This window comes from Barbus barbus, assembly GCF_936440315.1.
Source record: "Barbus barbus genome assembly, chromosome: 28".
Taxonomy (NCBI): domain Eukaryota; kingdom Metazoa; phylum Chordata; class Actinopteri; order Cypriniformes; family Cyprinidae; genus Barbus; species Barbus barbus.
The window spans coordinates 12,136,414-12,280,592 of record NC_136756.1 but is presented as its reverse complement, the minus strand read 5'-3'; the positions used below and the strand labels follow the sequence as shown (position 1 = coordinate 12,280,592).

The 144,179-nt window shown below is 38.0% G+C and overlaps 1 protein-coding gene across 1 annotated transcript; it reads left to right on the top strand.

Moving 5' to 3' along the window:
* Positions 1-47,835: 47,835 nt before the first annotated feature.
* LOC306848789 (GDNF family receptor alpha-2-like) lies at positions 47,836-139,887 on the top strand (the record flags this gene model as incomplete). Its single annotated transcript, XM_079383557.1, has 9 exons — positions 47,836-47,872; positions 49,551-49,856; positions 80,501-80,587; positions 100,443-100,848; positions 126,552-126,661; positions 127,687-127,827; positions 130,157-130,320; positions 138,808-138,852; positions 139,774-139,887. 9 exons carry the CDS (start codon positions 47,836-47,838, stop codon positions 139,885-139,887), a joined length of 1,410 nt encoding a protein of 469 aa, XP_079239683.1.
* Between the last annotated feature and the right edge of the window lie 4,292 nt (positions 139,888-144,179).

The following is a 144,179-nucleotide window of genomic DNA, read 5'->3' as shown; positions in this document are numbered from 1 at the left end:
TCCGTCCCCTAGATTGGTTTGCAGCAATTGACCTGAAGGACACGTACTTTCATGTCTCGATTCTCCCGCGACACAGGCCATTCCTGCGATTCGTGTTCGAGGGTCAGGCATATCAGTACAAGGTCCTGCCCATCGGTCTTTCCCTTTCGCCTCGTGTCTTCACCAAAGTCGCAGAGGCGGCCCTTTTTCCCCTGAGAGAACGGGGTGTGCGCATCCTCAACTGCCTAGACGACTGGCTCATACTTGCACAGTCTCGAGAGCAGTTGTGCACACACAGGGACCTGGTGCTCAGGCACCTCAGCCAGTTGGGCCTTCGGGTCAGTTGGGAAAAGAGTAAACTCGTGCCAACGCAGAGGATCTCTTTTCTCTGCATGGAGTTGGATTCGGTCAACCAGACAGCACGCCTCACGCCTGGTGTGAGGCTAGTGCCCATATGAGAGACCCTGCCAGGATCCCATATGTGTATTCCACGGTATGCTTATTAGAGCCGTGTTTCCCCTGGCAGACCACGCTCTGCCATCTCTAATGATGCAGCCTAAGTCATCTCAGAGACTTCCATGTGCAATAGGGCTCTACGGGGTTACTTCACATGTCTAAAACCTTCCAAGCAGAAGGGCACGCTTTCCAGTGTTATCCAAATCTTACTGTTTGAGTTGCTCAAGGAAAAACAGTAATTGACCTTCTCTGTGTATAGCCCGGTCCTATCGTCTTCCTTATAGGAAGGATCAGGAGGCCTACACAGAACATTGGAAGGGGCAGCTCCTGTGGCGCTTTGGTAGGGATCCCAATTTCGTCGGTCATCCGACGTGACTCGGAGTGACCGACTGAATGGGAACATCTCGGTTACGTATGTAACCCTCGTTCTCTGAAGGAGGGAACCGAGACGTCATGTCCCGTCGCCACAGTCGCTGTACCACCGCTGAGCTGCCAGGTCACCGGCTCGGCTCCTCAGCGAAAGCATGAATTAATGTGGTGCTCATGCCAATGTCCATTGGCTCGTTTAGTTACACTCGAAGTGGATTGGTCTCTCTGGCGAGATCCAGATTACGTCGGTCATCCGACGTGACGTCTCCATTCCCTCCTTTAGGGAACGAGGGTTACATACGTAACCGAGACGTTTCCATGTCACAGTCATTTTCACCATCACCTTTTGATGCATGGTTTTCAAGACAAAGTGTTTGGAAATTTGGAATTAAAGTGGCATGACATGGAATGCAGTCCTGTAGGATAACAGAATTACTATTTTGAAAAAAGAAATACACTTTTAAAAAGAGTATGGAAATACTTAAAAGGTTAGCTCAAATTATTGCATAAAGTCATTATTTTCTATGCAGGGACAGAAAGCTCTCAAGTTTCATCCAAAATAACTTAATTTGTGTTCAAAAGATGAACAAAGGTCTTACAGGTTTGGAATGACATGAGGGTCAGTAATTATTGACATAATTTAAATTTTTTGGGTGAATTATCCCTTTGTCTGAGCTTAATGTAATGTTTTGGACCTGTGTTAATTGCAATTAAATTAAAAGCATTATAGTTTACATTTATATTAAATGCAATTATCTGAACTTTAGCTTTTTTGACTCACTTTAGTAGGCCGTGATGCAGCTTTATATGTAATTCCATAACCATATTTCAAATATGGTGTACTAAAATTGTTTTAGTTTAGTTTTAAAAGCAACTAAAATACTTTAATGTCATTTTTTATGGCAAATTTTATGTAATATTTTTAAATATATTTGTAATAATAAAGCTGCAGTTTAGTACATTTAAAATATAAGTATTGTTAAATGTCAAAACACACTACAGTTAAATTCATATTCCAGTACTTTATACGTGTTTTAGTATGTTAGTCAACACATGTATATGTTGAAGGACGCTTTGAAGGACAACAAAAATATTTCTGAAACAATGATTTAAAATGTACTTTAAAGTAAAAGTTTTAATTATTACAAAGTGCACAAAAGTATACTTATAGGAGACACTAAGAGTTTATTAAATTATTTGCAAGTGCAAAAATATTTGTAAAAATATATATATACTTTCAAGATTTGAAGTACCTACAAGTGCACATTTAATTAAGTGCACTTCTGTTTTCAAGGGTATGTTCTTGATAGTTCTAAAAAATCCACATTATAATAAGATAGAGGGTTAAGGCTTCAATAATATCAGTCTAATGGTTTTTTTGATTTGGTCGGAGGAACTCCTCCATAAAGATGAATAAAGATGAATTTTTACACATAATCTGCAGGGACCTCAAAAGTAAAGTCAGTCTCAACAGAATATGAAGGGTTAATTGCTAACACAGCCACCTGTTTAGAAAACAGCAGAGTTTGTAGTTTATAGACAAGTTGTTGTTAATAAGTGTGGATAACGGAACATTATAAACAAGCCAAAGCACGCTGTATATAAACCCAGTAGTTTGGCAAAAGATAATTCGGGTCATGAAGCAATGCCACTTTTGTTCAACCAATGACAATCCAGTGTGATTGCATCACCAGCACAGTTCAATATGTAATTAATCCCCAGGCTGTATATTACCACACCGAATAGAGTTCATGTACCGTGTGAGGACGCAACAACATAAAAACGAACCCTTCCAAACATGGTAGTAGAAGGGTAAAACGAAAAAAAAAAAACACATTCAAGGCAATGTTTACAGAAATGTGTTCGGACGGGATAAACAGTATCCCTGGCAGTAGATTACAGTGGCATTTCCCATGGCTAGAACTCACTCTACACCCGTTCCCTCGTTCCCTACGTTTCTTCCTACGAACTGATTTCCATTTAGAAGAAAACATGGTCCGTATGTGTGTATATGTCAGTGGTAGCAAGTCCAAGTGTTCACGTGCTGTATGTATGTGTAGAGCTGTGTAATGTATAAAAGAGGCACAGAATACGTAGTATAAACACTATATATTATGACCAGGAGAAGTTAACTGGATTAATGTTTCCTCATTATTAAGCAAAGACAGATTCTTGGCTTTTTCTTTTCGTTCTTTCCGTTCATTCGGTTTATTTTACATGTCACTTGCCAAGGAACCAATGAACTAATTCATCAATGCCAATGATGGAGGGAATACGAACCCATTATGAAAGTATGAACTCAACTGAATGAAGAACAGTCAGGATGTATTTCTCACAGGAAGCACAAAGACATTAATCACAACAAAACCTTAAATATTTATAACACTCTCATTTTAAAGAAGTGTTATTGCATGTAGCACTTGCAGTCCTGTTCCACATGTAAATATGCACTTTTTATAGCAATTACAATAATTGGGTAATAACACTGAACCTACCCCTAAACCTAACCTTAATACATGTAGTTACCTTATTCTAGCCAGTACTTTTTTGGGTAAGTACACTGAAATTGCATGTATTGTAAAGTAACGTGTAACCATATTAATGCTACATTATTGATAGTTAAGCAAAGTAAAAGTAGCCATTTATGGGTTATGAAGCCTCTGAGTGATATTTAGTGCTGTGTAATTTTAGACACCTGTTTTTAATTTTTTTTTAAGATAAAATATAATTAAATAAAACTTGTACAATACAAACTTAAATGCAAAGGTAAGTATAGCCTTTGCTCACATATATTGGCTCGCCTATAACAAAATTTAATTAGGCTCCATCAATGATACTTTTGGCTTTTGAATAATTGAAGTCCCCATTAGTGCCTCATTTTATAATCATGCTAAAAACTTCCCCTGTGGCACCATTAAATGAAAAGAAGAAAGGCAAAACGCTGTATTTAAAAGTTTTCAAATGCATAAAACTATTACAGTTACTTTTCACTTTTGTAAAATCATTAAGAGTTGCATTTTTCAGGTTGTATCAAACTATAGTCATCTAAAAATATATCTGGTCACAATCTATCTATCTATCTATCTATCTATCTATCTATCTATCTATCTATCTATCTATCTATCTATCTATCTATCTATCTATCTATCTATCTATCCATCCATCCATCCATCCATCCATCCATCCATCCATCCATCCATCCATCCATCCATCCATCCATCCATCCATCCATCCATCCATCCATCCATCCATCCTAAATAGCTTGTGACTCTTTAAAAGCCCATAAACCTTTGAAAGAGGTAATAAACTTTAGAGTTTGTTTCTCAAGCAAAGTACCACAGAGTTTTAACTTTACTACCCCTTGTAAAATATTAGAGCTACTATGTGCAATAATTTTTCCCATTATTCCTTACAACCTGAAATGAATGCAGATGTGAAAATAATAATAACTGATCCATTATTCATGTTACTGATATCACCTCATATTATGGTTAAAATGTGGTAACATGGGACTCATCTGATTTTTATCAAGTCAAAAATATTGTTGAACATCAATTAATAAACCTAAATGCATTAGATCAGGGGTTTAGATCAGAGTCTAGCTCCAACATACTTGCCTGGAAGTTTCTAGTGAGTCTGAAGACCTTGATTAGTTGCATGTTCCACCAGGTGTGTTTAATTTGGCTTGGAACTCAACTGTGCAGGACAGTGGCCCTTCAGAAACAGGTTTGGACATCCCTGTCATAGAACAGTAGGCCTACAGAAGTAGTTTCACACATCATTTAGCCCAGGCTACCGTTTGTCTTTCAATGCATAACTTTCCTCCTGTTATCATCTTGTGACAAATGCTTAATAATATGTATGTAAACTCTTGGAACATCGTTAGAGAGCAACTTGTGAGACATCACTTAATCTGGTCTGGTCTTAGAAATATAGGTGAGTAGCTAAGATAAAAGGAGATCTCAAAAGCCCAAGATACACTGCTGTTGATGGTACCGGCGTCTTTAAAACTATTCCAAGAAATATGTAGTCAATCATGCTGGTCATCCACAAATGGGGAGAATTCGAAACCGTGCTCAATCTGTTCAGGTCAGGTCATCTCAGCAACTGTAGCCGAAAAGTTGACTAAAAGTAGCTGCAGGATGTCTCCCCAGGATAACATCATAACATCAAAGGACTTTGTCACGAACTCAGCCTCTGTGGCTCCCTCCGATCACCACCAGAGGGAACCCTCACCTGAGTATTAACTCTGTCATTTGGACTTAATTTCCCATCACACCCCGTACCTGAGATTGATTACCTGTACAGGTTCCCCATTGACTGGTCTATTTAATCTGCTCCACCCTTGCTCTCATTGCGAAGTCTTGTTCTTGCCATGCAGACATTTCTGAGCGTTTATCCCATGTTTGATTTCCTGTTGCTGACCTGGACTGTTTACCCGTTTATGATAGAACTCTGCCTGCCTAATCTGACTCTGCCTGCCTTGCTGATCTGTTTTATCTGTCTGCCGCCTGCCCAGACCTCTAGCCCGAACTCTGTTTATGATTCTGCCCTGCATACGTGGTACCTGACGCCTGTGATTGACCTATGCTTGTATGACCATTCTTGTGTGATAATAAAGATGCACATGAATCTTAAAGACACTGCCTCCACGTTACAGAAGACTTCGCCAGAAATCGATCCAGCAGCGTTTTACCATTTCACCACTGAGGTATCTACTCAAGCTGCGATCTTAACCACGCATCAACAACAACTCAATCACCTTACCTTGTTGACCGAAGAGATGTTACAGGCTTTGCGGGATCTTCGTCAGCAGGCACCTGCAGTCCAAGCACCTCCCTCAAGCTCACTTCCTCAAGCCCCTCCATCCACATCCACCACCAGTCCTCGTCTGGCATTCCCAGATAAGTTTGGCTCACACACGAAGTGTAAGGGCTTCCTATTACAATGCTCGATGTTTGCTAATCCACAACCCATGCTATATCCCACTGATGAAGTGAAGTGACATACTGCCAAGTATGGTGACCCATACCTGGAATTCGTGCTCTGCATTTAACCCATCCAACGTGCACACACACAGGAGTGAACACACACACCGTGAACACACACCCGGAGCAGTGGGCAGCCATTTATGCTGCGGTGCCCGGGGAGCAGTTGGGGGTTCGGTGCCTTGCTCAAGGGCACCTCAGTCGTGGTATTGAGGGTGGAGAGAGCGCTGGACATTCACTCCCCCCACCTACAATCCCTGCCAGCCCGAGACTCGAACCCGCAACCTTTGGATTACGAGTCCGACTCTCTAACCATTAGGCCCCGCGGCTAACCGATAGCCGCATCGCATTCGTTTGCTCGCTACTCACAGGCAGAGCACTGGAGTGGGCCACCGCTGTGTGGAGTGATGATCATTCTGTTTTTCCCACTTTCACTGCCTTTATCCAGCGGTTTAAGGAGGTGTTTGAAGGTGAGCAACTGATCTCGCTACGGCAGGGAAGAAGTTCAGTGGCGGATTATGCCCTCTCTTTTCATACACTCGCAGCTCAAACAGGATACTATGGCCTTGATTGATTCTGGAGCTGCGGGAAATTTCATTGATGCTAGCTTTGCCAAGACTCACAACATTCCTCTTGTCTCCTGTGTATCTCATCTGGCAGTGGCAGCACTAGACGGTCGCCCGCTGGGTTCTGGCCGAGTTCAATTCATCACCGAGGACATTCAATTAAGTGTTCTTCACACCGAATCCATCAAACTATTTGTTTCCTCATCACTGCAGACTCCCATCATCCTGGGATTACCCTGGCTAGAGAAAGAATCCTTCGATTTCCTGGTCCGAGAGACAAATTACTCAGTGGTCAGAATCCTGCCGACAGAATTGCCTCCCTTCTACCTCAGCCAGAAAGGTGACGTGCATGCCCAAATTACCACTCTCCCGACTCTACGAGTCCTCCACCCTGATTCCCAATCCAGAACTCATCATTCCATCCTCCATTATTCTTGCACCTATTCAATGGGATATCATGACTGAGATCACTAACGCCCACAGCACTGAACCTCCACCAGCCGAGACTCCACCTAACCTCACATATGTGCCCCAAGCTCTGCGACAACGAGTCCTTAGTTTAGTCCATTCAACCCCCAGTTCAGGACACCCAGGTATAACAGCCACACTTCAACTTATGAACAACCGGTTTTGGTGGCCATCTATTCAGTCAGAGACAATCGCTTTCGAAAAGAAATGTGTCACATGCAACATCTCCAAATCACCTCATCAATTACCCGCTGGTCTGCTCCATCCATTACCCATTCCACAACGTCCATGGTCACACATAGCCATCAATTTCGTGACGGCTCTACCAGCCTCACAGGGTCATACCACTATCCTCACAGTTATTGATCGCTTTTCCAAAGCCTGCCGTCTGATCCCTTTACCCAAGCTGCCCACAGCCTTCGAGACCGCCTAGTCTCTATGTAATTACGTCTTCAGGTTTTACGGTCTTCCTGAGGATGTGGTCTCTGATTGAGGTCCCCAATTCACCTCACGAGTATGGACAGCCTTCTGCCAGAAACTCAATATCAATGTGAGTCTCACTTCCGGTTATCATCCTCAATCCAATGGCCAGGTGGAACGTCTCAATCAGGAACTCACTCGATTCCTTCGATCCTATTGCCATCAAAATCAGTCCGACTGGAGCTGCTACCTATTCTGGGCCGAATAGGCACAAAATTCACTCTGCAAACCTGCTACTCATATCACACCCTTCCAGTGCACTCTAGGATTCCAACCCCCTCTCTTCCCCTGGTCGGGAGAACCCTTGGAACTCCCTGCTGTCAACTCATGGCTACAGCGTAGTGAGGAGACATGGAATGAGGCTCATACCCATCTTCAGAGAGTAGTTCGTCGTTCCACTGAACAAGCCAATCATCGCCGACGCATCAATCCCAATTATCAACCAGGTCAATGGATCTGGCTGTCTACTCGGGACCTTCATCTCCGACTACCCTGCAAGAAGCTCAGGCCCAGGTACGTGGGTCCATTCAAAATCCTTAGACAAATAACTCCTGTTTCCCTTCGTTTGGCTCTACCTGCTCATTACCGTATCTCACTCACTTTTCATGTCTCCCTGCTCAAGCCCGCTGGTGGTCCGAGAGGAGCGGAGGTCCAGGAGGAGGCTGGTGACCAGTGGGCTCCTCCCAAGATCATAGATGGCGAGGAGGCATATCAAGTCCGAGAGATTCTGGACTCTCGTCGCCGGGGCAGGATACTTCAGTACTGAAGGCAGCATACTAAAGTAACTGCAGAACTTTGCAATACAGTCTGATAAAATATAATTCTCAAAAAGATACAATCTGAAACTGTTACCTTATACATTAATTTCTACTTAATATAGGCCACAAAATAGCTTTTTTGGCAATGTAAATTTGTTGGCTTGATTTTGTCAGATGAAATGAAAGTTTTTGCTTTAAAATAAAAAAAAAAGTCGATGCACTTAAGTGACTTTATTCAAGTCAAAAATACTATTTAACATCACTGAATAAATCTTAACACTTACGTACTTTTAGCTTACACCAACAAAACAAATTTAGGGTTGGAAAAAAAGCAAACATATTTTGCAGTGCAGATGCATGCACTAATTTTGCAAGACAACATTTAAGTTCAATATTTAAGATCAGGGCTGTTGACTTATCATCTTGGGTATCTTTAGGCTGTTTCTTTCTTTCTTTTTCGAACAAGCTAAATAGATGTGTTGCAATGCAATGCAAGAAATCATGTGCCAGTTGTCATGTATGGTGGTGCAAGCATTATGGTTTAGGTTGCTTTTCTGCCTCAGGGTCTGGCCTGCCATCATGGAGTCAATTATGAATTTCACATTGTACCACTTGAGGAGAATGTAGAGATAGCAGTCAGAAGTGGATCCTTCAAAAACACAATCACTCAAAACACTGAAGGACACTATGAGTAATTAAAACATGTAATAAATCAATGCAGCAGGCTAACAAACATTTGAAGAAATGGTATACAAAATAATTTCTGCCAATACTATGAACATTAGCTGAAGCTGTATGATTTTATTGATTGATTTATTTTGCATTGTGGACAATTGTTTTTAGATCATTATTATTAGTTATATAGGTCCCACTTTATATTAAGTGGCCTTAACGACTATACTTACATCAAAAAAAAAGTACAATGTACTTACTGTGTTCATATTGTATTGCAAAACACTTTTGCTGCTATTGAGGTGGGATACGGTTAAAGTTAGGGACAGGTTTGGTCTATGGGTACGGTTAAGGTGTAAGGGATAGGTCAACGGTGTAATTATAAATGTAATTACAGAAATGAATTACAAATGTAATTACATACAGGTATTTTTAAAATATAAGTACTATGTAAAAGCAAGTATGTACACAGCAAGTGCATTGAACTAAGTGATTAATTTAAATGTAAGTACATAGTCATTAAGGCCACTTAATATAAAGTGGGACCCCTCCGCTAAAAAAAAAAAAAAAACTCCAAGCCCCTGTTGTCTAAAAGCCACTGAAATATTTGTTTAGAACAAGTGATGAAATTCTACGTTTTATCAAATCTTTTCTGATGAAGAAAAAACAAAACATCTACATTGTGAATGGCCAATTTTCATTTTTGGTGAACTATTCCTTTAAATGCATTATTTTATGCACAAGAAAATAAAGATGAGATTTATGTGTGCAAATACACACTTTATGTATTTTATTTTTTATATTGCTGTTTGTGTTGCTTAGAGATAAATAAAATATTTAAAGCACTAGCTAACCAGGACAGTGTTCTCACATTAAAAGAGAAACGAAAAAAAAAAATCATCGGAAAAGGAAAGTTTAGGGGCCTTGAACATAAAAAGGCTTATGTTTCTTATTGTCCTTCTCAGGGCTCAGAGTAACTATCTTGTTTCTCACTTTCATGTTTCCCCCAGACAGCTCCAGGATTTTCTGTCTCCAATTAAAAACATTCAGAATAAATAATGGTGTGAACTTACTCAGCCTGATGTTCAAACATTAAAGCAGGACTGATGGAAACTTCTATCAATGGCCGCACAATGGCAATGTAATTATGATTGAATAGTAATAGTAATTAAATTTGACTTTTTATGTTTTAATGAATTTGGGTATAGATGTGTCGTGGGAAATTCATATTTAATTTGATAAACAGGCAGAGGATTTGAGGAGACTTCATTGTTAAAGGTGTGTGTTTGTGCTTGTGTGTATCTGTGTGCCTACAACTGCAGAAAACACTTCTAGACAAGACCTGGCAGCTGCAATGTTGGAGTATTGCTAGTTTTCCCATCCATTTCACATAGCTGCATTACAATCGTGCGTCATACCTATTAACATATTGACTGGATTTGAATAAGAAAGTTTCTGTCCAAGCAGAAAATCCCCATCCGCTGGGATACTTTCTGCAGTGAAAACCACAGATACAGAATCAGTTTACAGTGCAGTGCTGTTCGGTCTACAGTAATTAACAACAGCTGATGGACCTTGTATTGGTATCTGGGATCAGGCAACAGGAGCTGATGCAGCGTGAATGAAACCGACTGGAAAAAGCAAACCAAGTTCATTGCGCAATATGCTCCTGCTATCTATCTATCTATATCTATCTATCTATCTATCTATCTATCTATCTATCTATCTATCTATCTATCTATCTATCTAGTCTTTTTTTTATTTTTTATTTTATTTTAATTTAAAATTATTTAGTCTTTATTTTATATTGATTTAAAATATTTTAATATATAATATTAAACTAATATAGTAATGTATGTTTAAAATTAATTTAACTACCAAATTAAACTTAAGCACCATTATAAAATGAATTAGGTGTCTCCATTTTCCCCAACTGAAATAAATAAATAAATAAAACAGAAAACAGTATTAATTTAGTGTTCCATTAAAAAAATACAACAACAACAATAATAATAATAATAATGCCAAGAAACTGAATTATTTATTAGAAGAGACTCAGTTTCAAGACTGATACTAAATATACATTTTTTTATTAAATATACAACTACAAATATACAGTTGAAGCCAAAACTTTGCATAGACTTTTCAGAATCTGCTAAATGTTAATTATTTTACCAAAATAAAAGGGATCACACAAAATGCCTGTTATTGTTTATTTAGTACTGACCTGCATAAGATATTTCACATAAAATATGTTTACATATAGTCCACAAGAGAAAATAATAGTAGAATTTATAAAAATTACCCCGTTCAAAAGTTTACATACATTTGATTATTAATACTGTGTTGTAACCTGAATGATCCACAGCTGTTTTTTGTTTTGTTTTTTTTGTTTAGTGATAGTTGTTCATGAGTCCCTTGTTTGTCCCGAACAGTTAAACTGCCTGCTGTTCTTCAGAAAAAATACTTCAGGTCCCACAAATTCTTTGGTTTTCCAGCATTTTTGTGTATTTTGAATCCTTTCCAACAATGACTGTATGATTTTGAGATCCATCTTTTCACACTGAGGACAACTGAGGGACTCATATGCAACTATTACAGAAAGTTCAAACGCACACTGATGCTCCAGAAGGAAAAAAAAACATCTGTCCATCTGTCCATCTATCCACAGGCCTGTTTTCACTGCTAAAGACTTTTTAAAGTTTGTATTCAGCTGGCTTCCTGCTAATCAACTGTCTTCCTGCTTGTATATTCCCATTAATCTGTTTACGGAATTTTCCACTTTAGAGAGGTTTAATGCTTAATGGGTGCCGTGTCTTTTCTAAACATTTGCACCTGTGACTTTTACCTTGTTTGGTGTCAGTGCAATGAAATGATCGCTGTGAAATGTCCCTCTATCTTGGTCAGAGTGTTTCTTTCCTCTGCGTTCATATTTTTAATTGCCAGCATTGAGAAGCATGAGCTCTTGAGATTCTCTTGGTGATTTAATATGATCAATAACATCAAAAGAGGATAAAGGGAAATCCAATGAAACAGTCATTACCTTTATCTCATTATTCATCCCTGCCCGGCCCATCGTTAGTCATTTAAGCTCATGCACAGAGGCGTCTTGACTTAATGAAAGCAGTGAATCTCTTCTTTTCCAGTAGCAAACTGAAAAGAAAACAGAAAATTACCGGGGGGAGGGGGGGGGGGGGGATGTGTGGTTGGTTGGTTGGGATGTGTGTTATTTTCCCATCTGTGCATGTACTTCATGTTGAAGAGCTATTTAAATGTATCCTTTAGGTTTTTACTGTCTTCAGGGCATTATGTTTATAAAACAAAATCAGTAACAGATGGCCAAATATACAATATTTCATTATCTTTGGAGTGCTAAAAACTTTGTGGGTCTTTGTCATTAACATATGGCTGTTTCTTCAGCTACTGCCACTTTTATAATTCAGGGCTGAACTTTATTTTCAAAAATGTTATTTTCTTTTTTTTTTTGTTAAATAAAGGTCAGAATTAAGCTTGGAAACTTTTTGACATGACATTTAGCTACCTGTTATTATTAAATCTGATTAAAAAATATATAATCAAATATGAATTATTACATTTTCTAAAACTATTATAATCTAAAAAAGTGGAATTAATCATAAACATTTTCAATACCCCAGTAAAAAAAAAGTAATACATTTTTAAAATAATGCATTTATTTCATACTGAGTAATTCAAATCTATTAACATATTTACTGACATATCGCTCGAGACTTACTGATATAAAAATGATAATTATACTTTATTTGGAGCACTACTTTTGCACAGAGCACATTTCTTAATGTAACGTGGGGTTTGGGTTTTGTTTCTTGTTTAGGTTTTCTGGTCTTTTATTTTGATATTTTGCCTTGTTTCATGTTCCTGTCATGTGTTTTCGTACCCTGTTATGTGACCCTGCCATGTGGTACTCTTGTTCATTGTGTCATGTTCTGATTGGTTGTCCTAGTCATGTGTCTTGTTTCTCATTAGGCGCTTTCGACTTTAAGCGGCGCTGCGCAGAATGGTCAGAGTATGACATCAAAGTACCGTGAGAGCAATAAGAGAGCAGACGGATCCTTTCGAATGGCTCTCGCGGTACTTTGATGTCATACTCTGACCATTCTGCGCAGCGCCGATTAAAATCGAACGTGCCTATTGTTTGGTTCTTGTCATGCCCTTAAAGGGTTACTCCACCCCAAAATGAAAATTTTGTCATTAATCACTTACCCCCATGTCTTTCCAAACCCGTAAAAGCTTTGTTCACCTTCGGAACACAATTTAAGATATTTTGGATGAAAACTGGGAGGCTTGTGACTGTCCAATTGACTGCCAAGCAATTAACGCTGTCAAGGCCCAGAAAAGTATGAAAGACATCGTCAAAATAGTCCATCTGCCATCAGTGGTTCAACAGTAATTTTACGAAGGTACGAGAATACTTTTTGCATGCAAAGAAAACAAAAATTACGACTTTTTTCAACAATTGTGCTTTACAATTTGGATTTTTTTTACTTATTTTTAATTTGGATTTCACTTTGTTTAATAAACTGCACATGGGTTCTTAGAATTTCCGTTCAGTGGACTGATTTAATAATATTAAGATAATTATAATTATATTATTATTCAATAATAATAATTTAACTCAATATTAAGATTGAGAGTGTTTTAATGTCACTATTGATGAGGATTGTATGATGTTTGAATAATATCAGTCTTTAAATTAAAGATATTTAAAGTATACCTAACATATACTTGCTATAGTTTCACTTTAGCACAATCAAATATACTTCATTATATCTTTAGTTGGACTTCAGCACTTCCGCATAATTAAAAGGCAAAATTAGTTCTTCCAATTCAGCAGACTTTAAGTATACCAGTTTAGTATTCTAAAAGTAAAATGGCAGGGTATTTTTATTTAGTACATAAATGTAATATGTGAACTGTAATATGTGAACAATGAAAAAACAATGCAAATATAATTTTTTAAGGATACTGTTATTGTGTGTACCATTAAAAAGTTTGTAAGATCACAAAACATATCACAATAATGGCCACAAATCTGTGTTTTTAGAACAGTAAAATCTTTTTTTCTTTTTTTTTTTTTTTTTTTACTGTAGTCGCAATGTCACATTTATCATAAAACACTTTATTAGTATTTAAATAGTATATGATTATGTTGAACTTTATTCTTGAACAGAACATTTTATTCACTTTTATTAAAATGATTTCTGACGAATACTGGAGTATTGACTACTGAACATTTAGCTTCGCCATCACAGAAATAAATTGTATATTAAAACATATTCCAATATTTTTGACTATTTATAATTAAATAAATTCAGCCTTGGTGAATACATGACTCTAAGTTCTTACAAAAAACATCAAGAACCCTGATCACAAACTTTTGAATGGTAGTGTACATCCACTATAAGGCATTATTAGTGGTGTAAATAAAACTGTGAGAGTGTGTTTTAAGAGAATTCAGTTCATAATGCTAGAAGAAAAGAGCCTATAATCAGATAAATACTCATGTTCACTTTGTTCATCATGACAAATGGAAATATATGAAAAAAAAAATGGCTGCTCAATTAATAAATCATTGATGAGTTACAAGAAGGGCCTGCTTTCACTTCCATTTCAATGGATTTGTACATGATCTTATCAGTGAACAGAAAGCACATATTCAATAGAAACAGTTCAATATGCCCTTTGCAGAGGGCCGTGTCATGGAACCATTCGTTTCCTGTCCTCTGATGCTCCGCTGATACTGCTGCTCCTCACAGCACAGTCAATACCTGCCAATCATCTGCTGATTCGTGACATCAGACAATCACATGAGAGATATCTGGTGCATTACATGATGAAATATTCTTTCTGAAGTGATAAATGTATCTCATATCACCCTGTCTGACAAACTTTTGAGAACTTTTCCAAAAGTCCAAACGGCGAAGGTGACTTTTAGATAAACAAAAGTGTTTTGCAAGCTACTGTATTAAGTTTAACAGAAGCGCAAAGCAGTGCTTTTTTGTTTCGATAATGCTTCTTTATGTCATTTATGATGCTCTTAGAAAAGCATAAAACATATATTATCATGTTTAATGCATCCCCTCACATTGAAGTTATGAGTCCAATTTTGAACGGGCTTCAAAATATCATATATAATTTATAAGCAAAAAATGCAGCCCTTGTAAAAATTCTTCAAACAGCTTGTCCTCGTCTCCATCCAAGCAATCATTCATGGCCTGGATCCATAGCGTCAGATGTTCACACATTGTCTTTCTGTTGCCCAGCACTGTCCTTCAAATCGATGCCTCGCTGACAGTTTAATGGCCCTCTCGCATGTATAACCTCAATGGTGTTCTAGTGTTTCAGAATGAGATTTGATTATGCTGACCACAAGTGTAAGCATTAATGCCCTCACCTTCTCATAAGTGCTGGTCACGAGCTGCCCATCCTTTCACCATCCATTAGAGCTTTTTCTGAGAAGACCAGCAGATGCCACGGTGGCCGTGTTATTGCATGCTATTGGATAAAAGTCATTTGAACGGAGCAGGGAATGATTTGTGGGAAATGCAGTACACTTTGCGCTAATGTGAGTAATTCAGAAGCAGGCATCGATCTGCAATGACAATGCAAATCATCGTGCTTTTGTTCCACTCTAGCAGCAGACTTTATCAAAAGGATATTCATCTCAAAGTTAGCGTTTCGGAATAAGAAGGTATTGTAGGGATGGTGGTAAAGGAATAGTTCACCCAAAAATAAAAATTTGCTGGAAATGTACTCACCCTCAGGCTATCCAAGATGAGTTTTTCTTCAGCAGAACAGATTTGGAGGAATTTAGCATTTCATCGCTTGCTCATGTTGCTGGAGTGAATGGGTGCCGTCAGAATGAGAGTCCAAACATCTGATAAAAACATCACAATAATCCACATGACTCAGTCCATCACTTAACATCTTGCAAAGTGAAAAGCTACATGTTTTTAATAAACAAATCTATCATTAAGACGTTTTTAACTTCAAACCACTGTTTCTGGCTAAAATACGAGTATCCATAATATCAATAATATTGCTTTCTCCAGAGAAAATATCATCTCATCTGAATCAAGAGAGGAATATACACAGATCAAGTACAGATTAAAACAGTTCAAAACTGATATTTCAGTGGACTTGGAGGTAAAAGGATAACAGAGGATGCATTATGGATGGTTTAAAATGAAAAGGCCTTAATAAAGTATTTGTTTCTACAAAAAAACTGCCTTTTTCTTTTTACGGCATTAAATGGTAGACTGTAGTTGTGCAGATTACTTATTGTGGATTAATGTGATGTTTTTATCTCTTTGCATTTTGACGGCACCCATTCACTGCAGAATATCCATTGTTGAGCAAGTAATGTAATGCTGAATTTCTCCAAATCTGGAGGAAAGCACATGAGGAAGCACATCTAGATCACAGGCTCTTAACTTGTCTGAAAGAAAACTGAAATATTACACGTGAAAGCCATTTGAAGAGCATATGAGGTGAAGAGAATCTCAACATCCAAAATGAAAGCAAACACCTGTAATACGAATCCAGCTTTCCATGGCAAACTACACTCTAAATAACTTACTCTGAGAGAAAGAAAAACAGACTGTGAAACACACACAGCGCTCGGGGGATACTATGCCCCATGGCTCTGTTTCTATTTCTCAGAATCATTTCTGTGCCTAGAAAGATCTCATGCTCTGTTTTTTACAACAGAATCAGGACCAGAGATGACTTGTTATGATAGAATCATTTGGAACACTGGAACACCACCCAAAAGGAAAATTAGTTCCATAAAAAAAGACCTGCAGTTAATTTTTCAGGTTTATCCCTGCTGGAAAATTCAGTTTAAACTTAACATGGTTCCATTTGAGTAAATATTGATAGCAAGGTGTTTCTTCAACTGTGGGTACTTTTGACCCTCTGGACTTTCAGAAAATAAGCTCTCTTAAAACACTACTGTATATATTGTGTTTGATGGTATTCCGTGCTGAAAATGACATACATTTTTGGACTAAAATGTCTCACTCCTGTATCTTGCTAATGCAAATTTTATAGCTAGCGTTTTATGTATTCTAAATAAAACTACTAAATAATCATTTCCACACATTTTGTATAGTTTGACAATTACAGCTTGTTTAGAAATGACACAATATAAAAATATTGGGCACGCAAAAGTTTTTCCTTTACACATCAGATATTTCACATGTCTCGTATTTCATCTCAAGCTCTTCAATGATATGGTTGTCTAGTTTGTAAACAAGCACACTAGTGGCATAATTGTTTTTTTATGGTAGCCAGTTGTTGGACAGATGTGATTTTTGAAAAAAAAAAAAAAAAATGTTTGTACAGTAAATATTGATATGATTTTACATTGAATGTTTATTTCAGTCTTTGTTCAGATTCATATTTTTATGTTAGATTTTCATACAGTAGTATAAGATTGAAAGTCTCAGGCAATCAGTACATAAAAAGATCCATACATTGCATTGCAAAAATAAATGATGAAGGCATTGTAAAACCGTTTTATGTGATCTTCATATAACAGAAACAACAATGTTAGTAAATCTAAAGAAGAAAATTAAATATGCACATTTAAAAACCAACCCCAGGGACTTGAAAGTGCCTAAATAGAGATACACCTATGTGCCAATTAATTCCATTCATTTAAATAAACATTTTAATCAACTGACAACCCCAGCATAAACATGTGTGGAAACATTACATGGCTCTTGCTGGAGATTGTAGATTCAACAGAAGAGGGATACAATAATGGTTATTGTTGAAATGTCTCTTGTTGTTCAGCTAAAGTATCAATTACCACGGTATTGAAACCAGACTTTAGGTTGGCTAAAATGTTTTAAATTTGATTTATCCATTTGGACAAAACAATTTGTTTTGTTGACATCCAAAACCCATTAGCCTTCCTTCAAACAAAAACAAGCAATAACATGGCAAACTTTTCCATTTTTCTGCCTTTCCAAGGCCAGCAGTAAGTGGTGGGTGGATCAGTATGGAGTTTGCTGTGGCACATTTACTTTGTGTTCATTCGCCTCAGACTTCAGGGTGTAACAAAAACATGCCCTATTTCAGCTGAGGGTGAATGTCTATTCTTTTCATGTAGATTAGAGGATCATGAATGGTGGGTCACTGCTCAGAAATGGGTCACAGATATGGTGTAAAATTCAAAATGCTGGTAAAAATAAATATGGAAAAAGTCCTTCAAATTATACAGTATATTGTGAAGAAAGAAGAAAGAGGGGGACGAAAAGCAAACATAACCCAAATTGCATTAAATACAGGTGCACCTAAAACATGCATACATTTGTGCGCACTAAAAGTTGTTTTGTGTGGTGAATTATTAGGAGCATGAAACAATAAAAATAAAAAGGAAAGAAATTCAAAAGACACATAGTACAAATCAAATTGTCAATTTTCCTATTCAGCCAACAGTGTAAAATGTAGCTCTTACCTCATCTAACCCTTTAAAACTAATTTTTATTCATGAAACTAATATAGTTGTTTCAGTGACATTAAATCACAATTTTGACTTGAATAAATCATGAGAGGCATTTGAGGGTAATATTCTTGAAGTCCAATGTGTTGATGTCCAGTCTAAATCTGGGTCCTGAAACAAAACTATAGTGAAGCCCTATAGAAACCGCATTCTTTCTTTTCTTTTTTTTTCAGTTGTCGTTTCTCTCTCTCTCTCTCTCTCTCTCTCTTCTACTCACTCTGCCTTTGTGCTTCTCTCCCTTTTTACTTCACTTCTCTGATGAGTGAAAAATTACCTCACAGATACACTACATTCCCCTGTCCCCTATGTTTGGAGGCTGGGGCGATGAAAGCGGAAGAGGGAAAGAAGGTGTGAGATGAGAATTCATACGTTAGATCACAAGATCTGCCTGATAAACGGCAGCAGACACGCCATTTATCACCGGGCACACTAGGGAATGGAGACTCTCTAACTACTATGGGAAGAAACAGATACTTTTTCCACTAGGGCAGATAAAGAAAAAGAGAAGAGAAAAAACTGCCAATCAGTTGAGCAAATTAGCTGCAGAAAATATCTGGTGGAAAAGAAATGACCTGTAGTCATGCATATTGTATGTATGGAGTGTGTGATGTTTCCCACTTTCTGATGCCTGACAACTCCTGCAGCCCTTTGGCTTGTGATCTAGTTGAATTGGTAAATCTTTTGTAATCGACGGGATAATGAGGAAGGTATTTGGACAGAGATGTTTGTAGTGCCTCATCTGTCATCTGTCATATATTTTAGGATGTGTTTCAGGGGATTAAACACCCTTTTATATGCATTTCAGTCAAAATTTTTAAAATTAAAAACGCAAATCAATTCAAGGAAAAAAAAAAAAAAGCAGTCGTTTTATATTCTGGGTCTCTAGACTTGACATGTTACACCCACAACAATAGGTGGCGCCAAATACGCGTAAAACGAGTGTGTCATGAAATAGCCTACACAATGTAATGTGTGTTGTAAAGATCTCGAGTGAAAACAAAAGAAAAAGAAAAGCTTACAGCGGCATGAGTCGTGACTGTCATGTTAGCCTGATGGGACCAAACGTCCTTTGTAAGTGATTTTAAAATGTAAGACAGTACCCAGATTTGAAGACTACAATAAGATTTCACTTCATTTTGGTAGGCTACTATGAGATGGATAGCCTAAATGTTAAATAAAATAATACAATTAAAAATGTGTTTTACTGAGAAAGAAAACAACAACAACAACAAGATTTGGTTTTTAAAAAGCATTTTTCCTAAAGGTACATCTGTAAAAAAAAAAAAAGAAAAGACAAGGCAAGACTATGATAACTGAGATATGCGCTATACAATACTTGGCCATGACAGAGAGGAAGTCCAAGGCTTATAAAGCGTGTGTGATCGTGTGATCAGTGAAATCAGCTGTGTGTGTCGTCAGTGCAATGGATGATGGGAACTGTAGTCCAATGGTGAAGTGCCAGTAGTGTAGTGTAGTGCAATAGTCCATGTGGTGAACGGGTGACCTCTGGTGGTGAACGAATGGAAGTTCATGGCTAGGATTCGTGACATATACCCTATATTGGCAAAAGTATTGGGTCACCTCCTTCTAATGAACATGTTTGACTACTTTAGTCATTTCTATGAGTACAAATCTTAATGTTAAAACATATAATGATATTCTATGGAATTTTGTGCGTCTAATTTCATAGCAACAGTTCGGACAGGACCTTTTTCTATTCTAACATGACAGTGCCTCTGTGTATAAGGCACGGTTCAAAAAGACATGATTGATTGAGTCAGTGTGGAAGAACTTGACTGGTCTGCAGAAAGCCAAGTCCTGATCCCAGCTGAACACCTCTGGTGTGACTTTAAATACAGATCTTGAGCCAAAAACTCATCACCGAACACCAATGACTTGTATAGACACTATAAGGACAAAAGTGTTGGGACACCCCCTTCTTTAGAACAGAAAAAGGCACTAACAAAACTGTGGCAACAAAGATGGAATCATAATTAATGTATTTAAAAATTGTATTTCCATCTCTGTTGCAACAGTTTTGGACGTGTCTAAAATAACAGTACCCTTATGTACAAGTCATTGGTGTTTGGTGACGAGTTTTTGGCTCAAGGTCTGCATTTAAAGTCACACCAGAGGAGTTCAGCTGAGATCAGGACTTGGCTTTCTGCAGACCAGTCAAGTTCTTCCACACTGACTGAATCAATTATGTATTTTTGAACCGTGCCTTATACACAGAGGCACTGTCATGTTAGAATAGAAAAAGGTCTTGTCCAAACTGTTGCTATAAAATTAGAAGCACAAAATTCCCTAGAATATCATTATATGCTTAAACATTAAGATTTGTAATCATGGAAATTACTAAAGTAGTCAAACATGTTCATTAGAAGAGGGTGACCCAATAGTTTTGGCAATATAGTGTACATATATATATATATATATATATATATATATATATATATATATATATATATATATATATGAAATTACTGAACTTACACATAGGAGATTGATAAAAATGCTAATTTTGGAAGAACATTTCAAACAGCACTTCAACTCTTTATATAGCACTGGAACTCTTGATATAGACTGTAGACTGTAATTTGACTATAGTTTTAATTAATATAGTCTAGGTTAAGCTATCTACCTATCTATCTATCTATCTATCTGTCTATCTGTCTGTCTGTCTGTCTGTCTGTCTGTCTATCTATCTATCTATCTATCTATCTATCTATCTATCTATCTATCTATCTGTCTGTCTGTCTGTCTGTCTGTCTGTCTGTCTGTCTGTCTGTCTGTCTGTCTGTCTGTCTGTCTATCTATCTATCTATCTATCTATCTATCTATCTATCTATCTATCTGTCTGTCTATCTATCTATCTATCTATCTATCTATCTGTCTATCTGTCTATCTGTCTGTCAGTCTGTCTGTCTGTCTGTCTGTCTGTCTGTCTGTCTGTCTGTCTGTCTGTCTGTCTGTCTGTCTATCTATCTATCTATCTATCTATCTATCTATCTGTCTATCTGTCTGTCAGTCTGTCTGTCTGTATTTGTCTGTCTGTCTGTCTATCTATCACAACATTAATTTTTTATGCAATTGCAAGTTTATATCTCACAATTCTGCCTTTTTTCCTAAGAATTATGAGATATAAACTCTAAATTGTGACATATAAACTCAGAATTGCGAAATGTTAACTAAGAATTCGAGGATATAATAAGATAGAAACTCACAATTCTGTAAAAAACAACAACAACAAAAAACAGTCTGATTCCTGAAATATTTTTCCTTTTTCTTTTTTTTTTTTAAATCCATGGCAGAAATAAGCTTCCATAGAAACTGACATACAAAACCACTGTTAGAGAAAACACTTACGATAAGTAATTAAGTTTGGTCCCACTTTATATTAGGTGGCCATAACTACTATGTACTTACATTGAAATTAATCATTTGATACAATGTACTTTTTGTGTACATACTGTACATGTTTTTACACTTTACTTATGTATTTTAAAAAAAAACTATATGTAATTACATCTGTAATTAATTCCTGTAATTACATTTATAATTACACTGTTGACCTATCCCTTACACCTTAACCCACCCTTAAACCCATACCACCAAACCTGTCCCTAACCTTACCCGTATCCCACCTCAATAGCAGCAAAAGTGATTTGAAATACAATATGACCACAATAAGTACATTGTACTTATTTTTTGATGTAAGTACATAGTAGTTAAGGCCACCTAATATAAAGTTAAGTTTTGTCTCAATACCTCATGGTTACTGACATACTGTGCAATGTTTGTGACAACTAGCCCCGGTGTCCTATTACACATGTGAACCAGCTGTCTTTTGTGTAACTTTTTTTGCAAATAATTTTTTAATTCCTAAATCAAGTGATGAAAGTAAAGGTAAGAAGATTCAAACATAAAAACAAATATCAATTTGTCCTTACTGATGAGTGTCTCATTATATAAATATTAGATGGTGTAAGCTCAGAATCTGTTCAGCTGTCAGTTGTGGCCAAGAAATTATAAAGCTTTTTATTCTATTGAGTTTAGCTTGTACTGTGAACATTCAGATCAATGACTGGGTCGATGAGAGGCCTCTTTTGAGCAGAACAGATGCACTGATGTGTAATCATGAAGATTTTGATATTTCAGTAGTTAAAAATCAATACTCCTGTGTTACGGGCTATTTGGAGGGAAAAAGCAAGATGACTGTAGAAGACAGCCATCAAAGATTCACAAGAAAGTACGCTTTGCATTTAGCTTGTGTGAGAGTTCAGTTGGTACCGTTTTTACTTCTTTGACTGTTAAATGACTCAGTTTTGTAAACAAACTAAAAGTCTCCATAGGGAAAAATAGATTCATATTTTGCCTGCATGCACTCTGTGCATCAAAATGTAGATATTTTCTGTTGTGTTCAACACATCTCAATTGTATGTACAATAATATAATAAAAAATAAATAATTAATAAATAGACAGACAGACAGACAGACAAGACAGACAGATAGATAGATAGATAGATAGATAGATAGATAGATAGATAGATAGATAGATAGATAGATAGATAATGTAGCCTAGACTGTAAATCATCTTGAGACATGAAAACCGTACACTCATATATTAATGAAAAATATAGAGTAATATTTGTGCTAAGCTCAAAAGCTTTCTCTATATTGCTTTTAATATTTGAATTACTTGCCTTGTGGCGAATATGTGTTTCTTCAAGAGAACAGAATACATTGCTGTGAAAGAAAATATAATATAATGAAGGAGAAAAAAAAAAAAAGAGTTAAAATATATAGCCTGAAGAGGTTGCAACAAGCGAAAATCAATTTTACCAAATATATTCCCATATTGTCAGTCTAATGCATATAGAAAGCGTATCTACAAGAAAAAAAGAAACATTTGAAATCACTTTCAAAAGATGAAGGACAACATTTACTGTTACTCTGAATGACCTCAATGAAAAACAGTCACAATGAAAAAATAAACTATTAGCTTACATATCTCATCATCTTGGATCCAGCTCATTTTATTTTAGAATATTTCACCTGAGGCTTTTGGATATTTTTTTTTTTTAATGTATTTCTGTGTTAAGGGCATTTATCTGTTTACTTCATGTGGATGAACTGAACCCATGAATGTTGTGCAATGAATCTGATTACAGAATGAGATCCATTCATTACACTTCTTCCCCATGGTATAGGTTTTAAGAATCCATTGAAGATTATCTATTGACTGTATCATCAGTCTAATTGAAAATAAACACTATGATCATTTCAGCAGATGCAAAGCTGTCTTTGTGAAATGCAGAATATAAGCGAACATACAGTGACAGAGATCTTTCCTTCATGTGCTTATCTAGTGATCCTTCATCTAAACACAACGGAATAAAGGCTGGTGTGTACGACAATAAAATGTCAAAATTATGATCATTCACAGAAGCTACAAAAATTCTCCTGATGACACAGATTTTTCTGAATTTTTCAGGCTGTATAGTCTATCCGCAGCCAGGTCATATGCCTCTCACATAATGGGGCCTAATTGCAAGCAATTACAGGCTCCATTAAAAAAAATAATGGTCACAATTTATCATCTTCACAGACAGAGATGAGTAAAGGGAGTTTCATATGGTTAAAATGTTAGATCAGCCAGCTTTTTTTTATTTTCCTTTTTTAGATTTGTGATAAAAGAGAAGAGATATTTACAAGAGCCATCAATTAATGTGTTCATTTTGACATGAATGAATTTATGTGGAATTCAGAGTTATATTGAAGTAACAACGCTGCTGACACTAATGGTACAGCTAAATGTGTAAAATTACAAGGGTGGTGTAACAATAACTGTTTCGATTTTTAAAGCTTTTGTCATAAGGTATTAATTCATTCTTGATGAGAATATGATGAATACAATAAGCAATTATAATCTTCATGACTACCCCAAAATTAATTTTATCACACCAAAATACATACCATTCAGAAGTTAAGATTCTGTAAGATTTTGTAATGTTTTTGAAAGAAATCTCTAGCGCTCCCCAAGACTGCATTTGTGATCAAAATACAGTAAAACAGTAATAATGTGAAATATTATTACAATTTTAAATAACTGTTTTCTGTTTTAATATATGTTACATGTATTTTATTCCTGTTATACAAAGCTGAATTTTCTGCATCATTACTCCAGCCTTCAGTGTCGCATGATACTTCAGAAATCATTCTTTATATGTTTAAGAAAGAGACTGGCTGAAAACTGTTGTGCTGCTTCATGTTTTTGTGGAAACTATAATAAAAAAATTAAAAAAAAAAGTTTTTTTTGGTGTTTTTTTTTTTTGTTGTTGCTTTAACTGGTTGGGGATTATTATTTGATTTCATATTTTATTATGCTTGGAGGGACATTTGGTCCCCACAATGTAGGCAAACCCTGAAACACAAACACACACACACACACACACACACACACATTCCATCATTGGGGAAATTTCAATAGAGCACATAATTAGCCAGAGCTCTGCAAAGTCCATTGATTTGTCTTTTGTTGTGATAAATTATCTCTCACACTTCTCTCAATGTGACATACGGCACATTGAAAGTCAATAGGACCCCCGAGGCAAACGCTCCCCCTCAGCTTCTATCATACTGTCATGTTTGTGTAAGCTGCGCACATGTGGAGTTGTGTGGAGTGACACGCTCTACTCCTATCACCACCATAATCCCAGTCCTTTTGTTGATGTTTTGTTAACTGCTATCATGTCTTCATGTCCTGACATGATGGGTCTTGCTGCTTAGATTTGGCTGTGATCTGAGGTGTGGGAATGAGCTGAAAAGTATTTTTATTGAAACGTAATCGGCATGACTATTGATTAGCTCCGAAAAAAATATGTGGGTGTGTATGAGGGAAGCGGATTGTGTATTTGGGTTTGTATGAGGTTACTACTCCCATTCAGTATGAGTTATTGGCTATTTAGCAGCAAGTTTTCATCTTGTGTGACTCAAGAGTATAATGTAAATTGCATACAATATAATGCAATAATCTGCAATGATTGTAAGGCAAGATTGTATTTGATTCTGTCTCAGAGTTGAAAAAATAAAATAAAAAGGTAATTGTGATATTTCACGGTGTCACTTTTCAGACTTGTGATTGCAACTGTGTTTCTAGTACCTGAGACTTTCTATGTGATAATGTGATTTTATATCTCGCAATGTGACTTTAAATCTTGTATTTGCTACTTTTTTCTTGTGATTACGACTTCATATCTGATACTGTGAGTGTATATCTCATGGTGTGATTTTATTATAAGGTGACATAATTTATCATGCACTTCTAATACACTTTTTGTCAGACATTTAGACATTTATCATGCACTTTTTGAAAGAAAGTCTCTTATGCTTGCCAATGCCGCATTTATTTGACTAAAATTATAATAAAAAAACAGTACAAACAGTACAGTAAAAATACAATTTAAAATAACCATTATGTAATTTAATATATTTTAAAATGTAGTTCATTTCTATGATGACAAAGCTGAATTTTCAGCATCGCTACTCCAGTCTTCAGTGTCACATAATCCTTCAGAAAAAACAAAGACAAAAAAACACTCGAATATGCTGATTTGTTGCTCAAGAACCATTTCTTATTACAATCAATGATGAAAACAGTAGTGCTGCTTAATGTTTTTGTCGAAACCGTGATATATATATATTTTTTTCAGGATTCATTGATGAATAGAAAATTAAAAAAACAAACAAACAAAAGAGCAGCATTTACAGTATTTGAAATAAAAATCTTCTGTAAGATTATAAACTTTACTTTTAGTATGGGTCAAATAATTGCATAACTGCTGAATACAATTATGATTTTTTTTATAACAAACAAAAAATGATTTATGATCTCACACAGCAGTCTATAGCAGACTGTTTTGTCAGAGTAAAAAAAAAAAAAAAAAACTATAATAATAAAACATATCTGTGGTGTGACAATCGAAAAGTGTCAATTGAATCTCATTTACACTGTAAGCACAATGATATGCTATGCTTAGCACGCATGTGTGCCCTAAACCATACAGAATTTGACAGGTGCCTTCCTTTATCATCTTAAACATGTGCTTGATGTGCAAAAAAGGATCTTTATGAGATGAAAAGCCCCCTCCTGTGATCTAAAATATGTTTAACTCAGATTCGGTGGTCCAAAAGAAATCGCACAGTTTACATTCTTTGCCCTTAAAGGAACAGTCTATTCACAGTGTCATATTTACTCGCCTTCATATTGTTCCAAACCCATATGCTATTACTTTTTTCGTGGAACACAAAATTTGAAAATAAATTAAATGTAGATATGATGGAGTTTACATTTTGGTATGAACTATCCTTTAGAAAAGGTAAATGTTCTACCTACTGTATGTCACAGAGGTCAAACAGCTGCCTCGCACAGTGGATGGGAGGAGTTTGGATGAACATTCGCTATCAGATCACGCAGCACCAAGCTTTTGATCATTAATCAAAGGGCTGTTGATTCTGATAGTGTTTTATTAATGGCTTATCTAAGTAATATAGATCTATGGGAGGTGGAGGGGTGCTGGTTGCTTCTGCAGAGAGAGGGGTTTGATCAGCTGCCTGATACGAGATAACTCAAATGCAACCTTGGACCGGGTCATTGTGTGGCATGACAGGCACAGCGGAGAGAGAGAGAGAGACCACCTGCTGCTGACCTCACCGTCACACTGGAGCTGTACAACACCGGTGATATTAAAGAAATCATTATTACACTGACATGCAAAGAACCACCCTGACTGTCCAATGGGAGGAGAATGTTGAAATTAATATGCTGCTAAATTATGTATTTGACATGATACAGAAATGTTGGGAAACACTTGCTAGAAACATTCATCTGCAATAAATATTTGCGTGAGAGTGAATCAAAAAATGAAAATTATTTTGTCCTCTAATCAATCTTAAGATATGGTACACGAAAGGAGATATTTAGCAGAACATCCAAGCTGCTCTTTTTCAGTGAGGAATGGTTTTCAGACCTAAAATATATATGATTTTTGTTCTTGGTCACCAGCTAGTAAATAAAAAGTATCCTGGACATTCTGCTAAATATGGAAGCCCATTTCCACCACTGATTAAAAGTTGAAAAAAAAGGTAATTGCAACTTTTTATCTCACAATTTAGATTCTTTTTCACGCAATAATTTTTTTCAGAATCTTTTTTCCTCAGAATTTTGAGATATAAACTCCTAATTCTGACTTTCTTTCTTATAACTGTGAGACATAAACAATTACAGTATAAAGTCTAATTTAGAGGTGAATAAATAATAACATCATTTCTCAAAATTGTGAGTTTAAATCTTGCAATTCTCACGATTTTTCTCACAATTGTGAGTATATAGTTTATATCAGAATTGTGAGTTTGTATCATGCAATTCTCAGGAAAAAAAGAGAAAAAATGCTGAAATGCAAGACAAAATCCTTTTTTTGTCTTGCAAAGATTACCTTTCATAATTATGTGGGGGTTTTTTTGTCTTCCAGTGGTGGAAATGGGCTTCCATAGCTAAATATATTTCCTTGTACAATGGAAGAAAAAATACGATTTCAAAGAAATGAGCAGATTTTGTTATGTATTCCTGTGCCTGGCTGGAGTTGTCCTCGAAAATGCTCCAGTTTTTACTTTGAATTCAAAACAACCTGCGAAGTGAAATAATATTTGTGGCAAGGAAGGTTGAGCAGCAGTTTGTTTTGTTGAACAGAGTTGGTGGTTGCAACAAAGTAAATGTCTGCTAATGACTGTAAATTACAATTGTATGACACAATATGATATGCCATAATTTGTTACAGCAATACATTTATAATGGTCAAAGAGGTCTGGCCGTCTGAGATTTGTTTTTTTTTTAATTCATACATTGTAAAAGGTTGATTTTTAAATAACTGGTCCTTTAAATTGTTAAATTGGACTGTTAAAACCTGTTAATTGCCTAAAGGTGAACTATGCTGTTTCTGTGCTATTAGTCACACCAGAATTAATCTCAATTAATTTCAAATAATCTTTGCAAAACACCCACTCAATGTCATTCCTCTGTTGTGTGTGTCATGTGTTCCTGCCTCTTGTGTCCATATTTGGTTTGTTTCCTGTCCTTGTTTAATGTGATTATTAGTTATTTCTGTCCAGCTGTGTTTGTCTCATTATCTATATCTGTTCAGTTTGATTTCATCTGGTCTACTCATTACTCCCTGGTGTTCCTGTCTGTGTCAGCCTTGCCTTGTCTTGCCCTGCCTTGTTTGGATTTGATTAAAGACTGTTATTTTGAGTTTACTCTTCGTCTGCGTTTTCCCGTATCCTCCTCGTGCACAGTGGACAGTGACACTCAACACATCCTTAAGTCCTTAAGATCATATCCTTACAATATCTTACTATTTTAACAGTATGTTGACCCTGACAATGAAGAACTAATGTGTCAAAAACGTAGTTAATGTTTATTGCATGATTTTACTTTTGTCTGTTTCCCTAAAAATGTTCCATACTATGTAATAGGACAAAAATTAGTATGTGAAAAGTACTTGGATTACCTTCTACTTTTACCGAGATTCTTAAGGGTAAATACAATGTACACTTTAATATCCCATACAGCAATGGGAAAGAATGTTTGGACAGGCCACTTGTGATTAACCTGATTTATCATATGGCTTTCTATTGTGTAACCTGTGTTATGGTAGTTATCATCAGTACATTTTAGGGTAAAAAGACGATTTTGGTAGTCCAAGTAGATGGTATATTGCCACTTGACCAAATATATCATCATAAGGTGTAACAAAAGACAGGCACCAAATACCATCTTGTAATACCTGAAACATGGTCACAATTTTTTTAAAAATATTTTCTATGAATTTTGCATATATTAGCTGCCAGTTTTTTACAGTAAATTGAGCTGGATATTTTTACAATAGGCCTATGTGAGAAATTTTAATGATATATTGACCATATAACTAGAAATGTCTCAAGTTCTCATTTCAGAAATCCGGTCATATTACTCTGTGTTTTCTCATTAGGAGACATTCCATAAAAACAGAAGATGAACTGAGGCCAGTCAGACTGACTGACTGACTGACTGACTGACTCTAAAAAATGCTATAATAAATATAACCCATTGCTGGGTAAATATTGGACAGAACACATGCTGGGTTGTTTTCAACCAACAATTGGGTTAAATGCTTTACCCAACCGCTGGGTCTAAACAACCCAGTCGCTGGGTTCATCCATATTTTATCCAGCGCTGGGTTGTATTTAACCCAGCATTTTTTGATAGAGTGTAGATTGATAGATAGATACACAGATAAAAAGGGCTGATAGTGGCCCTTCAGACCAACAAAAAAAGGCAAATCCCATTTTTAGGGACAAAAGGGATAAAACATGAATAAATAAAACTTGTTTGACAGTCTTGCACAGAGGGAAGCAGGTTACCCATTGCATTGTTCATGCATCTCATGATCTATAATAACACTCTATTCCCATTGCCCACATGCAAACACACACATACCCACACAGCAAATGTCAGTTTATCTGGGAGTATAGCATCAGCTCAGACCTTCTGCTTGTGCCAGTAATATATGACATTATACACAGTCCCAACCATCTGCTGGCGCTGCCTATTTCCCCCTAAACTTTCTCACTTTCTCTCTCTCTCTCTCTCTCTTCCTCTTCATATCACCTGAGCCAACATCTCATCATCTCAGCCAAACAACCTATTTAAAGTGACATGTAATTCAGAGCAAGGATGCCTTGGAAAAATGAAAGTGTTCTCTCCCGCATGAGGGACATCATAGCTGTGGAGATGCACTCTCTGGCTCATGGATAGCAAACATAACCCCTTTTAACACTCTCTTATACAGTTAGAAAGTGATTAATGTACTGCAATGGAGAACATGAAAGGCAAATTGCCAGCTTGAATTGTACACTGCATTTCATGTTGTCACTCTCGAGCATTATGTGAATCATAGTGATGCTCTTGTAACAATCATATCTGGATTTCTAACAGAGGCAAACAAACTGGTATGGCACGGGAAAGGTAGACTGCTTTTAGCACAAACATGCTGAAACATTTAAAAACAGTTGCCACTCTGAATGAGCAATAACACTGTGGGTCATTTGAGGTTCATCTGAACAAACACATAAATCTAAAGATAAAACTAATGCAGCTGTCTGAGACGCCGCAAATGGAGACGACATAAGCCATGCATACAACTGGATTTATCCAGATAAAACTAGGAATGTCTACATCACCAAACCTTTTTTGTTATTTGAGATGAATAAAGTAGTGCTTGTGGTAGGACTAATCCACAATTCTATTTATTTGGTGACATAGAAAACATTTAATAAAGTAGTAGCCATTACTGGAAGTACTCATATAAATTAAGGCCAAATGTAATTGACTTTGGCTCTCTGAGGTTTGATATATGATATATGGTGTGGAAAATCCTAGAAGAGACTATTCTGGAGTTGTAGGTCCACAAATTTTGACAAAATTAAAAGGGTAAACTTTATTTTGATGGTCCATTCTGTTGTTTATAACTAATTTTGGAACTACATGTCAATGAACTCTCATTAGTGGACAGCTGGGTTAGGTTTAGAATTAGCAGAATAAATTGTCATGTACTTGCAAAGGTATACTTTATATTACTTATATTCAGTAGAATGTGTGTCAGGGACTATCTTTCAGGTTTTTAAAGTCTTTAAAAAAAATGTTAATTTGAAAATCTATACATTTAAAGTTCCTTTTGCAGTAGATGACTTTCTTTGAATTTTAATTGATTTGAATTGAATTCTATTTCCGTTAAAGGCATTTTCAGTTAACTTCTGAATGGTGCACGTACAGCCCTGACATTCAAAAATATTACTAAAAGGATTCTCGACTCTTGACAAAAGACTTGACTTAGACTTGGCCTTTAAAGATCTAAGATGTGTAAAGTACACGTCTGCTTTCTGCAGCGCAATAGGCTGTATTTGCTATTGGTTGTAAGTTCATAGATGTTCACTGTTCTACCATAACCTTCAAGTGTATTGTTGAAATGTAAAGCTATTACCCTGGTTAAAGCAGTATCACTGTTGTCATTCGTCCTGTACATGGTAGACTAATTTTATACGTACATTGGAGCTTTTACTCACCATACTGTATGGCAAGCCGTTTTGACTTTTATTCCTTCTCAGGATATGAATTCTTGATATTACAGTTTTTCTCGATTGGTTTGGCTCATTTCTTGAAACCGAGATGACATTCTCAAAATAACATGGACAAATCTCCAAACCACCTTGCAATTGTTCACAACAGAATGTCATTTTTCATTGGTTTTATCAAATTGCAAATGCTTTAGTACATGTCTCAAGTGACTCTGTGCTTTTTTTCAAATGATTATGTACAAGTAGCTACAGTTAGCACAATGAGCCCACATTTAGCACATTTTCCAAATAAATAGATCTTGCTGATCTAAACTGATTAGTTGATTTTTCAGTGAAATGGTTACTCTCTCCAGAACATATCAGCATGGTTTCATTGTGTAAGTCATCATATGCACAATTGTCTGTTCAACTGTCAAAATTAGTCAAAGATATAATACCATGAAAGAATTTCTTGGAACATTTGATAAATTTATGACAGGTCAAATTAGAACTAACGAAGGAGCAGTTTCCCACATCTCAGATGACTAATCAAACAGTTTGTTTAGTTACCTGACAGGTGTTGTCTATGATTATGACTGCTGCCAAAAGTATATAGACAGAGCTTGGCCCGGGGCCAGTTTCATTTGCAGTGTGAACATGGAAGCACCTCGCCAAGTACAACAGCAACTTCCTGCTCGAGGAAGAGGAGGAAGAAGAAGAGGAAGAGGAGGAGTGAGAATGCGTGGAGGAATAGGGGGAAGAGGCCGAGGAGCACGGAGGCACCATGATGTCCCAGATGAAATCCGGGCCACCCTTATTGACCACGTTATAAACCATCGCCTCACAATGGCAGAGGCAGGTCGCCGAGTGCAGCCTAATGTGATATCAGAAATTAACATTGTCACTAGTGGAAATGTAATTGCTGATATCAAAAATAGCCATTGTTACTAGTAGAAATCTAATTCCTGATATCAATAATTAACATTTTAACTAGTAAAAATTTAATTGTTGATATCAAGAATTCATATCCTGAGAAGGAATAAAAGTTAAAACGGCTTGCCATACATACTGTGGCTAGTTATTTTGTGTGTGTGTGTGTGTTTGTAAGGTAACCTGAGGTTGTGAACAGAATTAGACCCTGGCTGCTTTTTTAACTTTAGATTTGGGGGCATTGGCACAGCTGCAGCTGGACCTAGAACAAAGGCCCTGAGCTTAAGCATCCATCATACAAGCAAGGGAATTGTGTGCTTTTCCTCACGACACTGTATGCTCTCACTGTATTTATTTATGTTTTGGCCTATTTAACACATTATTATTAGAAATCACCATGTCCATTTGAACCATGAGGATGGGTGCCTGCTCAGATTTTTGATCCAAGTGGAATTTTGTGCTTTCACACTAGCACTTTTGGTGCGCACCTGGGTTCGATTGACGTCAGATTTCGGTTCGTTTAGATGATGTGAACGCTGTCTTCTGAACTCTTGTGCGCACCTGCGAACCGTACTCGAGTCCGGTATGGTTCGCTGCTGATGTGAATGCAATTGTACCAAGTTGCGGAAGTGAACCGCTATTATTGACATATTATTTGATAAAAATGTGTGTTCATGTGTTTGTTTCACTCACTTTCCTGACGAGCGTGACTGACGCGCTGCAAGCAGAGAGCTGTATATCTCATTTCTGTTCGCTTTCAGCATGCTTTAGAGCATTTGCAGTACATTCGTAAGACAGATGTAAGTGTCGTTATGTACCGAAGCTTAGGAAACAAAACGAAGAGTTCAAAGGCATAAATATGTGAAGAGAGCAATGTTATGCATTTTGCCGCCTTCTCCTGCTGTCATTACTAAGCAACGGGGTAAACAGCTGCTGGATTGATGACGCAAACGAACCGCGGTGCGGACCCAAATAAAATAATATGAACGCAGTCCAGCGGGGGCAGGGGGAGCAATCGAACTCGGGGTTGGACCAGGCAATCGAACCAAGTGTGAAAGCAATGCAACTTAGATTTTTTTTTCTCTCAATTCTTATTTGAATCTGGGTAGAAATCAGTCCTGTTTGCCTTAAATGGAAACGAAAACAATACAGGCTTATTGGAAAACGTGCTTATGACTACATTTTTCATACCTCCAAAACTTAACTATAGACAAAGTTTGCTGTAGTTTCCAGCTGAAATGAATGCTAATGACATTACAACACCAATTATTTTTATTCCTTTTCACACAAAAATTATGATGGACAGATTATCAATTATTTAAGATTTATTTTTTTGTGGTTCTTTAAACAATATATTTTGATGTCAAAACTCTTTTAAAGTAATTTGACATTTGCTTCACGTCTTCATAAGTATGGCTTTTCTGACATAGTAAACTTGCTCGGTAGCTCACCTGATATAGCATTGCACTTGTGATGCGAAGCGCTCGAGTACGACTCCTGTGAAACCAAGGCCATTACAAAAGAGCTCAAAAGCTTAGACACAAGCGAAAATTAGATGATTACTTCAGCAAATGTGTTTTTATCTCCTTTATCAGTTAGGTTTAGGGTATGGTTTAGTGTAGTTGATACGTTATTTTTTAACGCAATAGAGAATTAATCTTTTAGTGCCACTTACCGGACATTTAATATCTGAACTACCACGATACATACAACAGCAATAAAATGTCAGATTCACATTCATCTGTTTTGGATAAAACAGAACATTCTTTTAACACCACTTACTCGACAAATCACTTTGAAAGTGCTGTGAAACGTGCACTAAGCAATTCAATATTTTGCTGAAATGTCGCAACAGGCACATTTACACAGTCACAAAATCTGTTTCGCTTTATTTAAATTTTATATGTCACTTTATTCACAATAATTCAATTCACTTCTACTGCATTTAGGCAAATTAGTAACTTTTAAATTGGCTAGAGACAGTAAAAAAATTATTCTTATAATTAAATAAAATGTTTGTCTAAAATTCCAATTCAAATGTGCAAATTTGGTCAGCCAATCAAGATGCACCTTCCACAGATCATTTTACTTGCAAAATGCATGGTGATCACTAATATTTGCATGCATGTTTTAGTTTCAGATTTTTCTTGCTAGCTAATTTAAAACTCTACCAGTATTCAAACATATCTTAAAGGTGTATGATGAGTTGCTGTTTTTAAGTCTGTTTTTATGTCTTATCTTGCCAAATGCACCAAATTAGTCTAACTGCTTCCGATGGCCCCTCAAATAGGAAGAAGGTGACACACACGTGTGAGTATAAAGCCAAATCATGCCTGCATGCCAGTTTGATTCAGTAACCCATCATACATGTTCTCTGCTTTAGTGCCAAACATCAAACCAATAAAAACACAGGTGCTACTGAACAAATGAGAGCACCGACCACACCGGAATAGAGTCGTATAATCGGGCAAAAACAGTTTGGTTTTCCTAAGGTGTCTACTTAAGGCAGTGTGGGCTTCTGCACAGATTAGGCAAACTGACAGGGTTTGGATTGGGTGGTATGCGATGGGCCTTTGTGCAGGGGGACTCATGCTTGTCACAAACTATTTGGAGCACTTGAACTGTGCTGATGTGGACTGAACTAAAGGCACAGCAGAAGATATCATTATCTGTGTAGGGAGCCACTCTGAGTGCCTCAGATGGTCTATTCGGTTTATGCCATGATGTGGATTCAACCAGGGAAGAGGCTGTGAGTCATAGACAGACTGTGTAAACTGCGGCAGACAGAATATAGACAGCGAACACCTGTGAAGGTGCGATATGTGTAAAATGTGTACTTCAAAAGATTAAATAAATAAAAAAGAGGCAAGACAGCAATTCTGCTCTACTACATTCTGTCAGATGGTTTGACTACAGCTTGCATAGTTTTGACGTTATATTAATAAACATCTGAGTGTGTTTATCCCTGTAGCTTCTGTTCAGGATGTTGCGTTTAGCTGAACACATCTGAGACATTGTTATACACTAAGATATTTTTTTATTGTTTAATTTTAGCTTCTCTTTGTTCCCAGTTCAACATTTCACATGTTTTGTCTATTAATCTCTGAATATAAACATTTTACTGTTCTTGACATGTGTATAAAGGATTATTTAGATTCAAGGTCTGGGCGGTTCAGTGGATCAAAGTAACACGAGCTGCAAAGCATCTCATACCCTTTATATGTGATGACTGAATTTGTGTTGTACTACTTTAGAGATCAAACCTTCTCTGCAGGTAAAACACAAATAACAACACCTGCATTCCAGCCCAGCCCAGCTCGAGTGTGATTTGTCAACACAGAGATGAAACCATGTTGTGAGTATCTTTCACTTCAAAGCAAACACAATCAAAAGATCCTCTAGAATTACACAGTAAAACTGATAACAGGTAACTATACCAGGTCTGACCCGTAAACATCTTGTTATTTTTGTCTTGAATAAAGTATTTTATATTGACAGTTGGCTTTACTGTACAATTTTAATTACATTCCCATAGAATCATACTTACTTCCTTGAATAAAGTGTAATTTAATTTCATTTGGAATGGATTTGATAATTTCTATATAACATTTTTTAATTGCATGATTTGATTAAACTATTATTTTAAATACCAATTTATTAAACATTAAAATAATTACGTTTCAATTAATTATCATGTATTTAAGGCTCTGACTCATTCTTTTAACATTTAGTAACACAATCAGTAAATTAAAAATTATTTCTGCTAACTAATACGAAAAACAATGACTCAAATAAGGCATATAAAATATTTGTAATCTTATAAAATGTACACTGTATTTCCTCACATTTGCAAAAACACTTAAAAATACTATTTCTGTTTTTCTACTTCGACATGTAATGTTTAATTCAATGTGTTGCTTGCCATGTCATGTCTTTGTTAGAGAAATTTACTTGCAGTTTATGAACTGTTTCTATGCTACATTTGTTTTTCAGTGTAACCAGCATATTTTAATATCAAGTACTCTATTTTTTGCTGTCTGAACACGCAATTCAGATTATATATGGTCAGTTGCTACCTAGCACTGATCTGCCTTCACCGTGTGCTTTTTAACAACTGAAACTATTTGACTTGAGAAAATCTAAGATCAAACAACGTTTGTGACTCTCCATTTTCCCTCTGGCTGTCAGATGAACTGTGCATTCATTTTACTCCCAGAGATAACAAGAAGGTCAGAGACTGTAAATTAGAATTCATCAGAGTCCTTCCACATACACAATGAGAGATAGGCAGGATCACAGAGGTCCTCCATGTAGGAGCACATACAGCAGCAACTGTGTACCTGACATGACCTTGTTTGTATCGGCTCTTGCCGTGTGCAGTCCTGTAGAGAAGGACAGTTCAAGAGAGGATCACTGTTCTTTATCCGTCGAGGAGAGAGGGTGGGTGTTACAGTAGTTTACGTGATTGTGACTCTAAAAAGGAGACTTAAGGTTTAAACCTCTGGGGGAAAAAAGTGAGAGCAGCACTTCTAAATTAGGGAGAAGAGTGCAAGGTTATTACAATTCAGAAAGAGTTGCATGAGGAGAGTTTTCTCAGTTTCTCATTTGGATATTTGACTAATTCTATCCTTTGCTCCAGTACAGTCATGAACATTAAACCCGGATCTCTCTCTGAACAAGCTTAGCACAGCTTGAGGCCATATGCTCTCCCTTCTCTAGTTACAGTGCTGCCTGATGTTCATGTTAGATCATTTACAGTAGCAGAACCTGGTTTAATCCACCATCATGGTCTCCTGCCAAATCGAATTCCTCTTATTTAAGAGAACCTGATTGCATTTTGCCTTTATGAAATTACAACATGATTATATTGGTCTGGTGCAGGACTGGTTAAGAGGGCTTCATTCTGGAGTCAGAAAAATACTACGCAGTGAAACATAAGATTAGCTTAAGGCTCAACTCATTTTTTGTTCTGTCTTAAATAATTTCTTCAAGAAAAGTTTACTCTTTTATTATTATTATAAAAGACATCACTGAATGGACCCCTGCAGATTGAGCACTGACTGGGCGTCTCTTAAAATATCAGATACTATACAGTAATTTGACAAGGAAATGGTAGTTTTGGTTGTAAAATGTCCTGTGGCATGACTCATCAAACATTATATTTATGAATTAATCATTCAGGACACAAGAAACACTTTTTTTTTCTTTGAAGATTTTTACAACATTTGAAAAAATGTGAAAATCTTTTAGAATTATCTTGTGCTCACCGAGGCTGTTTATATGATCAAAACTACATTACAATTTAAAATTAGAATATACTACATTTTAAAATTTGCTATTTTGATATATTTTAAAATGCAATTCATTACTGTGATGGCTAAGCTGAATTTTCAGCAGCCTTTTACTCCAGTCTTCAGTGTCACATGATCCTTCAGAAATCATTCTAATATGATGATTTGGTGCGTGGGAAATATTACTTATTATTATCAATGTTATAAACAATTGTGCTGCTTCATATTATTGAGGAAACCATGGAAATACATTTTCAAGGTTCTCTGATGAATAGAACATTGAAAAAAAATGCATAATCTTGAGAAGTACTGTACTGTCAGGAACGAGAACGGGATCCAACAGCAGGTGAATAAACTCAAATATTTATTTGCAAAAAAAGAAAACAGAAAGAGCTCAGTCCAAAAAGTTAGCCGGACGGCGTTCTCCGCCAGCAGCCAGTCCGTTAGCACAACGTGAAGATCAATCCAGCTTCAGCCGAGGCAGTGGGGCAAAGTGGCGGCAAGACTGCAACAACCAGCCGCCGCTGAAATCCAGAGTAAGCGCCGGGCGCGAACCGAGATGAATCGGGAGGAATTACTGTGACGAGGCGGGCATTCGGGCAGAAAATATCCAAGGCAGAGAGCAAACCGGAGTCCTAGAGATGCAGGCGAGTACAAAAAGTGAAGGATGCAAAAAACAGGAGCGCCAGACCGACAGGACTAGAAAAATAAACAAAAACCATATAGGGTCAGCATACATAACCAGCAGCGAGAAAAGCATTCGTTCAGAATCACGCATACGGACTGACACAGAACGACAGACACGAGGGCAAGATAAAGGGGAGATAATGAGGACAAGATAGAGTGCAGGTGAGTAGAGAGAATTAGCAAACAGGATAACAAGAGGGGCGGAGTCGACACAACGTGACAGCAGAGCACATGGCAAGCTGTCAAAACAAAAGACCACGTGCTCCAGGACAACAAAACAAGGCAGCCCCCACCGAGATCCTGACAGTACCCCTCCCCCCACGGGACGCCACCAGGCGACCTAAGTGGGGGGTTTACCTTGTCTCCAGAAGAGGTCCTCGATCAACGACCGATCCAGAACGTCCCGAGCCGGGACCCAACTCCTCTCCTCTGGACCGTAACCCTCCCAGTCCACCAGGTATTGAAAACCCCTGCCACGACGACGAACATCTAGTAATCTCCTAACAGAATAGACAGGAGAACCATCCACTAGACGAGGGGGAGGGGGGGCAGGGGATGAAATGTTGGCATTAAGAGCAGATCTGAAAACAGGCTTAACCCTGGATACATGAAAAACAGGGTTTACCCGACCAAGAGAAGGTAACTTGAGCCGCACCGCAACCGGATTAATGACCTTGTTGATCTGGTATGGGCCAATGAACCTAGGCGCTAACTTGCGAGAGACAGCCTTGAGGGGCAGGTCCTTGGTAGACAGCCATACCTTCTGACCACAGACATAGCGGGGCGCTGGAATCCGGTGACGATCAGCTGCTGCTTTGGTCCGTCTGGAGGCCTGGACCAAGGCCTTCCTAGCCTTTCTCCAGACACTACGACATCTTCGGACAAAGGCTAGGGCAGACGGTACCGCAGCCTCGGGTTCCTGAGAGGGAAACAAGGGAGGTTGATAGCCAACAGAACATTCAAACGGAGACATACCTGTGGAGGCTACAGGGAGAGTATTGTGGGAATACTCAACCCAAGTGAGCTGTTGACTCCAGGAGGCAGGATTGCGGGACGCCAGGCAGCGGAGAGCCCGTTCGAGATCCTGATTGGCTCGCTCACACTGACCGTTGGACTGGGGATGAAAACCTGACGACAGACTCGTAGAGGCCCCGATCTGTCTACAGAATTCCTGCCAAAAACGGGAGACAAACTGGGGACCCCTATCAGAGACAACATCAAACGGAAGACCATGGATCCGGAAGACGTGGTCAATGACCAGTTGGGACGTCTCCTTGGCAGAGGGGAGTTTGGGGAGGGGCACGAAATGAACCGCTTTAGAGAAGCGATCCACCACCGTGAAAATCACGGTGTAACCTCTCGAAGGGGGTAAGCCAGAGACAAAATCTAAGGCTATGTGTGACCAGGGACGAGAGGAGATGGGCAGGGGCTGGAGCAGACCAACGGAGGGCCGGTTAGAGACCTTGTTCTGGGCACAAACTGAGCAAGCCAATACAAACTGCCTGACGTCCTGGCCGATGGAGGGCCACCAGAATCGCTGGCGGATGGCAGCCAGCGACCTCCTGACTCCTGGATGGCAGGCAACCCTAGACTCATGACCCCACTGAAGGACCTCAGGGCGCAGCGCCTCCGGCACGAACAACCGACTCGCAGGACACTCCACTGGAACTTCCACCCCTCGTCCGGCCTCCCCCACCCTCCGCTCGACGTCCCAGGAGAGAGCCCCAACCACTACTCCTTCCGAGAGTATGGCATAGGCCGGGGCCTCCTCTCCCGGGCGCTCGAACTGGCGGGATAGAGTATCGGGCTTAACTTTTTTGGACCCGGGCCGGTACGAAAGGGTGAAGTTAAATCGGTCAAAGAAGAGTGCCCAGCGAGCCTGGCGCGGGCTCAGCCTCTTGGCCGAACGGATATATTCTAAGTTCTTATGATCCGTCCAGACCAAGAAGGGTTGCGCCGACCCCTCCAACCAGTGACGCCACTCACCCAAGGCCAACCTAACCGCCAGCAGCTCCCGGTTGCCAATGTCGTAATTACGCTCAACCGGGTTGAGACGATGGGAGAAATATGCACAGGGGTGCACCTTCCCATCACTAGGAGAACGCTGGGACAAGACTGCGCCTACCCCGACATCAGAGGCGTCCACCTCAACGATAAATTGCCGTTCGGGATCTGGAATGGAGAGAACAGGAGCAGAGATAAACCGGGACTTTAAATTATCAAAGGCCTCCTGAGCCTGAGCACTCCAGGTGAACGGTACCTTAATGGAGGTGAGTGCCGTTAAGGGTGCAGCTACCTGGCCAAAGTTCCTGATGAATCGCCGGTAGAAGTTGGCAAACCCCAAGAACCGCTGCAGAGCCTTCCTAGTGTCGGGAACTGGCCACTTGGCGACAGCCTCGACCTTGGCCGGATCCGGCTTTATCTCCCCAGCTGATACAATAAAGCCCAGGAAAGAAACTGACTTGGCATGGAACTCGCACTTCTCCGCCTTGACAAACAGCTGGTTCTCCAGCAACTGTTGGAGGGCTTGGCGCACGTGCTGAGTGTGTACCTGAAGGGAAGGAGAAAAGATGAGAATATCATCGAGGTACACAAAGACAAACCGGTTAATCATGTCTCCCAGCACGCTCTTGACCATGTCCTGGAAGACAGCAGGGGCATTAGTGAGCCCGAACGGAAGGACCAGGTATTCATAGTGTCCCATGGGGGTATTGAAGGCTGTCTTCCACTCATCGCCCTCGCGAATGCGGACAAGATGATAGGCGTTGCGGAGGTCTAACTTAGTGAAGACCTTGGCTCCCTGCAAGAGTTCAAAGGCTGACGACATTAAAGGCAAGGGGTACCTGTTCTTTACAGTAATGTCATTCAGCCCCCGGTAATCAATGCAAGGACGCAGAGAGCCGTCCTTCTTCTTAAGACGAGTGGCGAATGAGTCCGGCTTTTACAGATTCCTGAATGTATTTGTCCATAGCCTCTCGTTCAGGACCCGACAGGGAAAAGAGACGACCCCGGGGCGGAGAAGTGCCAGGGAGGAGATCGATGGCACAGTCGAATGGCCGGTGGGGAGGAAGCGAGGTGGCTCGGGACCTGCTGAAAACCAGCTGCAGATCAAGGTACTCCTCCGGAACCCCGGTGAGGTCAGCCGCTTCAACCTGCAACACAGGACACACAGACACAGGAGGAGAGGCAACACCTAGACAGCAAGCATGACAAGACTGACTCCAAGACATAATCTGACTACGGGACCAATCCACCTGAGGGCTGTGCTGAACCAACCAAGGATGCCCCAGAACAAGACTAGCATTAGGGGACTCCATGAGGAACAGCACAACCGACTCGTGGTGATTGCCCGACACAACAAGACTTACACGGGGGGTGGTGTGGGTGATCGTGGCTACAGGCTGGCCAGAGAGGCCCCAGACAGTGACAGGTGAGGAAAGGGGAATGGCAGGAATGCCCCAGCTCTTAGCCGTGCTACAGTCCAGAAAGCTGGCTTCAGCGCCCGAATCAATAAGAGCCTTGCAGGAGTGGATGGAGTTCTGATAGGTGATGGTGGCAGAGAGCTGGGTGCGAGATTGAGGGAGGATTAGAGGAGAAACGCCCACCAGGACTCCCCGGTTAACTAGTGGGCCTTGGCTTTTAAAGGGCAAGATATAGCAAAGTGACCCGGCTTCCCGCAGTAGAGGCAAAGACCCTGAACCAGCCTTTGTTGTCTCTCTCGGGCAGACAGTCGAAGACCCCCCAAGTGCATGGGCTCAGGATCAGGCTGGGGTGACTGAGGTGGTGGGTGGCCCTTGAAAGGCTGGGTCTCCTCCAGCCCCCAGGACAAGCGGGGAGCCAAGCGACGCTGTCGCAAGCGCAGACGACCTTCGACCCGAATGGCCAAATTGATAAAGCCCTCTAAGTCCTGTGGTTGCTCGTGGGTGGCTATTTCATCCTGGATCTCGTAGTTAAGCCCGTCCCGAAACGTAGCTCGCAGCGCCCCCTCATTCCAATCGCAGGAAGCAGCTAGTGTTTTAAATTGGATGGCATACTCAGTAACGGAACGGCCTCCTTGACGGAGCCGTACTAGTTTGGATGCAGCCTCATCTCCTCTTACAGAACGGTCAAAAAGCCTTGTCATCTCACCGCGAAAATCCTCAAAATCATTGCAGAAAAAAGCTCCTGCGTCCCATACGGAAGTCCCCCACTCGCGAGCCCTACCCGTCAGCAGAGTAATGACGTAAGCAACTTTTAACCGTTCTGTAGCATATCGCCGGGGTTGCAGCGCAAAAACCAGTGAACATTGAGATAAAAACGCCCGACATGAATTCGGATCTCCGTCATATAAGGGCGGGTTGTTGGCGTGTGGCTCGGGCTCGCGGTGAGAAAGAGTTAAAGGGGCCGATGAAGCGGAGGACGACTGAACGTTTTGTTGGAGTTCACGGAGGCGGCCGCTTAATTCCGCCACCTGGACTGTGAGGGTTTCGACCTCCTGAGCTGTGGACGAGAGTTGGCTGGCTTGGTGGCCGAGGAGAGCTCCTTGATGAGCAATGGCTGATCGAACAAACTCCTCACCCGCTGGATCCATATTGGTCAGTCCGTACTGTCAGGAACGAGAACGGGATCCAACAGCAGGTGAATAAACTCAAATATTTATTTGCAAAAAAAGAAAACAGAAAGAGCTCAGTCCAAAAAGTTAGCCGGACGGCGTTCTCCGCCAGCAGCCAGTCCGTTAGCACAACGTGAAGATCAATCCAGCTTCAGCCGAGGCAGCGGGGCAAAGTGGCGGCAAGACTGCAACAACCAGCCGCCGCTGAAATCCAGAGTAAGCGCCGGGCGCGAACCGAGATGAATCGGGAGGAATTACTGTGACAAGGCGGGCATTCGGGCAGAAAATATCCAAGGCAGAGAGCAAACCGGAGTCCTAGAGATGCAGGCGAGTACAAAAAGTGAAGGATGCAAAAAACAGGAGCGCCAGACCGACAGGACTAGAAAAATAAACAAAAACGATATAGGGTCAGCATACATAACCAGCAGCGAGAAAAGCATTCGTTCAGAATCACGCATACGGACTGACACAGAACGACAGACACGAGGGCAAGATAAAGGGGAGATAATGAGGACAAGATAGAGTGCAGGTGAGTAGAGAGAATTAGCAAACAGGATAACAAGAGGGGCGGAGTCGACACAACGTGACAGCGGAGCACATGGCAAGCTGTCAAAACAAAAGACCACGTGCTCCAGGACAACAAAACAAGGCAGCCCCCACCGAGATCCTGACACTGTACATGTTTTCAAAGTATACAGGAACTATTTTACTTTTTTACTTGGTTACAACACATGCTATTTTTGAAGTCATTCAATTATTATTATTATTATTTTTCTTGAAAATGGTATAATAGTGTTTAAAACAACAACAACAACAACAACAACAACACATGATTCCAAGATGCCTACAAATTGTACACTTCTATCAACTTGGAACTTGTTTTAAACTAGATTTTTAAAATTACTTTTTGGACGTAATTGGGTATAAATGACTTTGGGATGATGGGAGGTCTACAGCTTAGACATGATTATATTTCTAAGAAATATGATACACATAGGAATACGGGTGTCTGTTTACATGCTCTCTATTTTTATCTGCTTTCAAAAGCTTGTGAAACACAGATTTGATATCCAAACCAAAGGCATTTTGAAAACAATACTACTTATCTGCAGATTAAACTAACCCACTGACTGGGATGCCGCTAGCATCGCTAACGTTTCTGGCCTGCTAGCAGCTGTTCCAACATTAATATACAACAGATTATTCCCAGTGCACCGACTACATTTTGGGAAATTCTCACTGAGCGTGCCTGCTTGTAAACAAACTTTGCCATTAAGCTGAAAGTCCATTCACACCAAAAAACACACCACAGAAATATAATAAAACTGATTCCCCACAAATACTGCAATACAGCCAGAAGGTGTTTTCTGCAACATCAAAGAACATCTACTTTCCCTCTTGGCGGTGTGTGTAATCCCCTTGTGAGTCTGCTGGCCTGGTCTAAATTTGGCTCGGTGTCTCACTAGACCCAACAGAGGCTTAATGGCACCAAATCGGTGAGATTCTTACCACGCTGAAATGAAGGACATTGGCCTAACCAAGGACACTGCTAGCCTGACAGATTAGACACCAGAGGGATTGAAAAGAGACAGTAATTAACATCAAATACCAGATGAACGAGGATGCAGCAGGTCCAAACCCAGAACCGGCCATGCCAGCTTTAGCTTCTCATTGCTAGAATCTGTGAAAAGAGCAAAATCCCAGAGTGACAGCCAGCCCATCAGTCAGACTGAACCCATGGCACTTTTGCAACTGAACTCAGAAGACAACTCGAGTATTAGAAAAAGGGGCTTGACAGCAACATGTACATGTCTTCATCATCAACTTATAGTCGGGCCATTTTTCACCAGTCCGTTGTCTTGCCTTTCAATAGAGCTGCACTGTGATTAATGAGCGGTCTGGAATGTGTTCAGCCAGTGACATAGAGTGAGACTATTATGCCAAGTGATCTATACAGCCTTTGATGAACAGCCTTTCCTCCCACAACACTGGGAAATTTCATCTTATCTTATGAAATTTTAGGACATTAAGAGGGTATTTTAGCAGTATTATCTAATCCTTCAGCCAATGTTTGTTCTCGTGAACTTCTCCTCTCTGTGATGGGAGTAATTGAACAGGCAATGAACGATAACTTTAACAGTACACCGCATATGCTGCCTAATGCTGGACAGGATAATCTGAGCACACACTCTCATATAGAAACAGCACTATTCTATTATTGCTTATTAATTAATCACGTTTTGGTTGTACGTGGCACCTGAAAGGAGTTGAATGTCAAACTAAGGCTCTAAAACCTAACAAAAAAAAAAAAACAACTGCTTTGACTCTATTAGTATAAGATAAAATATGATGAAGCTAAACGCACTTTAGTGTTTTGTCTCAATACTATTTGAAGATTTGTAAGAGTTTATGAGGAATCCTCTGAAGGGGAAAATGTCACAACATTGGCATTTCGGTAGCACAGGATAAAAGTTGCCAGAGTAATACTTGCCTTAGGAGATTGCCCTGATCTGAGAGACAAACATGGGATTTTCACTTAAAATACATAGAATTCTGTATTTATAGATCTAAATGCATATAAAATGCATTATAATACAACTTTATTATATATATATCAACCCGGTCTCATCCCAAGTCGTCACATATTGACGCTTTGGTTTTGGCATCGCTTTTTGACGCTCAAGGTACCCCTTTAGCGTCACTTTTCGACGTGAAGGGAAGCGTAATTTTTCGGCGTCGATATGCTAACGCGCTATTGGGAATTTTATCGTCATAATAAGGTTGCCATTATTGCATATATGTAGAGGTGTGATTTTTGAATGTAAACAGTCAAAATAGTGACTTACCCAACCCCTGCCCCTAAACCTACCATCTGTGAAGAAAACGCAAGATATAGGAGGCAGATGCAAGTACTGGCATAATTTATTTAAAAATGATTAATATACGCTAAGTGTTTCCTATTTAAAAAAATTACCTTCCCTTCACGTCGAAAAGCGACGCAAAAACCAAGCGTCAATATGTGACGAATTGGGATGAGACTGTGTTATATATATATATATATATTTTTTTTTATAATAATGTTTTATTTTCTTAAGCTTGTGTTTCTATTGTACATATTGATTATAAATGCCATCGGTGAAAAGGCAATGGTTAAGGAGATCACTGAAGGTGCCATATAGGACAGACATACAGATTACTATTTAGGGGTGGGGTGTAGTTTTTTTATATTTTTTATGAAAGAACTTACAAAAAAGACTATAACTAACTGACTTTTCTCCTCTAGTCTCACCTCTTTCATCTTTGTTTACCTAACTTAAATGTCATCGAAAGTATCTGTAGAAATTTTAAAAGCTCTTATAACCTTATAAGTGACTTAGAACTCAAGGAGGTCAGTAATACCTGTTGAAAGCCATCTGTTAACACTCCCATTTATCTCAATGGCACCAGCTCAGCTGGTCCATGGCCCTCCAGACATACAGTATGCAGTTTGAAATATGGCATCTTTTCTCCTATAGGTACTCATTTCTACCAGATTTTTTATTATTGTTTTTTTTTTTTTGAGCCAAAAAATCTGCCCATCATCTGAACCACACAGTAAATGCTACCTGACAAATGCATCTAGAGATACATTTCACAATATTAAAGATTATAGATTATCTACCAACAGGGCCTAACAGGGCCATTTTAAGCAGCAAAATCGTGACTCCTTAATATAACCAAACACTGCCGAGTCATCCAAACAATAACAAACTATACTCTTGTCTTTGGCCAGGGTTCACTGACTTGTGAAATCCATTAGTGTAACCAGATCCAATGAACAACTGTTTCTAGAAATGAAGGCACATTTTACATGACGTCAGGTTCTATCTATATCTCCCAGCAATATTTACATCAGACTTGCAAATAGCCCAATTATGATGTTTTCCCACACTGTGCGACTAATTATATCAGATGATTATTTGCATTGACTTGATAATGATATGACATCTCTCTAGAAACCTGTGAATCTTCAAACCCATGACAGGTATCTGTTCCTAAATAACTTATCATAATGGTACGTTTTAATCCAGCCTACAGGATCTGAAAATTGCCCCAAACCCCTTTTAAAACCAGCCACACATCAGCCTAGCCAGGCAGAGAGACCATTAATGCTTCTTGAATGCTCACAGTTAGGTATGCTTCAATTTGTGTAGCAGTTACACAATTGCAAGAGCAGTTACTGACCTCTTGTCAAAAGTTGCATTTATCTTTTGCCCTAAAACTTATTAATTAGCCATAGTGTGTTGCGTCAGCTCGACTCCTCGTTTGTTCGCGCGTTGATTAACTCATCCGTCACAGGATCATTTAACATATGGGCTGGAGCGCGTAACGGGGGCACGTGCGCTCGCTTATGCCTCGCTTCTCAGGAGCGCACTGCCTTCGCCAGAGACAGAAGTCTGTCCGCAGAGCTCCGCCGTCTGAAGTTTCTTACTGCCGTTGCTTGGGAATTTCATGTCGGAGATAAACGGGAGCGGGAATATCCTATAGAGGAGCGTTGCTATAGTGAGCCAGACGTTTCAATTTTGCGTCCTTTGCGAGAGTAGAACATCAGCATTGGGAAATATGCGTCTGTCCACACGAAACCACCACGAATAAACGGTTCCTACGGAAACCTGGGGTTTAGTTCCCCTCCTGAGCGGAATAGAGAACTTTCCCTCTTTAAATGAGGCTTTGGATTATTTAGACGGCAAAAAGAATCATGGTCCGACAAACGCTGGATAAAATTTGGGATTTTTAAGGTCACAGAGCGTTTAGAGCAGCATCGGCATTTTAAGAGGACTAAGCAGAATACAGTCATTTGGAGGGAACATATGACAGCATCTTTTAACGCACGCGGACTCTCCATCAGAAACAGAAACATGTATATCTGTATCTACGGCTTTCTGCTCTTTTTAGGTAAGCTTTTGTTTATATTCACAGCCTTTTTCAGACGAACTGAAAGCAAAATCTCCTAATGCTATTTAATTTAATTTAATCTTTAGGTTAATTTTATTTCAGTGTACTTTCCTCTAGTGAGTAGCCTACGATAATGAAATTAGGAAATTACATTTTATATTTGATACCATAATAGTTTATGAAGTTATGTGAAATTAAGGTGAGGTCAAGTTCGATACCGAGCAGAAAAACAACGATATTTATTCATTACGTTTGATGTTTTCATTTATGGAGATGGGGATAGAACACATCTTAACTTGTCATTTCATGAAACTCGCATATTTAAATGTATGCTAATTATGTAATGAAAGTAACATGAGCTGCGTTTAAGGTAATCAAGGTAACTGATCATGTTATTTTATAGTTTTACATGACGGCTAATTGTTATCTAATTAGTATCCTATAGTTCAGATCCCATTCATTAGTCAATAAACTGAATCACCATATTGAAAATGTTTCAATAAAGGTGAGATTTATGAAGGTCACTTTGTAGATTTATCACTGGCCATTGCATGCTGACAAGACTTGATCCTTTCTGCGCACCATATAATGAAACTTAAGCTGAATATTTTAAAGAGTCTGCATTATTTAGACCATCTGCATATTTACCATTCATACATTCTGATATAGAAATTCAACCGCTAGTTATGCTTTAAATTATAGTGTTTAAATTATAATTACAGTGTAATTATATAAATGATGATGTGAAATTTCCTGATTGCAATAGGTAGGCTAATATAAATATCTATAATAAAATGACATGTAAAGTGTTATCTAACTACTTTCCAGATTTTCGTCTTTTCACATTTGCAGTCTTAGAGCATCTTGCAGTATGTCTCAGTGTTTTTATTTCTGAAAAATCTGTAAAGCATTCGCCAGTGATTTGCTGTCCAAGGGTGTGTCTGAATCTTTTATTCTGGTTCTGATGTGCTCTGTATAGTTTTAGGAAAAAAATAAAACAGCGATTGGTAAGTATGCTGATGTATTTACACCTGTAGGTGTCACTGGTGGGTTGCACCTCCGTTATAATGACCCCATGACCAAAAAATATATTTGCATACAGGAACAAAAAAAAATCTGTTGCACGCAAACACATAGAAAGAAGTGTAAAAGGTTAATATTGTGAAAAAAGCAATAATAAAGCATTAATATGAGGAAAGTATAAAGAGCATTTGCCAGTTGCTAATTAAATCAATTTTTAACAAATACTAAAAAAAGACTGTTATTTACTGGTGACATGGTGTCATGGTACTTAGTAAGTCTTTTGTGTGATATATATTATATTTTACTCTTCGAGGCATGTTTTTTCAGACTTTGACACCATTTTGAGCTGTCAAGTGATCCTTGTGAGTCATTCAAATGGTTTCACAATCGTCTGGTCATTACCACCTGCTTGATGGTCTTTAAATTGCACACTTTGGCTGTATTAGTCATCGACTAAAATAATATTATAATGACAAAATGAGTGGAAGCAGTCACTGATGTCTTTATAGATTCATTTGTCAGAGATAAAGATTTGTTAAACTTTTATCCTGTTATTCTGTTGAAGACTAGAGTTCGTGGGGCATCAGTCCATACAGTATGTAAAAATAAATAAATAAATACCTGAACCTCCATTCCTCTCCACCCTCCTTCATAGATGAGCTTGTGTTCTCCATGTCTGGCTCTTCCGCTCTATCTGAGTCTGGGCACCAAGAGTCAATGGACTGTTTAAGAGCCACCGAGAAGTGTAACCAGGACCAAAAGTGCAGCCATCGCTTCAGGATCATGAGGCAGTGTCTAGCAGGCAAGGACAGGAACACCATGTTGGCCAATAGGGATTGCCAGGTAGCCCTGGAAGTGTTGCAGGAGATGGCTCTGTTCGACTGCCGCTGCAAGAGGGGAATGAAGAAGGAAATGCAGTGTCTGCAGAGTTACTGGAGCATCAACATTGGCCTGACTGAAGGTAAGAGCTCTATAACAGATCCATGGATAAATAGTCTGGTAGATACACCTGATTGATCCCAGAAAGACAGTATAGGGGAGATTGAGGCTAGTAGTCACACATTAATATTTCTCAGAGTAGATTTATTTTATGGTAATTTTCTGTATAGACACCAAAGTCTTGCCTACATCAAAGATACGGAACTGAACTGAACTGAACATTTCCAACTTTATTATTTATCCAACATTAAGAAAAAGGGCATGTTGTCAATTAGTAGCCTGTTATAGGGTTTTCACAGAAATTTTACATAAAATATATATAAATATTGTTCTGATAAAAATAATAATAAATTATAGAAATTACATCTACGAAGAACTACATAAGCTTATATAAAGCTGCATTGCAAGAAACATGGCAGCCACTCTGAGTAGTTATACAGTTACCAGCACTTTTACCGAAAAAGAGTCATTCTGTTTTGGTAGTATAGCTCATGTGCCCTGTGGTTATGGAATATTCTTTAGGTCTGCACTGATCATGCAGATGCAAACTGAAACGTGTGGAGTCAAACCAATTGATTGACCTCCTTTTGAGCAGTCGTGCATACAGTACCAACCCCCATGTGAGCAGAGCGTTCCAAGCTTATTGGCTTTACTCCCTCAATACTGTATCAATCAAGATGTTGTTATAGATTGTTTATGAGATGAAGATGCATCCCTTAATGCCTTGTTGTGCACTGTTCTTGTCCTCTTCCATTTCATCAGAGATCATATCCCAGTGCAAGCTTACAATATAAATCTAAGCTAAATCATTTGGAAGGGGGTTATGAAAACATTACATCATTAAAAAGAAAAATGTTTGTAAAGTATCCTAAATGTTTTTCATCTGGCAACATTGCACAAATAAATTGTTTAATTTAATTTATTTTTATTTCTATAATGAATAATATAAAAATGCAAATAATAAATTTTAGTTATTTTTTAAGGAAGTTTCTTAAGCTCACCAGGCGTTTGTAAAAATAATAATAATAAAAAAAAAAAAAAAAAAAAAATATATATATATATATATATATATATATATATATATATATAGTGAGATAAATCTTAACACTTTCCATGATTTGATCAGATTTGATTACTGAATTCAAATAAGTTACATAGAAAATTGCTGCCCAGAGGTGTTGCTTTACCATAAACATCTTTGTTTGAACATAGTGCTGAAAAAAAATTTGCACATTTGTCACGTTTCACTCATTATTTGTTTTTCTCACTCTCCATGTAGCTGTCTTTACAGCCATCCATCCATTCATCACTCCATCATTGTATCGGCTAAGCCTAAATAAGCATGAGAACACTCTGTGCTAGCGTAAAAGGGAAGTGTACTGTTTACCTTTGGGTCCTGAGAGCCGAATTCATTCGATTCTCCACCAACATCATAACAATAGATTAGATAGTTGACAAAGAGTAATTGCTTTTTGCGGTATGTGTGCAATGGTGAGGTGGAAAAGCAGTACAGAGGCATGACCTGATATGGGAATAGTATTAGATTTCATTTAAAGGTTCCAGTGTTTCAAGGCTGCGTATCCTCTGTAGGATGAATATGTGTGAGCAGTTCAATGGTACTGATGAAAAGCTCCCTGTTGGCATGTAGGGTTATGCAAGCTCTGTTCTCTTCCTGTCTGCGGTTTATCATGAATACCTTGAATTTAAACACAAGGGAGTGTGATGTTTGCATACAGAACAAGCTGGTGTAAATATCTCCAAATGGCATCACATAACTACTCAGTCGAGTGAAAGTCAAGTCAAGTCAAGTCACCTTTATTTATATAGCGCTTTTAACAATACAGATAGTGTCAAAGCACTTAACAGTATCAAATTGGATGATAGTGTCAGTAATGTATAATAATAAGATTAAACATTCAATTTTCAGTTAAAGGCATTTCATTATTGAATTCAGAGATGTCATTGTCTAGCTCAGTTTAGTTTAAATAGTATCTGTGAAATCAAATTGAGGATAATCGCTAGAAATTAAGTGTCCCCAATTGAGCAAGCCAGAGGGGACAAGCAGCAAGGAACCAAAACTCCCTCTGTGACAGAATGGAGAAAAAAAAACCTTGGGAGAAACCAGGCTCTGTCGGGGGGCCAGTTCTCCTCTGGCCAGGATATTATTGTTTATTTATTGTTTACTTATTGTTTTAATAAAAGTTTTAAATGTATAAATGTATTATATTTATATTTTTATATTGTTGCAATTTCTAACAATAATAGTATTATGTAGTTCGGTATTTTATTATATTTTTAGTTATTTGTTTTATTTTAAGTTTTATTGTATTTTAAGTTAAGGTCTTCACTGGGGATATGTCCTCGGGGCTCATCAAGGTGTCCGGCCTCCGCCGACGACCAGGGCCACATACTTCATCTCTCGGCGCTGATCCACTATCTGATCCGGACACGGACTGAGAAACAGAATAGAACAATAACAAAAAACAATCCTAACAATCCTTTAATGGATTTGAATAAAAGAAGTGTATTAGTGTGTTATGTGTAAGCCAGGTTAAAGAAATGTGTCTTTAATCTAGATTTAAACTGACAGAGTGTGTCTGCCTCCTGAACAGTATTAGGTAGATTTATTAAATAGGAAAAGGATCTGCCGCCCGCAGTCGATTTTGATATTCTAGGTATTATCAGATGGCCAGAGTTTTGAGAACGCAGCACACGTGGAGGACTATAATGTGATAAGAGCTCGCTCAACTACTGAGGAGCTAAGCCATTCAGGGCTTTATAAGTAATTAACAAGATTTTAAAATCGATCTTATGTTTGATAGGGAGCCAGTGTTGACAGAACCGGGCTAATATGGTCATACTTCCGGGTTCTAGTAAGGACTCTAGCTGCTGCATTTTGGACCAACTGTAATTTGTTGATCAAGCGTGCAGAACAACCACCCAATAAAGCATTACAATAGTCTAACCTTGAGGTCATAAACGCATGAATTAGTATTTCTGCGATTGACATTGAGAGCATAGGTCGCAATTTAGATATGTTTTTGAGATGGAAAAACGCAGTTTTACAGATGCTAGAAACATGGCTTTCAAATGAAAAATTGCTATCAAACAACACGCCTAGGTTCCTAACTGATAAAGAAGAATTGACAGAGCAGCCGTCAAGTGTTAGATCGAGTTCTAGGTTATTACATGTGGGGTTTTTAGGTCTGATAATTAACACCTCTGCTTTTTCAATTTAGCAGTAAGAAGTTACTCGTCATCCAGTTATTTATATCGACTATGCATTCCGTTAGTTTCTCAATTTGTTGTGTTTCCCCGGGCCGCGAAGAAATATAGAGCTGAGTATCATCAGCATAACAGTGAAAGCTAACACCATGTCTCCTGATAATATCTCCCAAGGGTAACATGTAAAGCGTGAAAAGTAACGGCCCTAGTACTGAGGCTTGAGGTACTCCATACTGCACTTGTGATCGATATGATACCTCTTCATTCACTGCTACGAACTGATGGCGTTCAGATAAGTATGATTTGAACCATGCTAATGCACTTCCACTAATGCCAACAAAGTTTTCTAGTCTATTCAAAAGATCGTTGTGGTCGATAGTGTCGAACGCAGCGCTAAGATCCAGTGGAACTAATAAAGAGATACAACCACGATCAGATGATAGAAGCAGGTCATTTGTAACTCTAATGAGAGCAGTCTCAGTACTATGATACGGTCTAAATCCTGACTGGAATTCCTCACAAATACTATTTTTCTCTAAGAAGGAATATAATTGCGAGGATACTACCTTTAGTATCTTTGACAGAAAAGGGAGATTTGAGATCGGTCTGTAATTAACTAGATCTTTGGGGTCAAGTTGTGCTTTTTTAATGAGAGGATTAATAACAGTAATAAATGCTGATCCTAATGCATCTTTTTCATTATCGACATGGATATTAAAATCGCCAACAATTAAGACTTTATCTGCAGCCAGTACTAACTCAGATAGAAAATCAGCAAATTCTTTAATAAAGTCTGTGTGGTGCCCTGGTGACCTGTATACAGTAGCCAGTACAAACATCACAGGGGATTTATCACTAACACGTGTTTCTCTAGATAATGTTATACGCAGCACCATAACTTCAAATGAGTTATACTTAAAGCCTGCCCTCCGAGAAATACTGAGAATATTGCTATAAATTGTAGCAACACCTCCCCCTTTACCTTTTGGACCATTGAGTGACGACAGTCTGCTTTGAATCTCAGCGCCACAGTAAGCAGGGAGCGGGCCAGAGCATATTACAGTGTCTGACATCGTACTTGCAAGTTCACACACCTCTTTAACATTATTTTTAGTGATCTCCGACTGGCGAAGTTGAACATCATTAGCGCCGATGTGAATAACAATCTTACTGAATTTACATTTAGTATTAGCCAGCACTTTTAAATTTGCCAAGATGTCAGGTGCTCTGGCTCCCGGTAAACATTGGACTATGGTGGCTGGTGTCTCTATTTTCACGTTCCGTACAATAGTAATCGCCAATTACTAGAGCACTTTCATCAGGTTTCTCAGTGGGTGCTTCACTGAGTGGGGAGAACCTGTTTGATGTTCTGATCGGAATGGAAGAACGGTGTTTTTACCCACGACTAGGCCGCCTTACAGTCACCCAGCACCCTGCTGCACGGGGTCAACCGGAACCGAACATTGTACAGCTAGTCACATCCAAAGCAGTATCTACAGCCCTCACATTCTTACTATCCTCAACTAAAGTTTGGATGCATGTTTCTAATTCTGAAACCTTCTCTGTCAGCCTAACTATTTCCCTGCATTTATCAAATGTAAATCCCTCATCGCCGACAGAGAGAGATAAACTATACATGTGACATGAAGTGCAAACAACAATAGCAGGAGAAGCTCACCGTGACTGATGAATGATACCAACTTAACTTACCACTTACCACTGTTGTTTGATGAACTCGTGAAAAACGGAGCGAGAGAGAAATGAAAACGGAGCGAGAAAAGAGAAAACAATAATAGGCGTGAATGGAACCGCGAGTAACAAGCTAACCAGCTGATGCGCTGCACTCGAGCTGCACTCACGGTTTTAAAAAGCGAACAATCAAATTACTTAGATTAGTTTGATAGATAATACCATAAATATGGTGGGAATTAAGTTATATATTATCACTTTAAACAACAGAGAGTGAAAGTAAGGTAAAGATTCAATAAAAAAGCGGAGCTACAGACGCAAACCTCTCAGCAGCACAACAGACAGGAACAGGAACAGCTAACTGTTAGCATTCCCATTCATCTCAGCGATGGCAGAACATGTGAATTTTAAGTTTTGTGCAGATATTTTTATGAATACATTGGCCATCAATGAAGAAAGATGTTTTTTTTTTGTTTTGTTTTTTGCACCCAGAATGTATAGGGGGGAAGTCGTGGCCTAAAGGTTAGAGAGTCGGCCTTGTAATCCAAAGGTTGCGGGTTCGAGTCTCCAGCCGGCAGGGATTGTAGGTGGGGGGAGTGAATGTCCAGCGCTCTCTCCACCCTCAATACCACGACTGAGGTGCCCTTGAGGCACTGAACCCCCAATTGCTCCCCGGGCGCTGCAGCATAAAATGGCTGCCCACTGCTCCGGGTGTATGTTCACGGTGTGTGTGTGTGTTCACTGCTGTGTGTGTGCACGTTGGATGGGTTAAATGCAGAGCACGAATTCCGAGTATGGGTCACCATACTTGGCTGAATGTCACTTCACTTGTATAGAACAGTATCTTCTCTCTCCTGCTAACCAGCCATTAAGAAATTCCATGATTTTTCCATGAATTTTCAAGTGGCTTATGATGGATAAGGATTGTTAAGAAGCATTTAACAGTCACAAAGATCAATTTATAGCCTATTAATATTCATGTTCATTATTTAAATTTCTATTTCTTTTTTTCAGGCCTGAAAATGACAATTTTCAAATGACTTACAATGAGACAAATTTACTTCATCATCTAAATAGAGTGCTGCATGGGTGATGTGTATTCGTAAGACAAAACCCAGAAATGAGTTTTAGCACTTTAGCACTTCTGATTTTTTGAATGGATTTTGGTTAAATGCCTGAAATAAGGTGTGTGGTTAACACAAGCACAAGATATGCTCACGTTTTATTCTACAACATAAAATACATCAGTAATACTCCTTTGTGATTTTTAAAAAAAAGTTTCTACTTGTCTCGAAAAAGGCATTCTTAACAAGTAGCTAAATGACACGTCAGATGTTGTCGAGGACGTTAAACTTCAGGAACAGAAAGACTCATCTACTCACTATTCCACTTTTATGGTGTGCGCACACCAAAAGCGAAGTGAATATTTGCATTGATTTACTCAATCTAGATTAGACGCAGATTTGTTTTTGTCACTCACGTGAATAAAAACATAAACACTATAAAAACTGTTTTCTGATACAACCGGATGTGTCAACAAGCTCTTCTCTGATTGGCTTGCATGACAATGCGTCATGCAAATTTTCTGCTTGAGTTAAACATTTCTGAACTTGTGCGGAAGACGTGATTGAGGTCAATATTGCGCATTCGTGGCAAATGTGCCAGCCAGTTCACGTCACCTGATGCGAATTTGCATCTATTCCGTCTTTACACTGACATTGTATGTAATCTACTTGCGCAAATAATGAAATTCGCTTTTGGTGTGCACACCCCATTACAGCCTTGTTGCATTTATAATACTCTTGCAAGCTATTCTAACTCTCAGGAAAAATGTTTTTTGGTAACACTTTATTTTAGGATCTCTTAACTAGTTGCTTATTAGCATACATATTACTAGAATATTAGCCATTTATTCGTAGTAATTAAGCAGATATTAATGCCTTATTATACATGAACTTATTCTACATCCCTAATCGTACCTAAACTTAACAACTACCTTACTAACTATAAATAAGCAGCAAATTAGGAATTTATTGAGGGAAAAGTCATAGTTAATAGTGAATAAGTGTTCCCTATTCTAAAGTTTATAAATAAAGACTGAAAGAGGGAGCTTATTGGTCATGTGACAGTGGTGTAGTTCATTTACTGCCTACTGAACATTTAGCTTTTTCTTTATTGCCCCTTGTATTTAGGCTTCAAAAAGTCATCAAATTTGTGTTCAATTAATCTTCAAAAATTTGCGACGATTAACATGTTGAAAAAAACATGTAAGAATCATAAACTTTTGCAGGTCACAGACTTTTTTGTAGTAATGCAAAAGACAATGGACAAATCCTGTTGGGTTTTTGTTGAGTGAACGAGCCTGATGCTAACCTCTGGGTTGGCCTTCAAAAAAACAACATCAATGCAGCGCTCTATTGTGTAAGACAATAAGACTTGGACAAAGCAGAGTAATACAAAGTACACTATTGTGATCAACATAGCATGCATTGTGGCGTTTTAATTAAGATGAATTTTGATTGAGTACTCTCTGAACTGTCTTACTTTACTAACATAGCATTAGTGATGCTTTATCACCTGCCGCTGCTTGAGTTGTGCACTTGTGGACACTGTCAGTATGGTACAGAATCAGTCGTAATTAATTTTGAACCGTTGTGCAGTGAACCAGATTTAACTTAACAGAAGGCTAATTGATTTTGACACAAGCTCCCTCGGTTGTCTTACCAAAGACAAACACTTTGTAAGTAATTTTACCATAGGGAAAACTAAAGAAAGCCACTGAGCGGTAGAAAAGACTTGTGATCTGAGTTTATGCCTGAAGGATATTCTGTCTTAAGATACAGGCGAATGGTGTTGCGGGAGTTACTGAGATCATAGTACTGTTCTTCAAAGTTGAGAACCTTAGAGAAAATCGGCTAAATGGTACATTAAATTATTATATAATGTGACAAACATACAGATGCCAAGAAGCTATAGAGAACTGGAGAAACAGTGAAAATGTAAAGTTTAATTCAATTCAAGTTTATATAGTGCTTTCCACAATAAACAAAGCAACTTTACAGAAAATGTCTGTTTCAATGTTACCTTCAGGAAATCAGCCACAGATGAGTGTCAAAGTAATATGCCAATAATATGCTGTTATAAGATATGTGATGTGGTTAGTTAATATCATGTAGTCAGTAAAGCAAACACAACAATAGTGTTACAGCTTGTGCTCATAATGTAGCTTGTGCTACAAAACATAATGTTTGACAATTTTTACAGTGTCATTCTGGGAATGCGATCTAACATTTCTTTTTAACTGTTTTGTCTGGAAGCTGTTTATCTTTTTCCCACTGTTTGGACAAACAGATAAAAAAACAAAACAATACAATTTATTGAGATAAAAAATTTTTAAGGGACTGATTGATAAGAATTGCATTATGTGATTCCAGAGGGCCTCAAAGGTTAAACTCTATGACATGAGCACAATATACTTAATTTGAATGACATAATGTATACAGTTCTGGAAGAATTCCATAATCATGTTCCAATTTCATAATTATGTTCCTTTGATTTTTTTTTCTATTTTATGGAAGCTGACTTCTGTTCAATTTAAATGTCAGTGTTAGAATTAATTTTATCCTGGTTCCCATGGATACTCTTGATAGTCTACGTATGTATTAAATATCTGAGGAGATGGCATCACATCTTGTAAATGAAATATCTTTAATTTCCTATAACCCACTGGCCCATAGTAATAGATCCATCGCCACAGGGGACGTCCAAGACTAGATGGAATGACATCTCATGTCTTCCTAAATATTGTTCATGAGATGTACGTTCTAGTTCATTTTAAATTTCAATTTGAAAGTGAAAGATGGATGACTTTGCTTCAAGGTCAATGTATTGAGAGGTTGACAGGTACCTGAGCAGGTGAATAAGCAGTGTGAGTTTAGCAGCAAGGTTCATCCACAAGTATTGAGTGCACGTTCAATGTCAAGGTTACCGGATTGCAATGGAAATGTAATGGCATAGGGTTCCCACAGTCACACTGCATATTTTATCAGCATTCTTGATCTTGTTTTGAGTATCAATTTTGAAAAATAATTTAAACAAAATCAATATGTATTAAGATATTGAGACCTGTTTAGAGAGAATGATGAAAGCCTGTTTCCGCCAAAGAGTAAAATAAAATCTAATTAAGTATGTAATAAATAAATGTAAAAAATAAAGTAATAAATGCAATAAAATCTGACAAATACACATATAAAGACCTGGCAGAAAATGAACAGTATTTTTTTTTTAACATCGTAATTCTGAGAATTGTGAGATATAAATTCACAATTGCAAGAAAAAAAGTCTAAACAGACACAACTACCTTTTTATTTTGTGGTGGAAATGGGCTTCCATAGAAAATAGATCTTAAATCAACATTATTTACAACAGCTGGTTAATTGTAATTGTATTTGTTTTCTTGTTCTAAGCATAAACCTCTTAAACTTATTGAGTTTGATGCATAAAATAAGTATAATAACAATTAAAACAAGATATACACTCACCTAAAGGATTATTAGGAACACCTGTTCAATTTCTCATTAATGCAATTATCTAATCAACCAATCACATGGCAGTTGCTTCAATGCATTTAGGGGTGTGGTATTGGTAAAGACAATCTCCTGAACTCCAAACTGAATGTCAGAATGGGAAAGAAAGGTGATTTAAGCAATTTTGAGCGTGGCATGGTTGTTGGTGCCAGACGGGCCGGTCTGAGTATTTCACAATCTGCTCAGTTACTGGGATTTTCACGCACAACCATTTCTAGGGTTTACAAAGAATGGTGTGAAAAGGGTAAAACATCCAGTATGCGGCAGTCCTGTGGGCGAAAATGCCTTGTTGATGCTAGAGGTCAGAGGAGAATGGGCCGACTGATTCAAGCTGATAGAAGAGCAACTTTGACTGAAATAACCACTCGTTACAACCGAGGTATGCAGCAAAGCATTTGTGAAGCCACAACATGCACAACCTTGAGGCGGATGGGCTACAACAGCAGAAGACCCCACCGGGTACCACTCATCTCCACTACAAATAGGAAAAAGAGGCTACAATTTGCACGAGCTCACCAAAATTGGACGGTTGAAGACTGGAAAAATGTTGCCTGGTCTGATGAGTCTCGATTTCTGTTGAGACATTCAGATGGTAGAGTCAGAATTTGGCGTAAACAGAATGAGAACATGGATCCATCATGCCTTGTTACCACTGTGCAGGCTGGTGGTGGTGGTGTAATGGTGTGGGGGATGTTTTCTTGGCACACTTTAGGCCCCTTAGTGCCAATTGGGCATCGTTTAAATGCCACGGCCTACCTGAGAATTGTTTCTGACCATGTCCGTCCCTTAATGACCATAATGTACCCATCCTCTGATGGCTACTTCCAGCAGGATAATGCACCATGTCACAAAGCTCGAATCATTTCAAATTGGTTTCTTGAACATGACAATGAGTTCACTGTACTAAAATGGCCCCCACAGTCACCAGATCTCAACCTAATAGAGCATCTTTGGGATGTGGTGGAACGGGAGCTTCGTGCCCTGGATGTGCATCCCACAAATCTCCATCAACTGCAAGATGCTATCCTATCAATATGGGCCAACATTTCTAAAGAATGCTTTCAGCACCTGGTTGAATCAATGCCACGTAGAATTAAGGCAGTTCTGAAGGCGAAAGGGGGTCAAACACAGTATTATTATGGTGTTCCTAATAATCCTTTAGGTGAGTATATATATATATATATACATATATATATATATATACTGTATATATAAAGATGTTTTATACATAAAAGTAAGGTAGGGAAAAACATTTAAAAAAACAAACAAAAAAACATTAATTGTATATATAGAAATTAAATGGAAAATAATTAAATTACACAATTCTTAAGTAAATAGCTCTTATTTTAATTATGCTTAGAAAAATACTGGTAGCTATGAAATATCAAAGAATTAGAAAATTGCCATTTCCAGGCCTGGAAATTAATACAATTCTTAACAAGCTAAGTGAAGGTTATGGAAATCTCTATAATGAACATACATTTTTCTATGGTCTAAAATATTTAATAGGCTAGAAATGTCTCTGTGTGAGTGCAGTCTCTATAAAATGATTATTAAACATCCTTATCCATCACGAACCGCTGAAAAAATCATGGAAATTCGTTGATTAAAATGTATGGGAACCCTGACAGCTGGAGACTTGTGAGTTCAAACCCTAGAGGGTCTGTGGTTTTTCCAATGGGACCATAGCAAGTAAAAGAAAAAACATACAGTATGTATTGCTTTCTGGCATTTTTTTCTCTCTCTGCACGCAGGCTCTCTGGAGCTATGATACAAACGCCAAGCACAAAGTATCTTTCTAGAGAATCTAGTCTATTAACTCTATGACCGATAGCAGCAGTCAAAGTCTATTACCTCAGTCATCCACTTTCATAAGGACAGGCTGGCCACAGGGAGGCGATAGGACGCCTCACCCCCACCTGCTCTATTTGTCCTCTGCTCCCTCCCTTCTGCCCCGACCCTCTCTTCCCCCCTCTCCTTCGTCCACAGCCACTAATTCATCAGCGCTGGCTCTAGGGCAGCTCAATAGCTCTACATTGGATCACAGACGGTTTCTAAAACTGCCAACCAGCCGGGTGGACCCACATCCACACACACACACACACACACTCCCACATTTTCCCTACAAACATTTCAGTGTGTGTGTGTTTGTGTGTGTACAACAGCGGAGAAAAAATACGATGACAGGCACAGCACTTGTATCTCCTTGTGAATCCCTTTTTAATGATTTCCATTACTGTAAGTAGAGATGCAGCAAGACAGTATTGTAAGACTGATGAGGCTCTAGGTGTAATGTCAAAACAGTCTGGGTGCTGCACTCAGAGCAGCCGGAGGTAAAATGCCAGGGTTTAGACTGGGGAAATACCTTATGACTGTACAGCACTGTGCATCCCAAACCAGCAACTGCTGCAAAACTACAGTCAAAGATAGAACAACACATTATATTCCCTGCTGAAAAGACCAGCTTAGACCAGCACCATTATCCAGATGATGCTGGTTAGCTCTTATTAAGTGCTGATCGAGTTGATGTACAGTTATATATATATATACAGTGCTATGCATAAGTTTAGACACCCATGCTAAAGTTGACTAAAAAGAGAAATAAAAAATCATCTTTTGAAAATTGAACTTAATGTCTTAATTAAAAAAAATAGGAAAAATCCAACCTTTAAGGACACCAATTTTCTTTGTGAATGAATCATGTATCGTAAATAAATAAATGTTCTTCCTTAAAATACAGGGTGCATAAGTCTGGGCACCCCTATGTTAAATTCCCATAGAGGCAGGCAGATTTTTATTTTTAAAGGCCAGTTACTTCATGGATCCAGGATACTATGCATCCTGATAAAGTTCCCTTGGCCTTTGGATTTAAAATAGCCCCACATCATCACATAGCCTTCACCATACCTAGAGATTGGCATGGAGTACTTTCCATAAGATCATCTCTCAATGCAAATCAAACCAGCTATTAGGCTAACTGAAATAAAACCATGCCAATCTCTAGGTATGGTGAAGGCTATGTGATGATGTGGGGCTATTTTAATGCCAAAAGCCAAGGGAACTTTATCAGGATGCATAGTATCCTGGATCCATGAAGTAACTGGCCTTTAAAAATAAAAATCTGCCTGCCTCTATGGGAATTTAGCATAGGGGTGCCCAGACTTATGCACCCTGTATTTTAAGGAAGAACATTTATTTATTTACGATACATTATTCATTCACAAAGAAAATTGGTGTCCTTAAAGGTTGGAGTTTTCCAATTTTTTTTAATTAAGGCATTAATTTCAATTTCCAAAAGATGATTTTTTATTTCTCTTTTTAGTCAACTTTAGCATGGGTGTCTAAACTTATGCATAGCACTGTTATATATATATATATATATATATATATATGATTAATCGTTTGGCAGCACTAATATATATATTACTATACACACACACACATATTATTTGATCCAAAACCTTTATTTTGGATGTGATTAATCGTTTGACAGCACTAATATATATATGTGTATATATACACACACACACATATTATGTTATCAATATATACAGTTGTGGTCAGAATTATTGGAACCCTTGGTAAATATGATCAAAGAAGACTGTGAAAATTAACCTGCTTTGTTAATCCTCTTGATCTTTTATTAAAAAAATTCACAAAAAGCTAACCTTTTATTGGATAATAAGAATTTAAAATGGGGGGGGGGGATATCATTATGAAATAAATGTTTTTCTCAAACACACGTTGGACACAATTATTGGCACCCCTAGAAATTCTTAAGAGTAAAATATCTCTGAAGTATACTCCCATTCATATTCACAATTTTGAGCACTCTAGGGTGATTATGAACATGAAATTATCCAGCCATGGCTTCCTGTTTCACAGAAATATAAATAGGAGGGAAAACAAAGCCCAAATTCCCTTAATCATCCATCACAATGAGAAAAAACAAAGAATATATTTCTGATGTGCAGCAAAAGATAATTGAGCTTCACAAATTAGTGAAGTGGCTTTAAGAAAAGAGCTAGAGCAGTGAAAATCCCCATTTCCACCATCAGGGCAATAATTAAGAATTTCCAATCAACAGAAAATGTAATGAAACTGCCTGGAAGAGGACGTGTGTCTATATCGTCCTAATGCACGGTGAGAAGGAGCGTTTGAGTGGCTAAAGACTCTTCAAGGATCACAGTTGGAGAATTGCAGAAAATAGTTGAGTCTCGGGGTCAGAAAACCTTAAAAAAAAATTGTCAAACAGCCCCTACATCACCACATGTTGTTTGGGAGGATTTCAAGAAAAATTCTCCTCACTCATCCAAAAACTCTCCAGCATATTCAGTTATCAGACAGGACTGGCACTTCAAATGGGACTGGCTTCTATGGTCAGATGAAACTAAAAAATGAGCTTTTTAGCAGCAAACACTCAAGATGGGTTTGGTGAACACAGGGATAAAAAGTACCCCATGTGTACAATGAAATATACTGCTGTATTTGTGATGTTGTGGGCCTATATTTCTGCTGGAGGTCCTGGACATCTTGTTCAGACACATGGCATCATGGATTCTATCAAATACCAACAGATAAAAAATCAATAAGTGACTGATTCTATTAGAAATCTTATAATGGGCCATGTTTGGATCTTCCAACCGTACAATAATCCAAACACAAACCTCAAAAACAACACAAAAATGGGTCACTGAGCACAAAACCAAGCTTCTGCTGGCCATTCCAGTCCTCTGACCTGAACTCTGTAGAAAATGAGTGAGGTGAACTGAAGAGAAGAAGCACCAACATGGAGCTGTGAATCTAAAGGATCTGGAGTGATTCTGGATGAAGGAATGGTCTCTGATCTCTTGTCAGGTGTTCTTTAACCTCATCAGGCATTATAGGAGAAAATTTAGAGCTGTTAAACTGACAAATGGAGGTTTCAAAAAGTATTGAATAAAAAGGTGTCGTTAATTGTGACCAATGTGTATCAGAGAAAAACATTTATTTCATAATGATATTTCCCCCCATTTTAAATTCTTATTATCCAATGAAAGGTTAGCTTTTGTGAATTTTTTTAATAAAAGATCAAAAGGATTAACAAAGCAGGTTAATTTTCACAGTCTTCTTTGATCATATTTACCAAGGGTTCCAATAATTCTGACCACAACTGTATATATATACAGTTGTGGTCTACTACTGGTTTTACTATATATATATATATATATATATATATATATATATATAGTAAAACCAGTAGTAGTAATGTGAAATATTATTACAATTAAAAAAAAAAAAATAATATATATATATATATATATATATGTATATTTTTTTATTAATTATGTTAATTTAATATTTCAAATTAAACTGCAATTTATTCAATTTTAAGCAGTCATTACTCCAGTCTTTAGTGTCACATGATACTTAAAAAATCAGTCTAATGCCCAATTTATTATTATGCATCATATTGTGTTTTATCCTTACTGTTGTTTTGTTATTTTTTGATGAGTAGAAAGGTTAAAAGAACATTAAATGTCTTTAATTCATTCTTGCTAAATAAAATTATAACTTATTTCCAAGACAATTATATTATTATTATTATTATTATTATTATTATTATTATCATCATTATTATAATCCCAATCCCAAAAATTGGAGCAGTGTTGGGGTAGTTTTTTTTTAAATATATTTTATTTTATAAGGTTCTCATTATATTGGTCTTGACCAATTGCTTCATTTGCGATCATGGTTTCAAGTACTTGTTTCAATAAACACAGTAACATGTCTTTATCTCACACTCAACCTAAAAATGTGTGTTACTCAATCCAGATACTATAATCAAAACCTAATTATCTAGAGATGAATTAGCACAGTTATACAATCTGCAGTATGTCATATTATCCTTGATGTGTTACATAAAAAAGCAGCATAAAAAGAACAGACCCCTGGTCTTTTCAGCAGGGTGGACAAAGACAAATCTCACACACCATTCATGAACATTTATGCTGTTTGGTGTAAAGCACTTTTAAGGAATTAGTTTACAGGCAGCTGCAAAAGAAGCGCTCAGTAGTGTACACTAGTGGTGTATTTAATGACTGAAACAACTGGAAGAACTTTATCCATCAAATCACCAAGAGTTGGACATGACTGAATGAATAAAACAACAATGACAATAATATATACCCACCCGTGCCCTCCACATAGAGATGAGATGGGAAATCTTTTTGTTTGCCAGTTAAGATTTTCTATTTCAGTTATGCCTTTTGGCACTTTCCATTTCAGAGAGTCTCCCTCCTGCTGTTCAATAGTCCCACTCATCTGGAATGATGTAGTTTGAGGAACAAATGCCACCACAACACGAGTGAACATGGTTGCCAGGCAAAAAAGGACAAGCAATCTTGCTGGGAGGAATATAGGCTCACAGGTAGAGGATTGTTTTAGCTCCATTAAACTGGAAATGGATGTGCTCTTAGAAAATGTAATGAAAGAAAAAGGCAATTATTCTGCAATATGCTGAGGGTTATTCTTCACCTCACTATGCAACTCCCATTTGAACAAGCTTTTTTTTCTTTTTTTTCCCGAAAAGAATGTGGAAAAAAAGAAAATGTTTAGTAAACAAATGAGAAATCAGTGTATGAACATGCTTCTCTGAAAGGAGCATTGAAACCCAACTCAATTATACCTGCTGGCCAAATGTAGATGTTAGTAGGTGGCCTAATTATGGTTTTGAATAGCTGAATTGTTTACGTTTTTCTCGTTTTTATTTATATGGCCCCATTATAAAGCCTCAATCATGAGGTTATGCAGTTGTAGTGTTTGTATTTTGGCAGGTAACATAATGTTAAACACTGGCTGTCAATCATATCAAAGGTCTGAAAATTCTTGGTCTCATGGTGCAACAAATGTTTTGAGTTTTTAAAAACAACAGCAAATACAGCCAAATCCATTATTTACTCTTTGTAAAAGAAAAATGTAAAATCAATTATAAATTGTCTTGTTTTAGATTTTAGTTTAGAAGTAACATTCTAAATAAATACCTGCAATGTGGGTTTTTTCAAGTCAACAGAAGAGCAACTCATGTAAACTACATTAAACACTGTTGAAGTACAACATTATTTTTTTGAAAATAGTTGTTTTGACATTTGTGGGCCTAGGTTTTTTTTCCCCCTTTCTAATAACCATTTGAGTGCTTTCATAATATTATTCATTTTTAATACACCATTGCTTATAGAGCATGATTAAATATGCCCCAGAGTTGCATACTATAATGAAATGAAAATACCATGAATAAATAAAACGTTAATCAAAATGGTCATGATGTTGCCAACCCTCAGTGTGGTTAAGTACTAATAAATAGCCAGTATGCTAGTAATACACAATGATAATAAGCAAGTTAAAGGGTTAGTTCACCCCAAAATTTAACTTTTGTTATTAATTACCCACCCTCATGTTGTTCCAAACTCTTCTTCGGAACACAAATCAAGATATTTTTTTAATGAAATCCGAGAGATCTCTGACCCTCCATAGACAGCAAGGGTACTAACACGATCAAGGCACATTAACGTAGTAAAATAGTCCATGTGTGGTTCAACTGTAAAATTATGAAGCTACGAGAATACTTTTTGTGCGCAAAGAAAACAAAAATAACGACTGTAGTCAACATTTCTTCTCCTTCTTCTTCGGGATGAGGGTGAGTAATTAATGACAGAATTTTCATGATTGGGTGAATTTTTAAAAGTGAGAACTGGTCCCTAAAGTGGTACCAAAAAAAAAAAAAAAAAGACAAAAACACATCAAAATTGTTTACATAAAAATTTAAATTAAAACTAATTTTACAACATTTTTGTATATAAAACAATGATTATTTATGATACAGTGGTAGCCAAAATTGTTTGAACACTAGCATTTTTTCACAAGGTTATTTCTATCTTTTGCTTTAGTGTGTCAGTAGGAATTATCAGTGTATGTTTCCAAACATTCATTTTGCCATTAAGTGTAATAATCCAGTGAGATCTTTGTTTGCACAAGGGGTCTGACAACAGCCAGTGTACACACACACACACACACACACACAAGCAGAAAAAACTACAATGCACCTAAACTAAAATCAAGAGAAGGCATTTTTGCCTATAGCAGTGTATCATTTTGAAAGAATTGTACAGCATGAAAAGAAGACAGGAAGACAAAAGCACAAAAACAGTGAGCATCTCAATTAAAGACTTTTTGGACTTTTTTGTCTTGTTCGTGTGATCAAATAGCTTCTTTGTTTTCTTGCATTCCTGGTGTCTACAGTGAGCTTAGACATATCTCCGGTAAATCCTGACTTGAGCCTGATTAATACCCCAGCTGTGAATGAATTGGGGTGGAGTAAAAAATTATCACTGGGTCAAACAGGAGGAGCAGCCCGGTGAAATTAAATTAACTCAAACATGTCAGCCGCACAGAGACTGATTATTGTCCTCACCCCTCTCACAAATCTCTCATTTGCCTCTGTTTGCTGCAAACAGAAAAAAGGACAATGGGGCGAGATTCCAATTTAATACTCATCTCTCTGGAAGAATGTAAAGACCCTGGTATTTGATTTGAGGTATATTGTTGAGGTATATCATAAATCCATCATTCATTACTGAATATAATGCAGTTCACCCTTAATGAGATTTAGCTGATCAAAGGAAATGCATATTAATTTTCGTCACAAACCGAAACAATGGTATAATTTTGAAATTAGTTTGATGAATACACTTTTGAAGTACTTGAAGTACTTTGAAGTACTTATAGTGTGAAACAGTATTTTAATACACAGTGTGTTTTGATGTATAACTCTCTTTGTTTATAAATATAATCTTGTCTGGCGATTTTAATAAAATTCATATATTAAGGGTTAAAGAAATACATTTTGGATTTGAGTTTGGATATGAGCCGTACTGATGGCCCTGTGGAGATATTTGGGTTAGGAAGACAAAAAGATTGGGAAACACTATGCAATCCTTTGAAAAGACAATGCCTTAGTCATAGTGAAGTATAACTCTGATTCATGTATGAATGAGTATGAATCAGTCACATGTTTATGTTGTGTTTATTGATGCAGGTCTTTAGAGTCATTCTGTACTGTGTGTTGCAGTGGAAATGTTGCGGCTGCACTATTCCTCAAGAACTCTCTGATCTTTACCTCCTAATTACCATCTTGATTTCCCTAAAGGAGTCTTGGCTGATGTGCCTAAATGCTCTTGATATACAGAAGTTTGCTTCTTTAATTAATGTACAGAATTTTGCAACAAACAATAGGCATTAATGCAGCTGTGATAGTGGTTCTTTCGATCATCTCACTGGAAGTCTATTAATATAAGCTTACAAGTATTTTACAAGTGCAATTTAGAGGAAATTCTGCCTTGTCTTTTATGTTTAGTCAGCTCAGTTTAGTTTAGTTTAGTTTATATATAAATGTATACAGTGGGGGGAAAATTATTTGATCCCCTGCTGATTTTGTACGTTTGCCCACTGACGAATAAATGATCAGTCTATAATTTTAATGGTAGGTGTAACACAGTTCGTAGATTCGGGAAGAAGGAGGCGGGAACCGGCAAACATTTAAGAATTTAATAGCAGAAATAAACAAACACAAAAGTAAAGCAGCAGCCCCTCACGGACGACTGCCGCACACAAAACACAAAATAAAATCCAGGCCTGGTCCTCTCTCGTCTTCCACTGTCGTCCCTCTTCCTTTTATCCTTCCGGAGCTCCTCCGTGGGACTCGAGACCGGTGAGTGTCGCAGGTGTCGTTCATTATCATTAACTCCACCGGCCTCGCTCCGTTCCCAAGGCTCTCGGCCCCGCCCCACTCACCACATACCCCCATCGCCCCTCGCAGGCCGGGGGGTACCCTCGAGACTGCGCTCTACTCCCCCCCCCCCCCCCCTCCTGGGGGAGCCCGTCAGGGCGGCCGCAGCGAACCTGGGGTACGGACAGACGAGGCGAGAGAAAAGGAGACGGAAGGATGAGGAGCGACAGAGACGAGAGAGGGGAGAGAGGAAAAAAAATAAAAAATTCGGTCCGGTTCCCGGACACACTGCTGGTTGGTCCTCAACCAGCTGAGAGGCTCTCACTCGCGGTGCCATGCGATGGTACTGGACCTCTTTGGTGGACGGCTCGACGCTCCGCCTCCTGGCGGACGGCGATGGCTCCTCCGGTCGAGGGCAGCCGGCAGCGAGTCCCCCACTCCCTGCTCCTCCCCAACATGGCGGATGGCAGCAGGCTACGGCCACATGGCGAATGGCGCCGACTCATCCGCTCCCTCTCGGACGGCAGCCCCCCTCCTCGACCCAGGAGCACGGCAGCGAGCCTTCCATCCCACCTGTTGTTCCATCGCTCCAGCACCACCGCCGCCTCGGACAGCCAGCGGCCGCCCCCACTACTCCCTGCTGCCCGATCTCCTCAGCACCGCGATCCCCCTCAGCAGCGAGGGCTCTCTCACAGCGTGTCCCTCCTTCCTCCCGGGTTTCGGCACCAATGTAACACAGTTCGTAGATTCGGGAAGAAGGAGGTGGGAACCGGAAAACATTTAAGAATTTAATAACAGAAATAAACAAACACAAAAGTAAAGCAGCAGCCCCTCACGGACGACTGCCGCACACAAAACACAAAATAAAATCCAGGCCTGGTCCTCTCTCGTCTTCCACTGTCGTCCCTCTTCCTTTTATCCTTCCGGAGCTCCTCCGTGGGACCCGGTGAGTGTTCCCACGGCTCTCGGCCCCGCCCCACTCACCACAGTAGGTTTATTTGAAAAGTGAGAGACAGAATAAGAACAACAACAACAACAAAAATCCAGAAAAATGCATTTCAAAAAAGCCATAAATTGATTTGCATTTTAATGAGTGAAATAAATATTTGATCCCCTATCAATCAGCAAGATTTCTGGCTCCCAGGTGTCTTTTATACAGGTAAGGAGCTGAGATTAGGAGCACTTTCTTAAGGTCCTGGAGTGGTCTAGCCAGTCTCCAGACCTTAATCCCATAGAAAATCTGTGGAGGGAGCTGAAGTTTCAAGTTGCCAAACGTCAGCCTCGAAACCTTAATGACTTGGAGAGGATCTGCAAAGAGAAATGGGACAAAATCCCTCCTGAGATGTATGCAAACCTGGTGGCCAACTACAAGAAACGTCTGACCTCTGTGATTGCCAACAAGGGTTTGGCCACCAAGTACTAAGTCATGTTTTGCAAAGGGGTCAAATACTTATTTGACTCATTAAAATGCAAATCAATTTATAATTTTTTTAAATGCGTTTTTCTGGATTTTTTTGTTGTTATTCTGTCTCTCACTGTTCAAATAAACCTACCATTAAAATTATAAACTGGTCATTTCTTTGTTAAATACAGCCCAGCGCTGGGTAAAATATGGATGAACCCACATGGACATGGACATGGATGTTGATCCAGGAACATCTTGCACTTGTTGAAATCACGTTCACCCCCTGCAAGGATGTTTTGCCAGTTTTAGCTCACTTTAGGGGACTTTTTTATACTCCAGTGGAAACGCACACACACACACACACGCACGCACACACATGTTGGGTTTCCATGTTTTATGGGGACATCCCATAGGCGTAATGGTTTTTATACTGTACAATCTGTATGTGCTATTGCCCTACACCAACCCTACACCTAAACTTAGCCCTCACAGGAAACATGCTGCATTTTTAGATTTTCAAAAAACTTTATGCTGTATGATTTATAAGCTTGTTTCCTCATGGGGACCAAAAAATGTCCCCACAAGATTAAGATTTACTGGTATTACTATCCTTGTGGGGACATTTGGTCCCCAGGACGTGATGAATACCAGGTGCACACACACACACACACACACACACACACACAAACAAACATAGGTTATGTAAATTCAGGAACTTTGTAAGTATCCTAACAGGATGTCTCTAAATAAACCATTGGACATTGTGGATTGAATCTCAGTCTGTTTCTGTATCCCATGTCTGTTTTGGAACTGGATCAAAGGCTTTGTTCAGTCAGGTTGATATTGAATGTCTTGGCTGATGCTTTAGAGACATTAGTGCTTGCTTTGCTTGAATTACTTGTTTCCTGCTGACCTAATGGAGTATTAACAGGATAGCCAGGGCTTATTAGACACAGTTTGTGTTCCAAACATCAGCGTTGTGAACAAAGGCGGTGGTGACAGCACTGAAGAGAAATGTGTTGCTTAAGGATGGCTGTTAGTGCATTAACTACATTCTTATGCCAATGAAGTAAAAAAAAAAAAGGAAAAAAGGAAAAGAAATGGATTACAGCTAAACAAGCAACCAAGCAAATCTGTTGTTTTAGTATACACTCATTACAGTATTTGTATGAAAAGGGTCTGCAGTGTCTAAAGGCGTGACCTTATTTGAAAATGTTGTCAGGAGATGTTATAGAGGTCATACATGTTTTGAATGTCCAAGGATAATGGTGTGGTCTCCTCATTCTCTGGTCCTTCACAAGCAATTATACCAAAGCAATTATCCACCATGCATCAGTGAAGCGTACCACACTGTGATTTAGCTGCAGATTGGGAGCTCTGCTGCTATCATCATTTTGTTCCGTTCTAAAAATTTCACTCTCTGTATTTTTACGACTAACTACACAGGCGAATCACCTCGTAGTTGAAGCCTGACTTCAAATATTCGTTTTTGTGATACGTCCTCTTTCAACAGAGCAGCTGATTCTTGAGCTTACTTCCTCCATTATACTGTGCTCATCGATTATGTGTTTATTTTTCACAGTGAACAGACTAGGGTAGAAAGTAGATTGTGGGGGAATGATTCTTTACGGTTATGGTCTTCCAACAAAAATCCATCAAAGTGGTTGCTCCCTGTGCAGGAGAGATTTTATATATTCATCGTCATCACCTCAGGACTTGAGCTCTTTTTTAATGGTTTACAGTGCATATCTTGAAGCAAGGAAAGGCATAACAGTACAGGGAATCCAAAGCACAGGATGAGCCTCACCTGTATCATGTTTTATATATATATATATATATATATATATATATATATATTATGTATCATGTTATTTATGCATCCTTATATATATATATATATATATATATATATATATCTCAGATTATCACCTGAGATGGCGCCGCGGATGGCTGCTGTGGTATGGAACGCTTCCATTCTTTTGTTGTTTTTGTTGGTTTGTTCTGTGTTTAGTCATTCTCTTACTATCAGTTTTACCAGAGACGAACCACTGGACATAAGGCAACACACACCGGACAATTTTTTTTTCCAGTTTTTGATTGTTCAGACGCTTTGTTGGATGTTCTAGTTGGAGGGGCAGCGGTCCTAGTCAAATGCGCGCTTAGACGGAAAAGAGGGAAGCGTGCCGGCGCACTGGTTAAGCTCTGAGAAAGCGGCTTCCGAACAGCTCTCCCTAGTATCCATCTAGCTAATCTCTGATCCCTTCCTAACAAAACGGATGTACTACTTCTCCTCACCCGCACAAACAAGGATTTTTCAGTCATAGTGTGCTTCACTGAAACCTGGCTGAGTGAAGCCATTCCGGACAACGCACTTCATTTGCCGGGCTACCAGCTGTTCAGAGCGGACCGCATCACGGAGTTAACAGGGAAAACGAGAAGTGGTGGACTATGTTTCTACATAAATTAAGGTTGGTGTACAGACGTAACAACTCTGAAGATGTGTTCTCCTAATTTAGGTGCTCTTCATAAACTGTAAACCGTTCTACTCGCCGCGGGAGTTTTCCTCTTTCATTCTCGTGAATGTGTACATGCCTCCGGACACGTGCGTGAGCGCCGCGATGCAACAACTGGCTGAACAAATATCTGAAACGGAGCAACGGTACCCGGACTCTCTTTTAATCATTCTTGGAGATTTTAACAAAGCAAATCTCTCCCGTAAACTGCCAAAATACAGACAGCAGGTTACATGTCCCACCAGTAATAAACTGGATAACTGTTACACAGCGATAAAGGACGCATATCACTCTGTCCCACGAGCAGCTTTAGGACTCTCTGATCACTGTTTGGTTCATCTTATTCCATCCTACAGGCAGAAACTTAAATCTACAAAACCTGTATTAAGAACTGTTAAAAGATGGACTAATGAAACAGAGCGGGATTTACAAGCCTGTTTCTCTCTCACACTGATTGGACTGTTTTTGAAGCTGCTGCCACCGATCTGGACGAACTCACAGAGACTGTAACATCATATATCAGTTTCTGTGAGGATATATGCATCCCCACCAGGACATTCTTATCATTCAATAATGATAAACCGTGGTTTACTGGAAAACTCAAACAGCTTTGTCAGGCCAAAGAGGACGCTTACAGAAGTGGGGATAAAATCTTGTATAACCAGGCCAGGAACAGACTAACAAAGGAGATCAGAGTGGCTAAAAAGAACTACTCTGAAAAGCTGAGAAGAGAGCTTTCAGCCAACGATCCGGCGTCAGTATGGACTGGTCTGAGGAACATCACCAAGTACAAGACACCACCCCCACAGTCTGTGGAGAATCAACAACTGGCTGAGGATCTGAATGTGTTTTACTGTCGAATTGAAAAGGCCAGACTGACACCCAGCACCTGCTCTAATCTGCAGTCCACACATTCGCCTACCCCCCTGCAACCCCCGTCCCTCCCTCCCCCACCATTTTACCAGCGCTTAAAGCCTGTGTAGAGGATGTGAAGCGGATCTTCAGAAAACAGAAATCTAGGAAAGCTTCAGCACCAGACGTTTTTCAGGACATTTTTTCTTTTCTGTATATTTGTATTTTTATTACTGTTGTTATTTATAATTTATTTTCATTCTCATTATTAGTGTTTTTATTACCTTAATTATATGTTGTCTGCACTATGTTTGTACTTCTGTACTAAGCTCCTAACACCAAGACAAATTCCTTGTGCGTGTAAACACACTTGGCAATAAAGCTCTTTCTGATTCTGATTCTGATTCTGATTCTGATATATACAGTGTCGTCAAAAGGTTTTTGCCCCCTTCAGGTTTTTAAAATTCTTTGCATAATTGTCACATTTAAAAGATTCAGATCATCAAACTAATTTTTATATTACACAAAGATAATGCAAGTAAATACAAAATGCAGTTTTTAAATTATGATTTTGATGAACTTTTTGGGAGGTGTGCGTCCCATTACATCTGGCATAAAACCAACTGAGCATTTCATAAAAAGAACATCACACCAACAGTCAAACATAGTTGTGGTAGTGTGATGGTCTGAGGCTGCTTTGCAGCTTCAGGGCCTGGATGACTTGCCGTAATTGATGGAACCATGAATTCTGCACTCTTATCAGAACATCCTGAAGGAGAATGTACGGCCATCAGTTTGTGACCTCAAGCTCTGGTGCACTTGGGTTATGGAGCAGGACTATAATCCCAAACACACCAGCAAGTCCACCTCTGAATGGCTCAAGAAAAACTAAATTAAGGTTTTGGAGTGGTCAAATCAAAGTCCAGACTTAAATCCAATTGAGATGCTATGGCATGACCTTAAACAGTCCATTCATGCTCAAACCCTCCAATGTGGCTGAATTAAAACAATTCTGCAAAGAAGAGTGGGCCAAAATTCCTCCACAGCAATGTGAAAGACTCATTGACAGTTATCACAAATGCTTGATTGCAGTTGTTGCTGCAAAGGTACAACCAGTTACTAGATTTAGGGGGCAATTACTTTTTCAGGTAGGGCCAGTCAGGTTTGGACTGCTTTTTTCCCTTAATAAATGAAATTCTTAAAAAAAAAAAAAAAAAAAAAAAATGTGTTCTTAACAGAAAAGACATTTGACACTAGGGCAAAGATGGATAAGTGTAGAATGATGTGAGAATGATTAGCTAATGTTGAGTAAGAAACCTTGAGAAACCACTGCTATATTTGCCCATTCGCTCTTTTATGTCCTTTTGCAGTGTTGAAAAAGAAATCCAAATCTGTAGTGGAATGCATGTTAAAACTCCAGCCAAGATTGGCCGCGTGCAGCTGTTGAAGCCGAGAGCAGTTTGGCATCTCTCACCTGACGCTATAGTGAGACGCGGAGTGTTCTTTAGTAGAAAACCGCCAGACAACATTTGCCTGTTCACCTGTCATCTCGGCACTCCTGAGCTGGGTTTACTGACAAAAAGATACAGACACATAATAGAGACAAAGAGACAGAACACAAGAAAGAGCGAAAGGGAGAAAGACACGAGGGGAAAAACAGAGACAGACTCCCTGTGGACTCAGGTAATAGGCTGTCTCTCCAAATGACCATCAGAGTTTACTTCACATTGCGATGATTGCAGGTGAAGGATCGGCAAAGGGAGAGCGAGTGAAAGATGGAGCTCTTATTCAGATTGAAATGTCACTCGGGAAAGGACATATGCTAATTCAGATGTTCTGTGCATTTAGTAAGTGCTATTTAAAACAGCTTCACACTGTGCTTTGTGTTGTCAAGTTCAAACATGCAGTCACAACAAAGAAAAAATAAGAGTCCCAGAGGAAAAGCTGATCGCTTGGCGTTTTCTTTGTCACAACTCAGGATATATAATGGAGTTCTCTTGTGACACTGGTGTATTGACTTCTCAGATGCTTCTCGTAAATTTACTTGGGGAGAAAGAGAAATAGACACAAATGAGACCATTTGTGACATGCAGTAAGAGTAATCAGATATGAAATGAATCAGGAAAGCATAACTAATATATCAGTTATTTATTTATTTTTGTTTAGTTCATGTTAAGTCTGCCGTTTGGTTGACTTGAAGTTTTTTTGGCACATGTGAAATTTTGTTTTTGTTTTTAGGAGAAACATCAGAGAAAATAAATGTCTCTGTTTGCTCTCCATTTAATCTTACTGTCTAGGAGAAACAATTGAAATATTAAGGAGAAGATATTTGTGATTTGTCTTCCCTGTGGGATGTCGCTTACTCTTGTGGTTTCTGGAATGTTAGGTCTTCAGTCATTTTTGGACTTTTGGACTTTTAATTTGGCTAAAAGTAACTGATTTTTCATCTTCAAACACTGTTTGTAAATAATGCCACAACTCAAACCCTGCAGATCATGTTTAATTACAGTTATCCAAAATATTTCATACCAGAATAAAATAGTTGGTATGCCCTTGTATATTAAGCTTTAGGGTCAATGACATGACACCTTTTTGTCAGGATATAGTAATTAATTTATCAATTATCTGATATACTAATGTTTTTAATTTCTGAATTAAAATTCAGATTTTAAAAAAAATAATGACTAAAATGATTAATATGTTGCTATATTACATTACATTTTTAAAGTCATTTTAGAGTCAAACGATCTTGACATGTTTTATTTGTCATTGACCCTTTAATATTTCACGTTTTCAGTTTATCTGCAGTACTTTCTTGTGACTTTGAATAACTGGAATGACAAATCTAAATGGGTTTCCAATCCTTTTCGAATGTATTTAAATGTATAACTAACTCCTTTTGCTTTGTGACTTAACTGTTCCAGACATTTTATACTGTGGTCTGTTCATTATAGTTAGGATAATTCACGCCGTGCTGTCTATCTGTCTAACTGCAGAGAGAGTCCTTGACACTCGGTCAGCAGGTGGAGTGATTTTTAATATGCACTGTTCCATGTTAGTGATCTAATGTGAGTTAGGGACTGTCTGAAGACATATGCCATCTTGCATCACATCTCTACATGTGCACACGTCCACACATAGCCCATCCGCCTCAGAAATCACTGTGTGACAGTGGAGCTCACAGTATGATAAAATGAGACTGACACGGCTTAAATACTCCAATGATCCACATTCCCAAACAGAAAAGGTGACCCAGGTGCCCCCCACTCTGCAGGTGTGTGAATCACATGGAATGATTGTGAATTTTAAATTCTGGATTAAAGCTCCCGAGAGAGAAAGTCAGAAGGGAGAACCACAGGCAGAGGCTGGCTAATTTTTAATTTTCACAAGCACAAGCTTCACACACTCATAGCTGAGGGTTTTCTCTGTCTCAACTCAGTTCAAGGGTCACAAAGTTTGCTTTGACAACTAGTATTCACAGAAAAGTTCGACTGCATTGGGTTCAGTTGACTATGCATTTTCACAGTTTTTGAGATAAAGTTTTTACAGTTTTTACATAATTACCTCACCAGATATATGCTATAGTCAACCTTCTGAAAAAAGTGTATTTAATTGTACTGCATGTGCACTTTTAGTGTACAGTACCTCAAATCTTTATCCCCCCCTGGCATCCCTTTGTCTAGCGTTACAGTAGACTAAATGAACACACTATCAAGCATAATAAACATCAGTGAATAAACATCAGTGAAAAATTCCTAAATGACCGTGAAGAGTTGGGAGAAAAACAGATGTGTCAGATCCTTGTCATGTGCATTAGAGCCCTGCATTTCGGCCTGGGCCCGACGGGCCCCGACTTTTTTACGCCTTTAGGGCCGGGCTTGGGGCCAATTTCCATGTCATAGTTCAGACGCGGGCCGGGCCTCGGGCCTGTTTTGGGTTTCTCCTTATTTTTATATTGTAGACATCCATTGATTAGTAATGAAAAAAATTGCCGCGCTGGTGGAAATAACACGAGACCGTGCTGCGACTGAGAGCAGCTCGATGGTGTTTAGTGTCCCGCAGCAGCAACGTGCGCAAGTGACTTCAGCGCAGATGAAGAGTTCTGCGTTAAAATGCACGCAATAGGCTAAAGCTTGCTGCAAAACCCCAGCAAACATAACCATGAATGTGTCTGCGGGAAATAGTAAGGAGATATTGTAATTATTTACTAATAAACTAATGTTTTCTGAGTCCATGTTGCAAGGATGAAGTTGCTGATCCTGACTCGCCGTCTCCTCATTAGACGCGCCTTTAGAGAGAAATGCATCTTTATTGATTACGATTATTTCGTTAAGTGATCATTTAAAGCTTTCTATAGATATATTTATCATGTCTGTGAGGCATGTATTCGCTCAGCTTCGGTTCATTTTTGTGAAGCGCTCCTGTTCAAGACGGCAGAAAGTGCATCATGTTTGTTTTCTGTGTTTTATAAAAGAACTACCTTTTGTTGGTATTGTGAGTGCACACAAATACAAGTAGACCCTTTATAGGTCCGAATGATGTATTATTCTTACCTTTATCAAAAAAAAAAAAAAAAAAAGAAAGAAAATGACGGCGTAGGCTATTTTAATTTGTTTCCACTGAAAGAAAAATCCAAGTGTTTGTTCTGGTGCCTCCATGTCCTGCAGAGCACGCTTTAGCTTCCACTCTCCGCACAAACTGAGATATAGGCTAGTGCACATCATTATTATAGCGCAGGTTTAACGTTTAAACATTGTTATATACTTGAATTGTTTTAGTATATCTATAGATTTTATTTTAGGCAAGTCGTGATGATATGAGAAGGCTAAATTGATCAAACATAAGCTAGGATCAGCTCATGCAGCTGGTCGCTTGGTCGTTACTTTAAAAAAACAAAAACTTCTAAATTAACTTAATAAAAAAACCAAACAAAATATAATAATTTTTCCATTACACACAAATCTGAACTATTTTAATAGCCGAAACAGAAGTATAAACTGTTTTAGGAGAAAGGGGAAAAAAATACCGCTAATTCTGATAAGCTGTCGGATGTGGGCCGGGCTGGGCCTGAGCGTCTCGGGCCAGGGCCGGGCTAGGGCCTAAATTTGAGGCCCGTTCAGGGCTCTAATGTGCATTAGGTTTTAAAGAGACAGCACTGCTTTTAAAGTGAAACCTGCTGCATACTGTGTCATTGATGTAAATCAACGAACAAAAGAAAAAGAGAAATTACTCACTGCTCTTTGCTGATAAATTTTGTAGCTTGAATAAAAATTTATCAATATTCTAAAATTGAGGGGAAAATGCATTTAATAAAGACATCAGTAGCAATATTGGCTACTTAGTAAAAACAAGGCATTAAACATTGTTTTTAAAATGTTGTTTCTACATTAATTTGGAGATTCAATATGAAATTATGACAATATAAATGCATCATATAAATATACAATTAATTGCAATTAATTACAGAAAAATGTGTGATTAAATATTTTTTTTTTTTAATCGAATGACTGCATTATTGACATAAGTTTGAATAAAAACTAAATTGAAGTATATTTTAGTCAGCACATTTAGCAGTACACAAATTTAAAAGACTATAGAAGTCATTATGAAATTGCATAAGTCTTAAGTGGGTCAAAAAAGTTAAATTAATTAAATTGAATACATTTAAACTACAATCTTTTTATTTAAATGTAATTAGCATGTAAGTAACATTTAACAATTAAGTATCTGAAAACATTAGCTCTGTTTCACGCTCAAGTATATTCTTTTAAAATATATTTAAAGTACTCCTTTTTAAGTATAAAATGTACTTCTTTTTCACAAGAGATGTTTTATGACTTTTTAAAACAGCATATAACGACACTACATGTATTATTGCTACACTCTAAAAAATGCTGGATTAAATACAACCCAGCGCTGGGTAAAATATGGATGAACCCAGCGATTGGGTTGTTTTTACCCAGCGGTTGGGTTAAACATTTAACCCAATTGTTGGTTGAAAACAACCCAGCATGTGTTCTGTCCAGTATTTAGCCAGCACTGGGTTGTATTTAACCCGGCATTTTTGTGTACAGTTTGCAGAATGTATTGTGCACAGTATGCCTATTTTCTGCATGGAATACAATAGGTGGTGTAACTAAACATGCTAAATCTACCAGCAAAACATTTGAAACATCTCTAGATAGAAAAAGGCAACTGCTTTTGTGTAGTAAAAAAATAAGTTCTCCATTTGGTATGACACTCTCCTCTAAAATTTATAAACTCTAACTACATAGTATGTAACCCACAATACAATGCACTCTACTTGACCTTCCGTTTTCAATGTGATGAGTGAACTGTAAGCAATACTAGCTGAGATTATTGTTTTTGGCTCATTATTTTATCGGACAGCATTTTTAAATTGGATTCAAATTCCGTTGATAATTGGATGTCAATCACTGCACATACAGTATAATGAGGTCATATGACAACAATGTAGCATACAATACCATGTAGCATTTATTTTCATTGTATAATATGTAGTTTTACACACTATTTTTCAGAAAGCAGTTAAAGGTCAGAGGTCATACAGTGAGTATTGACAATTATAAACATGATTTATGTTCCTTATTTTGTTTGTTGTTGTTTATTTAGGTGAGGACTTTTATGAGCCATCCCCTTACGAACCCATGATGCCTCACCGATATTCAGATGCATTTCGCCTGGCGTCGATCATCTCAGGTAAACATCAACATTTTAATTACGATCTATTTGTGTATTATGTATACATTTGTTTTTGCAATGCACTGCACTGTTTGTTTCATTGCTCTCTCTTGTATGAAACTCAGTAAATCCAGCACTCAGTGAATTATTGGTATGTTCCAAGACCAGTAAAATAAGTTTATTTTCTCTAATTTTTGCTTTTAGCTCTTTCCAATCTATGTACAGGGTGAAATGAAAATAAATTAGTCTTTTTCCTTTCTAGGAAAAAGAAACAGGAGCAAGTGATTATTCCAGTAAAATAAAAACTACTCTCGGCATTTGTCACCTTGGCATGAGTTAAGTTTAATGTTTAATTCACTGACAGCACTCATTACAGACAGTAGAGGACAGATCCTCAAATCCATTATCAAAGCCTCACAGAGCCAGGAACAACCAGAATAAATCATTTTTATTCAGATTTGGAAAAAAAAACAAATAGCCAGTGAATGACAAATCTCAGTGCACTACAGAAAATAGTGGATTCAATAGGGTTGTCAGATCAATCTTCTTGCCAATTTGTTGCATAATACCATGTTTGTGTCTTGAAAGGCCTGCTGTGAGTAGCAGCTGAGGTTTAGAGTTTGCATATTTTCCTTCTTTCTTTATGCAACATAAAAACATTGCAGCTGGGAAATGTGGACACACAAACAGCCTCCATTAGCTGCTGGTGTAAACATTAGGTGATCGTGTAATTCCACTAAGAGGTGAGTTAAGTAGCATTGTCTTTGTTGCATACTTGTATGTATTGTTATGGTTATCGCATCTTCAGTTGATTAAATATGACAACATAAAAGTTTTGGATAAATTAAAGACCGATTTAATGGGATAGTTCACCTAAAAGTGAACATTCTATTATCATTTACTCACCGTCACGCTTTTCTAAACCATTTTTGGATTAACTATTTCTTCATATCAAATCAAGACAGTGATCCAAAGGCTGTGGTTTCTCTGTAGTGAAACCTTTAAAATTCTTTCGGAAAAAAAGGAGACCTAAGATACGTCTCATTGTGTTTTGCTCACAGCCCTCACAGATTGAGATGGCACTTTTTGATTGGATGTGACAGCCCAAGTCATTATTCCAGACCGGCTGTGTCTGTTCATTTACTACAGAGGGTGAGAGGAACAAGTGGACCGCAGCACTAACCCTGACATATTGAGGGTAAAGCTGGCGGACCCACTCAGCCTGTATCCGCTCCCTGGCGGGAATCTTTCCCAATCTGGAAGTGGAACAGCCCTGTGTGCCATATTTAGGATCAGGCAACATTAATTGTCATCCCTTTGTGGTCCGGCTGCTGCGATACAAAGCCTTGGATTCATATAACACTGGGAGTGCTACTGATGTTTCTCTATAGTTAGAAAGTTGATAGTATTGGCAAAGAAAAAACCTTAAACACACATGGGGGAATTCAAAAAGAATTAAATGTGCGGTATTATTTTTTTAAATTAATATTATGAGATATGAATTCAAATTACAAGATGTATTTACACTGTGATTCACAATAAGGAGAAACCAATTCAATTTCTGATATGCAAAATCATATTGAGAAGAAACAGAGTCACAGTTGTAAAATAAAAAAAGATACATTATGATTTATTTAAATGGTAAGATATAAAGTCATGTTGAGATTGTACACATTGGTTTGTTATAAAAACACATTCTAAGATATGAAGTCAAAGAAACAAAGTCACAATTGGGCCCTATTTTAATGATCCAAGACCATTGTCTGAAGCGGATGGTACAGTTGCATTTAGGGCATGTCCTAATCCACTTTTGCTAGTTTAACAAAGGAAAAAACGGTCGGCACGCCAGGCGCATGGTCCAAAAGGGTTGCATCTATTCTCTGAATGAATGTGCTTTGGGCGTAACGTGCAATAAACCAATCAGAGTCTCATCTCCAATTCCCTTTAAAAGCCAGTTGCGCCCATGCCATGACAGATTTACTATTTGCATGGCAGAATTTGATTGAAGACCATGAGAGGAAACGGATCTGCTCGTGCGCAAGGTTAATAATTTTTTACATTGTTTCCTTTCATTTTTAATAATTGGCATGTTTGAGTGCTGCTGCCCGTCCCAGTGTGTGTAATAAGCAGAGTGTATGCACGTTGTGCACCCGCCTATAATCGCATATTACTAATGTGCCCTTTAAACTAATAAAAAATACTGCACCTTTGACTTTAGACCAGGTTTTAGTTGGTGAATGGTGCAAACGTTTTCAGTTGCTTCAAAATAGCAACTCGCCAACAATGCGCCTGAACACACCTTGTTTTCAGACCAGCACACCCATGGGCGAACAGATGAACAAGTGAATTTGCTATTTAAACAATGTGGTGCTGGATATGAAAATGTTAACTGCATCGGGCTGAAACTAGCAAAAAACACTGATAGGGCCAATAAAGTTACATTGTGATTTATAGTCTCAAGCACATGAAAAAAATCACTATTGTGAGATTAAAAAGACACATTGCGTTTTTACACTGGTTTGTTAATCACATTTTAAGATGTTAAATCAAATTAAAAGAATACAATTCAAAATTGTTAAATATAAAGTCACATGGAGATTTTACACATTAGCTTGTTAAAAATCACATTCTGAGTTATAAGGTCAAAATATGCAAACAAAGCTGCAAGATATAAAATTCTATTTGATTTAAAAAGTTACAAGTAAAAAAAAATAAGTTCACAATTGTGAATTTAATAATTGTGAATTTTGTGACGGCACATTGAGATATAAAGTATCAATTAGTAGCACTAATATTGCAATTATTTATTATGTATTTATTTATATAGCAGCTAGCAGAAACAGGCTTCTGTATAATGAATTACTACTAAACAAATCAGATCAAGAGACTCATTTTCAGTTGTAACATTTTCCCACATATTCTTTGAATTATATTTGTTGTGTTGAATACACCTGTAAACATTCCCTTCGCAAAGGCCAAAAGTTCAGGATCTCAGTGCGCCTCTTCACGTTGTGGTTCACACTCCGTGTTCAATTTGATAGATATCTGGCCAGGGTGAAAAATATTTGTCTGCCTGAAATATGACACAGCTTTTTATGACATGACATAAGACTCTCTTCATGGGTCATTTCAGGTGGCGGTGAAGACTCTATTAACAGAAGAATCTTCTCTCCAGCTTGTTCACTTTCTTTTTCATTTCTTTTGACAAATCCCTCAAGCCTGGCAAGCAGAAACACTTTCAAACAGAATCAACCACTAGAAAAAGAAAAGCAGATAAATAGAAGAATAGAAAAAAAGTAGAATATAAGTTAAATTAACCCTTTCAGGCACAGTGGTCTGTGAGAATTATTATTTTTTTCATCTTTAGTCAGTGGCGCCTCCAAGTTTTTTTTTATAGGGTAGCCGGAAGGGGCCAGTATAAAATGTCAGGGTGGCACAATACAAAAAAAGTGTTGCATGCCTAAATCTAATGGCAGGCAATACTTTTTGGTGTTACCATTCATTCTGGGAGCATATAAAGTTATAGGCTTCAAAACTTAAGTAGGCTATTACTATTTTCTGTATAAAGCAAAAATAGAAAAAAAGTCGCTCTGCAATTCAACTGCAAGTAACCTCATGTTTATTTGAAGTGCAAATTCATTTCAAATGAGATTAAAAGTAAACAAGAAGCATAGATGTTTAACCCATCGCTCAGAATTTACAGGCCTTTTGCTGAAGAAGGTGGATATGTTGACTGCCTTCCTCTTCATTTCGATTATTTATCATAAACCCTACATTTGTACACATATGGAAATATGCTGCAGTGCTTAATTTACATATTTTCTGTTTCAGTTGTCAGACATAAATTAATAAAATACTACTTGTCTGTCTGGGTAACAAAAACTGTTCTACATATGTGACTTTAAGAGCCAAAGATTAAATGTTTAAATGTTGCCCAAATCTGCAATAATTTACAGATCAACTGATGGAGTAACAGGGTTCTACGCTTACTTTTCTTTTTAGGAGCCCGGTCAAAAATTTAGGAGCACCTTCTAATCAATAATTAAAAATTTGGATAAAAAATGAACCTTTTGTTTTTACCTTTGTAATGGCATTTTTCTAACTTTATTAAAAGTATATCATCTTTTAATTATCAATTCAAAAATGTATAAGCTTTTAAACATTTCCAATTAAAACAACATAATAAAACGTAGAATAAGAATAAGTTATCAATCAAATCAAATCCGTATTTAAGGAATACATTTGTACTACAGAGGTGGCGCACAACACACAAGTGGCCTTGTAGGTGTATTTTCAGACGTTTAGAGTGCAATTAAATTCATAAATTCATATTGAGGTTAATGTTTTAAATAAAAAATTTTGAATATATAAATATTAAATGATTTAAATGAGGAAATATACTTTAAAAGTTAAACTAAAACTGCCAGTAGGTGGCGGCAAGTCACTGATTTTATCACTGAAACATTCATTTATTTGATTTGTTTGAACGGCTTATTCATTCAGGAACAAAGTACGTGACTGTCTTTATGAATCATGGACACTGGAGCTCATTCATAAACGAAACACCGCTGTGTTTGAATGGAGATGCGCAGCGGTTCAGCTATTACTTTGTTGGAAACTATTTTCGTTGACGAAATAGAGCAAAATAAGGCAATATTGTTTTAGTCAGACAATATGTAACTTAAATTAATATTAACTTCTTGTTTAATGAACTGTTGTATTAAATCAATCATATTTGCAAACTCCCTTAATAATCATTAAAAGCTGTCACTCATCTTAGTTTGCAATCTCACAAAACTCTATTATAATCAGCTCCTGACACTGCACAGTGAATCTCTAATTTACAGTCTGTCTACACTTTGTTTGTTATAATGAGTGGATAGGCCTACATCTGTTTACTCAACGTAGCCACCTTTGAAGCTCCTTCAGCGCAAACTCAAATATGCTGATCGGGTCAGTTGCGTGTTTCTCCTAAATATTTTTTCATAGTCGCACGCAGTAGCCTAGTTTTCAGTCTCAAATGCTACTGAAATGGTCGCACTGTAGAGCCCTGAGTAATATTGATCTAATAAAAACTTTGTGTTCGATCCACATGTGAGCAACAGAAATAGATTAAATTCAATCAATTCCTAATTAATGCCTTAGTGACACTTAATCTATAGCCAAACAGTATTCTATTATGTGAGTTTGACAGAATAAGTTTTATATAAGATACGAAAACTAAGTTTTACTTGTAAGTTTCCTCTCCCGCGTTGATTGTAAGTTTCCTCTCCCGCGTTGATTGCTCCTCTCAAAGTTGAACAGACCATGTGCTGCAGTATGCTTCGACAGTGCATCTGTGTGTGCGCAAAGTCTCTTGCCGCAACCCAGGTAAAGAGGAGGAGGGGTTGAGAGCGAATTCTACGGTACACATAATACAGGTTTATTATATTTAGTTTTAATATAGTGTTTCATCAATTAGTTAATTTATATTAAAAAATATATTATTCTTAAAAAACTGTACTTTCTGTTTGAGGTGGCCAATGGGGTGGCCAGTGTCATTTTAGGGGTGGCCGTGGTCCCCCCTTGGAGGCGCCACTGCTTTCACTATGCTTCAATGTTTAAAGCAGGAATCTTTCCAGTTTGTGAAAATTTGTTTCTCTAAAGTTGGGTGCACAAAGTCTAATATAAAAATAAAATATAATAGTTAAACTATTTCTGTATGTGTTATTTAAGAAAACTTGTTGAACAATCAGAATTGATAAAGACAATGATAAACTGTTGGATTTTTTATAAGAGAAATAAGGTGATTTTGCAGAACAACCACTGTGGATATACAAGAAATTCCTAAATCATATGACAAAATGGTGGTATGCATTCTGTGTTTGATCAAAATGAGCATAGTCAAACAGTTCTGATTTGTATGCCACACACATTTGAAAGATATTTCAGTCAGTGCACAAAATATAGCAAATGTAGTGTTTTAGACTAAGAAACCACTTCAAAAATGCCTGCATAATCAAATCCAACATCATGGATTTTAGTTTGACGGTTTGCTACCCATTCAACCCCATAAAATTTAAATACATTCAGTGACTGTGTCTGAAAGGGTTGTTGCAAAATAGCAGAAAAGAGATTATGGTGGCATGAGACCATAATCTCTGCAGGTTCAGAATAACACAGTCATGTAGTTTTATTATACTGATAGTGTCTTCTAGATTTACACTAGCTCCTGATCAAATCGTCTGTGCCAATAAAACAGCGTTCGGACTGACAGGCTGAACGATGGCGGTCTCTTTCATAACCATTCCTTGCATTTATTGTCTCCGTGTAGTGCATATTCGCTGCTCTGTGTTATAATGGAGGTCCACTCTTATTTTCACTGACAACCATTACTGTCACAACAGGCCGAAGAAGAAGGTAATAATAGTGTGAGTAATAAAAGCGAGACTTTATGAGCTTTCTGCTCATATTCAGAACATGCGGTGCCTAAGTGCACACGTGCACACAAATACACACCCATATGTTTGTGTAAATGGAACTGGGGCGATGCATGAGTGAGATTGATGATTTTATAATAATAAACTTTATGCATAATGGAAAATGGAAACTGAAAAAATGAAATAAATATTGTTATTTGTTTGTTTGTTATAAGTTTGTGTTGCTATTGGAGTTTTTATGCAATTTACATGTTAAATACACCTTACAATATTTGGGATTCACTTTGTCCATTTCGCCCCAAGCATTTTTCTATTCTGAGTTCAGCAATGGAAATGATTGGGTGAATTTGCCAGGCTAAGTCCTTAGGGGAGATAAAGCAATAGCTACATGCAGCGATGCTCTGAGACAGCATGCAGAGCCAATGATAGCACTGCGTTCCTCACACCTGGCAGTGAAAGCTTTCTAGAAATTTCTGGCTGAAATTAGCAAAGACTATATGTTCAGTTCCTGTAGATCAAACATAAAAATGTTTCCACTATCCAGCTTACAAAATGTTGATTTTAAATTCAGTTTATTTATTTATTTATTTTGTCATTTTACATTTTTAGTAGTGGGACATATGCACGTATGTGTATGTATATATGTATGTATTTGTTCATTTATTCATTTATTTATTTATAATTAAGAAACCGTAAAGAACATCTGTAATATCAGTGACAATATCACCAGTGAAGATTAAAAAAATTTAAAGAAAATTTAATAAATAAAATCAGATAAATCAAAATTTAAAATCACCTCAAAATACTTACATCTGATCAGACTGTAATCAAATTATAATCACCATTTTTTTTTTCTTTTAAAAAATCACGGTAACACTTCACTTGAAGGGGTGTGCATAAAACTGACATGACACCTTCATAATCATGACATGACACGTCATGAATATGAAGGAGGTTTTATGCATGTTTATAACAACTGTCATTAAGTGTCATTCGCTCAGTTATGTCATTTTTAATGCAAAGATTACATTATTTGACCTAACCCTAATCTAACCCTACCCTTACCCTTACCCCTAACTCTAGCCCATAACAAAGACATCTCAAACAATGTCATCTTTGCATTAAAAATGGCATAACTGAGCGAATTACACTTAATGACAGTTGTCATAAACATGCATAAAAAACCTTCATATTCATGACATCTGTCATGTCATGATTATGAAGGTGTCATGTCCATTTTATGCACACCCCTTCAAGTAAAGTGTAACCAAAATCACAATGTTGGACACTTATCACACATATGCAAAGAGTTAATTTGCAAAAACCGATAAGCGCCACTTTAAAAAAAAAAAGAGCTGATTGCCGTGCATTATTCTCCAAATATAGCACAATATGAACCCTAAACACATTTGTCAAAAAAGCCTGTACTGTCCACTTTCAAGGCATCGCGAGCTCACGTTTTACTGCAGAAGCCGACAAGCGCCCTTGTTGTTTTTGAACAGAAACCGATAAGTCCATTTTAGCGAATCAGCGTGCTCTATTCAGGTCAGGTGACAAGGCTACTTTCACTTTGAAAAGACATGCTAGCTGAGAGAAGTTTCGTCAAAGCGGATCGAGTGATCGAGGATGGATAATTTCGACGAACTTGATGAACCTGTGATATCTTCTTCAGGGCGTAAAAGGAAAATAAAATCTGAAATGTTTTCATGGAACCTTGAAAAAGCAGCGCGTTACAATGGTGAGCGAAAAGCTCCATGTATTGCGTGTAATCACATCCACAGTCTTTGATCACAACAACAACAATGTTTGTCAGGCATCTACAATGTCATCTGAGGAGATTACAAAGATTAAACAAGTGTTTTTGTTTTAAACATGAAATGTGGAGTTATCTGCTTTTGTCAAAAAACGACTGTTGGAGTTATCTGTTTTTGCTATAAAACAAACTCTTAATATGTTAAAAAAAAAAAATTAATACTTTCAATGAACTTTAATTTGGTAAATTGCCTGTTTAGTTGTTATGACTTAACCAAAACAACCCAACTGTAGTTTGATTGATATTACTTAGAATGTGCAATCAAAAAAATGTGTTTTCTGGAAAGTTATCGGTTTTTGCAAATTAACTCTTCATATATATATATATATATATATATATATATATATATATATATATATATATATATATATATATATAAGGGGGTTCTACTGTTACAAAATTATGTCTTTTACATGGAGCTATTGACTACCATATTTAAATAATTAATATGACCGAAAAGTCAATATTTTGATGACCTCCTCAAAAACTTAAGAAATGTGTATTACACTTCTCATTTTCCATCTTGCAGCATGCATATATTGCTACAGAACATTACGTTTTATGAGAGCAGAAGTGTTCTGACAAACTTGTGCAAAACTGTACAGATTTTTATAAGTTAGAGTGTACAACGTAACCTTCAGCCACTGAGACCAATTCCCTCTTTCTCGCCCCGCTTCATTCCCTTCAAAGGAAAACGCTGTTAAACACACCCAATGCAACCTTAGTTCAAGACATTGTTATCTTCTCTCTTCTTCCTATTACCTTACGCATATATTGTTTCTTTCCCTTTACTGCTGGCTATATTAACTGTAAAAACACATTTGAAATTCATACTTCACTGTTGCCTTTGTGCCCCTTCAAGGGAGAAATGTAATGAGACTTTGTTTACCATGTGGCATCCCTGTCAGTAGGGAATGAGATATGGTCGGTGTTATAGAAACAAGCCTGGGTCATAGCCGCTGATTATTAAACCAACAACAAGACGGCGGCTTTGCGGTCCATGCTGATGGCTAAAGTTTGAAAGTAAACAGGTTTTAGACTTCAGAAGTGTCCATGCAGAATCAGATGAGTCACATAATGAGAAATAAAATTGTCCTAGATGTTTTGGGATAAAGAGATCATTAACTTCCAGGAGTCAAAACCTCATCCCCAATAAAAAAAAAAGACAAGACAGTTTACTGAAATTCACAGCAAAAACAACTCATTCTGTACTTCTGCAACAGATGAATCCATTTGAACACACAAACACCTACCTTTTTTATCTCAACAATAGCTATTCTTTTGGGAAACTCAGCCTGTATCGTCAGTGTGAGGTAATATAGAGGAAGTAGGATAGATGCTATTATTGTTCTTGACGCTGTGTAGCACCTACAGCTCTGCAGATTCTTCAGTAGGATCCCAGTATCCTTTTACCAGGTATGACTGACTGAAATTTTATTTTTTAGCAAGGTTCCTGTTCACAATTTGTGCTCTGCGTCTGAGTATTTGATTTTGAGAATTAGCACAGAGACTGTTATTGAGGGACCTAGAGTTTGGAAATAAGTAATTTAATTTCACATAAAAAGAAAACATTTATACAGTTGTTTTCACGGCATGGCAGCAATACAATTAATAAACAGAATAAACATGTTAGTGTAGCACATATTGACATATACGTATTGGTAACACTTTACAATAATGTTCTGTTTGTTATCATTATTAGTTAACAAGAAAAAAAATATTTAAAGCATTTATTTATCTAACTTACAATACTGACAGTAATACTTTAATCAAAAGTTTTATTTGTTAATATTTAATGTATCTAACCTAACATGAACATTGAAGAGTTATATTTTTATTAACTATCATTAAAAAATATTAATAAATACTGTAGCAAAGTAATGGATTAGTTAAAGGAATAGTTCACTTTAAAATGAAGGTTTGATTTTTCTCACTCTTAGGCCATCCAAGATGTTGATGAGTTTATTTCTTCATCTGAACAAATTTGGAGAATTTTAGCATGTCATCACTTGCTCACCAATTGATCCTCTGCAGTGAACTCATATTTAGCCTGAAGCAAATATTTGAAGCTGAAAACATCTTAATGGCAGATTTGTTTATAACAAACACACAACTTGTGGGTTATTTACATTGCATGTGGATTATTGTGATGTTTTTATCAGCAGTTTGAACTCTTATTCTGGCGGCACCGATTAGAGCCCATTAAGAATATCAAGATATTATGCTAAAATGTATTACGTGCATTATGTATTATGTATTATTTCTTCAAATCTGGCCTAAAAGTTCAATTTTTGGGTGAACTGTTCCCTTAATGTATTGACTAATGATAACTAATTGGACCTTATTATAAAGTGGTACTCATGCATTTTTCAAAATTGTATTAAAAAAAAAAAAAAAAAAGATAAAATCTATTAAATTCCTCAGGTCAAATAGATGGTCAATTATGGTCATAAAAGCATATTATGGGGTCTTTGTTGCAAAATTGTTTTACTACTATTATAAGTGAAGCTCAGGGACTCATTCTGTACAGCAGACTGAAAAAGTTTGGATCTCTCTTTCTATCACTTCTTCTCTCTCTTCCTCTCTCTCCCAATAAGTATTATAATAGAAGGAGATAATGAGTAATGAGAAGTAAAGAAAGGCTTCCCATTCTCCTCGCAGCAACAGTAGAAGCTAAAGACTTTCTAACGAGCTCACGCACCTCAGAGGAGATTGCATCTAAACTGTGGCACTTCTCCTAATTGCAATCAACACAGGCAGTGCCAAGAGCTGTGAATAACCCAGACTGAACCTGCTGTCCCTTCAGCCGTCCATTACACAAAACAGTATATTATTCACACATTATATGCCTGTGAGTGAAAAGGATACACTATAGATTTAAAAGATTAAAAGATAAGATTAAAAAAATAGTTAAAAGATTAATGGAGTTGCGTGTTACTTGCCGTTTGTTTGTAATTATTTGTTTAATTTACTAGCAGTTTTTCAGTAAAAATAGTTTTAAAGTAAATCCTACACCGGTGTAGTAGATACTATATGCTTAACACATTAAATAAACCCATATGCCTTTTAAACTCACACTAATTCATCAAATTGTACTGGTTACATCAGACAGAAATTGTGAACTGTGAGCTACCAGCAGGGTATATTGGTCACAATTGTTTTTACAGGCTGTGCCCCATGCCCCCATCCAGAATTCTTGCTAAGAGGAAGAAAAGAAAGAAAAAACTATAAATCCTTTTTATTCCTTTGTCACTTTCACTTTTTGTTTATCTGACTGTTTTGTGACCCAAATAGTCCTTGTACCACTTTTGTTGTGGACTTTGGGCAACTGGAAATCACTGTCTATAAAATTGCAGGATATCTGAACAGCTCCCAGTATTTTGTCCTGTTTGCTTCTGTTTGGTTCCTATCCGTTCTTTAACCAAGCAAATATTTGTGCATGCAGAACGCAGTCTGTGCTGCAGCATCCTCTGACCTCCAGACGCTGGACGTTTTTTTTATGTACATTCTCACCAACCAATTTCATACCTCATTTACGGCTTCTTCCTCCACTGTGAGACACATCTAAAATTGCTCTCTCACAACACACACACAGACTCACACACACAGGACAAGAGAGCTTGAGGACTACTAAATCAAATTTAGAAACACTCTAAAACCACACAGTATTTTTAGATCCGGGTAACCTTTGCTTGCCATGCATTCAGATCATTGCAAATGGCTTTTGTCGACTGAGAGAAATAACTTTTAAAGGGTTATTATTATTGTGGAAATGCAATATTGCACCAATTACAGGATACTTTTACAACATTATGTCATCTCACTCTAAATAGCCACAGATTGCATTGCAAAATAATGTTCTTAGTTAATATTTTTATTGTATTGTTTTCTGGGAAAAAAAATATTTGAAAGATTATGCAAAATTCACTTTTACATTTGAACATAAATGTGTGTTGACAGTGTGTGTACACAACCACCCTATAATGATAAAAATACACTCTCTCCTTTTTTTTAATCCCCATAAATCATAAGCAGTGCCTTAGAGCAAGCCAATCACAGAATCCGTAAAATGTGACGTCACATTTTACAAGCCCCGCACATGACTGTTGATGTACACTACCGTATTATGCATTATACATTTATTATTCACTAACATATGTTTGTTTTTAACATAAAATTGTGCATATGAAATAGATTAGCACTTATGTATCATGTGGTAGATGCTTGTGTGTGAACTATGTGTGCACATGCTTCGGATGTGTGCACTCAGAAAACTGTATATCAGATGTTTATACTAATATGCTTTAAAACACATGATATCAGTGAGATAGACATGATAATCTAAACTAAGAAGAAGCAGAGTATCTGAGGTACAAGCTGTAAAGGCACAGCCCTATCCTGAAAAGGCAGTGGGGATCAGCAGCTCATTTGCATTTAAAGAGACATGCACAAAAACAGCATGTTTCTGCTTCCACTCAAAATAGGCATTTTCAAAATTATTCTAATATATGATATTTGGTGTATTTTGAGCTGAAACTTCACAGACACATTCTGGGGACACCTGAGACTTATTACATCTTGTAAATAGGGGCATAATAGGTGCCCTTTAAAAAAAACATCTAAAAAAAGTATATATATTGCTGTTACTCGTGAGGTATTTGCTGGTAGTTGTATTTTCAAATATATTTCAAATTCAGAGAGAATAAGTAAATGTAATTCTGTAGTTTTTGGTCCTCTGGGAGCGAAACTTTTTAAGCCTAAAAAAAGCTCAGGGAGTGAGGTTACCAGGAAGGGAGGCTTCACTTGCTCTGAATTGTATTGATTCCTTGGAGGAGTCCCTCCTGTATTTAACTGTAGTGATACTTGAGCTTGGAGGCAATCTGTGTTATTTCATGATAAAATATGTGACAGATCCTTTTATTTGCATCAAGCAGGGATGCTGAAGGTGAAATCAGAAGTCCAGATCTCCATAAAGTATAAAAAATCTGTAACACAGATGAGGAAGGATGTGTTTGATGTAAATGTAAATTTCCATGTCTTATTAATGATAAGGATCTGAACATGCGTTATTAATCATTACTTTGTAAATACACAACCTCTGAGCAATGATGTCTTCTCTGAAACCAAGATGACCCCTACAAACATCAAGATAGTTATTAATATCAATCAGTCTCAAAATATCTTCAAAGGACTTCATAAAAATCCCTAATGTTTCTCTGAGTCCTTAGCTGCCATAACACAAGGTAATTTATATGCCTACTCCATTTTTATTTACATAAATATTATATTTCCACTCATTTAGAGTAAACAGTTTCGACATTTAGATCATTAGCACTTTATTCATAAGTAACAAAAACCCGTTCGGAATGAAATTCATCTTTTAGTCTCCACAAGGGGTCTGATAAACCATCTGTTCTCAAAGTTATACCAACACCCACTGGGTTTTATTAGTTTCTCTCGCTCCCTTTCTCTCTCCAATCATCAGAGCTGCCGTCAAGGCTAGAGACGCCATTAGGGCAACATATCAATGCCGACCTTCATACACTTTTAGAGGTCCAGAACTTCCCCACTGTCTCCAGCTGATAGTTCCCCAATCCCCTGAACGCTTCATTCAGCTGCCTGCAACGCAACACTTACAGACGTCGCGCAGCTGGATACATGCCCTTGTTTCCCATTTCCCAATTTTTCTTTATCTTGAATGTACTTATCAGTCGTTTGCACTGTACACTATTACAGTATATATACACCACTTGAGGGATCAGTAATGCTAAGGTTTCGGTAGAGTTTTAGATTATACATTTAAACATCTTTCAGTTTTAGCAAGGGTACAGCTAATGATTCATAGCCATTCTTTTGTCAGGACCTCGTTCTGCGAAAGGTCGGGATTACATGGGATTATCCACAGTGAAAGTGCTGTGCCCATGGAAACTCAAAGATGAATTTGCACATTTTTGAGCCAGAGGGATTTTGAGTGCAATATTATGTATTTTGCTAATTATATATATCACTGATTCTTGAAATAAGGGACAAAACATGTCCCCCATCAAAATGTTACAATCTGCCTTAAAAAACAATAAATTGTTTCATTTAAAAAGGCTTTAAAAGTTGGATATGAAAGACTTGTGTATGTTTAGACCCTTAGTTTTGTATATATTTATATTATTTCATAGTAATTTTATAAAATACCGGCACTGTATTATGAAAGCCCATGCAAATGAACTCGTCCTCTGTAGAGGTCACAGTATCAAACTGCAAAAAAAAGGGTTTTAAAATGCCCAAAATGCACAAATATGAATATGAGATTAATTGGATGGCTTAATAAAATATCACAAATTACTTAAAGTGAACATTGCATTATTTTATACATTAACAACAGCCTTTCAAAATCTGTCATCAATTCATGTCAACTCCGTCAGATATTTTTCAAATTTGAAATAAATCAGGCATATTTTGGTCAGCTTTAACCCTGAGGACCCCCTTTGACTTCTTTCTGTTGATGGATGCAGCAGTCCAACACATGGTCTCGTATGTTTTAAATTTTTTTAAATATTCAGCAAACAAGTTGAAATCCCTGTGGTCACAGCTTTTATGTGTCAACACTGTCTTCAAAGTAGGGATGATTTTAATCAAGAATTTTGAAATAAAAGTTGGTATTTTGGTTTAGTTTAGTGGCAGCTGGCAACTGAGGAAAATCAAAATGGCTACCATCTATTAGACATGATTAAGTTGAAAAAACATGTTGTTTTGTCAACTCCGTCAGACGTCAACTCCGTCAGATATTTTGTCTGACGGTGTTGACATGTAAGCTGACGGAGTGGACAAGTGCTCCAAAATACTCATTAAGTAATGTATAACAACTACATAGCATGATAATATGATCTAAGTATACATGTTGATTGACTTAAAATATCTTAATATATTTAAAATATATTAAGATATTTAAAAATATCTTAATATATTTTATCTGTACTATAGGCAGACATGGCTAGACCAAAACTGTCAGTGGAGGAGCAAAGAAAAAGAAACAGAGAGTACCAGAGAAAAATGAGAGAAAGAATTAACAGTGACCCAGAAAACAGGGTCCAAAACAAAACAGTAAAACAAATTGGAGAATTAGGACCAAGAGCAAAGAGGCACCGCAGAAAGTACTGGAGGAAAGCAAAGAAAAGGTCCAGAGCTATGCAGAATAGACGGCTAAATTAAATAGACACCCCACCAGAAAGTCCTCTGGACCAGTCACAGAAAAACTCCTTTTTTCCTCTTCACTGAAGCCTTTTCAATCACGCAGTGAAACTACACGTCCATTGGTTCGTGCAGTGCGATAAAAAATGAACCAGTGGTACGGTGGCGGTGATGAGCAAGCCTATGGCTATGCAGCCCGCCAAAGCCCGCCAAAATGGGGGGGCTTCTGGCTATATTAGCGGCCGCTTCGCTGCCGCAACTCAGATTTCTTCGAAAGAAGCGACTGAGGCGTGCAGCTCATAGCACGGCCAGGAACGCAGTACTCGTTCCCATATCTCAAGGAACCAAGGTTACATTAGTAAACGAGTACGTTTCCTGTCGATATTTCACTCGTACTGCGTCGTAAGATGCTGTATGGGAACCAATACAATCCCGCTATGCTATGATGGGGAACGACTCAAACATGACTCCCATAAGAGGGCCCAGGGGAGTTAAAATTACACCAAGCACAGGCTGAGCCACCGGGTCAACCATGGCCTATGTGTCGTCCCGAAGTAGACACTTAGTGCTCATAATATGGACCTTCCAAGAGAAGGAGGGCCTTGAGCAGAAATGGTCAAGGAATCCCAGAGATAGCTTATCTAGCCAGAACGGCAAATTTTAAGCAGAAAGGACCCTGGCCTGCAAGGCGGGGGACGTCCAGGTTGTAAAACCTCATAAATATGGACGGCGAGGACCAGCCGGCTGCCTCACAAATTTATGAAATGGACACCCCGCTGGACCATGCCCAGAAAGAGGCGATGCCTCTGGTGGAATGGGCTCTGACTCCAATGGGGCACTGCAAGCCCATGGAGGAGTATGCTAGGGTGACAGCATCCACTATCCATCTGGAGATACTTTGCTTCGTAACAGGGTGACCTTTAGCGCGGTTACCGAAGCTGACAAAAAGCTGTTCTGATCTCCTGAACGAGGCAGAACGCTCAATGTATACCCTTAGGGCCCTGACGGGGCAGAGCAGGAACAATTCCTGGTTGTCCGTCGAGGGGGGGAAGCGCGGAAAGCGCTATGACCTGGGCTCTGAACGGAGTGGAGAGCACCTTTGGTACATAACCCAACCTTGGTTTCAGGACGACCTTGGAGTCGTTAGGCCCGAATTCCAGGCAAGCAGGGTCGACAGAAAGGGCCTGTAAGTCTCCTACCCGCTTAACCGATGCCAGTGCCAACAGCAGGGCGGTTTTAAACGAGAGCGATCTCAGGCTCGCAGATTGCAGTGGTTCAAACGGGGGGCCTCTCAAGGCCCTCAGCACGGTTGGTAAGTCCCAAAGTGGAACTGTACAAGGGCGAGGAGGGTTCAATCAGCAATAGGGGCATGAAAAGCGTAAAAAAAGCGTAAACTTTGACGGTGGATGGGGAACGCTGTTTGTCCAGCAGCCCCTGCAGAAACGAGAGAACCACTGGAACCTCAGAGGTGACCGTATCCAAATCACGGTCTTGACACCAAGCCGAGAAAATAGACCATTTCAGAGCATAGAGGCATCTAGTAGACGGGGCTCTAGCTTCTGCCATAGTGCTTAAGACACGCTCTGGGAGGACAAAAGGCTCCCGTTGAGCGGCCACACATGCAGGGCCCATAACTCGGGCCATGAATGCCACAGTGTGCTGTTCGCTTGAGAGAGGAGGTCCCGTCTCAAGGGAATGGGCCACGGGGCTGCTTCCAGCAGCTGGAAAAGTTCTGACACCCACGGCTAGTTCCTCCAGAAGGGGGCTATTAGGAGAAGCCTGTGCCGTTGTTCCCTGACTTGTCTGAGTACCTGAGGTAGCAGAGCGATTGGAGGGAACGCGTAGAGCGGAAGACTGGGCATCCGTGCTCCTCATAAAGAGATAACTGATCGTACTAGGACGTGGTGTCCCCTTATGTCCCGCAGGAAGAATTGACAGGCACGGCACACTGCTAGCATTTCTAGGTAGTTGATGTGCAGACCCTCCTCGGACCAAAGACCGAAGGCCGGTTTGCCCTCGCACAGCGCTCCCCAACCCTTGTTGGAAGCATCTGTCGTGACAACTTTCCTTCTGTGCGCCGTGTCCAAGATCACACCTCGCTTCAGCCAGAAAGGGTCCCTCCAACAGCTCAGGGCTGATACACAGGCCCGAGTCACCGTTATGCGATTGTGACCGTGATGCCAAGCTGCAAATGGAACCCTCTGCTTCAGCCAGAATTGTATGGGACGCATGTGAAGCAGACCCAAACGAAGCACTGGCGAAGCCGCTGCCATAAGGCCCAGCATTCTCTGGAAAGCCTTGAGCGAGTGGACGGTCCCTTCCTTGAAGGAGACCGCATGGTGCTGAATAGTCATGGCTCGTTCCGCTGAGACAGTTGCTGTCATCTGCACCGAGTCTATCCGGCCCAAACAGGCTGTTGGCTGAAACTGGAGCATCGAGGAAGGGGACCTTATCCGCCTCCATCTCTGTCAGCGTGAGCCACAGATGACGTTCCAATACTACCATGCTGGACATAGACCGCCCGATGTGATTTTCATGTGTGCCTTAAAGATCCTGTCACCATGTACTCTTTGTTTGAAGTTTGATACCCTTTCCCTTGATACTCTCTCCCTTTTCCATGTTAAAACTAGGTAAATATCTTTATTCAGTTTAATTCTCGATTAGTTTGTCAACTCCGTCAATTGTGTGTCAACACCGTTAGTTATGCGTCAACACCGTAAGATGGAGGTTTTTCATTTTTATAAAAAAATGTAGGTTTCATTTGTTCAATTAAGTGTATTCATGCATTTAAACACCAACTTATCTACATTTATCAGTGTCTTGTGTGCACAAAACCATTGATTGTATATATTAAAAATTAAAAAAATTGTAAACTAAATGACGGTAATTTAAAATGGCTAATTCCAAAACAATATTAAATAATATTAAAAGTGTATACAATGCAATTTATCACTTAACCTTGCTAAGGCACACCATTTCTACACACTTAAAGACTTTACAGTGTTGTTGAATTGATCAAACACACAAAAAAAACATTTTTGTGAGTCAGACGGAGTTGACAAATGTCAAGTTACTAAGTGAGTAAATGTACATTTTTTAAAAAAGTGGTTAAATAAAAAACCTGTTCCTTTTCATGGTATGATAGATGAGACCCGTGTTTATGAAGATATCCAATTCAAATTAATGTAGTATGGATTTTTTGTTTGTCACTTTTCAAAAGTACTTTTGTCCCTTATCTCAAGAAACAGTGATATATATATATACACACACACACACACACACACACACACACACACACACACACACACACACACACTGGGGTTGACAGATCAGCATATTAGAAAGATTTCTGAATTTATTTAATGAGAACACCATAAAAACAGTAATGATGTGATATATTATTATATTTAAAGAACTGCTATTTTAATATAATTTAAAAGTTATTCATTCGTTTATTTTTTGTTGAAAATAGTTTTCTGCTTAATATTGTTGTGGAAATTGTGATATATATTATATATATATATAATTAAAAAAAAATTAAAGTCATTCAACAAGTACTCATTAAATTGATTAAAACACCAAAGTAAAGGCAGTAAAGACATTTATAATGTTAGAAAACATTTCAAATAAATGTTGTTCTTTTGAATTTTCAGTTCAAAAGTACAAAGATCAGTCTTGAAAAAATATATAAAAAAGTATCATAGTTTCTAAATATGTTTCAGCATTCATAATAATAAGAACCATTAATAATTTAGCACTTATAATAATTGATAATCACTGAGCAAAAATTTGCGTATTAGAATGATTTCTGAAGGATCATGTTACAATGAAGACTGAAATAATGATGCTGAAAATTCAGCTTTGCCATCACCCCACCTCGCATAAGATACATAAGAGATTTATTTCAAAAACAATAAAAAAAATCTTGGAATTTGTGTATATTTGTGCACGTGTGTGTGTTTGACCTACATTATGAGGGCCAGTGAATACAATATATCGTGTATTCAGGTTTCAAGCTAGTTGCCCTACATTTCGAGGACATCCAGCTGTCCCATAATTCAAATTGCTAAATAAACACTTTTTTATTATTATAAAAAGTATAAATGCAGAATGTTTAGGATGGAGTTATGGTTAGGGGAAAGAAAATATAATTTTGTCAGTATAAAAAACCATTACGCCTATGGAAAGTCCTCCTAATTATATGTGTACCAACAGCTGTGTGTGTGTGTGTATTTCGAAAGCGTCCCAATCGGCACACTGACTTGGAAACAGATCTAAAAGTTCATTGTTGTGCTGGAGTTGTCCTATTCATCTGACAAGGAGTGTATGTGGGACATTGCAGCTCAGGGTCTCTTTTTTTCCTATGCACACCCACTCTCAATTCCCCTCTCGCTCTCTTTATTCTCACAAACACCCTTGCATTTGATCTCACTTATCTTTTCCTGCTCTCTTCTCGTAGGCATACATTCTGGGACAAGTAAAGGCCAGCCACAATGCTCAGATCCCAGCCGCCCATGCAACCCCTGTCTGGACGCCACCAAAGCATGCAACCTGAATGAAAACTGCAAGCGTCAGCGCTCCAACTACATCTCCACCTGCACCCGTGCGCAGACCCAGGGCCAGCAACCCTCACAGTCTCAGTTGCAGGACAGCTGCAACAGAAAGCGCTGCCACAAGGCCTTGCGTCAGTTCTTTGAGCGCGTTGACTCGCAATACAGCTACGGGCTGCTCTTCTGCTCCTGTAAGGACCAGGCCTGTGCTGAGAGAAGGAGACAGACCATTGTACCCTCCTGCTCCTATCAGGACAAGACCAAACCCAACTGTCTTCAGCTGCGCAGCACTTGCCGTCTTGACGTGCATTGCAGGTAATGGGTTTCTTGGTAGTCTTGAAATAAATTGACATTTATTCATTTACCAGATGCTTTTTATCTAAAACCACTTACCATAGTGATTCATCTTAAGAAGACCATATCATAATAAGTTACAGTTTCCATAAATCTGTAACTCTTGAATCTGTATTTATAACCATTTCCCACAAAGTCGCCATGGAACAGCAACCACAAACTTATTACAGAGAAAATTCCCTTGGATCTGGGGCTATATGGATAGTTCATCCAAAAATGAATTTTCTGTCATCATTGACTTATCTTAATGTTATTCCAAAGCTGACTTTCTGTCTTCTGTAGGACACAAAAAGAGACATTTTTAATAATGCGCTAGTTGCTCTTATACATGCAGTTACAATTAGTGAGGACAGATGCTTTTAAGCTTAAAAAAGACATAAGAGCAACATAGAAAGATAAAAGTTTACATTTAAATTTTAAATGTATTTTAAAAGTACACTAAACATGATTTACAAGTTTCTCTCAGTTATTGCGAAGTTATCATGAACAATTACAAAATGCTAAGCAACACATTTTGAAGCAGAAACCCTGAAATAGTATTTTTTTAACCTCAATAATCTTTGTTGTATTTATGCTCAAATACAATTTGTGTGCCATATTTGTTATGTAGTCTTATATAAGTGTTACCAGAAGTCATTATTCACTGAAAATCGTATCAAAATAAATGATATGGCTTCATAAGATGGCTTACAATTTTAACTCTGTTTACATATTTGATGCTTTTGCTTTCTTTTTGAAGCTTGAAAACTCCAGTTCTCATTCTTTCAAGGACACAAAATCACAATAAAATTGTTATGAAATATCAACCTCTGTTCTTCACATAAAACAGCTGTATTGACTTTTGAAGGTATGGAGTAAAGACACTTTAGAGACACCCCCAGTCCTTATTCACTTTGATATTAAAAAGATTGTCCAGTATATTGTGCAAAAAAACTGCCCTCTTAGGCTTTAAGGAAGAAAGAAAGCCAAATGGGTGTGGAAGGTCTTTTTGGATGAACTGTTTCTTTAAGTGATTCGCTCAGGGGCTTTAGTAGTAATGTACATTGTGCTCAAGGGTCCAGTGGTGTTGGCTCATGGCTCACCCTTTGCTGAACCAGCACCATTCCAGTTAACTGCTCTGGACCTTAACCATTACAACACCCCAGAAAACAGACACTACATTTGAATACCTGTTAAATTGAATGTAAAGTTTATATTTGATGTTTGCTTAAGCATACCTTGCACTAATTTTACGTTTAATTTTAAGGTTATACACAATGAATTTAATGTTGCTTTGAAATTAAAGCATGCTCTTTCCCTCCACCATATTCTATTAGTGCCTTGAGCCTTTGCCAGGAAAGTAATTGCAGACATTTTAAGAACCTTCTATTAGAAACAGAAGAGACTTTCTGCTTAATTGACAAGACAGTGTTCAATTAGGCTGAACCGAACATTAGTACATCACTTTTACTGTGTTTCCCTGTGATTTAACAGCCAACCATTTTATTAACACAAGCTTATCCACTACCACTTACCAGTGGACCATTGCTGGATTACTCTGTCAATACCTGTAAAGAAATCAGGCCCACACACAAATTACTATAGTTATGTGTGTATTTTCTCACTTCAGTATTTCAACTTAATATTTATTTTAGTTTTATTATTTGGACGGCCATTGTTTGAAAGCCATTACATTGGTTCTAAAAGTTTTTTTTTTCAAATAATCTTTTATATTTTGAGAGATGTAAAATCAGAATTTATTGTTTCTTGCAATTCCGATTATACAATTCTAAATTAACATCGCAATTCTGAATTTATATATTGTGCAATTCAGCCCAAAAGAAGATCAGTACTTTTAGAGTTCCATCCCTCTATCTGATGTGAGCATAAGTATTGGAACAGTTGCCTCACAGGTCTTTCTAAGTGATCAGCTGTGGCCTGTTGCATTAATTCTTCAGATATTAAAAGCAGGGAATGTGTCGTATCAGTTATATCCATTACTTCTGCTTTCTGAATACTGCAATCGATGATGACACACACAAACCAGGATGAAAATAAGGGAGCTGACTTTGAGAGAAAAGCAGGCAATTTGGATGCTAAAAAAAGAAAAGAGGAAGTCAATTAGAGCTCTAGCAAAAACAAAGGGCATGGAGAAATCAAGAGTTTGGAAACCACCAGCAACCAACAACGACCTGATCGGCTGAGAAAACAACAGTAGTTGATGACAGACAAATCATAAAAGCTGTGAAAATGAACCCTAAAAGATGTGTCTGTAAAATCACCAACAACTTCCAGAAAGCTGGGGTGATGCTCTCACAATCTACTGTCCTCAGGAGACTTTGAAACAGAATTACAGATGCTACACAGCAAGATGCAAACCTCTGACCAGCACCAAAAATAGAAAGGCAAGATTAGAGTATGCAAAAAAGCACAAAGGTGAGCCAGAAGAGTTTTGGAACTGTGTTTATGGACCGATGAGTCAAAGATGAACTTTGATCTAAGTGATGGGAAAGCAAAAATGTGGAGAAAAAAGGGAACTGCAAATGATCCCAAGCATACAGCCTCATCTGTAAAGCATGGTGGAGGTGGTGTCATGGCATGGGAATGCATGGCTGCCTCTGAAACAGGCCCTCTCAACTTTACTGATGACTTAATGTATGATGACAGTAGCAGAATGAATTTGGAAGAGTACAAAACCATCTTGCCTACCAATATTCAAAAAAATGCCACCAGATTCATTGGGAAGTGCTTCATATTGCATCAGGACAATGACCCAAAACACCCTGCCAGTTTAGTCAAGGAATTTATAAGGGCAAATAAATGGAAAGTCTTAGATTGCCCCAGTCAATCTCCAGATTTAAATCTGATTTAACATGAATTTCACCAGCAGAAGAGGCGAGAAGGCAGAAACTCCCCAAAACAAGCAACAATTGGAATTGGGTGCAGTAAAGGCTGGGAAAAGTATTTCAAAGGATGAGACCAAGAGTCTGGTGATGTCTATGGGTCACAGACTCACTGCTGTGATTGATGTCAGTGAGTCTCAGGCTACGTCCACACGAAGACGGGTTTCTCCGTATCCAATCTTTTTTTTTTGCCTCAAATTCCATAAACACGGAGTCGTCTCAGGAAATATCTGCGTCCACACGGAATCACTGAAACCGACTGAAAACGATGTAGTACACATGCCAAAATTTATGCGTATACATTTTTTACCGTATAGGCGTTTGGTCCACACGAAACCGGCGTTTTCGAAGAGAGAAACCGATAATTTTTGAAACCGGGTCCCAGGGTGGATAAATTTGAAAACGCCGTTTTCATGTTTTCGTGTGGACGGCGAATCCGTATATTTTCTGAAACGATGACGTCATCAGCCCACGTCTCGCCCCTAATCAGACACCGCTACGTCCCATAACAGCGACAACAACAACAATGTCAGACTACGTGCCTGTGTTCGTGCTGCAGAACCTACTGAGCTCATTAGTTTTATTAAAGCAAAATCTTCTGCTTTGTGTGTTAGTTTATATTCAGCGCGCAAGGTTTACGCACATGGTCCAAGTCTTCTTCTCTGTTTTTTGTGTATCTCTGTGACAGAATTACAGCGCCACATATTGGTCTGGCATGTGTATTACATCGTTTTCAGTCGGTTTCAGTGATTCCGTGTGGACGCAGATATTTCCTGAGACGACTCCGTGTTTACGAAAATTAAGGCAAAAAAAAAGATCGGATACGGAGAAACCTGTCTTCGTGTGGACGTAGCCTCAGTCACCCCAGTCACTGCAGTCATCAGTCACCACTTACCCACGATCTCAGTCACCTGTGTTCTAATCACCTGCACCTGCCGAACTCCAATCAAGCCACCTACAAAACCACACTCCACGCACTCACTGATCGTCCGGTCTACCGTTCACTACAGGAACCAAACCAGACCCAAGCTACCTACCTTGTGCTCTTATACCCAGATCTTTCTACGTGTCTCCACCGCTCCTGATCTCCACCGCAACTCTCGAACATGAGAGTTATCTCTAAATAAAATACAATACAAATAAAATACAATAAAATACAAATAATTAAAAAACCCAATTTTTTCAGTCTCCTCACTCTTTCTTACCTGTCACAGTCACACCGATGGCCCATTAGCAGCCTTAGGGGAGGGCCCTTTGTGTCTCAGGTGAAAATCACTTAATATTCAAGGCTATTACCACTCCCTCGCATATTGGCTTTCGATCACAAAACATGTCTTTAAAAATTTAAATCAATATATTGTTTTCTGTGAATGAGTAAGCTGAATGATTTTCACATAATTGTGAAGTAAATATTCTAGCCTAGAAGACTGATTACACACAAGTCTTATTCAGGACGATTTAATGTGGGTTTTATGGCCTTATTTCAGCTACATTTTTTCCCCCAAAACTTACTAACCACGCATAATATTTTTTTTCTAACAAATGCAAACATGTACATCCACATTGGTCACATATTACTGTAGCATAGTTTGTGCTGAATACAAAAAAAATACATGTTGGTCAATAGTATATATTATAAGAAGCTGAAATAAGCACAAATATCAGGGCATGTCAACACATCTCAAGGGCCCCAAAATTACCTCAGACCCCAGAGGATTAATGACCATTTTTATGCATTTTAGTTCGTTTTGGAGTCATAAAAAATTATTTTATTTTAAATGCTTTTAGTTCAACATTTGGTGCTGAAACACCAAAGGAACAGAAGCCTGATCATTCACAGACCTGAAAGGGTCATGCATATTATATGCAAATTACAGAAGCAGCATCGAACACGGATTTGCTTTTAGTCTACAGATACCATAAAGCATCCTGACGCTTAATCCGTGGCTATGCTGGTAGATGTGGGTAGACGAGCAGTTATCTGTAATTTTCGGCTATGTAGCAGAAATAGCCACATATAGTGTGCATTTCAAAGAAAACTATTCATTCGATTTGATACACGTTAATGTCTTTCAAATTCTGAGACAATTTGGTCTTTTTAACATGGCCTTTGCTAGTAATGTGCATTTAGCAGTGACTGATAGGTTCATTGAACACATATGCATAACCCAATAATCGCTGGAGCATTAATGTTGACCAATTATACAAATACTCCCTCGAACGATTGAAAATAAATAATCATGCAAGGACACACATGCACACATTTCTTGTAGGACAGAACACACTGTTCCTGTTGTTTCTTTAAATAAGTGGATGCGTAGTTCAAGTGCTCAATCTGGGAATCATCTGTACTGCATATTTCCCTGCTGATTTTTGACTTTGAAGCTGTATGAAAGCACTTTGAAGGATAGATCAGAGATATAAGTTAACTGGAGATATGAAGCAGCATTAATGAGGAATTTTAAGAGGACTGATTGGTTCTTGTGTGGCATAAATGTACTATGTTTAGCATTAGGCTCTTTGGTAATGAAGCTGTGCTGCACCCGATGTATGCAAGCAGTCATTTAGTCTCCATGTTTGTATGATTGCAAAGGATGGTCATAAATATCTTCTTTGCTCTGTGTGGAGGCACGTCTGTGGAGGTTTTGACGTGGGTGTGTGTTTATGTGAAATAGAAAAACAGATAAGGTAGGCGAAAAGGCATCTCTTCCCTTTGATGACTGCTTCGTGTTTGGGATCAATGAATCGCAGGGTTTACTTTTTCACACTGTGGTGCAAAACATTAGTACTGCCAACTATATGTATGAATATTAATTACAGTGTTACAGTGTAAAAAAAAAGGAAAAAATTGTAGTGCATTATGGGATAAGAGTGTAAATGGCTGGGTTTTGTTGGGGCTCACCATTGTGGTAATTAGTGTTCCCTTTGACTGGGAACCATATATATATATATATATATATATATATATATATACTACTGTTCAATTCTTTGGAGCCTTATTTAGAGTGTGACAATATATATGTGTGACTTCCATAAAATTACAAAAGATTTCTATTTTAAATAAATGTTGTCCTTTTGAACTTTCTATTCATCAAAGAATCCAGAAATTAAATGTAGCATGGTCTTCACAAAAAAAAAAGCCAATCATGTGACACTGGAGACTGGAATAAATGCTCTTTAAAATTCAGCTTGCCATCACAGGGATGAATTTCCTTTTTAAAATATTGTGGTGGGAGGAGCCAACGACAGACACAGTGGGCGTGGCGTCAAGCCTCGGAGAGGTTTTTATTAAACAATAAAAAGGGAAAATAAAGTGTCCAAGGGGAAAAGTGTCCAAATAAACAGGGAACCTGGTGTCCTCGCTGTGCCGCGGGGCTAGTGAAGGAGGGTAGTGTTCATCAGGGAAGGGTGATGAGGTGATGAGGCTCTATTCACATCAGGTGCGCCTCATCACACGCCGCCAGCCCTAAGCGTTCAGCGCCCCTCCTCTCTCACACACCCACTCCCGTCGGGATCCTGGTGAAGGGCGGCGAATACGGGACGGGGTGGTGATGATGGACAGGGGGGAGGCAGCCGACTCGTCACCCCCCCCCCCCAAGCGACATCCCCGTCCGAGGGTCGCCGCCCATGCGGGAGTGCTACCTTCCTCAACCAGGCTCCAGCGGTCGGAGTGGGCGGGGCAGGGATTCCTCTCCGGGCAACTCTCCCTCTCGCACCGCGCCGGAACCGGGACAGAGGAACCGGGTATTAGTTATCAGCCTCAACCAGCCACAGGATAAATGACAAATAGAAAGAACGTCACTTACCCCTTTGGTGGCTGGGAGGCTGTCCCCGTCGTTCCTCTGTCCCCGTGCGGGTTTCACGGCTTTTTGCGCACGAGAGGGGATGACGTCATCAGATGTTGCCCAACTGCGCTGTCTAGCTCCGCCTGCCTGCATTCTCCACCACTGTGGCGGGAGGAGCCAACGACAGACACAGTGGGCGTGGCGTCAAGCCTCGGAGAGGTTTTTATTAAACAATAAAAAGGGAAAATAAAGTGTCCAAGGGGAAAAATGTCCAAATAAACAGGGAACCTGGTGTCCTCGCTGTGCCGCGGGGCTAGTGAAGGAGGGTAGTGTTCATCAGGGAAGGGTCCAGGGAGGGGGCGGAGTCCGGTGGCCGCACGCGCTCCCCTCTCGGGGCCGGGAGCGAGTGGCGGCGTCTCGTGCGCGGCTCCTTCCATCTCCTTGGTTCCCCGCGCTTCTGGGGGACTCGACGGCCCGGCATCCTGGCCCGTCAGCCGCCTAACGGGTGCGGCAGTCCTGCTCGACGCACCCTTCCTGGACCCACGAGGACACCAGCGTGCATGCACGGGGAAGAGAGCGGTCTCCCGAGGAGAGGCGCGCTCGGCGTTTTTAACGGCGGCGGTGATGAGGCTCTATTCACATCAGGTGCGCCTCATCACACGCCGCCAGCCCTAGGTGTTCAGCGCCTCTCCTCTCTCACACACCCACTCCCGTCGGGAGCCTGGTGAAGGGCGGCGAATACGGGACGGGGTGGTGATGATGGACAGGGGGGAGGCAGCCGACTCGTCACAATATATTTGAATAGAAAACATTTATTTTAAATGTAATAATATTTAATTTATCCAAAGCATCTTATTGCATAACAATATGCAAAGTTCTGTCATGAAATGCTAGATACCGCAGGCCGATAGATCTAAATTTGATAAATCAACTGCGCCATGTGAATGATGTGATTATATTTATTTTCACATCAGCAGCCAATGAGCTCACTGCTCAATATTCAAATAGTTGGTTAGTGCTTGCTGTAGCAGTTGCAGCGCACTTCAGAAACCGTCTCAGGTTACGTATGTAACCATGGTTCCCTGAGAAGGGAACGAGACACTGCGTCCTCTAGGGGTCGCTATGGGGAATGCCTCAGCGTGACCGGTGTCTTGAATCATACATTTAAACACGGCAATAACATTGGGCGGCGACAGACTATGACGTCACTACCGGCGCGACCACAGTATAAAGGGGACATAGGGTAGAGCTCAAAGGCTTGGAATCAGAAGAAGAGATTCCTTTAAGGGGATATGACCAAGCACCTAGGATAGTAACTAGGTCTTGGCCTGTCACCCGGGGGCTACTGCTTGCTCTGCATGAGCTCACTGAAGGAACTGTCTCAACAGATCCTTGGTAGCAACACCCTGTTCAAGTCAGTATCACTGGGGATACATAGGTAGAGTGGGGCCCAAGGTGAAACCGGGGCCTGACCAACTCAAAGAAAGGGCATGAAGCCGCAGCACATAACCCCTACCTACCATACAGGATTTTAGAAAGAACGCAAAATACTTGATGTGGGTCCTTACCACAGTGTGGATTTTAGAAGGTGCAAAGAGACTTAGCGTGCACACTTACCATAACATGGATTTTAGGAACACCGTTGCTAAGGGGTCATAGGGGCTGCTTACTGGACATCCCTAGAGACCCCATGTGACTGTGGCACTCTGAGGGAGCAGTCCATAGCATACACAGAGCGTCCATAGATGGAAATGGCGCATCTCATTGAACAGTCTGTCATATGAGGAGTCACCAACTCATCATCATGGTCACAAGCCTGGTCTGGCTAGCAGTAACTTACATAGCTGAAGGAGCATAGCACCCAGCTCTCAACTGAGAGGGGGAGACAGATGCTCAACCTACAGCATGTTCGTAAATACCCTGAAGGGCAAGTGTACTGCTAGCTTAACCATTAACGCAGTGTATCAGGGAGGCAGAGGAAGGAACCTAGTAGCCTGACGTTGCTGGTTCAAGGAGCTCTGGGAAGTGGAGAACTCAGCCCTCAAGTTGAGAGGAGAACTCAAGACCCTCAAGACCCACAGAGTGGGGAATTCGACTCTTCAGGATAAGAGGGAAACCTTGGCGCTCAGAAGGGGGCGGCATGCTCGTAGGTGATCCCCTATGGTGGGGAGAGCACTGCTAAGCTCATCCAGCAAAGCGAGCAACTTAACAGGGAGGCAGAGAGAGGCCTAACACCCTGAAGTTGCTTACTGACAGAGCTCTGGGGAGCGGAGAACTCAACTCTCAGAATGAGAGGGAACTCAGACACTCAGAAGGGAGCAGCATGCTCATAGGTGAACCTCTATGGTGAGGGGAGCAATGCTAGCTCGACTAACAAGGAGAGCAACCTGACAGGGAGGCAGAGAGAGGTCTAACAACCTGAGGTTGCTGAATCACAGCTCTGGGGAGCGGAGAACTAAACTCTCAGAATGAGAGGGAACTCAGACGCTCAGAAGGGAGTGGCATGCTCATAGGTGACCCTCTATGGTGAGGAGAGCAATGCTAGCTCGACCAAGAAGGAGAGCAACCTAACAGGGAGGCAGAGAGAGGCCTAACAACCTGAGGCTGCTGAATCACAGAGCTCTGGGGAGCGGAGAACTAAACTCTCAGAATGAGAGGAAACTCAGACACTCATGAGGAAGCGGCATGCTCATAGGTGACCCTCTATGGTGAAGGGAGCAATGCTAGCTCGACCAAAAAACAGCCTACCAGGGAGGTAGAAAGTGGCTCAACAACCTGAGGTTGCTGCTCAACGGAGCTCCAGGGAGTGCAGGACCCTGTGAGAGGAGTCCTCAGACCCTCAACCGGGAGCGGCAAGCTCAAAGGTAACCTCTAGGTGAGGGAAGCATTGCCAGGCCTGACCAACAGGGTAACTCAGCAGGGAGGCAGAAGCGGCCAAACTTCCTGTTGTCACTGCCACAGAGCTCATAAAGAACCTCCCGCAGTGAGGGTAGCACTACCATGTCCAGAGAACAGATTATCCGCAAATGGGACATCGGAAATGGGATCCAGGCTTAGAAGAGGATCACACATTCCAACAGCAACAGGGTCCCACATGGAGGCAACTGACCAAGGCGGTGACAGGTATGGGCCTAACAACTCGGTACGGTTGCATATAGAGTTCTCGGGAGCGGCGCTCTCAGCCCTTGGGCTAAGGCGGCCCCTACGACACAATCTGGGAACATTAGGTGCATAGCTAGCCCTCTCAGTGAGGGGTGCACACCCTAGCTCGACCAGAAGGCAGTGCCAGATTAAAAGAACAGTCCAGCAGCACCCAAAGCGAGCCATCTATTAGTAGGTGAACGTAGTCCTATGCTCTCCATCTTGATAGAGAGCATAGAGCAACGGGACCCAATAACCATACATGTCTGAAGAGCTATCGTTTCTCAGAGCTAAAGCACTCAGGAAGGGTTTCCGCAAAAACACCTCTCACTCGTACCTCCGGGAAAGCAGTGTACTCAAGCCCACTCCATGGAGAGGCGAGTCACTGGTTCGACCGTAAGGGCAGTGCGACAGGGAGATGCAGACGGGCCTGACCATCTATTGAACTGCAGAGTGGAGTTAAGGAGTGGAGCTCCTCAACACCTTAGTGAGAGGAGCTCTAACTCAGAGAATGTGCATGACGCTTAAGTGGATATCTCAAATCTCAGGAAGCCTCTCGATGCGAGACATGAGTAGCGCATCCTGGCCGGGGCAGCTTCTCAAAGCAAACACCAGCCAGGACTTCAGGGAGCACATCACAAATCATTAATCTCTGAAAAGGCTCAGCCTGAATGGAGGACCCTGGGTTACAACGCTATACTGGGGACCTGAAGGCCAAGGAGGCTCCTGCAGAAGCCTAGTGACTTGGCTGCATGATCCAGCAAGCATTATGCCGAAGATATAGGCTATCATCCAGGCTGGATCTAGTACCGACAGGTGAAACCATCACCACAATAAGTCGACAAATTGAGAGGTTCTGACTTCAGCAGTGGAGGTACTAGCGGAGGTCCTACCCTGTAAGTCAAAGAACAGGTCCACATAGCGCTGCGGAGAAAGCTAGTTAGTGAGCCACATAAAACTAGCAATAGAAATATTAAGAGATTAAATGGATCGTACTCACCCACCACAGCTCCCATGCAGGCCCAACATTAGAGACTACAACACAAGTGCAGGAGGGTCCTGTCTAACCTCGGTCAGACAGAAATGGTGGTGGCTTCAGCAAGCATCGATGGAGGCTCGTAAGCCAACACTTGAGCACGGAGAGTCATGCAAACTCTGCAGAAAGAAGGGCACCCGGAGTGCAGTATAATGTGGTTAGAACATGTGTGAAGAGCGTACTGAAGGATCATCGGTGTCGCCCTGGAAACAAGCGAGGAACACCTGCACATCCTCATCACAGGCTGATCGGTCACAGCTGCGGTTCATCAGGCGGCGGCTAGATAAGCCACGCAAGCCCCACATGCATATTAAAGGGAAGGGGGAATTGGTGTGTGGCCAAGTATGGTGACCCATACTCGGAATTTGTGCTCTGCATTTAACCCGTCCAAGTGTATAGACAGTAGTGAACATACAGTTGGGGGTTTGGTGCCTTGCTCAAGGGTCTCACCTCAGTCGTGGTATTGAGGGTGGAGAGAGTGTTGGTTATTCACTCCCCCCACCTACAATCCCTGCCAGACTCGAACCCACGACCTTCAGGTTACAAGTCCAACTCTCTATCCATTAGGCCACAACTGCCCTTTGCTAAACTCTTTATGCTAAACTGTTTGAGAGTTGTCATGATAGAAATATGTTTTATTACTTCATGCATTCCCTGGAAATCAAACGCACAACTTATTATTTGGGACAGAAATGCTCACACATTTCCTGGTCTGTAAAACTATACTGTGAAAAGCAACTAGCAGCCAGGACTATTCTGGAAAATCACAATAATATTTTACAGTGTAGCCTATGCCAGGGCTCCAGACAAAAAAATCGAGTAAGGAGCCATTGGCTCCTATAAAAGAAAAACTTAGGCGCCACATTATTTTTTTAGGTGCCACAGAATAAAAGTGGTTTATTTTATTATTATCATTTTATTTTTCCCCCCTATTTTAACATTTCAATCATTTTGTCATGTGTTTGTCTTATCTTTTCTAGGCTTTATCAGCATTTTAATCCATCTTGTAGATGATCAGGTCGACCGAGGGACTAAGGTTCACTTAAAGTGTGAATTAAATGTATTTTACAACTTGAAATATACAGTCACAAATAATTGTTCGTTACACAGAATCTGTACCAATATCATGGACCATAAGCATCACTTGGCAACTGAGTGCAGTGCATCCTATAAATGTTGTCACGTCTTTCACACATTCAGTCTGTTTTTCTTCATTAGTAAAATGCCATTTTATAGGAGGAGTTGAATCATGTACAACAGAATAAGTAAAAATATTAATATGCAACAGCGCATAAATATAGCAAAACGCTCCTCTTTATAGTTATTTTTCTAGCTGACTGATGAGTTTATGGACACTGAGTGGTTATTCTGAGGTAAATGTATTACAATGCAATGTTTACAAGCTTTATACATTTCCTCAGTTTGAAACACTGAATGAGCTTTTACATAAAACATTTCAGTAAGTTGTACTATAGGCTTTCTTATTGCCTACCTTTTGATCATGTTCATTTCATAGTAGTAAATCGAAATATATAATGGGTTCACTTGCTGCTTTAACTGAGGTGCTAAAGAGATCGCGCCTGAGCATTAAGTGCGATAATCTCCGCTCGCGCGATACGGACGCATACACGGACCGTGTGGACGCGGGGTACTGGTGTTTATATTACCGAAAGTGTGCGCTTGTGGTCCGCATTAAAGAGCACCCAAACCGCATAATTTGAATTTCGTAGCATTTTAAAGCTGATACTTTGTTTATTAAAAAGTAAGACAGCACAAAGCTTTTTGCGATTACTGGATGGCAAGTGTGCTTCAAATAACAGGAAGTCCATGCATTAACAGAACACAGCATATAGACTAAGATCTCGATAAGAAGAAGCCATATTAGTAATGATTATAAATGAGAATTGTTGACGATATTGCCAGTATGCACAGAGCTGATAGCTTTACCTGTTGAAGTTTGTTCAAGTTGTGCACGAAATAGACACGGCTATTCTGCACTTGCACTTTGGGGCTGTTTACACCTGGCCACTTCATGCATTTTTTCCTGATCGGATAGCTATCTGATCCTGAAAAGACCAGGTGTAAATGCCGTCCGAAACGCATTCGAGACGGATATAAATCCAATCGCTCAAACCACTTCAGGAGGTGGTCTGGGCGAAACCGGACAAGTGTAAATGCATCTGGTTGTTGAAACCACATATGGTAATTTTACTCCTCCCATAATATTAAAATAATAGACGTGTGAGAGCGTTTTATAGGCTATATGGCATGTTATAGTCAGATATGACAGCGCAATGCAACAAGCATCACCGCGGATGAGTAGCGGAGTATTTCTTCAGCAAGCGACGCGCAAACTGAATTAACCTGAAAGTAAGTCGCAGACGCTCAACACACAATCTTCTTCATTAAAAGTAGCGAGACTAGCCTATCTTTCCAGTGCTGATGCCGCGCGCTCTCTTGTTGCGGTCTGTGATATTGAAATTAGCTGATAATTAATAAAATTATCCATTGCTTTCATTGACGTGAACTCCGTTATATTTGCATATGAAGCGGGAATTGAAGAACGGATTTATATCCGTTTTGCGAAGACACATTTATGTGGCCAAGTGTAAATGGGGAAACGTTTTAACAAATCATATAGATATCCGATCAGAGAAAATGCATGAAGTGACCAGGTGTAAACAGGCCCTTTCAGGTCTCTCTCACTGCGTTCAGCAGATTGTGTGCGGCAGAGACGAGGACTGTTTGAAACTCTTTTCCAGTAAAACTTTGATGCGCATCGTCTTATGTAAGTTTAATACGTGAACATAACAAAAGATGTGAGCGCAAAACAATCAGGAAAAAAGTCATTTCATGCAAATTATATATAGTCGCCAGTGGCGTTTGGATTGTTTGGATTGACATTATTACACATGAATGTCACAGTCCGCTTAATACAGTGCTTCAACTGTACCAGGCCGGCTAACAATAAGCCTGCCTTCCCATCCATCTCCACAATCCCCATCCGTCCTCACCTGATGGCTTGAATCCATTGCATTGGAAACTGGCCTCACATCATCTCTCATTGGCCACGGCTGCGGTCGGAGCTGTGAGGGATGGCATTGTCTGAGCAGAGGAATACATGATGAACTGGGTAATGAATGACACTGCGGCCTCATACAGGGCTAGACTATTTAAAGCCACAGGAGGCTCCACGAACTCACTGATTCAACACTGTTTGAGCCAATCTCAACAGCCTTACTCACTGTCAGTATCTCATATCGGCCAAATGTCACTAGAGGTTAGTGGCATTGGGCCTTGGCATGGCGCATCAGAAATGTATGCACATTGTTAGGGTGACATGATTTTGAATCTGGTTTCTAGTTTCATTCCTCCTTCTTCCCCTCATTTTCTGTCTTCTCTCAAGGCTTAATTTGTGTCGGAACAAGCCAGATCTGGATTTTAGTTGATTCCTCTCCACATATGCCTCTGAAGGAAACTTAACTTATAATTACTCATACATATTATATTCAATGAAAAATTATGTACACTGTACTATAATTTATTATTATAATTTTTGTCAAGAACTTGCAATATACACTCCAAAAAGGTTTTTTACACCAATTTTTGGAATTTTCAGTGAGCAGTATTTAAAAGAACCAGTGTATAGTGCTTATGCAGTATATTTAACATTGTGACAAAAAGAACATAAATAAAATAAAAGGATCAGAATCAAGTCAGTTAAATGACATTACATGTCTTTCCTCTCTTTTTGAGAGTCTGTTCTCTTGCTTTCATAAAGCATGTTGAGCTCGAGTTGACTGACCCTAACCATGCCCTATTTATGTCAATATGACACAACAAATTAATGCATTTGTTTTTTTAGCCCAAATCCTAGTCCTGGTATTATCCATCTTATGTAATAGTTTCCACAGCAGAATAACAGAGCTTTTTAGCAAAACTTGTTCTTTACTTGGCGTTTCATTCTGAGCAGTTCAGCCGAGTGAAAGTTCATGGCGTATTTAATTTCCAGAAACTGAATAAGCAGCATGACTACTGATATGATTTGTTTACTAAGTTCTAATGTTCACATACTGCCTCAATGCCACTTATTCTCAATGCTGTGTTATTTAGTGTTAGTCTCTGCAATATTCAATGCAAGTTATCATGGTTTTATTAAAGGCAAATCCACCTGACTTTAAAGAGCATGAGCATTTAAAGTGGCAGAAAACATAACTGCAACTTATATGTTGTCATCCGTTGGTGTTTACATTAATATAGACATCGTTGGTGTGAACAGTCCTTTCAATTTAAATATGAGGCTGTATGAATAAGGTATAAATGGAATATGGTAGATTCACTGAGATTATATTTCTCGTTTGTACTGTCATTTTTGTGATTAATGTTACCATAAATGGTTATACATTTTAGACCAAATGATCTGTAAAGTAGTCACACAGTCCTGCTTAAGAGAGAAAAAATAAGACTGCTGGTCTTAACTGGGTTGAGCTGGTCTAATCAGCCTCAGAACTTTGGCTAATATTCTGACAAGGTTCTCTCATATTTATGAACAAACATTTCTCAAATGATGTTAACAAAACATTTGATCAAAGTTATCAGGTCTTTAAAAATGTTCTCAAAATATTAACACAAAAACATTATTTATACATCGTTCATGGAGTGTTTTTTTTCCCCCTCTAAACATGTAAGTTTTATGTACATCTAACATTTTTTTAATTATATTACTTGTTACAGAACGTCCATAAAACATTCAAATGTAATGTTCCCATAATGTCTGCAAAATGATAATGTGGAATGTTCCTTTAACATTACAAAAAATGTTTTAGAACATTTAAAAGATGGTTTGAACATTCAGAGAATCTTCAGAACTAATGTCTTAATGTTCATGACTTAATGGGAATGTTAACAGAACGTTCTTAGACTATCTTTTTGTTACTGGATTAGCAGATTGGTCTGTACCCCAAACCCCTCTAAAACGCGAAACCAAACCAGTCTGACCAGCTTGTCTTTGCTTAAGTCATTCCGTCAGGTCAGATATTTCAGTGTCTCCACTTCTGATGGATTCAGAGGTCTGTTTTCAGGATGATTGTTGTTGTAGCTTATTCTCTTTGCTGTTGTGATTGGGAGCATTTCAAGCCTGCCATTTTCATTTCATGTTTGAATTTGTGTCTATTGTGACGCTATACAGTGCTGAGCGTCACAACAAGCCAAATCAGACACCAATTGTGACTATTTATTTATTTTTTTTAATGAAGAATGTAGCTTAAGGATATCCTTCTAGCACCATTTGCACTTGCTTGAGTCACCCCCTTCCCTCCCAAATTCATGCAAAAATGTTTAGCTCTGATTTATAGTACAGGAATGTTGTTTATCTGTTTTGATGGGGACTGGTGGGAGGCCAAATATAGGAGCAGTCAAGACTGGTTTGGAGCATACAGCCCAGGCAAATAAAACACAGACTGACAGGGTTAACTATCGATCCCTCCACAATAGGAGCCAGGTCAGGGTTCTGCTGGAGAAGTATATGGATCTGACAGGCTTTCGTGCAGTAGGATGTGGTGTGTTTTCCAAATACGGGTAACATGCCAAATGAGCAGGCTGTCCCGCTGCTGAGTTTATTTATCTTTGCGCAGTAATGCCAGATGTGAGAGAAAGGCTTAAATATGCATGTTGCAGCAAAAGGTAAGTGAATATCAGAGGATCAACAAATTTTCAAAGTCAATTTTCTGTGTTGATCCTTGACACACTAAAATGCCACAATGACTTCCAAGAAACTGCATAAATGAGCTGTGTGCCAAAATGTAGAGAGGTGCCTTTATGCCTATTGTCTAAGGGACTTTTCACAGAGAATGTTTTCTTGTGTTCATAAATGTGGGACGCAGCACAGCCGAATAAAAATAACATAAGTTCTTGAGACATTTTAGCTTGTTTAACATAAAAGTGATGCTCTCGCAGCCCTTTTGAAAAAGAGGTTTACCTTACTGTACCTTAAAAAACAGTACTTATTGTGTAAGTAAAATATGTAAAAATATACATACTTGTATTTGCTACCTGTATTTTTTCAGCCACTGAATTGCATGTTACATTGCATTTATATGAATGTAATATAGTTTAAAATAACATTAAATGAAATGAGCTAAACTTTCAAGTAATTTTTTGAACAATTTACTGTAGGTAGGGCTTACAATAGATAAGACATTTCTATTTACACCTCCATGTCATGTATTTAAATATATTTGCCTATAATGCAATTCAGTACATTTAAAAAAATATTAACCAGGAAAGTTCAAATAACACAGTACAGTAGAATTAATCACTATGCATGTGCTTTAGTAATCACCATATCAAAACAGTGTTGTTTTACAGTGATTTAAATGGGCACCAAGAACTATATAATCAAGTTTTCTCTGGCTTCTTCTACTACTTTATATATGTACTAATCACATCACAGTGCATTCTGCCGAAGTATGGAAAGATGTCTTGACCTGGCCAAGTGAAATAGCTTTTATGTGGAGTGATAGGAAACCTAGACGACCAAATAGGATGTAGTCAGTCACATCAGTCTGAGTGTGGTGTACAGTTAGGTAATGGATTGCAGGTAGAAGGGCACCAAGCCAGTGACTGCATTGGCTGAAAACAGTGTCTTGATTATGACTCTGGCAGCAGCTGCCAGCGCAGAAACTTGAGTAAAGATGTAATGTGAAAATAAGTGGAGGTTATTAAGTCAAACAAAGTCAAGGGTTTTGGATGCACTTGATGGATCATGCAGTAAATGCAGTTTTGTTGGCGAGTAGTGAGTTGCATTAAACCACTCACAGCATAATAAAAATCTGGACAAGGAGCTGAATTAAAATAGTGTTATTGAAGGATCTGGTGGTGTTTCTCTTGTGTAAGCAACATGATTCAGCTGTTGTCATAATGGGCTCCACAAAACCAGGTCACCTGTGATAATGCAGGAATTTTACACAGCTGGAGGCTACTACTGTGTACCTTTAACTAAGATGGAGAGACAGTGAGAATTTAAGGCCTTGGGAGAAGCTTCCTTGTCGAGGTTGAGAGTGTTTGACATGTTTATATCTTGTCTGAAATGCTTAAGTGGTTACAAATAAGACAAATGAAATGGTTACATGAGACAAAGGGACTGACATTAGTTAACATTGTTACAAGTATGATAAGAAACACTATAGGCCTATATCTGTTCCATAACCTGCCTCTCTACCTTATTGCCTACAAAGGCTGTCTTAGAAGGCAGCATTAATCTTCCATCAGGGAACTTATAAGTGAACATTTTTTTCTAGCTAGGTAACTCAACTCGCAATTTCAGTAGAGTTTGATGTTAGCATGTTGCTAAGCTAACAGCATTATATTATAACAAGCTTAAAAATATATAATAGACACAAATTGCCATTGTTTTAATGAAAAAATCAGTTTTGAGTGATATATGTTCATTTCACAGCGCTCTCTCCACCCTCAATACCACGACTGAGGTGCCCTTGAGCAAGGCACCGAACCCCCAACTGCTCCCTGGGCGCTGCAGCATAAATGGCTGCCCACTGCTCCGGGTGTGTGTGTGTTCACTGCTGTGTGTGTGCACGTTGGATGGGTTAAATGCAGAGCACGAATTCCAAGTATGGGTCACCATACTTGGCAGTATGTCACTTCACTTCACTTTCTAATTCAACATTGTTCTCAAATTGTCATTCCTTTTGGATTTATTTCTTCACTGTAGTTGAGGCCCGTTCACACCAAGAACAGTAATTATAAAGATACCCATACCAATAACAATATTAGCATCCACACCGAGAGATGACAGACAGATATTCTGTTTAATACTATAAAGAGTCATATCTATTCATATCTATTTTATCTGACTTTTAATCATAGCTGATTTATTGAGTAGTTGTTGGTCTTATGGCTGAAATTTTGGCTGACAGCACATTGTTCAACCATTGTTGTTGTATAAATAACATTAAAGTAGTTGAAGCATACGATGCAGTTATGTCTGACACTTTAATTCCTCAAGTGCTTTAAAGTCAGATGGATTCTGACAGACTGCCTTTTTTTTTGTTCATCAACTAGAAAAAGTGATGGGATAGTTCTTTCTAAAAGTGATATTGTTGACATTGTTCCTCTGTAGACTTTACTTTTCTCCACAGAATTAGAACAATTGTTCAAACTTTATAGTTATTGGTATTGTCATTGGTGTGAACAGGCCTTTAGGCACAATGCATTTTGGAATTGCTTCCACAAAAGTTGTGTGCGATGGTTCTAAAATCCAAAACTAGAGATCTACCTTAGGCTAGATGACTAGAACAGCCTTTGTGTTGGGAGCGTTCCAAAAATGAAATACCTCTGTAGGCAGCTCACTAGGTTTTGGAACAGAGCACATTTAATGACAGAAGCGATTTGGTATAAACATAGAATAATGGAGTAAGCATAGACATACAAAACAAAAATATCTCTGCCACCATGAAAATCAAGAATGACTGACCAAAACAGACATGTCCAGAACTATGGACCATTTAGTAATCATTCTTCATTACAGAAGGGAATACCTGAATTATTTAACTAAAAACTCTGTTTGGGCATTAAGGCTGTGTTAAAGTATCACAACAGATGAGTAAGAAGACCCATAATAGACACAAAAGACAAAGGAGGCACTTGAGCATAAAATCATTTGGCTTGTTCAGCTCAGAAGCTCTTTCGTGCATAGATGTGAAGCTGGATCAATGCGACATATCAAAATGTTTGAAGTCTCCACTCTGTTGTTTTTCCTCCACCACATCTGATTTGTCTGAGAGATTTGGATAGGCTCTCACAGGGAGAAAGCAAAGAACAGATCGATTTTAACACAGGTACCCTGACCCACTTCTCTGCTCTAACATAACCCCTGACTAGGATGAGCAAGACATTTGTGAGAGTCAGGACTTCATATGGAGAGAGAAAGGATTAAGTGAAGCAATGTGTTAGTGACAGGGATATCTTTGGTAGAGTAAAAATCTGAATTTTGAAGTGGCTTTGTTGCTTTTAATAGAATAGAATAGAATGGCCATCTGTTCAATTCGTTCAGAAACACTGTGTTGCTCAGAGATGTGCTGTGGTTAATTTTATTGTTGTGTTGAACTATTTTCAAACTGTTGAGAGAAATTTGGACCAAGTGCAAAGGTGTTGTGTGTGCTTTGTGAACATGTTGCTTACTGTAGTTCTAGACTAAATATGAACATGTATTTACTCATCTCACCTGCACAAAAATTCAGTATTGCTCAAAGTGAATCAAAAGTCAAATGCAAAAAATTCAGTATATTATTCAAATCTACAACAATTAAATATGTTAAATAAGACAAATATAATTTATGTATTTAATTCCATTTTATTAACCAATGTCTTTGCTACTGACCTTCGATGATCCAATTCAACCATGCTAAGCAAAATTGACACATTTGTGTTTCACTTTTGTTATTGCTGAATAGAGCAATATGTGTCATATTCTTCATGTAATTAGTTTGAGCTGTGCCCTCTTCTGTACAGATGAGAATTTACATTTTCTTAAGCTTGCGGTGTATTCATTTTACTTTTGTTGTGAAAGTGCTTTTATATTTGTAAAAGAATAACTTTTTATATATTAAAAACAAACAAGCAAGCCCTTCCCAGATTTTAAAAAGTAACTTCAAAGTAACGTAATCATTACTTCCCATAAAAAGTAACCAAGTAACATAATTAGTTACTTTTTCAAGTAGTAACGTAATATTGTAATGCATTACTTTTAAAAGTACCTTTCCCCAACACTGTTAATAATATCTTCTTTTGTGAAGGAGAAAGAAACAGTCGACACCGAGGTAATTTACTTATATCCCCCATAGCCTCGTTTCATTTGTGATAAATTAAACATGCTGTCTACTCTACAGTTTCTTAAGCCCACAATAATCTAGACTGCTAAAGCAGCACTGTCTCCTTTTAAGTTAAATATTTCAAGTTTACTCTATACAATATATGAGGAGAAATGTTTCTCTCTGGGGTGAATCAATAAATCTGAACATGCCCCCCTCACTGCTGGAAGATGAATCTAATGTAATAAGGCCCAGTAATGGCCCTCAACATCGATAAGTCTGAAATTCGATAGAGATTGGACCATTTCAATTGCTTTCTTGGTGAAAGGTGCAGGGCTCTTTTGTTTGTCAGTGTCAATCATTAGTCTCAAAGTGGCTCAGCTCTTTGTCCTTCAAGCCAGCATCAGGAGAGCTCTTACAGGGTGACTCCATCATTTTCCAATTGAGAGGCATAGCTTCAGGTGCTCCGTGTGCTATGAAAGCAGATTTTAATCTTTATTCGCAAAAAAACTTCAAAAAGCTGGAAGAAAACCTGCCCTCTGTGGCATCAGATTACGGAATTTCTTCTCACTGTTAGATAAACAAGTACCGTTTGACCCTATTAGGGATTAACATGCAGTATATGCAGTCTGTTCAATAGAATGTACTGCTGCTAGATATTTTGAGGTAAGTTTCAACTGTTTTTGTCTATACAATGAAAGTCAATGGGGTCCAAAACACTGGACAGTGTGCAAATTTACGTTTGTCCTTCACAACCTCATTTTCATTCATATTAACCATCCAACAAAGGTCCATCAAGCACAAGAGTAAAGCGAATAGAGATACATATTCTATAAATGAAAATAAGTACAAACTACTGCTCCGTTTTAATGCCTGTACACTTTGAATTCTAAGATAAATGCTACTGCCTCTCTTTTAGTGCTGTCCATAGCAACCAAAAGTATTGTTATGAAGATATTAATTAACCATTTGCCTGAAGAGCACTGGATCGAAATTCATTATCACAAAAACTGACCAAATTACAGTATTTGAAGCTTTTTGTATTTATTTATTTTTAATGAAAGAACTGTTAGCAGTGCTCATTTTGGGGTTTTCTCAGAGAATGGAGAATCTAAAAGGACCTTTCTAACCCTTCGAAGGCAGACAGGCTGTAATTTGAGCAGTGAGTGGTCCGCTCAGGTATAATAGAGGAGTCCTAGCGAGAACTGAAATGTGCTTTATCTTGATGCCAGAGCACTTTCTGCCCAAACAATCCTAGACAGCCTTTTCTAAGCTTCAAGTGAGCAGTAAATTATAGCAGTTATATTGTCCTCATCTGAAAGGCAAAACTTGCCGCTACAACCTTTCTATTTTGGTCTATCTGGTCTCGTTTTTGCCATGAAAAACAACTGTTTGGTAGGTACTTGCAGCTCCTCTGCTAATAACATACATTTCAGTTTCCAACAGCTCCCGAAAAAAAAAAAAAAAAACCCTCCCCTTTGGCTGAAACACATTAGCCGGACAAATATTTCATTTGACCAATAAGGAAGATGGAGAAAAGTCTGTCTAAAATTATGGGGAAAAATCTCATTACACTGAAACAAAAAGGAAAATCACAATGTGCTCGACTAATACCGTAAGAGAGAGGGAACAAATAAGACGTAGAACAAATAAGACAAGCATTATTTGCTTCATTAGCTGGTTAATGCAGTAGAAACTAAAGGAGGTCCAGTTTCAGAGTATTTGTTAATGTTGTAGCTGTAGGTGAAGGAATAAGAGATATTACTACTGATTGAGTCTAAGACAGGCAGCAATTTAAATTCCTGATCACATGGGGGGGAACAGTGTCCATCACTTGTCATTATGCCTGTGAGTATCAGAAGATGTAGCAGAAGAACAGCATTGTTGTTTCCCAGAAGGATATAGAGGGAAAATAATCAACAATACAAAAATAAAACAAATGTTATAAAATAAAAGATCAAACAATGTATAAACCACTCTTTTCTCTAAAATAACATACTTTCAGAGGGAGAATGCATCTCTTAAGCCTCCCTTAAGGTCATTGTTTTCTTACTGAGGAACATAGGGAAAAAGTCAGTGCATCCACATTGTTGTGTTTGGCTACACTTTAAAAGAAGAAGCAGCAGAAGAATCTGTTCAACCACTTGAGGAAATGTTGAAATGCATGGATAAATACCCAATTAATTAAAAAAAAAAAAACCTTTGATATGCTTTATTTAAAAAAAAAAAATGTTCATATAAATACGTAATAATATTCTAATATTAATTGCTTATTAGTACACTCTCAAAATACCAATTACAATTGTCACTGGGATGGTATTCAAAATGTACTAATATATACAACTATTTGGGTACTAATATGTACCTTTAAGGGACTGATAGTTAGCATTTAGGAGTAACTAAGGTACAAAGATGAATCTTCTAACTTTTATACCTTATGGGTATCACCACAGTGACAGCTTTACCTTTTTTCTGAGAGTGTAGTGTAAGACAAATAGTGGTCCATGCACTATGTACCTGAGAACTTTGTAAAATATCAAATGTAACTGGTAAATTAATTTACATCGGACTGAAGATAAAACAAACACTGAGAGGGAACTTTGCCTCTGAATTTCAGAAGTTTAACAACACACACAGCTGCTGAGCAATGTGTTTCAACTTACAGGTTCATTCACAACAGACTGTAGCACTGTTTTTGTTTTGTATTTTCTCAGGGCAAAGAGTAAGCCTTGATTTTTCACAGAAACCCTTGCAATAATTTATTTAGGATATGGACTTTTGCATTATTTATAAGTGAAAGCATTGGAATAAACTTTGCTTTTGCCAAAATTGTGTCATGTATATATTTAATTTGGCATTGTTGGTTTTGCTTTGAAAAACAAAAACATTGTAAATGTACTACAGAATATAAAACCTCTTGCCCGTTTATTATATTGTGCAATCGTTTAAAAAAGTTGGAACAAAGAGCTTGGAAAGTTTTGTGAACTTTTATGACTTCCAGCCCCTATTCTTTCTAGTATTTATATCATGTTGGGAACCCAACTGGTACATCAGTATTTTTTGCACTTCTCCATTTGATTCCAGCGGCGAACAGATGTAATTAGACATGTAAATCACAGCAGGGTCTTTAGCTGTATGCTAATTAAAAGGTGCATTTACAAATGAGGGAGTGTATGAGTTAAATACACACCGGATGCCGCTGGGACTGTATCTGTGTTTAGTAGTACTACATTCCACAGAGACCCACTTCTAACTGTACTTTCAGTCTGACTCAAACTTTAGAGTGCAACAAAAGGCATTTGAACAACAGCATTTGCCAAGTGGTTTTTGAAAGAGCAGTTATAAAGACTGGAGGTGAAACACAATAATCATACTGTGATTCAAGCAAACTTTTGTAATCAGATTTTAATAGTAGGGTTGTTTGAGAAACCATTCTTCTGTGGAGCTAACTTAATATGAATGACGCAACTGCGAGGCTGATAAATGATTTATGCAGTTTTTGTTTTCAATGTGATTTCCCCCCCAACTAGTCGGACTATAAGAAGCGCTGCATGATGTGATTTAATTGCTTGTTGGTTTGGTCTCCTGCAAATCCTCCATGGTAAAAATCATATTCCTCGTATTTGTATATTTAACATAAAACATGTTCATGATTAGATATGGTTTTGTTCTGAACTACAGAAAAGTATCTTCCTGGTACACTGTACGAGGAGTAAATAAGCTACATAGCCTCTTTGGATTTCTGTCTTTGAGAAAAGCCTTTTTAGCAGATTTAAACGATGATGAAATAATCTTCTCAGTAATGTTTCAAATCCTTCATTATAATAAATAATAAAGAACAGACACATAATGTTTGTTTAGACAAAATGAGGAATCTGGAAATCACATTAGCTACATTTACACAGCTGCAGATTTTTAGTATAGAGTGTACACTTTAGTTTTTAGTTTACATTTTAACCACAAACTTTTGAAAAATAGTGCACATAGTTACAGTATACTATTATACAGATCATTTTTGACCTCATTAACCATATTAATGAAATAAAATAAAATTAACCTATTAAGTCCATGAATTCAATATTCTATTAACCTAAAATGCTTCATAAACATTTGGACATATCGATCACCATCGCTGTTTTAGAGGCTGTCTATATGTTATAATATATGTGTTAGTCTCTGGGCAAATGTATGGAAATGTATGCGTACTGGAACAAACAATACCTACAGTATGAGTACTAATGACATCATGCAGATTTCTGTTATAAACTGTTCAGATAAGCAACCAAACAGCAAAGAAATGGCTGTAAATGTAAAGGACAGATGACTATGTGTTGTGTGTGTGGTTGGACCAGTGATGTCTGTGGGTGTTGAGAAACGTCCGCTGTGTCTGTATAATTGTTGGGCCACACAGCAGCTGCTCCCAGATCTCCTGTAGGAGGCAGACAGAAATGCTGCACATCAGTGGCGTCTGTAAACTTCAACGGCGTCTGTAAACTTGTCTGACAATGTTTCAAATTCTCTGCAACAACAAATTGCCAATGATTGGAAGGCTAAACTATAAGAACACAGTTGAAGTATTTGTGGAAGCTCTTGTGCTCTCTCATGCTACAGAGAGGATGTCCTGTCTTCTGCCTGACCCTCAAGATGCCTCTGAACCACAAACATGCTGCGGTCACGGTCAGCAACGATGACTAACTAATGGACAGAGGAAAAAAGAAAGAGAAAGAAAGACAGCAAAAGAGAGAGAAATGGTCACGATTTTGCCTTATCTTGAAGAAAAAGCAGTGATGTGTGAAGCTGAAGATGACTCTGAACATGCACAGACTCAAACTCTGTCCTTTGTGGACTGCAGCTGGCCTCTTCAGGCATAAACACATATGCACAAACTTTCCCCAATTTTTCACCCCTAGGCAAAACTATAGACTGACTGCACTTTGTTTTTCATGGAAAGTAGTTTCATGTTGGCATGCTGCTGTTGTGTTTTTGTGCCAAGGTCACGACTGGCTGATTTCCACACAAACTGTCAGATGACCCCTCACTCCATCAGCAGCTGCCTCAACGATGACTATCAGGCCTGCCTTGCATCTTACACCAGACTCATCGGTGAGCTGAATAATGTTTTATTTTAGTTTGGGATATAGATATACAACAGAAATAAATGTAGTGAATGTCTATCTATCTATCTATCTATCTATCTATCTATCTATCTATCTATCTATCTATCTATCTATCTATCTATCTATCTATCTATCTATCTATCTATCTATCTGTCTGTCTGTCTGTCTGTCTGTCTGTCTGTCTGTCTGTCTGTCTGTCTGTCCTCAATATCTAATATTTATCAATTGATAGATTAATACTTTTATTCATCAAGGATGCATTAAACTGATCAAAAGTAAAGACCTGTTACCAATAATTTATATTTCAAATAAATGCTGTTCTTTTTAACTTTCCATTCATCAAAGAATTCTGAAAGAAATGTATCTTGGTTTCCACAAAAAAATAAATAAGTAAATATAATAATAATAATAATAATTAATAAATAAATATTGAGCAGCAGAACTGTTTTCAACATTGATAGAGCATTGATTAAAAACTATGCTGAAAATTCAGCTGTGCATCACTGGAATAAATTACATTTTAAAATATATTTAAATAGAAAACAGTTGTTTTAAATTGTACAAATATTATTTTCTCTTTAATAGAATATTATTATATTAAAATACTTTTGATTAAAACAAATGCAGCTTTTGTGAGCTTAAGATACTGCTTTATAAAACAATTAAATAATTTGACTGACTTTTGAACAGAAATGTATTGCATAATATTAAAAATGCAAGTCAATGTCAACAGAACATGAGAAAAGAACTATTAATATTTTATCAAACTTTTGTACACCATCTTTAGTAAATATTAACAAAAATTCAAATATAATTAAACTGAAAAATATTTGTTTTTGTTATTTCGGCTCATTCATTGATAATAATAAAACATAAATAGATAAATAAAATATTCTAAATTTCACCTCTGAAAAGTAATGTTGATGTTCATGTTAATTTAATAATTTACTGTGATGCACATTATTCAGTAGCCTAGAATGACTTAATTCGTTTGATTTGTTCTCCCTATAGGCACAGATATGACTCCTAACTACATGGACTCAGGTCACTCAAACTTCACCATCTCCCCCTGGTGTACCTGCAGAGGCAGCGGGAATCAGGAGGAAGAGTGTGAGAAATTTCTACAGGACTTCAGAGAAAACACCTGTCTCCGTAAGTCTTTCTTCTTTTGTTATTAAAGCCTTTCTTCTGTAAAGTTTGACCCTTCCAGCTTCACTCACCACTTAGCTTTCAGCATTCACATTCAATTCAGAATTTATACTCAGCTTTTTGATAAGTAATTGAGGATGCGGTACTTATACGAGAATGCGGTTGTTTATGAATAGGTTTCTTTTTACCTGAATGCTGCAGCTATGGTGTTTGAAACCTGCCATGTTTTGTGTTTACTTTCCATTACAAAATTCATTCCATGTGTGGAAGCTCTACCCACCTGCAGAATCATAAATGTCTGATTGTTTTGTAGCTAATGTCATGCTTGTTAGCAGAAAGTAAACAGGTAGGCTGAGGCTAAATAAGGCTTCCAGACTGACTTGTTATCATGTGCTGCTACAAGACTCCTTTTTTGACATTTCATAGTGATATTGTGTTAGTCCAGTCATTTAAAATGACTTTTATGGCTTATTTTGAAATAATAATCTAATTCATTCATTCATCATCTAGATTTTTAGCATTAAATACAAATTTGTTTTGTGGCTTTTAGTCTCTGTAGTTAAGAATTTACCTTTGTTCGACATTTTTTTGTGGGAGAAATCCAGTCATGTCAATAGGAATACAAGCAGCTGGGAATTTCATGTGAGGACGATAGATTTTACCATGCCGATTTCACAAAAGATTGGTTGGTTAAGTACATTTGTCTTGTTGCCCAACAGAAATCTGCTTACTTTAAAAGAGACAATTGACCATTTTTTGTCCACAGAGTTCGCTAATGTGAATTCTCTAGTAAAATGTAATATAATAAAATTGTGTTTATTTAATTCTAAGTATAATTCAATTTTGTTAACATATTTACCGACATGTTGCTTGAGACTTACTGATTTCAGAGTATCACTTGTGCACAATGCACATTTCTTAATATTAAGCCTAAAATGTGTTTTAATGTCACTATTGATGAGGATTGTATGATCTTTGAGTAATATTGGTCTTTAAATGCAAGCTATTTAAAGTGTACCTGAAGTATATTTGCAATAGTTCCACTTTAGCACAATCAAATATACTGAAGTATATCTTTAGTATATAACAAAACAAAGTGCACTAAGTACAAAATTAGTTGTTCCAATTTGTCAGTTTTAAGTATAACAGTTAGCAAAAGTACAATTGCAGAGCATTTTTTAAGCACATAAATATGTAAATGTATTTGTATTATACTTTGCATGAGATAATAATTGTGTCCAGTCAAATGCTCTCTAGCAAAGCCTTAGCAACTAGCAATAGCATGTAGCAAATCATGGTTCATAGCTGTGGCAAAAACATCTTGTTTGTCTGAGTTATGCTCAAAGAAAATACCAATAGTTTACAGTGAAGCGGTTTCCTGCCATGTTGACAAGGACAGGCCAGCTTTTGGAAAATAATGTTAGAAAACAGACTTTGTACATCAACGGTTAAACAAAAAATGCATTATTAGAGATTATTAAAATGATTATTATTAGGAGGCAAATATAAGAGAATCTAGGAAATTCCCCCCAAAATTGTTTAATTGCTTGGCAGGAATATCTTCCAGAGAGTGAAATAAATAACAAAGCGGAAAAATGAAAACATAAGATAATAAGCTACAGAGCTTCAGGCATTAGCTCAGAAGACAGTTCATCCAATATCCCACTGTGAGATAGGCTGAGAGAGATTTCTCCAGTCAAAACATGCATGGATACAGTATAATTTGCATGGATTTTATGTAGATCATGGCTCTCTTACCAAACCTAGCAAGCTGCTTTCGTAGACTGCATTTTGAGGAATTGTAGGCAAAATTTGGATGTGACAGTTGTTGCAAAAATTAACAATACCTCGATTTAGGTGAACTGTAAGGTAGGATCAAATACAACATATCCTTACTGAGAACATGATAATCCCATAATAAATTGACAGACACAATTAATGTCCTGGGATTTCATGTTAGCAACATGTACTCCAGAGACAGCAAGCCAGCTCACATAATTTTAAGATAGCCTGTGTGTGTGTGTGTGTGTGTGTGTGTGTGTGTGTGTGTGTATGTTGATATGTGTCTTGTTTTGTTTTTCTAGCAATTAACTGATTCAAAATCGGCAAGCGTTGCAGAACTAGCATTTAGCTGAACTGCTGACCCCCAAATACAGTTAACTATGCCTCATTCCTAACAAACTTGGAGAAGACGACACACACTACTTTTCTCCTCAAGGGATCTGGCGAGTTAAATTCTCGAGTTAAATAAGACTTTCTGACTTCCTGCGGAAACATTCTCTTATGAAAATGTGCTTTGAATCAATGTGTTTTTCCTTTTCTTTTCCCACAGGAAATGCTATCCAGGCCTTCGGCTATGGGTCGCTACCCAAGTTTGATCCTCAGCCTACTGCAGGCTCAGTAAAACCTGACCTTGAGCCCACTGCCAATGTCCCTAAAACAACTATGGAACCTGGGGAGGAGCCCTGCATCATATCGTCCTGTGCGAATTTGAATGTAAGTCAGATTTTATGAAGTTGAGTAGTTTTAGCATTGTATATTACATTGTAAATTTTAAAGGTGGGGTACGTAAGTTTTCAAAAAAGCTTTAGAAAACTGAGTCGGGCCGAGTACCAAAACAAACTTGTAGCCAATCAGCAGTAAGCGGCGTGTCTACTCATGATGCAGAGGAGAGAGCGCTCATCAGTGCAGATGATGGACATTAGCCGAGCTGAGTGACGACAGAAAGATAGAGATGGCGGTTAAAAAACAAAAGAGGAAAACGTATGCGGAATGATTAGGCAAGTAGGACCCATGTAAATATCGGATCGGCTTTCCAGCACTGTAGACATCGCTTACCCCACCTTTAATGATAATGTGGATCTGAGTCAGTAATACATGGTGAAAAAGAAGTGCCCTTAATTGGTTTGAAGGTGCATTTGTACTAAAGTCTATAAAATTAAAGTGGACTTTTTTCCACAAGGATAAGTTTAGAAGAAATGTAGGTGTCACCTATGCAGAAAGTAAAAGAAGCAGCTGTGTGAATGAATTAAAATACTGAACATGTTGCATTGTAAATATTTAGATCTCACCACTAACAAATTTGCATTTACAGAGCATCAATTACATACTTTACTCATTTATTTTAGTCATACATATTGAAGTGAAAAAAAACATGGCAACATATTTACACAGAAATATTGTATGCTAACTGCCACTTTGCATTTAATTAACAATTGATTGGACTAGTTGACAATAGTCAAGCTATGAAAAGCTGTAAAACAAACAAACAACAAGAAATAAATTAGTTGACATTTGTACCTTTGTTTGGTTAACTGCGCGTGTGCACACACACACACACACACACACACACACACACACAGTTTTTCAGTGCAGAATACTCTCCAGAGATGCTGACGGGCTCATAATTAACACATTAAAGTTGAAAATGTAAAATGATTCAATGTACCCCTGAAAACAGCACAAATAGACCAGACAGAAAAATGTGTCCTCACAATTTCCCAGTGGAGCCACAAAACTGCATGCCACTATTTACACTGCATGTGTTTGCGCGCGCGTGTGTGTATCTGTACGTGCTGAGCCAGTAGAGCAATGCTTAATTTATTGTAAAAATGATAATTAGTGCATTACCCAAGCAGGAAGTTTATAATTAGAGACTGCCTCAGGGGAAACATTGGTAAACTTCACCATTCTCTAGCAATTCAGAAATGTGTCAGATGCGCATCACAGATTCACCCCATTGCTGAAACTCCTATTTTTCTTCTGGTCCCACTCAAATGAAAGATGAATAGTTTGCCATGGGCAATTTTTATCATTCTGACAGGTAGAGAGAAAACGGGCAAAGTCTCGCTCTGTTTACCGTGTTTTAATTCCAGGCAGGGTTCGGCATCACAGTGAATTTTGGAGGTGAAATGCAAAGGGGGCGCTTTGCTCGATCTAGCAGGTCCAATAGCACTTAAAGTGCGCCTGAGGCAGGAAGGATGTTCCTTCACAGAATCTACATGTAGATGTGACAAGACTTGCTCATGGGCACAACTGTGGCAACGATTCTATTCACCCAAACCTATAAATCGTTTCCAGTGCTCCATTGGCATGAATTATCAGATATTCATCTAGTTATTCATACGGTTCCTGCTGCAAAAATTAAATGAAATTCAATTCAATTCAATTAATAGAAAACAAAATGCAATTTCTTTGGAAAAACAAAGAAACCATAATTTTTATCCTATTGTTAGTGATAATAATTTGCTTGATCAGTGTATTTGTAGGTTATTATTTGCAGGTTTATTTGTTGTTGTAGGTTGTAAGGACCTGAACTGAAATAATTTGGCAAATTGATAATGTAATGTGGTTGACAGAGATGGAAGTACTTCATAGCTATGGATTTCCTGCAAAATAATAGTGGTAACACTATTTCAATAGTTCATTTTAGACATTCTACTAACTTCAAGTAACTTTGCAACTACATGTCAACTAGCAGTCATTAGAGTATTAGTAGACTATCTAATATCTGCGAACACTTTCTTTTGATGCCTATAACTTAACAAATGCACATCAACTTATTCTATAGCCCTATCCGTAACCCAACAGCCTACTAATATTCTAATAAGAGTTAGTTGACATGTAGAATCAAAATTACTTATAGTTAGTAGATTGTCTAAAGTCATAGATATATATACATAGATGCCTCATTAGTGGCTGTTTCTATAGGCCTCTATATGTAAACCATACTGGAACTGTCAAAGCCGGGCCGTGAACACTCAAAAGCAAGTTGACTATTCATCTGCAACCGTAATTACGCATGTATGAATATGTCTGCAATAGACTTCAGCAGATGATTTTGCTAAACTACAACAAGACGAAGTTTGTCAATACAAGAAGTTTATACATATAATACACAAACCAACACACTCTCACCTGCAAAATGCTTTACCCATTCCTTCGGTAATTTAAATCTCTGTGGGTCTTACAACCAGCGGCTGCGCATAGTGTGGCATTTTGGAAATGCCATTCATTTTTACTGTGAGTAACAACATGTCGACCGTTCCAAGATGGCAGGCGAGTTAATGTGCCTGGAGCAGTTGAATAGTGATCTATGTATGCATACTATGTCTAAAGTGGACTATTGAAAAAAGTGTAACCACAATAGACCCTTTTCCTGTTAGTAAACATTGCAACGTTTTTCTGTGGGCGGGGCTTAGGTGGTGGCAGAAAGATTCCCCTGAACGCTTCACTAACGCTAGCCAAGAATGCTGTTTTTTTAACAATAACTGGAGAAATTCAGATTTTACCTGCACATGTAAGGTCTCTCACTGCCTGGGACCACGATTGTTATTTGAAAAGGTTAACTTTAATGGACGAAACCAGATTGGCCGACCCACACACACTTTTACTCAAAGGATGGACGATCTGACAGGATTCCCTTCAGTTGAGTGACTCACATCTAACTTGTACAGTAAAGTCAAACTTACTGTGTCTATGTAGTCATGAAGATGATATAGGCCTATATATTTAAATTTCAACAGGCAACTATTTTTACTGCTACATTATTATTCCAAACACAATTACTCATAACAATCTATATACAATTACAAATGATTAAAAATATAAAAGTTAAATTGTCAGTTTCTTGTTTTTCACACAAACACACAGACATAATTTCATACATGACATAGTAGTGAGATGCATAACATTTTTTTTTTAAATTTCAATATTTAAAAATTCTGACTTGAGATTATATCTCAAAATTCTGATAAGAAAAATCAACTCGCCGTTCATATCCCACACTTCTGGCGTTTTTTCCCCTTCAGAATGGACAAACTCGCTATATTGTTAAATCAAATTATAAAGTCCGAAATACAAAATATAAAGTTGCATTTGCGAGATAAAATGTCTCAAAAAATAATTGTGAGACAAAATAGGTAATGTTAAATGTAAAATGTTGTAGGTTTAAATAGTATTTCATCCTGTAACTGTAGGGCAAATATAATATGTTCCCAAATGAACTGCATATGTGAATATTACATAGACCAATTGTTTAAATCAAATTTATGCTTTTAAAGTATATTAATCATAGTAGGTTTCATTAATAAGTCTGCCCGTTTAAATGTCTGCGTTTGGCTTCAAATGGCATTTTTGATTACAGTATTCTATAAAAATGATTTGCATTCCGATTCTGACATCCAAAGGCACAACAATACATTTGATCTCTTATTCCGTGGATTTTTCCCGTTTCACTCCTCGTTACCAGTGTGTTTCTGCCACCACAATGCGCGCGCAGCTGCGAGTGACGTAACGGTGACATCTACATGAAATTGGTCTATAGCACATCTTAGAATGTTCGTCAACCAATCAGAATCAAGCATTCAACAGCCTTGTGGTATGATGATTACTAAGGATCTATTTGATTATTTCATGATATGCAATTTTTTAAGGATTACTTGCAACAGATTTGTAATTAGCATACTACTTAATAATCATTTGTGAATATATAGACATGTTTTTGTAAATTATTAGTTCATCTAATCACTTGTAAATTATTTATAACTTAATCTACAAAACACTGATAGAAATATTAACATATCACCTATTAATCATTTATGAACACGTCATGTTTTGTAAAGATTAGTTAATCATTAACTAATCACTTATAAATGACTTACAACTCAATGTTATTAGTAAGTGTTACCTTCCTTCTTTAATAACATAATTTCTGATTTAAATAAGAGATACTATGACAAAGAATTAGTTTTAATGCCAAAAAAAAATTGGCAAGAAAGAATTAGAAAATGATGCTGCCTTCAAGTGCACCTGGGAAATTCTTACCTTTTGAGGGCATTTGTTATTATAATGTATCACACAAATCGTTCATTATAATTCACACATTCAAGTTAGAAATGGCCATGCCCAGTCTTATGTTAAAAATAAGGTTGATTTGAAGCATGGTTTGCTCCCACAAAGGCCTGTGAAAGAGCTGTGTACCAGGATAAATGATTTTGCAAGTATTTGCGTGTTGAGTTGTATGTAGCTGTGCAAGGCTACACATCAGTGTCTTTCTGTGTTTTTCTGTGTAAACAATCAGGACAAGTGTGAGACTTCTACAGCAAAGAGCTGAGATGTGAATGAGTGGAAGAGAAATGGAGGGAGATGTTGAGAAGCTCAGGGGAGAGAGGAGGGCATTAGCAGAGCTGTGAACAGAGATCTGGGCTGATGTCAACAGGCAGCTGACACACATCACCGCTCTCGCTAATTAATTGGCTTTTAGTCACTGTCCTCTGTTTCTCTCACCCCCCCACCAACATCCCCGCCTGTCAACACACAATTTCAGTCCCTTCCTCCGTCTCTCGCTCTGTCTTTTGCTCACTCTCTTTGCTAGCTGCAGTTCTGGCAGTTATGGCTTTTGCCTAAGCCTGCATCTAATTATGCATGTTTACACAGGAGACGCTGAAAGTTCACTGCATGAGCTAACGGTAATTCAACACAATCACTACATTCATAGATCAGGTGAAATGACACATAAAACAAAATAAAGAGACGTACTATATACAAACACTGATAAATAATTACATAGTGGTAACTGTAGTAGTATTTCCTTCACTTGAACTTACTATTAAGTGAATAGTGCATTTGCAGTTATGGGCATGAACAGGAAGATATAAACATAATGGGGGAAATTTACTACAATTGAATCGCACCTACTGATAGTGTTGTTTATTTTCATGGGTAGTTTTAGCACCCGATTCACTAAAGGAATTATAAAAATCATTATGAAAATCAGGCAATGGTGCAAAAACACATCTGTATTAGCACAGCAAGCCAGTTCTGAGGGCAATACTAAACTAAAATAAAATAAAATAAAATAAAATAAAATAAAATAAAATAAAATAAAATTAAATTAAATTAAATTAAATTAAATTAAATTAAATTAAATTAAATTAATAAAAACATATTTTCCACATTCTTATTTGCAAAATTATAATGTTAAAATAAATCAACCATTTTCCTTTTTTTTTTTTTAATTAGAACTAAATTAAAGTAATAATAAAATAAAATAAAATAATACACATTTTTCACACTGTTATCTGTTATATGCAAAATTGGAAGTTAACATAAATCAACAAATTTTCCAACACAGTTTTTTTTTTTTTTTTTTTAATTAGAACTATAAATAAAAAATAAAATAAAATCAGTCAGTGTTTTCCACAGTTGTTTGCAAAATTAGAATGTTGAAATAAATCAAAATGTTTTCCCACACTTTTATTTATTTATTTTAAATTACAAATTAACTAAACTAAAATGACATAAAAAGTAAAGAAAAAAATTAAATAAATGTTTTGCACCAGATTAGAATGTTAATATAAAATAATATACAATAAATGTAAAAAATAAAATAACTAATTTTGAAACTTTTCCACACTGTGGATGAAATCAAGGAAGATACCTAACATGAAGCAATCTAACAATACTAAATACAGCAAAATATACAGCAATATAAATATTTGTCTACATATATTTTTATTAAAACATTTTAATAGGCTACATGCTTTTAGTGAACATTTTGAATGATGACACAAAGGAATCAGTGTTTTGAGTATAGATTTCCACTCGAATCGGCTCTTTAAAATGAAAATGTGCACTCAGCTATACCAAACGTCTGTAAATACGTGTGGTTAAAACTCCATCATATGGTCATCATTTGAAGAATACACAAATTATATAAATAAATAGCACAGAATGTTTAAGAATATGGCACAATGCGGCTAATTTACATAGAAGGAGCCATGTATGACTGCATGGAAAATACATTTGATAAAATATTTAATTACAATCACACAACATTTTGTGCTTGCTTAAACCTAGTTTGTTCATAAATAAGACACAGGGGTTTGTAGTGAAATCCCCCACACACTTTAACAGCTCATATAATGCACTTACTTCAAAACATCTCGGAGTCACTCATTATAATAGTCCTTCATGCTTTACCTTTTAATCAGAGGAGGAGAGATTAAGATCGATTGAGTCTCGGGTAAATAGCATTGTGTGGAGAGAAGGCTGACTAAGGGAGCAGCACACAAATTGAGGCACTAAATCCCAATGGGATACAGTCTCTGCATCCTGGCTATTGTATGTGTGATGTGGCCTTTGGGTTTTCTGGACTACAGCACCTTATTAAACCAGCAGCTTTGTGAGAGGCAAACAGATGCAGGATGTTGCCGCAAGAATGCGATTTTAATTATAAAACGCTGAGAGGTGTTCTTGATATCTTTAGAAACAATGCAGCACTGAAACCAGGCATTGGCATTGTCCACGTGCTACACTTCTGTCCTATCTTGAAGGTGTCTGGAGATGATTACATCTCTTCTAAGCCTCAGTGGTCTTATTGCAAATGCCAACCTGGCCGCGTGGATGTACTCTAGGCCCGGCTGAAAGGTCTCAGTCTTTATTCTAACTTAATTGAAAACAGATTTATTGGATTCGGGCGAGTCTGAGTCTGTGCGAGTGCACTAGTTCAATCCCACCCTTCTTTGTCATAAACAATACAGCAGCCACGTCTTGACAAACAAGCTTTGATGACCTTGTTTGGGGGAACAGAATTTTACAACGTGCGATGCAGGAATAAATGTATGGTTATGAGTCAGTATGAATGGAATGATTTGCACCTCCTTGTAAAGACCTTCAGAAGTATGAGACCTTATGAGAATTCAGCCAATTAAAAGAAGATGGCCAAAAGCGGTCGCTTAAAATAAAACCAGATGTTTAAAATGGGACAATATGTACGGACAAGCTATATGGACGTCTGTCTGTATAACACTATTGGCGGTTTATTTACCACAATTTTACCACAGTTGCAGTTGCATTATAAATGGTCAAATTTCTGGGTCTTAGTGAAAAGCTGATGCCATTTTTTTCTGTTTTTTAAGGGTAAATGGCAAAGTTTAAAAGCAAGGATTTTTAACTAGATTTGTATTGTTACAATGTCATTCTGTATGTAAGTTAACAATGTGTATTCATTTTCCGTGTTACTTGCACTGAGAGGTTTTTTTTATATATAATAAATAAAACTGCAGAAATACAGTCTTTTGACAGCTCCAGGGCTTTTTCAATATTTTTATTATTATTAAACATACATGGTAAGGAGGAAAAAATCTGTAGCAAAAAAAAATTATAACAGTCAAAAAGGAAAGGAATTGAATGCCACGCTCACGAAGAGTTGGATCGAACCCAGTGCATTATGGGTGAAGTAAAAATTAAAACATTCATTATTTACTTATCATTCGTAGGGACTACTTGCATGGTCGTCCTCTAATTTACTGAAAATTCTCCTGCACAAAAATTGCAATATACCAGTTTGACATTAAATGAAGTTAAGTTAAAACAAGCTCATTAAAAAAAAAAAAAAAAGTTGATAAATATGTGGTTCTAAAATTAAAACATCCAACTACCAGCTTCAACAAAGTTCCCTCTGATTTTGTTTCAAAATGACATCTCTTTGAGTGCAAGCTTAAAAACTGAGTGACAATGACATATTCTGATTTATATTCCTGTAGTTCAGATAAATCATGCTGCTGCAAGAGCCTCATCAGTCCCTTTATTACCCTTTACAGATCTGTGGAAGAGCACCATCAGAGCAGAAACTAACACTCTCTCACATTTTGAGGATTACAATGCATTTGCATGTGTTAATATGCACGTTTTTGAATTATACTTTGGAATCTCTTAACACTTCTTTCTGTCTAGAAACTCTTCTCTCAGACTGGTTACATTATTGAACTGGGCCGCTATATTCTGGAGGTTCTGACCCACAAAATATCTATAAAAGAGCGAGACATATCAGTGAGCCTGATAGCACTTCACATAAGACTCATTGTCAGATGGTAGATAAGATAGACATGCATTACAGAGAGATACTGTAGATCTCTGAAACAAGACACCATCGTATTATACTTAATTCCATATCTGAAGGATAACCTTATTTCCTTGCAGGAACTTGATTGCTATCCATCAAAAGACTACATCTGCGAAAGTGAGGTAAGAAATACAAAGATGAAACTTTCCAAGCCAGTGAGTTCAAGCATTATCTGTAAGCATCTCCTGCTTGTGCATGAGGGGAAAAGGCTAATGAATATTGCGTCCAGAGACAAAGCACCACTGCACGGCTTTATTGTAAATGTGTTGTAATCACACATATCCCTTGTATGGTCACTTGCTCAACTTGTACTTGAGAGGGTTTAGGTGAACCTCACAAACCCTGTCCAGAATATTTCCAGGTTGTATTTTATATCAAAACTGAGAAATATGTAAGAACTTTTGCATTATATATATTTTCATCTTGACATTATTTTCATGATTAATAATAATAATAATAATAATTTGTGTTTCTGTAATATAATGTGAAAATATTATATTCATGTAATTGTAATGAGAACAAAATGGCAAGCACCTTTGAAAATAATGTGAAATACAAAATATAAAATGTAAAAAAAAGGAAAATATTGAGAAACATTATGGTAGCATTTGTCGACTATATACTACTATATGCAGTTTCATAAAAATAATGTCAGTTACAAAATAAAAACAAATTAATATGTTTGCATCGTGACATTATTTTCATGACCAATAATAATAATAATTTATATTACTGTAATGCAAGATATTCAGAACCATTATGGCACTATTTGTCAACTACTACATGTATTATCATGAAAATAATGTTAGTATAAAAAGTATAAATAAAATACATTTACATTTAATATTATAAAATACATTATTATTATTATTATTATTATACCAAAAACTCATTAAATTAATGCAATACAATAATGCATTACATTAAATTTACATTACAAATTTTTGTTATCCCTGTGTATGTTTTTGTAAAGAATGACCTGGACTTATTTTCATTATTTCGTGTTCCATATCATATTATTTTGTTTATTTGTTTCCTGACAGGTTCCTGGCAGTCCACCTAACACAAGAGTAGAGGACCCCAGAAATTCAAGTCCAGCCCTATCTGATGTTTTGATGCTCGGTCTGTTGTTTGCTCTTGGAAACCTCGCTATGTAGACCTACCTGAACTTCATAAGCCAGCACAGTGAGGACAAGGCTGATGGAAACCCCCTCATGATCATCTTCAGACCAAACTCATGCCTCTCTCCTCTACTGCAGCTTTCTTTCTTTCAGACAAACACCAAACAGAAAGAACACAGAGACACATATCGAAAAGACTGCTGCATCCACGCCATGGCCGAAACAGAACATTGCATACCGAATGAGCGAACGGCCAAGAAACAGATATTGCATACTTAGCCGCTTGAGTCCAGTCTGGTGCCTGATTGGTGGACCTGCAACTAAAGGCCCAGGCACAGAGCTTTTTCAGTCTACTGTACTACTTCCTGCCGCCCACACCACCCATAAAAAGGGTGTCTCGCAGCACCCATCAGGCCTGAATTACTCGTTGTCTGGCACTGGATTACACCATCTCTGAGAGGCATTCTCCATCCCGGCCCACTGCCCATTTATTGGATTTGCCGCGCTCTTCTTTGACAGCTGCTTTAGCTTTCTCATTGTGATTATTCCTTTTCGGTTCCATTTTTTTCCTTCTTTTGTCCACCAGTCGAACAGGAGTAATTACTTTCCCGTGGTTCTTTTAAACGTGAAGTGTTTGAATTTTAAATCTGTACCCTGTCGACACAGCGCGAGGTGGATGTCACGGGTGACAGCTGTCTTAGTCACATTCTATACTTAGTTTGACAGATTTGAAAAAGAAAAGAATGTCGAGATGAAGTTGATGAAAATGTACCAGTGGAGCGACAGGAGAAGTAGATCTTTACAAACGGCTTTCGTGTGGGTTCACAATGTCAATGGGCTGCCCACACATGTATAATTTTGTCTGTGAATATGAATGTTTTTATTTCCAAAAGTACAGCTGTTAATTATTATGTGTTGTCTTTAATTGAACGATGATGAGACGCTAGAGAAAGCAGTGGGTGTGACAAGAACTGCATGACTGAGGAAGACCTGAGGTGTTCATACCACTAACCATTATTAGTCACGCCATAATCGCTCTCCGGTTAAATGGAGTTCTACACCCTGCCGAGGACGGCTAGCATTTTGGGACGTTCATCGTCATGTGAATCATTGTGTGCAATTTATGATGTGGCCTTACTCTTTGTTTTTCCTCCTCATTATTGTCTGGTCGCTGTGTGGAGAAGGTCGATGCCGAGTTTTGATGCTTGGAATGTTTCTAAAAATGTGCTCACCCCCATTCACAGGTTCAGTAAATGCACTAGATACATATGACTCTTTTATCAACATTCCAAATACTGACGTTACGAACAAAACAGACCGATATATATATATATATATATATATATATATATATATATATATATATATATATATATATGTAAAGTTCAAAACTAAAAAGATTTATATATTGTGTCCTAGGCTTGCTACATGCATACCATTGCAAAGCAAATGATAAATATGAACATTCTTTGTGTAAATATGGCACTAATGGGAAATGGAAACACATTAAAGTTATGTCGTATCAGTGGGGATTTCTCTGTGAAAACATTAAAACATCAACAGGCAAACTTTTTTTCATTAAAGGTGATTCAATACTTTATAGTACTATAAGATTTATGAGATTAAGGATCCAGTGATGTAATAATCAGCACTATTTTGCCAGATGCTCAAAGTAATCTCTTCTTATTTGGTGAGAATATTCCAAGAATTGTACTTTTGTTCAAACATCTGGAATATATAGATGTATAAACAGTATATTTTTTAAGTATGCTGCCTTTTTGAGGGAGAAATATATATATATATATATATATTTTAAGGTGGCTATTAAGTCAAAAGGCATGTTTGTCATTGTTGTCAAATGGTAAGAAGAACGATCCTGTCGCCAGACACTGACATTGCGATTCTTCCTTTGAAGTGATTTTCAAAAATGTGCTGTCATATTCAGTGGGAACAGAAGTAGTTGTAAAAAAACAAAAAAACAGTGTGAATTCTCTGAAAGGTGTCAGTTTACATTTAGTCTTACAACCTTTTAACAAAAAAAAACAAAAAAAAACAAAGTGAATTTGAATCTCAATGTACCTGAGCAGAAAGCATCCATCATATGCTCCTCAAAAACAGTGCTGATACTGTATATCAAAAAGGCCTACTGGGGTTTGGATAATGTTGCGACAGAAGTGTGATTGTTAAGTAAGTGTGTGTGTGTGTGTGTGTGTGTGTGTGTGTGTGTAGCCTACATGTACAGTACGTTTGTGTATGAGATTTTTAGCTATGGTTGGGTGGGTGGGGAGGGGATTTGGTATAAGGGAGAGACCATTTGAATGACAAATGTAAGCTTCAGATGCAAATAAATGAACTATGAAAAAGAATAGCACTTCACAGAGACATTCAATGATGCTTTTGCTGTGTCACATGACTTTGATAAACCATTGTGATTTGATCACCTCTGGAATTAGCAGAGCTCTATGTCATCTCATCACTGCTTTGATGTAAGGGTCACCTCCCTTTGTAGACTGCTGTGAGGTCCAGATATGCTAATGCTGTGCTTGTTTCCTGATCAATAAAGCCACTTCAATTTTTACTGCTTTCCACATTTGTTTTCTCAGTGTGTTGAGGATATACACCATGGTACCTTTTGCAATTTAAAATCCAGTGAGTGGCTCAGTTTTATCCAAAACATGAACATGAATCTGGCAATGGTTTATTATTGGTTTTTGCTGCAATTTGGAAAGGAAATGTCTGGTGAGTGGGACTAAAAGGTTAATGCTCTATTGTGTTTGAAAATCCCGTAACAAATACAATAAACCCTAACCGATAGTGTTAACAAAAGCAAACAAAAAATAAAAGCACATTTGCTGAAGCAACCGTGTAATTTTAGCTTGCTTCTTCAAGTATTTGAACGCTTTAATCATGGCTTGTACCACCTCGTACACATTACAAGTGCAATGCTGGACCAGGTGCGCTAACGAATAAAGTTTACTATATCAGAGAAGCCATGCATATGGAGTTGTTATGTGATGCGGACAACAAAATTTAGTTGTATACAAATCATGCACTATACATAAGATAGTAATATCCAAGAAACCACTCAAAAACAATCTTTATTAATCGAAATTATTATAATTAATTAATGCGAAAACAAATAAACAAATAAAAAAGTCATTGATGTTTTACATTAGCATATATTTCCACTGCAGTAAACTGAATGTATAGTTTTTTGTTGTTGTTGTTTCACATTTTCTAATGATTGTGTTTCTTTCAAATTTACATTTATGGTCATACATTTATAATTATACAGGTATATGTATGATTTCTGCACCACTATCCGCACCAAAAAGAATAGTAAAAATATAGGTTTTTTTTTTTCTTTTTTCAAAAAGGCTTCCTAAACATTTCCCCCTCTAATTCATTGGTCATTCAAACAAATAACCCAGGTCCGGATATTAAAAATAAACAAGGGAATGTTTTGAAAATACCAGAGTATCACAATATAGAAACACTTTCACTCTCTGCATATTAAGCTAGAATAAGAGAAAGCTTAGCATGCACGTTAACTTTTAATTTAGAATAATAACCTAGTTAAACATTATGAATACATTTTCTTGTCTTCAACATTCCTGTTTTCAGTCAAATCATTGGAATTGCCTGATAGGATGTGCAGAATTGTTCATGATGGACTTTAGATTTGCCAACGTCAGTCCCCAGTTCTGAATTATGTTTTATGACTGCTGGTCTCAGCTTTTTATATCGCACTGATATAGAGTAACATATGCCTCTGAGACAGTCCCATCTAGTTAAACAAAGAACAGATTGAATCCCACTTTCCTTTATATCCCCGAGCTCAATAAGCTTTATCGCACAATGTTAAGATGTTATCAGGTCATTTTTGTCCAAACTTCATCTCAAGAGACATTTTCATTTGTGAGCAATTTCTTCACTGGCCATTTTTTATCTTTGCACACACACTGCTAAAAACAGATTTGACATAGCTTTGAGGATCCATTTGGGATCCAGCCTCATTATACAGAAATCAGTCCGAGAAGGGTCTTTCGGTAATTAAGTCGAAAAATGGATAGCTTGTGCTGTACGTTATGGTTATATATCCTTTGTCATTTCATTTCACCATTTTATCCCCGAAATGAAATACATCTGCAAGCAAAACACCCAGACTGAGGCTCATACACTTCTCAAATATCAACAAAGCACTTTTTGATTTCCAGCAGAATTCGAGGCCTTTTCATAAATGAGAGGCTAATTAGTTTCTACAGCATACAAAGTGTATTCATACACTCTGATCTCCCACTGTACGTGACGCCCTTATAAAGCAGCCT